Source organism: Chelon labrosus (genome assembly GCF_963514085.1).
Source record: "Chelon labrosus genome assembly, chromosome: 21".
Classification (NCBI taxonomy): Eukaryota; Metazoa; Chordata; class Actinopteri; order Mugiliformes; family Mugilidae; genus Chelon; species Chelon labrosus.
Genome location: NC_140354.1, coordinates 11,479,378 through 11,586,066, shown reverse-complemented (window position 1 = coordinate 11,586,066; position 106,689 = coordinate 11,479,378). Strand labels below are relative to the sequence as shown.

The following is a 106,689-nucleotide window of genomic DNA, read 5'->3' as shown; positions in this document are numbered from 1 at the left end:
TCCTATCCTCTCTAAGTAATCAGTAATGGAAACGATATCTAGTAGCAGCTAAGCTAATTAGCAAATGTTACCATGCCAACAGGCCAAACTATGGTTAACATGGTTGAAATTATGTCCACCAAACATTAGCATGTTAGCATTAGCCTTTAGTGATCTTAACTGTGAAATGTGAACACATTTGTCTCCGACTAACATTAGTCAATTAGTCAGTTGACTGAAATGAATCATTCAGAATTTAAATCATTCAAGTTGTTTGTCAAGAAGAAAATGCTAAACATTGTTCTCAGCTGGTTTAAGGCTCTCAAATGTTCAGATTTTGTTTCCTATGTTACCTGTACATTTTGTCATTACAACTGAAATAATTTACTGAAATTAATTAGCAGATTAATTGCTAGTAAGTATTAATTTCATCCCTAGTTTGGATACCGATCAATTGGGTTGCTAATGACAACATGTTAGCATAAAACAGGTTCGAAAAGTTTCAGTAAACATGTGATTTCAGAGTCGGCTCCACCTCGCCGATATAAATCTGATGTAGAATCTGATTAGATCGAGACTTAAAACTTCAAACTGAGCGAGGATCACAGTTCTGCCTCTTGGGAGAGGCTGCTTTTAGAAGGCGGTAAATCGACACGTTCGTGGCTGAACATAAGTAACGCAACGCTGGATGCTGACGATGGAAAAAGAGACCAGGACTCACCCATCAGCTGAATCCTACCCTCCGTAGCATCTGAGCCAACACCAGGTGAGCCTGCTGACCTCAGATCTGCTGGGTGGAGTCCAGAGGTCCAGGGGGTAAACCCATCAGACTCAGATCCACCGACTCTTCTGTCCTTTTACAGGCCTGAGGAGCAGAGACAGAAACAGACTTGACACACTGCCAGCTGACTCTTAACTAGGCCAATACGCTGATGAGGTTAACACTTACCTTTTTAATTACTCGGCTGCTCTCAGGCATTTTTAAGACTTGCAAAGGCACAAGATCGATCAGTCCACCAGAAATCTGTCCTGGATTCAGCTCTAAATGTTTCGTGATCTCTTATCAAGTGATGTTAACCTTGTGACTCCTGCAAAATCTTTAGTTTAGTCTCATAAAAGTGCCAGATTCTGTACCCCATCCCTTACATCTGAAGATATCAAAGTCCAAGATTTACTTCAAGGCAAACTACTGTTTTTTTTACAACCTGGACCTTATTTCTCGCATAAAATACGATCGTACTCACCCATATAACTTTTTGTGACTTGGGCACCGAAACGCAGCCTCTAAATAAAGCAATAACTGCCCCAGTCTCTCCCACTATATGGATATACGCAGATCTAAATATCGTCCAAATGACTCTAGATGACACCAAAGTTATATTGGTGATTACAATCGTATTTTATGCAAGAAATAAGGTTCGGGTTGTAAAAAAACGTTAATTCCCCTTTAAGTTTAAGAAGGATGACTTGCTCTGATATTTAAGAATACAAACAACAGAAAAACAAATCTCTATCTAAATAAATTTTTGGAAATTAAACATATCAATAAGGACACGTTCAGTCGTAACAATGTACCACAGAAATAATACACTGCATTATAATCTATTGCATAAAAATGTAAATGAGTCTTTTTATTTTCCATCTAAATTATTTCTTCACAATCATGCTGCCAACAAATTGCACATGTATTAAAAAAGGCTTCACGAAAGTACACAACATTTCCTCTGTCACACATTTACAGATTATATATATATATATATATATATATATATATATATATATTAGACATTTGTTTTGATGGGTAAATGCCATGTGGACACGGTGGACATCTACAGCACTGACAGAAAGGTCTTCAGTGTGGGACACAAACATTAAAAAATGTATCCATTTTTTTTTTTTGGTTAAGAACTTAAAAGTCTTAATTGAAATGAAATGAATAAAATACAGAGTAAAAATTATTTTCCTCATCTGAAATGAACCAGAGAAGAACCGTGGCTGATGTGTCAGTTCCTGAAAATTATTCTGGAGCACGTTTACCATCATAGTCATCTTCATTATATACTACATACATAAAAGTCTGAGTCAGGCCGGGTTTTAATTATATTCTGTCCAGTTAGATCTGAAAATGTCCAGTGGATGGATCGTTTAATTGTAAAGGCATGCAGGCCAGGACTGATCATGAAACTAGATCCAAATGTCCAAGACTTCATATCTCAAGACCTCCTTTTAAGTCTCAAACTCCAGAAGTGCCTACAAATACCTCCTTCCCACTGCGGACAGACAGAAATATTAACGTCACAAACTCACAAGGAACACAGATCAATTATTTCGCAGCTTTCGCCTTCACACTTCAGTCTTTTTCTCAGTATACAAAATCTGTCACAAATACAAAGACAACTTCTTCACCGGGGGTCACGGACAGTTTGTCAAAATGGTTCCATAAAAACTTTATCAAACTCGATGTTCATAACATCTACAGATAGCACCAGAGTACGAAGACGGTTCACATACAAAAAGACGACCAACATGAACGGACGACGTACCGACAGCAGTAACGAGAGCAAAAGTTTAGAAAACAGCTACGAGTTTAGAGTGCGAGGCGTTCACAGACGTCGACGCTCGCACAATTCAAAGCACATCCTCGAGTACATCGTATTGAACACTGTACCACTCGATTTGTGTCGTTTTCATCACGTCTTCACCTCCAGAGAACACGAGACCAGATTAATGTAGGAGCCCTTTTATCTCAGGAAGAAAAAAAAAATGTGTGAAAACGCGAAGAAATCTTAAACGTGAAACTTAAAACTCTGAAATTGCAAGACTAGTCAAAAACTTGATCTGCGTATAAGATAGAAAGTCAAACGTTATTAGAACAATAATGCTAAATGTTTTGGTTAAACATCATGAAAAAATAATGAGTCAAACGTTTGCGCTATTGAGTTAAAATGACGGTAACTATATAACTATAAAAAATCTAAAAATAAGTTCATACATATTTTTGCATTTTTGAAATGTCAAACAATAAGTCTGAATTTTGAGTTTTAACGTTTAATTCACGATATAATAGCTGAAAGTTGGTTCGTAAAACTTTATGACACAATAATTAGTTATACCGTAAAAAATTTTATCTTACCAAGACGAAGCTATGTCAGTTATTATTTTCTGTCACGATTATGATAAACATTTGAATATTTTTATTTCATCTACATCTTCATTTTATTTTTATTTTGTCTGCAGATGCTGGCTCCCATACGTAAGATTGTTATATGATAATTATTGGCCTCTTGATTTAGTTATTTTATGTAAAAAATAGCACTTTTGATTATTGTTAGCTTTTTTAATTTTTCCTAACAGCAGCGTGTTTTACAGTTGAGGAGGTTGGACGTGACGTCACAGACACAGTAATCACTTCATGTGTCCACTCGTCCATCCGTCATACAGTTTTGTTTGATTCACTTTAATACATGAAAACCTGTTTGTATAATAATACTGTTGTTTTTGCTACATATACTTTAGTTACACATCTGTTTAGTTAAATTATACTTTATTTTTATAATGTTATCAGCTTCATTAGACCTTTTACATCATTTCTGAAATAATCTGTTGTATCAAATTCACCTAAAGATTCTTTTAATTTTTATTTTATAGTTTTTCGTTGAGGTATCAACGGTGTGAGAGGAGATTTTTACTATATCAGCTTCTGAACTGTTAAAGAGCATCATAGAAATGTTCAGTTCAAAGAGTAAATTCAGATTAAAGGATTATTCTGGACTATTTCAGCCTGCTGCGTTTCCATTAATGTGTCTCTATCGGTCATGATGCTGGTTTGTTTCCACGTCTGACTTTCTACAAACACAGCACTTAAAGCTGGATTATCCTGTGACCACAGGTCATTTTGCAGGTCAAGATAAGACTCAGAGACAGAAAGAAGACAATAAGTGTGGAAACTGGTAGAGATCCAGCATCACTGCCCTGTAATGGAGGAGGAAAACTGAAAAAAACTGATGGTAGGATGAAAGAAATCCCAGCTGTGGAGCTACAACTGATGAATCTGCACCTTGAACAGACACTTGAATTCCTCTAATCCACCTCAATCAGAAAAGACTGATCCACGTGGGGTAAACATCTGGAGACGTGAAGAGTTTCCAAAAGGGACAAAAGATGGAGGTAGCAAAAGATGAAGAGGTCAACTCATTTTCTTCTACTGAATGACTTCACGAAAGATCAGAAAAGTTCTTCTTCTTCTTCTTCTTCTTCTTCATCTTCACTGCTGCGACACCAACACCCAGCATGGGATTCAAGGAGCAGCTTTTTGTTCTGATATACTCTAAATCTGTTCGACAGAGGTGGAAGACCCATCGAGACACAACGGACACATCAGTGGAAACACAACAGGTAAAATAAACTAGAATGATTCTCTACAGATTGAGACTAAGCCCCTACTTCTGTACTATTGTTTTTGTCTTATTGCAGTTCCAGTCAGAGTCTCTGTCTCTTTGTCTGCTTTTGAACTTTCAACCAAACTTATCGATGAACTGTCGATTGTCTGAACTTAACTTCAGCTTCACTCAAGTCTTTTTTTTTTTTTTTTTTTATCTGAACCCTTCAGCGAGGTTCAGGAAGCAGAAACACCAAGCTGCTGCCGTTTGCTGGTTTTTCACTCCGTGGCGACGCTTGATCAGTCCAGCATATACACACACACATATTAACACACAGTGTTTTTAAATGAATCTCAACGAGACATTACACAGCATCAAGTTTGACCCTTAAACATTTACACGCACTACAAACAACCACTGAGAGCTTGGCTTCGAGGAAAATCGTAATTTTTTCGTCTGATTCCTCTTTAGCAGAGTTTGTGAATGGTTTTGTTCTTTGAAAAGAGAGAGAGAGAGGCGGGAGGAGCGGGAGGACGGAGGAGGGAAGCTGCTGAATGATCTGAATTCATCAGTATTACTCAAGAGGGAGAGGTGAAGACAGAGAGGTGGGAGGACGAGGGCCTACTTCTGGTTTGAATCTCCAGATGACCCGTTGGTTTCAGTTTCAGTCCTTTGACATGATACCTCCGTCCTTCCAGTGATTTCCATTTTGATCTGTGGACCTGCCAAACAAAGAGGGAGACAGAGTTATAACTCAACAAAAGATCACATTCCTTTCTTTAGACAATGACAAAACAAACAATACAAGTACATGAATAAACTGACTTTTCTATCACATTTGAATAGATCAATCTTCTCAGAAACACCACAGACATACAACCACAAGAAGTGAGGGGAAGCTGCTGATGTTGTATGTCGAATATGCTCAAAATATCTGTTTAAGTTCTTTAAACAGTGATCCACTAAGATGGAAAAAAGCTGCCTACCACGACAGCACTATCGCTATGAACGAGCATCCCAACAGACCTCAAACCAACGAGACAGCAGCGTCTACCTTTGAACTATTCCAGTGAGATTTGTCTAATTGTTGGTTGGTGGACAGTGCCTGCGAGTCGTCGTTGTGTCCTCATCTGTTGTGTTTCAGGCAAGACTCTCTAGCGCAGATGCTAATGGCTTGTGACAATTCAATGTTCTGCTGGGAAACTTTTGGACCTGGCATTCATGTGGATGTTACTTAGACATGTAGCACCCACCTAGACCAGACCAGGCACCCCACCCCATAGCAATGATGGCAGCAGCCATCCCCGGCAGGATACCGCCTGACTTTGGGAACAATTCAAAAAACAAGAAAAACATCACAAGGTGTTGACCTGGCCTCCAAATTCACTAGATCCTAAACTCATCAAGCATCTGTGGGATACACTAGAACAAGCCTGATCCACAGAGGTCCCTCCCCTCCACCCCTAGGACCCAAATGCCCCCACAGGACACCCTCAGAAGGCCAATGTCCATGATGAGTCACAGCTGTTTTGGAGGCACAAGGGAGACCTACACAATATTAGGTTTTAATGTTATGCCTGATCAGTGTCAATAAAGCTGATTTCCATTTTACAATTATCTAAACAACGCGGTTTTCCAGTACCATTACACTTTGATGTAATCAAGTTTTAGCTGATCAATAATACAGCTGCATCTCACATGACAAATCAGAATCACTAATGTTCACTAATCAGAGTAAACAACACCTTGTCTGTTTGACTTCCTGAAAGAATTCACTGTGTCTGTTTCCGTTCAGTAACGGCTGTATTTACCTGCCGTGCCCTCGGCGCGAGGACTGATCTCTGACTCAGCAGAGGACGGCTGGGCTGCTGAGGCCGGAGGAGGGGGTGATGGGTAATCGGGCGGAGTCTCGTTCTCGTCTCCTGACAGGCTCCTGGGAACGCCGGTCACCACGGCGCCGGAAAGACTGACGGGCCGCTTAGCGATGGGCAACTTCCTCTCTAGGAGTCGAAACAAAGACGACATAAACTTCCAACACACAGAGCTGAAGCTGAAGGAGGATATGCTCACATGTGACCCATAAACGAAATCTGGTTTTAATACTTCATGCAGATTAGTGATCGTATTCATTCATCAGCTTTAAAGAGACGGAGACTAACTTTTCTTCTGTCCCTTATACTGTTGGGATTTCTTCCTCTGTTTGGACGCTGCTGACTGTAGCTCTCTGGAACCTGAAACAAACAGACGTCTCAGTAAACACGCGAAAAACACAAGAGGAAACACAGCTCAGGTGTGTCTTGTGTGTTACCTGCATTAAGAGCCGGAGGCTGCAGCTGGTAACCGGTCAGCTGACACCAGCCCACCGGATACAGGTCAGGTGACTCACAGTCCACCCACTGGTCGTACTCGTCCTCCCAGCCGTCAAAGTGTATCCGCAGCAACCGGTGGACGATGCGGGTCACCGTGGCGACGCAGACGAGGCGGGGCTCCATGAGGTCGACGGCCTCCAGCTTCATGCCGGGACGGAAGCCGTGGTTCGGGACGTCCTGTCGGAGGAGGGATTTACCAACGTTGTTTCACTACATTTAAATATTTAGATTTAGTTTTCAACTATTTATTAGTCAAAAAGATGCAACATTCATTTGGAATTTGCGCATCTGTTACTATGTACACCGATCAGGCATAACATTATGACCCCCTTCCTAATATTGTGTAGGTCTCCCTTGTGCCTCCAAAACAGTTCTGACTTATCAGAGAATGGACATGGGCCTTCTGAGGGTGTCTGGCTGCAGGATGTTGTTAGTGGAGGCCTTTGGGTCCTATGGGTTGAGGAGAGGGGCCTCTGTGGATCAGGCTTGTTCCAGTGTATCCCACAGATACTTGATGAGTTTAGGATCTAGTGAATTTGGAGGCCAGGTCAACACCTTGTGCTGTTTTGTTTGTGTGCTTGTGTCAGGCTGCATCCTACTGGGGATGGCTGCTGCCATCAAGGAGTGTCATTGCTATAACAGTGAATGTCACAAGAGGGTCAATGTGGTTTTAATGTTGTGGCTGATCGGTGTATGTCGGATGTTTGCAGGATACTGATTAAGGCTGCTCATTTTTAATCTGACCAATCACAGTTCACGGTGTCATCTTCAACAGAAACTATTCAGTTTACAGAGACTATGCAGACGGGTGCTGGTTGACTTCCTGTCAGTCGATTAATTGACTGATGTTTGGTCTGACCTTGTTGAAGAGATTGACCGGAGCGGCCACAGACTTTCTCTCTTTCAGATACTCGAACCATCGAAAAGGAAGACAGGTGTAACCTGACAAACAGAGGAGATCGTTTTAAATAACCAAACATGCAGTAAGGGTCTGTTCATCGGACGCAGACAGGTAGTTAGCATCATCCTAGTCATCGTTTATCTAACATGTGTGCAGAGCGGCTGAAGACAGGAGGTTTGTCTGCGTCTATCTGCAGCTGTACCTCTGGGGGGCGTCAGCTCAATGTTATTGATATCACAGAAGCCTGCAGGGAAGATGGAGGGAGACGTGGAGTGATAGCAGAACCAGTCCGAGCCGTCGGCCGCCTCCGAGCCGTCGATGCCGATCATCAGATATCCGTCTGCCAGGACCTGGAGGAGGAGGGCGACAGGTTACATCGGCCGGTGGTGCGGAGCCGTCGATGCCGGCTGCAGCTCGGCCTCACCTTCCTCACTGTGGCCACACAGATGGCAGACAGGTTCAGAGGGTCGATGGCTTCCAGCTTCATCCCGTCCTCGAACCAGTGGCCGCTCTGATCCACCTCCTTCACCTGCAGAGGAAACGTCCGACAACACTTTAACTCTGCATCTACCCGAGCCCTGATTCATCCAGCCAGAAACTACACTTGAGGGCAAACTGCAGAGAAAAGAGGAGTCAGTAGAGCTGGTGTTGTACTGCCCTCGTGTGGGGAGAACATGGGCCGACCCAGTCTGATCTAACATTTTCACTCTCTTTGAAAAATTTGATTTCTATTCCTAATGTTTCAAAATAGTTTGTTTGATTCTCAGTTTATCAGACAAGGTTTTACATTTTATTTCAACCAGATAGAAACTGAAAATAAAGGTTGTTTTTCTCAAATAATCTCAGCTCTACATTTTAGACGTTACAAATGCAGAAAAGTATAAAAGTCACACATGAGAACTGAGCTGAAAGTAAAGTTGAGTGACGCTCACCTTGGCAAACAGCTGTCCAGGTGCGTCCATTAGACCGTCCAGCTTCTTGGACACATCTGGAAACAGACACAAGGTCATCGTCATTACATCCACCGTCTGCTTGTTTACAAACGGCTGCCTTAAATTCTGCATTTTCTAAATGGAGTCTGGTGACATTCAGCACACCAGCCGAACCCACCGGATCGTTTGAACCGGTGCCCGATGGATCGAGACCAGCCGATGCTGTGGATCAGAGGACTGTACATGTGACACCAGAAGTCGTCCGTCCCGTCGTCACACTCCTCGTACACGAGCCGCAGGCGACCGCCGATCACCTGCAGAGACGAAAACGTCAGGAGGAGGAGATTTACACCTGAACCGTCGACGGACACGGCCGGCACACACCTGTTCGACCAGAGCCACCCGGGTCCGACACAGGTGATACTTATCTACCACCTCCACTCTCATCTGCTTCTTAAAGGGAAACTGCATGCTCTCCTGCACCTGGAGGAGGAAGAGGACAAGGAAGAGGTGAGGAGGGATACATTTTTTGGGGGGGCATTAAAAAGTAAGTTTGGGTCAAACTTTAAAAGTTAATGAATCTGAAAAAGGATCATATCAATTAGATTCTTCACAGGTATAATTACAAACATGTGAGTCACCTTGGAGGAGAAGTCTTGGGGCAAAGTTTTGGAACCAGTCAGTCTGTTGATCAGGAAAGTTTTCCAGTTGGTGAACCTGTGCAGGATGGCTGAACACAAACACACACACACAGTTTTTAGTTGTAAGTAAGAGGTAACCTCACATGAAACGGTATGAACACGTCAAAGAACCACTGGAGTCTGAGCTGTGTCCGAACCAAAAAGTAGCAGTTAAATACATCACAAAAACTACAGTCAACAACCAGCTAGCACATACCTCTTTACACCAACAGGTGGCAGTGGTCTGAATTTGTCATTCAAAAGGGAAAACAGGAAGAGCTAGCTTGAAGGCTAGGAAGAGCTACCAACCGTCGCACAAAGCTAGCATCTCCTGAAACATGATGATCACTTTGTCTACCATTTATTTATTCGAGATAAAGGAGAAAATATTTGAATGTTCGGGTTAAATGACGATGACTTTTGTTGTTTTGTTTACTTTCACCACCTGTTTCCCTTCGTGTGCACTGGTTCTCTGAGCTGAACAGCCAATCAGAGTGACCTCTCTCACTGACTTGTTCCACCACAGATTTAACATGCTGAAAAAAAAGCTAAAAAAAGCTGCTGACATAGGTCCAACCAAGCGCAGGACACACAGCGAAGACCAGGGTGATAGATGTTCACCAGCATTGACTGTCAGCTCGGTATGTCACTGTCTTTAGATGTAAAAAGACAGACAACAGCTCCGACATTGTGCTAGCATTGTTGACTGTAAGCAATGCTAGTATAACGTCAGCTTGCTTGCAAAGAGTGCCAGCAGGTTCCTGCATCAGTCTGATGTAACACTGTCTGACATCATCCCAGGTGTGCAGACAGGGAGCGTCCCTTACTCTGAGGGGGGACCAGAGGTTTCCCACCAGCAGCGCACCAGCCGACCGGGTGGATGTCCGGCACACACAGGTTCAACCAGAAATCTCTGGTGGAGTCGCTGTCGAAACCCTCGTACCGCAGCAAGGCCTTAAAACCTGCACACACACACACACACAAGTCAGTTTAAGGGCTTTTTAACTCTGGTGTTACTCTGAACAGTGTGGAGGTATGGAAGTCAGCTTCTACCAGCCAGTTTGATGATGCCAGCGATCCAGTAGACCTTCATGGGCAGACCGCTGTCCGTGTTCGGGACCTCGACTCGAACACCTTCGCTGATGTTGCTCCACGACTTCCCCATCAGGACCTCAAAAACAAAACAGAAAAAACCATCAACTGCAAACACATCTTGAATCAACTGTATTTATTTATTCTACGATAACATAAACTCCTCCTTGAGTTAACTTTTTTGGAAGAACAATCCTGACATTGATCAGGCCTAGACAAATCGCTGCTTTTTACTTTTCTCTGTACTGGACTTTGTTTTGAGTTCAGATTCAGTCATGACACCAACGTCAGTCAGTCTCCTGTTGGATCTTTGACAGCTTGACTAAAATCTGCGAACACTGACGCCTTCATCGTCACAATTTTAAGATCCATTTGGTTTATTCGTGTAACAAATGAAAATGATTCAATGTCAGCAAACCGGCAGAAACAGGAGCCAAAACACCACCTCTGTGGGTGTTCTGTGTGTGTGTGTGTGTGTGTGTGTTGCACTCACGTGTTTGAAGCAGCTGACTGGTGCTCCCATCACTTCTCCATCTCCAAGGTAACGACCCCAGTCAAACACCTCCACAGTTACTGCAGCACACAAACGAGAGTTGACGCTCTGAGTCTTAAGAGTTTCTAAGATCATCTGAAAAGAGACACTTCTGGAAAGAGGTGTTAAGTTTTAACAATGTCATTTCATAATGAAGCCATCAGGAACTCAGGTGAAGTACACAAAACGTGTATGAAAACATGATAAACCAGCGTATTGTCTGTAAAAGCAACACTGGAAGAGTTTCCCCACATGTTTTACTTCTACTTCTTTTGGTTGTTTTTTTGAATGGAGTCTGGTGCGTGCCACCAGAACGCAGACGTTAGACTCACCGCTCTTTTTGACGCCGCTCTGCTGGCTGGCTTGATGCTGAGCGTAAGCGGCCAGTTTGGTCATCAGAGGCTGCTTCTGAAGAACCTTGGCTTTCTTAGTGGGAGGCTTCCCCTTTAAAATACAGACACGAAAACAGTTCCGCCAGGTTAATGATCCCGAGAGATTTCTCAACTCCTTCGTTTGTGTTTGGAGGACGAAGGAGGCATCAGAGGTATGAGTCAGATTTTATGGATTAAATCTGTTCACCATTCAAAGCAGAATGAAGAGGTTGCAGTTGTGTAGTTGTGGTCAGGCAGCGAGTCCTGTGTGCGTTTACCTGCAGCCTGGCAAGGATGCTGGCCTTCTTGGAGTTGGAGGAGTAACTTCTGGAGCAGGAGACGCTGCAGAAACGTTTGGTTTTACTGTAGAAAGCGTCTCTGACCCCGACCATCCCACACATCTCACAGGTGGCTGAGGAAGGAAGAGAGAGTCTCCTCAGGGTCAGAATGAAATGAGACAACACACGTCTACATGCAGAAAGACGTTCAGGGAGGAGGGGACATTACAGGATATGTCTCACTGACCCATGCCTGCCTTGCCGTCGGGGTAAGTGTACACCTGCCCGTTGGTCTTGATGAGCGTCAAGGAGGAGGAGGAAGGGGTGAGTTGGGTCACCCCTCCTAACTCGTCGTCCTCGCTGTCCTCAGGGCTGGAGGCCCCACTCCCGCCGCTGGACTCAGTGCTGCAGCTGCTCCGGTCCTCCTCCAGACCGTCCAGCATCCCAAAGGAGTCCCGCCGCTTCCTTGACGGACGCTCCACCTGAGGGACGAGACACCCGAAAGTGTTAGGACATTTAAACTTCAACAAACATTAATAAAATTACATTTTTTTTTTATTAAATAAAAAACTTGATTTGTATTTTCACAGCTGCCTCAATATTTTCAAATAACATCAGGTTGTAGACGACAGAAGAATTAACTCTCTGAAGGATTGTGCATTCCCACATTGTCTGCTCTCACAATCAGCTGATCATCAGTTGATCCAAACACACTCTCCCCCTCCAACCTCCATCCTGACAGCTGTTTATTCAGTGTTTTCCATCAGTGACCAGCAGCACTGCAGTGCGGTGCAGACAGAGAGAGTCTGACTGACAACACGGAGAGAGAGAGAGAGAGAGAGAGGGAGACTCTGAGCTTGCGTCTGTGTCACTGGGCACCAAATGACCTCCAGGATTCCGGTCATTTCAGGTTACCTTGACTAATGACACTCAGGTATAGTCCGCGTAAAACAACCCGCTGCTGAGTCTAACTTAGATATAGCCAACAATAAATTCGGCATATATTAAAATCAACATGCACCACAGTTTATTGTTGAAATCGATTTGTCTTCGCATTGATTAACCGTAACACTCTGCACTGTGAGTGTAGCGGGAAAACACCAATACGACAACCAAACCTTATTTTCACTGACTTAAAGCCTGTCTGTTGGAGTGCATGAAAGCCGAACAAAAGGTCACCTCATCCGATTTAGTAAAATATTCAAAATGTTGTCCAGCAAGGCGCGTGTCTTTGGAGCGAGGAAGGAAACCTAATATCGCAAGATTTTGAGTGGAGTTTCGGAAAAAGACAGAACAACAGGCGAAGCGAATATAAAGATTAAACTTCACACAATATAAGCAGCACATGATGCACTGTGTATATGCCGAATGAAAATGTATATTAAACTCTTACATAAACTGTTTAAATGTCTTTTCAATTTGTGCACGTGTTTGTCGAAGAACAAAAAAAACGTTAAAATGACTGATTTCTTTACGGAGTTTTGACTTAACTCCCTGTGTTCGCTTTGAAGCAGCCGCTACAACAACCACAACAAAGCAGGGGAACGCTGGTCCCAGCAGGACAGTCAAGCCCCAGAACTCACCAGGTCTCTGGGGTTTTCCATCAGGCCTGGTGGCGGAGCAGGACAGACTGTCTGACACCTAAACCCGCAGAAATAATCATTAAAACCCAACGGCAGACATGTCAACACAGTTAGTATAGTTCCAATGCGCAGGCGCCGGAGCTGCAGACGCTGAGCGCTCATTGGCTGCTGGTTCTGCTTCGTGTGTTGCGTTCAGATACGATAGTAAGTCCTACAATGACCCCTGCTGGTCAAAGACCGAACTACAAGCACAAATCACACTGTCGATTAAAAGTGTTTACACTCCTTGTGCATTTTTGCATAAAAATTACTGAAAACTTCAGCATATTTTACATTTTACAAGTCCTGACAGCAGAAATAGGGAACCCAATTAAACAAATAAAATAGAAATATTAAGTTTTTTATTTGTTTATTCAATTCAATTCAATTTTATTTATATAGCGTCAATAACAATACAAATCGTCTCAAGACGCTTTACAAAAACCCGGCCTGAAACCCCCAGAGCAAGCCTGAAGGCAACGGTGGCAAGGAAAAACTCCCTTTTAACAGGAAGAAACCTCGAGCAGAACCCAGCTCATATGGAGGGACCCATCTGCCTAAGGCCAGCCGGGTACAGACAGAAGAAAGAGAGAAGAGAACAGCAAGATAAACATACATCTGTCATAGATACACATATCTGACTAAAGCGTACATGTGGAATCTTATGATACAAACTGATGATGTTACATGACAGTTCGAAAATGTAAGAGATTCAAGAAATTCAAGAAAATTAATCATTTGTACAAACTTCTGTGGTGCCACAGCAAGTGAAACTTTGTTCTCAGTATCTGGTGTGATCCACTTCTGCAGAAATAACAGGAAGGGACTGAGCAGGCTCTACCTTCTGAGGCGACTGAGGTCTTTTGGAGTGAAAGGGGCACTCTTGAAGACCTTCTATAACTCTGTAGTGGCATCAGCCATCCTGTCGGGAGTGGTCTGCTGGAACAGTGGCATCAGAGAGAGGGAGAGGATAAGATCATCAGGAAGTCCAGCTCTGTCCTGGGCTGCCCCTTGGACTCAGTGGGGGAGGTGGGTGACAGGAGAGTTCTGGCTAAACTGTCCTCCATGCTGAACAATGAGTCCCACCCCCTGCATGGTGACCTGACAGGACTGAGGAGCAGCTTCAGTGACAGATTCCTTTACCCTCGATGTGTGAAGGAAAGATACAGAAGGTCTTTCCTTCCTGCTGCTGTTAGGCTTCCAAACGAGCACTCCTAATATGTGCAATATCATTACACCATAAGGTGTAATAACTTTATAACCCAGCTACACCAGTCTGTGCAAAATCTGACTATTCAATCTGTGCAATCTCTGCCATTTCTTTATGCTGTTGCAAACTGCAGTTTCCCCATTGTGGGACAAATAAAGGTTTTTCTTATTCTTATTCTTAACTAAACGTAACAGCTGATCAGTGGTATACAGTTGCTGGGAGGCATTTTAGCCCATTAGGCGTTTTTTTCACTTTAACTGTCCAAGTCTAAAATCTGTCCCAAATAGAGCCTAAACCAGTCCAAATGTCAAGAATGAGAAGGAGTAAGAACTCCAGCAAAAAATGTTTCAGCGTTCACACGAGCGCCTGCCAGACACAATAACTTCATTCACATTTTGAGTTACCTTAAACACTGAATGAATCTGAGTATAAAACAGTGATGAAACTGTCAGTTACTGTCCCGCATAATCTGCTCTTGGCTTTCCTTTGATTGTCAGTATTTTCATGAAGACATCAGTGTAAAAGATGTCTGTGGATTTAAAAAGTTTCTGAATCTGATTACAGGCGGGACGTCCCTCACGCTCCTCCTGAAGTACAATTACTGCTGACCTTTAAGGGTTTGTCCTTACAAGCTTGTTATTTCCAGATTCCAACTGATGGTTTGGCCCTCAGGATACAGGACTCTGTGATCCAGAACATGCAGAGCAAGTGAAAACCTGCAGTCTTATGGATTTAATGTGATGTGAGCTTGACACTAAAACATTCTGCAAGGCAGGGCAGCCATCCTGCTGAAACCTGTTGTAAATATTGCCATTTAAATGTCAAATCAGATTACATTTGAGCTCCATCAAGTCCTGACACACCTGTGAAAGAAAACACCCAAAGGGCACACGTACGACGGGGAGTTTAGACAGCAGCTGGAGGATGTCACTACTAAGATCTACTGTTGAAGAAGAACAATACAGGAAAAGCTGAAACGTTAAAAGAGGTGTAATTTTCAGTGCTGGTGCAGATCATGTGAAGAAGCAAATATAAGTGAGAGATGGCTCCATGGCAGGTTCTTCGTGCGAGCCGAGCATCTCAGGTCGCTCTGGGTTACCGTGTCCATCATGGAGCTGGAGTCACGGTGCACTACAGCACTGCTCCTGCATCCCCTGCGGGTCCGGACAGCGGCAGGAGCTTCTGTTTGTCTGGAGAGAAACGTTCACTGCAGCAGCTAAACAGGAGGCTGGCTGCATACTTGCAACAGGTACGACACGCTTGAGGCAAAAACACAATAACTGTGTCCAGAAGGATGCTGCAACTATCCATGAAGAAAAAGAAAACATTTTATTTTAATAGCTAGAACAACGTAGAAATACAACTATCCTCAATTAGGGTTTACAGTTAAGTACAGTAGCAAGAGAGCATATAAAATGTTAGTTTTTTTTCATGATCTTTTGCACTGACAGTGGTTGATTCATGATTTATACATAACAGTGACAAAAATAGGAACTGGAATTTTTGCATGAACTGAAATCTTGATTTTATACTATTTGACTCATGAGGTGGAAATGAAAAAAAAAAAACCCTCTGAGTTTTATGTTGACTGACTAAAGCATTTATGTTATGTTATTTTAAAAACCTGAACTGAGTTTGAATTATAAAAATAACAAAAACAGAAAGTAATACCTTGACTGAGTTCAGTGTCGCTTATGATTCGGAAGAACCTTTGAAGAGCGACAGAATTTTAAAGTAACAGATTACTTATGAGAGTTCTGCATGATATGAAAGTGAGATTTAAAAGTTAAGACTAAGAGAACACAAGAGTAGCTTATTTACTGTGCAAAATACTGTGCAAGTTTTTTTTCTTGCCTTTGTGTGTTTTAATTTTTATTCTTTGATGCATGAGATCACAAATTCTTCAACCTGAAGCAGAGGAATAATAAAAAAAAAACATTACAGGCTGAGAGCCATGCATGTTTAATGATTCCAAAATAAAACAGACATTTGTAAGTGAAGAATAATTTTTAGTTAAAGGAAAAAAGCATATAAACATTTCTTAGTGGAGTTGTCCACAGACTTCCCCCAGCAGCAGAGGAAAACGGAGAACTCTATGAAGTTTTGCACTGACTGAGGACAACATTTACTTTTTTATTCCAAACTAATCTGGTGGATACAGGTCCAGATTTTGGAGGCAGACAATCAGAGGCTGGAGCAGCAGATCCAAGCGGAGCTGGACAGGAAGTGTCCCAGACAGCTGAGACAGCTGGACAGACACCTGAGGACGGTGTCCCTGCTGCAGGACCAGGTGAGAAGCAGCATATATGAAACCTCTAAAGCAGCCTATCAGTGCAGGAAGTTGGAGATTAGTGTTCAAGTTCCTACATTTTGGGTTTGTAATTAATTACCTGCACATTTTTTATAGCTTGAACATATTTTATAATCAGTTTCTCTCTCTTTTTTATTTATTTATTTATTTTTTTTACAGATCAGTGAATGTCTCTCAGCCCAGGCTCAGGTGAAGCTGCAGCTGCTCGAAGAAGAACTCAGAGTCTACGAACTCAACATCAGGTAGATTCCCACACCTACAGCCGGACTCACACATGCATATGCAAGTACATTTATCCCTTGAGGCTCTGCTGTGTGTGAGCAGGTGTGAAAAGGAGCGTGAGCGGAGCTGTGATCTGGAGGCGGAGCTCAGCACCCTGAGGTTGATCGAGGAGGAGCTAAATGTCCACGCGCTGCCGGAGATCCAGAGTCTGTTGAATGAGCTAACACAACAGCAGGTGGAGCTGCAGATACGACACCAACAGGTAAAACAATGAAACTCATCTAGATTCTTTCAATGAACACACATAAGTGATGTTTCTCATCTACTTGTCCAGGAAATGCAGGTACTCCGGGTTCAGGTGTCAGGGGGGGTCACTGTGGAAATGCAAACTGCTGAGTCATCAGATCTGGTTAAACAGTTGGATCACCTGCGACAGACGAGTGTGACGCTGATTGACAAGAACCACAACGAGTCCTGCTTCAACACTCGGGTACAAATATTTGCTGCATGCCCTTATTTTGTAATAAAGAAAACACGAGTGGGAAGAGTGGATTCTTGTCATATGAAACAACATTTAATCAGGTGTGCTGTGTTCAGGTGACGGCCTTTGGCCCTCCAGTGGGATCAGAGGTCGACCAGGCCGAGCTGGAGGAGCTGAGGAGAACAGCCATCACTCTGACAGAGGAGCTGAAACAGCTGCAGACTCAGGTGGGAATACACTACTGTTCCTGCTACTGCACTGAATCAAAGCAAATACAGTATTTAACTTTTCTTTTATGTACTAATGTTTGAAAACATGACAAGGACATACAACGGTACATTTGTCTTCCGGTTGGCACAGATAGTGGAATTGGACCTCTCTGGCCAGGAGAAGACTGAGACGTTTGTCCTGCAGCTCGTGTTTCTGCAGCAAACAGCGGACAGTCTGTGCAGAGACCTGGACTCGGTGTTGCAGGCTGCAGCCCAGCAGACTGCAGATCATCAGGCCCTGCTGGACATCAAGAGCCATCTGGAGGCAGAGATACAGGGCTACAGGAGGCTGCTGGATGGACTGAGCCACCAGGGGTATGAGACAATGAAATCCCATAGGGTTACTGCATTTTTAACCTTTTACTACAGCTCAGTTAAACTTTACATCTCACCAGTTCTTCTGCTGAGTGTAAATACATAGTGTTTCATAGGCATCTAGTAATTTCAAACAAAAATATTAAATAAAATATAAACAGCAACAAAGTACTACACAATGATTTTTAACACTCACCATGATATAATAACAGATTACGGGACACATAAATTAATATATTAGCCAGATTTTTAAATGTTTTTTTTATGTGCTGACAATCACATATTCTTCTTGTCTTTGTATGTCCTAACAGAGTTTCAGATCTTGCATCTACATCTGCCTGTGTTGCAACCTGTCCTTATGTATTCAGAACAAACATAACATCAGACAAAGCATTCAGAGTTCAGAGTGGAAATGTCAGGACACTGGAGGTTCAGAAAATCTCTAGAGGTCACGTCAACATGGCTGGACCAACACAGCTCTCACAAACAGTGATGGCAGTCCAGCCAATCAGCGTACACAGCAAACATCCAAAAAGCTCACCAATACCATCTATTAACACTTTAGGTTGCGTCCATGTGAGTGAACTGCAGAACGCTTTGATTGTTAGGGATGAAATCAGCCAAGGGTTAGAAGAAGGACCTGCTGTCAAGACTTCTACAACAAAAATCATCAGCACTCAGTTTCCCGACAGCAAACCAGAGACTTCCAAACAAGTTGATTTATGGGATGCTGAAATAGGGACAAACATTCAAGTCGACATTACCGAAATCATTCCCTATGCAGAACCAGAAGTCGATAAAGCGGAGACAGGAACTGTGAATTTAGGTCAAATGGATCATATTGAAGACTGTGAGTTGGAGACCCCATTAGAGGTGTCCGAATCTGATGTTCATAGGTCAGAAATTGTTCAGGGAGAGGTCTCTGATGGGATGAATCTGATGGATGACTGGAATATAGAAAGACAAGAACACAAGGAAGGAGTGGGAGCAGAACTTGTCCCAAAATTGAATGAGAGTTCGGGATTGTGTGATGGATCCAACAGCAGAGACAATCTCCTAGGAGACACAGATGCAGGGTCCAACCTTACATCTGCTAGATCTGGTTGCCCAAACAATTTAGAAAACCATGATGGTAGAACTACAGGTACAGAGATTTTAAAGGCAGAAGAGGACAGAGTGGAGGTAGTCCATGAGACCAGTAAGGTGCAGTCCACTGTGCTGGATGATCTAGCACGTCAGGAGACATTGGATGGATCAACAGATTCTGGTGTGGCTTTGAGTTCCTACACCCTTGAAGACTTTGCAAGTCAAAAAGAAGCTCATGAATCGATAAGTCCAACAAAACCGGACACACAGTTGAAGCCAGAAATGTCTCAGATTCCAGTTCAGAGTCCTAATGACACAGAAATGCATCCAGGCTCAAATGGCTCAGAACCACATTTGAATCCAGTTGAGGCTGCAACACTGATGGATGACAAGGACATGGAAAGTCAAGGAAAAAAGAGAGAAGAAGAAGCAGAGGGCCCTTTAGTTATCCCAAGATTAGATGCAAGTTCACCGTTGTCTAATGTGTCCAACACTGAACCAAACACATCAAGGGAAGATACAAGGTCTAACATTGCAAATGCTTCATCTGGTAGCACAGACAGCACTGATGTTCTCAAGACAGAAGAGACCAAACTGAGGGCAGTTGGTGGTACCAACATGGTAAAGGTCGACCCTACTGACTTGGAGAATGGGTTGGCTGGTCTAGCAATTCAAGAGCCATCAAAAATGTCTTCAGGTCTAGATTCTGAGTTGGCCTTGAGTCCCGCTGGCCCTGAAGAATTTACAAAAGAAGCTCAGAGCCCATCTGAGAGTCCAGATGACCCAGAAATGTATCTTCACTCAGACACATATGTGCATCCAACTGAAGCTGAGGCCACGGTGACTGACAAGGGCACAGAAAGACAAGAACACAAGGAAGGAGTGGGAGCAGAAGTTGTCACAGATACAGGGTCCAGCCTTACATCTGATATATTTGGTTGCCCAAACAGTTTAGGAAACCATGATGGCAGAACTACAGGTACAGAGATTTTAAAGGCAGAAGCGGATGGAGGGGAGGTAGTCCATGAGACCAGAAAGGCAAAAGTGCACTCGACTGAGCTGGGTGATCTAGCAGGTCAAGAGGCATTGGATCGATCAACACATTCTGGTGTAGCTTTGAGTTCCTACAGCCATGAAGACTTTGTAAATCAAAAAGAAGCTGATGTATTGGCAAGTCCAACAAGGCCGGACACACAGGTCAATCCAGAAATGTGTGATAATGGGTTGGATGGAATAGCAATTCAAGAGCCATCAAAAATATCTTCAAGTCTAACAGATTCTGGGTTGGCTTTGAGTTCCTCTGGCCCTGAAGAATATCTGAGTACAAAAGAAGCTCAGAGCCCACCTGATGACCCAGAAATGTATCTTCACTCAGACACATATTTGCATTCAACTGAAGCTGAGGCCACACTGGCTGACAAGGACACAGAAAGACAAGAACACGAGGAAGAAGAAGAAATATCAGAAGGTACTTTGACTGTCCCAGTATTAGATCCACGTTCACTATTGTCCGACGTGTCACACCTTGAACTAAACAAACCAATGGAAGACACAGATGCAGGGTCTGGCACTGCAACTCCTTTATCTGGTTGTACAAACAGCACTGATAACATTGATGGTCCAGATGACCCAGAAATGTGTCTCAGCCCAAATGATTCAGACACTCGTTTGAGTCCTGTTGAGCTTAAGATGTGCCCAAGTTCAAATTGTGAAGAAGATGAAGAAGCGTCCTTGAGTCTAACTGAGGCAAACACACATGTGAGACCAGTTGAGAAATATGTTCTGTCAGCAAGAGAGACAGGCCAGTGGTCATCATTTAGCGGAGATCAAGCATCGCCAGATGAGGGCAGGAATACAAAAGTAATACTTTCAGAAAGTCAAGGACGTGGTTTGGGTTTTAGACCATTTGAAGGTAGTGAAATAAGAAGTGTTACTCTGAATGATACAAACATTAGTTCTAGACCAACCAGTGAAAGTACCAGCATTCAAGTAAGCAACAGACATGGAAGCTTGGGGTTTGGAGGTCCAGGTGATCCGAGTATCATAGCAGACAAAGAGGAACAGCTCGGCTTTGGAGGCTTGTACTGGAAAAGACAGAGGGACAAAGATAGAAGTAGCACTGCAGATGAAAACAAGCAACAAAGGCTTGATATTGAAAACAATGTGAGGAAACAGACCAACAGTTATAGGCAAGTTGTCAATAAGCCAGGTAGCAGTGAAAGAGAGTTCAACAAATCAGCGAGCTTTGCATCCTCTGACACAGGAACTACCTTTAGAAGCGAGGCTAGTAAGTCAGGAGGTGATATTCATAGCAACAATGGTATAATTAGTGGTAATGCACACAATGCTACATCAGATGTACAGGGTAGATTCAGGCGTGGCAGTGCAGAGTGGATGATTTATGGGGGAAGTCTGGGACGTACAAGTGCCAACTTAACCAACCCAAGAAGTGAAGAATACCTGCCAGCAGACACACTCCCTGCATCAAGCCTCCCAGCTACAGGAAGGTTTGGCAGTAGAGGAAGTGGGGAGTGGACAGTTTACGGTGGTAGTCTTAGACGTAAGAGCAGCCTGGATGGTGGCACCAGTTTATCCAGCAAGGGGAATGAAGAAAGCCAACCCGAAGGAGGGAGATTCAGCAGGAGAGGGAGTGGAGAGTGGATGGTTTATGGAGGCAGTCTTGGAAGTAAGAGTAACCTGACTAGCAGTGACAGTTTACCCAATGCAGTGAGCAAAGAGTACCAGCCAACAGCTGTGAACATACCAACAATCCCACCTGGAGCAGGAAGATTTGGCAGTGGAGGGAGTGGGGAGTGGAAAGTTTATGGCTGGAGTACTGGACGTTTAAGTAGTGCTGGTAGTGGTGGCCAGCTTAGCTCTGGTAGTGTTGTTAGGCGCAGTAGCAGCGTTGGGAGTGGCGGTAGGTTAAGCGGTTCAGGTAGCGGGGGGAGGCTCAGCAGTTCACCCGGGAGCCACAGGATTAGCAGTTCTAGGAGACTCTCGAGCACTGGCAGTGGTGAATGGAAGCCAGTTTACAGCTCAGCTAGTGGAAGCAAGATCAGTGTGGGGAGTACAGTGCGACCAGGTGGAGGGAGGACAACTAGCAGCCAACGAACTCCGAGCCCTGGGGGAAGGATAGGTGTCAGTGGGGGTAGCGGTGGGTGGCTGAGCTGTTCAGCAGGGAGCGGTTCTAGACATAGCAGCACAAGCAGCAATGAGCGAATCAGCGGCAGAAGTGGAGGAAGGATCAGCAGCTCCTCAGGGTCAGGTCGGACCAATAGCACGGGTGGGAGGGTCATCAGCAGCAGCGACCGGCCAATTGGTAGCACCGGCAGCGGAGCAGGGAGCAACAAGGAGAGAATCAGCGTTTGCAAGATGGCAGCGCTGACAATCTCAGCAGCAGGGAGGGAGAGAAGTAAGGAGCGCCGAAAACAACCTCAGAGATCCCAACACCAACAAGCTGCTGGTAAGAACATAGTTTACATTCACAACAATAAAATCACATCGCAGATTAATGCACAGGGACCTACACAAAGGGCCAAACATCCATATTGTGAAATTAATCGGCTTTGTGTTTCAAGTGATACAGAGAAAAAAAAACACCTCTGCATGGAACAGGATAATCCTTTAACCAATCAGAGCCATTTTGTCATAAACAAATTTAAATCCATGGCACTTAAATGACTGTCCCTTGTGATTTCGTTTGGCGGATCTTTAAGGGAGCATAATCAGTTCTCTATGAAGCGACGCAAGACAAATAAATGTTTTCATCTATTTTGCATGATTTCCAGAGCATATATAATTACATATATATAAAATAATAATTTCTCTCTTATCTTGCAGTTTCCTCGCCTCTCGTCCAGCGCTGGTTGACCACAAGTGTTGGGGTCATGAGTGCCGACCCTCAAGGCACTGATGACATCATGCGTCTCTGATTGGCTAATTGAGCTTCATCGTGCTTTAAAGGCTGCATTGCTCTTTAAATAGTACTATGTTACAGCAAAAAAAATAAATAAAATGATCTGAAAACTTAAAAGCATTGCATTCTATGTATGTGTATGGGTCATGTGTATTTTATGACCCCACGTCAACAATTTAAATTTTAAATTTCAAAGCTGGTTTAAAGAGTTGTTGTTCTTCAACATTCCAGCCTGAATGTTTCTGTCTCACCTTTTTTTTCCTCTTAAATATCAGATTAATTTGTTAATTTCAACCTGAAATTAAAGCCGGCAAATTACCCGAGTCCAGTTTTCTTCTTGTGATAAACTCTTATCTTTACACATGCTTGTTCTGCACGTTCTTACATGTGTTTTTTCTGAGTCAAATCAGGAATGAACCAAACACATTGAATGATTTGCTGTAAAACAATGAAGTTGGTCTTTTTTTTTTTTTTTTTTGTCCAGAAATCCCCAAAATATTAACTCATTAAAGTATCAATAATGGGTAAACTAGTGGAAAAAAAAAAAAGATGGTTATGTCTTGTCATCATTTCTTTTAACAAGATGTGGCTTGTTCATCTTAAACAAATGATGTGTAACTTCTTCTGATCATCAGCAGGGAGCAGTAAATCCTGAAAGGCTTTATATGAACCAGATGCTGTCTCACCTGTGCAGGTACAGTCAGTCCAGGTGGGTGTCAGTTCCAGTCTGACCACCAGAGGGTAGCAGACTCATAGGTCCCATAGCAACCCCTCTAGCAATGACACTCCTTGATGGCAGCAGCCATCCCCAGCAGGATGCAGCCTGACACAGGAACACACACAAAAATGGTTTAGGAACAACTCAAACAAAAAACATGAAAAACAGCACAAGGTGTTGACCTGGCCTCCAAATTCACTAGTTACCAAACTGATCAAGTCTCTGTGGGATGAATCAGAGAGGTCCCTCCCCTCAAACCATAGGACCCAAAGGCCCCCAACTAATAACATTCTGTTACCAGACACCACAGGACACCCTCAGAGGTCCCATGTCCATTCTCTGATGAGTCACAACTGTTTTGGAGGCACAAGGGAGACCTACACAATATGAGGAAGATGGTCATAATGTTATGCCTGATCCGTGCTGCTCTTTTCTCTCTGTTAAATACCACTCAATGTGTCAAACAATCACTGGTCAGTGATCCATAGCCTCTCCTCTCTTGGATATGTGGGTGTGAGCGTCTTGTGCTACATGCCCAAAAGTTTGTGGACAGCCTCACGCTGTATGAACAGATTCAAGCTGCAGTCTGTGGAGCAGATGTTGAAGCAGCTGCAGGGATCAACTCTCTGAATCACAGTCAGTGTTCTATTTCATATCCAGCAGGATTTTGAGCGGAGCAGTCACAAAAAAAAACAAAAAAAAACTGGGGCTTCATTTCTTCATGGAGCTGACATGACTGCTAAAACATTTCTTAGTCTTTTCAAATGTGGACAGCTCAGAGTTTCCAGAAGAAAAGCAGGTCATAAGTATCTTTACCCTCAGGCATCAGTTTAATTTACTACCTTCTTGAGTCATTAAGGACAAAAATGTCCACATCCAAAAACTGGTATAAAAACTTAACTTATTAATATTTTTTTCTTCTTTTTTCTGCATAAATCTCTTAAACCACTTCAGCACTATCTACCAAAAAATCCATCATTTTGAGGATTTAATTGCCTGCTAAGCTCAATAACAAAAACACAAAACCTAATGAACATTTTATGCATAGGCCCTATTATGGGGAAATGGTTGATTAAAATGACAAATTTGACCATTTTTCCCATAAATTAAGCCCTAATATTGAGGAACGAATGATTATACTGTGTCATGGGTGAGAGATTAAAAAATGTGGTTATAATGGGAGTCAATGGGACATTTTTGTCTCCTAAATTTTAAATCTGATGCTACACAAAAACTAATTGTGCAATTAAGTCAATATTTTTGATTATTTTGTTCATATCTAAGACTGATTTGAAAGAAATGCCCCAGCTTCCCAACATCAGTCTTATAGAAAATAGCTATTTTTTTACATGTGACTTTAAACTGGCATTTAAAGGGTTAAAATATTTAAAATGATGGAATATCTGGTAGTTTTGTGCTGAAGTGGTTTGAGAAATTTATGGAGAAAAAAGCAGAAAAAAATATGAATAAGTTAAGTTTATATATCAGTTTGGACGTGGACATTTTTGTCCATAATGACTCAAGAGGGTAGTAATTATTTTTCACAGCGTTATGTCGACCTATTAGAATTCTTTTATTTATTTATTTATTTATTTGAATTTCAAACTTTGTGTAGATAGTGGCTTTGTTACAAAAAAATTGTGCCACATGCACTAACACAGCACAAATGGACAAAAATGTCCCTGTTGATGCCTGAGAGTTAAAATATGATTAATGGAACATTTACGCAGAGCTAACAATAACAAATAGATTCTTTCATGGATGAAGTGTTGTCAGTGAAGGGTTGCATATCTATAATTAACTTAGAGAGAAAGAATCTTGCAGCCATAAACCTCACAGAGCTGCATGTTTGTCTGACAGATCTTAGGCTTGTATTTCTCCTCCCCCTAGTGAGAGCTCCACTAAATGACAGTTTTTTGGTGACAGGTAGGTGTGGTGTCACTGACAGATGTTTGGCAGATTTTCATCAGCAACAATTCTGTAAGAAAACACTGAAACTGGTCGGTCCTGTCAGCTTTCTGCTTTCACTGGTTTTCACTCAGTTTAAATGCAAACACAGAAACAACACACATACACTGTAAAACATTTCAAGTCAGTAAAACTTAGAAAACAAAGTTCACCTGCTGCCTTAAAAATGTGAGTTTTGTTTTATTTAGGCCATTTAGAGAGAAGGAAATTAAAATTTGATCCACCATAAGCAGCAACTTTGGAATTCATTCCCGGTAGAGAAACAGCTTCTAAAATCCACCCATTACGCTTGTGGTGGCAATATTTTTGGTGACATTGTGACATCATGGTTTAATAATGTTTGTACAGTCTTGTTTCAAAGGTATTGCAATTTTATAGTAATAGTTCTGTCTAATTAAAAACTTAGAAAACGGCTGCAGTCTCTATATTTCCCAGTATTCAAATCACATCACCCTTCCTCCTCCCACATCACTTTTTTCAAAACTTAAAGGGGAATTACCGTTTTTTACAACCTGGACCTTATTTCTGGCATAAAATACGATCTTTTACTCACCCATATAACTGTGCTGTCATATGGAGTTGTTCGTATGATATTTATCATATTTATCATAATATCATACATAATATCAACATAACTCAATGGGGCTGTAATGTTTTACAGTGAAGTGAGGAGGAATGGGTTCACGTACGACACCTTGATTTAATACATGTGTCTCAAAAACTGAATCTAGTTTCGTGGAAAGATGCCAAAAATGGAGAATATTTTGCATTTTCATGAGAGCTACTGGAAAAGACTCATATTTATGCAACACGGGTGAAAACTGAATATTTGTACAGTTAAATAAATGGCAGGCAGCTGTGGTGGAATTTGGTGTTTAAACAAGAGAATAACAAACACAAAAAAATTACTCCAAAGTATTTGAAGAGGGCTGTCCACACATTTTTGACCACATAGCATGGCCTGATATTAAACCTTCATATGGTTTACAACCAGTCGGGTCTGAATTATGTTTTACTTTAGCAGACAGGGACAAAAACAAGGAGATTACATTAAATTTATACTAAATTTAATGGAGTTTGGTGGAAAGCATTTGGTGTGTTTTTGCATTTTCTCATGGACTACTCCTCCGACTTGGATGAAAATAACCTTATCAGTGTATCACATGATTGTCCATCACTGCATGTCCTACACGTCATGTTCTACTATTAAATAATTAACACAATCATAGCATGAACAGTGAAGGAATAAAAGTGCCCTTAAATGCGTTATGAAACACCAAAAAGAAATCGAATGTAATACACAGAGTACAATCCAGGTCACAGAGCCATTATGCAACTAAATAGTTAAAGGTCGGAGGAGGGTGTGTGCTCAAACTTGTATCAACTTGACGGTGCATTATGGCAGGTATTTCCCTGAAGCCTGTTAGAACAGAGTCTTCTGTGTGTGAGGTACAGAGGACGTTATTTTCATACTTGGGTTTAATATCTAAACTGATCTCCTCTGATTCCTGTCAAGGCCTGTCCTTCTGTTTGATCTCTATGTTTTTCTCACAGGTGATTATTTCCCCATTAAGCTTACGGTGCCAACGACTCACCTGACCACTAGGATATCTGGCTCAAACACGGTGTTAATCACTTTATCCAAAATTCATCCGAGCTTGAAAGTGTTTTCGGGATCAGTAAAGAAAACCAAGATTTGTGAAAAACAAATCCAAGTGAATCACTGCAAACATAAGTCTTGAGGTTTGTCATCGCAATGTATTAAAGCAGGATAAATGGGATTCAGCAGTGATTAAGAGAAAAGAAAAACATCCACTTAAAAGTGAAAACAAATCTCCACAAAGTCATTAACAGAAGTGAACTGAGATCTGCACAGCCAGGACATTGTGGGGTTTCCTCTCAATAGGAGTCCCGGTGTGTCCACATACTTAAGGTCACACAGCGAGCCTCTATATTACACCTTCAGCTGTTTTAAATTGTAATGTTTTTTAGCAAATTTAACAAATACGATCAAAAATATGCAGATTTCACTAAAATATGGTTAAAATTGAATGGAGTTTGGTGGAACGATGCCAGTTTCAGACCACACATTGCACTTTTTTCTGTTTTACACAAAAAGGACAGGACTCACGTTTGTGTTTTAATAAATACGACCAAAAACAGACAGAGAAAGCCAAAGAGGGAGCCGCTGCAGGCAAAAAGCACCGTGACATTTCCTTATTTGGTAAAAACCCTGAGCTGCAGGAGGTGAAACAGTCGAGGACAGCAACAAAAGTCGAGAAAGATATTCTGCAGCAGAGAACGAGGTGCTGCAAAGTTCACTTTAGTTTCGTCTCCTGTTAAGTCTACACGATACTCAGACATGGAATGAGGTTTGTGCTCTTAGAACTCTTGACATCTTTGAGTTCAGGCTGTAAAAGCATTTAAACATATTCCTATCCTGCTGTAAACTGACACGTCATATAGTTTTCGTGCAACAACTACCTGGAAAAGTCCAAAAATGTGACTTCTTATACGTTTGTTTTTAACTTGTAGTTAAATCCATTTGTTTTTGGTGACTTCCCGTCTTCAATGCTTAACTAATGACCAAAAAAATCCAAATTTTGATGTCACAGAAGAAACAGCAGCAAAGTCCCCTATTTAAAAAGCTGGAAGCATCAAATGTTTTATATTCATTTCATTATAAACTCCTTCTCATCAGTTGCAGAGGCAAAAGTGCAGATCCTATCCACGTGTTCCAGTCTGGTTTTCTTTCCACGCTGGAAATAAATGCTGAATTATCTGCATTGAATTAAAAAGTTGTAATTAGACCCTGATGCATAGTTTCGACATAATTAACAACAGACTGGTGTGAACAGTTCATAAGTTCACTGAGAATCGTCAGGATTTTAAGATTTAAGTAATTAAATGACAGTTCTCAGTATATATAATGTTACACAGCAAATTAAAAGTGATGACAGACAATTCAGCTCATGTTGTATCCATGTCAGCATTATACTTTCTTGTTTCTTGCTGATATTAATTGTGTTAAATCAGACGAGGAGAGAGCTTTCGACGTGTGTGAGATTTCTTTAAAGTTGTTCAGAGAAGGAGCGGCTGATGAAACATTTGACGGAGAGACCAATAAAAAGACAGAGAGATGACAGCTGAGAGGGGAGTGAAAGACGAACGACAGAGGGGGAAGATTTACGAGGACGGGTGAAAGCCAAGAGGCAATAAAAAGAAACTTCCAAAGAATGCAGGCGTCGTCGCACCCTGAGGAAGAAGAGGACGAGTAGGACGGTGGGGAGGAGGGTGGGGTCTTCATGTTATCTAACTGGTGTTGAATCAGTTGGTTCTTATCAAAAAAATGAAGTAATTCAACAGTTATAATTAATTAAATTGTCTGGCAATAATTGAGAAAACTGAATTAAAGTTTAAGTGAAAAACTTCTCTGTACATCAATCAGACACGACATCGAAGCCACTGACAGCTGAAGAGAATATCACCAATGATCGTCACAGTGATAATCTTTGTGAATGAACCAGAATCAGAACAAACCTCTAGAAATGAGTTTAATGAAACAACATCCTGATAAAACAATTTGGAAATAGCAGAATCATAAAGCTCAGCCAGAGACACACACACAAACACCTGTGTGTAAGCTCCGCCCCCAGTATCAGGTGAGGGCGGGTCCTCTCCGGTTGCGTGTGTAAAACTTATGTAAAGCTGGTGCTGCAGGCGGAGGTTCCAGGTGTCATGTGAAGGGGGCGAGCTGCGAGAGCTTGGCGCTGATTGGAGGCGGCGGTTTAGCTTCAGGCTCACCGAGTGTTTCGTTCAGAATATAAAGCTGCTGCTGATCCAGAGTTAAAAGGAGACTGACTCAGATCTGTCACTGCCTTTTAAAACTCATCCTGAGCTGACGTTTTACACTTTATCCATGATAATCATTGTGTATTAGCCTTTAATTAACTTTAATTACTTCCCATGTTGAAGGCACTTTGAAAAGCTCTATGTATATAAACTGTTTTCATTATTTTAACCTGTTAAGCCCAAGGCCTCTTTCATAGACTCTTGAAAATGAAATGCCGACAATAGACAAGAGTATATCTGAGCAAGTTTAATGTATAATTTTTGTCTCATAGTTAGTTTATTACAGAGGGGTCAGAGTAAATCAAGATGTAGCGTACCAGCATTACCTGTACTATGAATGATGCTAATAGAGAGAAGCAGACCGGTTTTAGTAGAGGCCTTTTAAAGTAAGCTCTTGATATTGGCGCTTTTGGGGACCCAGTATTATTTACTGGACATGAGTATATGGTTTAAACGGATAAATCAGAGTTGTATACCTTATAACATTCAGTATCATTTCTTTGGGTCCACCTGATGAATGCAGTCCCCTCTCTTTCTGCTCTGTTCTTGGTCTCCACCACCACCTGAGTTGAAAGTCTGCTTCTTTAGTGGCTGAGTGCAAACTACCAGAGGCTCCATGGCTGTATTTGCAGAAGCTTTATGGTTTTAGGAATGCAAACGGAAGATTTGCTAAGCCAGTGCTAAGAGGACCACTTTAATATGACTGTAACCTTTCTGTTGGACTTCCACCTGTCTGAGTTTGACTATTGTAAGATGCCACAGGGTTGTATTTATAGGACTAATAGGCAGTTTAGGCTTCTGCGTCAATTTGACACCGTGGCTACGGTGACAGCCCAGACCCTACGCAGACTCCAACGTCATAGTCTTTTTGATCAGTAAAGATGGAATACACCAGGAAAGGTTAATCGGGGAGGATCGGAAATTTCGGTAAAAGTTTTAGTCGCCATTGTTGAACGTGAAAAATGAACTGGGCTAGCAAAAAAGACACAGCGCCGACTAGTGTTTGGATGGCGCTGTTGCAGAACGAGCCAGACTGACGAACGCACAAGTATAAATGGCTCAGCTACGTGCGTAGGTTACGGCGTCTGGTCCCGCAGAGGTATAAACTCCTCTTAACTGCAGCTCTTTGTACATGCTGTGCAGTAGCTTTAAGATAAGATAAGATAAGATAAGATAAGATAAGATAAGATAAGACATGTTTATTAATCCCACGTATGGGAAATTCCCTTGTCCCAGTAGCATGGAATTTGGCAAATATATATTTATGAGACATTATTAAAAAATATTAATGCAAACTAGGCGTCACAGTGGCGTGGTCTTTCTGTGTGGAGTTTGCATGTTCTCCCTGTGTCTGCGTGGGTTCTCTCCGGGTACTCCGGCTTCCTCACACTGTCCAAATACATGCTGGTTAGGTTCATTGGTGATTCTAAATTAGCTGTAGGTGTGCATGTGAGTGTGAATGATTGTCTGTCTCTCTGTGTTGGCCCTGCAATACACTGGCGACGTGTCCAGGGTGTACCCTGCCTTTCGCCCAATGACAGCGGGAATAGGCTCCAGCCCCCATCAACCCTTCACAGGACAAGCAGTTACAGAAGGTGAATGAATGAATGAATTGTCAGAGGCTAGATTTGGCCCTGTTACTCTGCTTTCCTCCCACGGGTCTAAGCAATCAGGGGTGAGTCCCACCTGCAGCTCCTAAAACACAATTCCTGCTAAAACAAAATCCCCCAAAACTACCAGCTGCTCTTTTTCTCAAAGAGTCAAATTTCTGATTCTGAGCTTCATAATCTTTACATGTAACAATAGCACTTGGACCAAATGTACCTGAATCCTGCGCTTGTCATGGCAGGCTTTTACACAGTGTTTCATTCAATTCAGAATTAATTAGCATCCACTCTTCCTGAGGCACTGATTGCTTTGACAGTGTTTGATAAGGTGGAGCGGGCCAACTTTTCTTTGCTCTAGAGAAATTTGCCTTCAGAGAATACTTTTCTCTCTTTCCTGTGGCGCTATCAGTCTTAGAATCGTTCAGTGCAGGCAATCTTTATGAGAGCAACTTTCTTAAGATACTGGCACAAGTTAATCAAATTATCCTGCCAATCCTTAATTTGGGTGACATCTGGAATAACAAGCCTCCAAGGTTACGTCTACAGTCAAATCTTCACCAGCTTGGTTAACTCGCCCTTTCTCTTCCTCCAATTTCAGTATCCTGAAATGTAATTGTTGCTACTTATTTTAAAATACGGGCTCAATACAGATGTCATTTCTATTAAAGCTGTGGTAACGCCATATCTTTCCTCCCTCCTTAATAGATAGTGCCTTCTCCACTTGGGCTAGACTAGGTCTAAAGATAGATCTTTATGTCAAGAAGATACATTTTCACTTTCAAAGCCCCACTTCTTTAGGTATAGGTAGGATTGCAGCTTTATTTGTTGCTCCTTCCTGTAGTTTCCCACTCTCCCTGACAACCATGATTCTTATAGATTCTTGGAACCCGTCTCTGCCATGAATGGTGCATATTTCCCATATTTACTCTAATACTCACAGCCTTCTGCCAGACTCCGTTGACATTACTAAATCTAAGTGGATGACAGATCTAGGTTTAAGGTAAAATTTTTCACAGCGTACATAAATCCTCTATTTGTGTCAAACACTGCTTCACCCACTACACTAATGATCAGCTTGCTGAGATATTTGAAGGGACATCCCAATCATGTAACCGGTGGCAACAAAGTCCAGGAGACTATATGTATACGTTCTGGCTTTGTCCTTTGTTAAAGAAGTACTAGTCTGGGGTTTGAAACTCTACCTAAGGTGTCCAATGTTAATGTTGCCCCTGAGGCTATCACAGCCTTGTGTGGAATTTTGCCCTTCTTGCCTAGTCTATCTTCCTCTAAAGGGATATGACTGCTTGTCCCAACAAGCACCCACTCACATGCCATGGATCCGGCATGTGCTAAATTTCATTGAACTAGTAAAAATAAGGTTTTCTGTATCTGGTTCCCAAAATAAATTTGTTAAAATATGGAACCCTTTTCTACTGTATGTCAAGAGCATTACTTTGACTGTATTAGATTGAGGTTTGTTGTTGTGGTAATACTTATTGGAGAGCCATGTACTGCAGGGTGGGACTCACCATTACAAAAAAAAAAAAAAAAAAGCAGTACAATATTGTTATAATTTATCTTATGTTGTGTCATTCTGTAATATGCTCACTCATATCATTATATTGTATACATTGTCATTTTGTAAAAAAAGATTATCTGAGACAGGCAGTTTATAAAAAGCATCTATTGGTTAGCAGCTCTAGACTAAAGTTTAGAAAAGCATATTTTGATCCATAGGGTCACTGGTATCAATCCCCTCAACATCCACAGCTTAAATGCCCTTGATCAAGGCAAACAACCCCCAAACTGCTCCCTGTCTTTGGCTTCAGTGTATTGTATCAGTCATCCTTGGTTTAGTTCTCATTAAGATGTCAAACACTGAGAGAAACCTGGTCAGACAGGCGGTCAAGAGGTCGACTGTGGCTATGGGAGTTTTTTCTGATGAAAGACACATCCAAGACACCAACTTTACCAAACAAAAACATGTCCAGTCTCCCAGAACCATGGGGAAAAATGTGTTGTTAATGAACTTTTTGCACAAAATGGTGCAACAAACAGCACACCACATCAGCGAATCAATACTGTAGGCACAGTGAAGCATGGTGGTCACAGCATCATGCGTTGGGGCTGCTTTTCTTCTTGGATCATTAGTGAAAGTGGATGAAACAATGAATTTGACAGATCTGGGACAGATTTGCAAAGAAGAGTGGGAAAATATTCCCAAATCAAGACATTTTATATCCTCTGTAGCTGAGTGACACATTGTGAAAAAATTGTGACACAGTTATTCATTGTGTCTGGACTGGTTTATCTCAGACCAGCAAAAGATTCTTCAGTTTCAGATTTCTGAATCCACACTTGTCCAGGTCAGATTCAAAAGCAGTTAATACAATATACTTTTTTATTTTTGTCTATTGAGTATATTTTAACCTCTTTGTGCACTTAATTTGTAAGATGTAAAAGTGTGTGTTTGGCTGCTAGGTAAAACATCAGAGTCAAAACAAGTTCTGCAACTTATGCCTTTAGTAAAGGTTTTACTGGCCTTAAACACACATTGATGTCAAGTGAACATACTTGTTAGTTTCCCCTGCAGCCTGCGATTAGCAGTTGGAGATGACAGGAACACGCCTGCAGCGGCAAAGTACAGGGATACACCCAAAAGTTCTTTTCAGTCAAATCATTAAAGCTGCATTTCTTCGTGGTACATGTTGTGACACATAAATGATCTTGATGTATTTATATCCAATCAGTGAGAGATAAAACGGATCCATTATGCCCTAGAAGAATATGAAGAACGGTGTCACATATATTAAGAATTTAAGCTCCAGCTTCAATTTTGGGCAATTTTACGTGACATAATCAATGTGGAGAATTTCTCTCAAGATATGCAGATTTATAAGGAATCTTGAGGAACTTTGGTCGCTCTAGGGTTTACCCTACCTCTGCATGGTGTCACTGACCTGAAGTCAATGTAATCAGACGCTCCTGAGCCTCTTATTGTCAGCTTTGTTTGCTCAAGATTAAACAGCTCATCGTGGTCAAGACAGTGGTTTACTCTTTAAACCGGCATGGGCTCTGCTTGACACAATCTGCAGTCAAAAGGTACCCAGCAGAGATGGGGGGAGGGGTGGGGGGCTCTGGGGGCGGGGGGGTGTTCATGCCTGCAGCGAAAAGGTGGTTATATCTAAATGTTCGTGTCTGGCCCTGCAGAGATTCCATCACTCTTTGTGCACAGATCTATGATGTGAAGCAAAAGTTGGCAAGAAAGTCCAGTATTTCACTGCACAGCTTATTAGTGGATTCCACATTTCTCAGACACACCCAAAACCATTATGTTTTCTGCTGTTTATGAGTTAAATAAGGACAGGTGTCTCCTCCCAGATTTGGCATAAGCGCGCCATCTTTCCCTCCTCCTCCTCACTATCTCCTCTAACTGTATAAAAGTGAGCGACTCTCTGTGCTCTACACTTTCTCCTTTGTGGCTGAAGCAGAAAGACAGCTTCCTCATCATCACCACAAAAAAAAAACAACAAAACGATGTCCTTTACCAGAGCAGGCAGGTCCAGCGGTGGAGCCTACGGCAGCAGTAGGTCCATGTCTGGAGCCATCGGAGGCTCTGTCAGGATGTCTTCCGCTGGCTCCTCCATGTCCATGTATGGTGGCAGCAGTGGTGGAGGTGGTGGAGCTGGCTATAGCTTCAGCTACAGCGGTGGAGGTGGAGCAGGTGGAGCAGGCGGTGCTGCGTATGGATTTGGCTCTGGATTTGGCGGTGGCAGTGGCGGCGACAGCGTGGGCGTCTCAGCCAACGAGAAGGCCACCATGCAGAACCTGAACGACCGCCTGGCCACCTACCTGGAAAAGGTGCGCAAGTTGGAGACAGCCAACGCCGACCTGGAGCTGAAGATCAGGCAGTTCCTGGAGAGCAAGACATCCCCATCTGCCAGAGACTACAGTGCCTACTTTCTCACCATCGCAGAGCTCCAGGGAAAGGTAGGCTCAACTTTGTTTAGTCACGTGACCATCAACAGGTAGATGTGTACACTCTCAGCGTCACCTCATTTATTGTTTTCTTGTTTCTGTCTGCAAGATCAGCTCTTAGTTTTAAGTTTGTTCACATGGATGTCCATTTTTATTTTCCAGATCCAGGATGCAACCAAAGCCAACGGAGGCATCTACCTCTCCATTGACAACGCCAAGCTGGCCTCTGAAGACTTCAGGCTCAAGTGAGTGAATTACTTCTTTACTGATAAAAAGTTCAGGCATCTCTTACAACACATTAAATAAGAGCTAAAAGCTATCCAAGTCATTTTATATTTTCTCTACCTATTAAAACATTCTTCGTTAGCTCCATAAATTTATAGAAATCAGTGTTTTTGGTAGCTGAACACAACTATCCGCAGCAAATGTAGAAATGAATGCTTTATGTTCTGCTCCAGGTATGAGAGCGAGCTGTCCATGCGTCAGTCAGTGGAGGCCGACATCGCCGGGCTCAGGAGACTCCTGGACGAGCTCACTCTAGCCAGGGCCGACCTGGAGATGCAGATCGAGGGTCTGAAGGAGGAGCTGATCTTCCTCAAGAAGAACCACGAGGAGGTCAGTGATCTCTCGTTGAAGGGGTCTGGTTTGGGGTTAAATAAGATGTGGGCTTTTTAAATCACACTGGCGTTTTGTCTCTTTGTCGTATCTGAAGGAGCTGCTGGCCATGCGGTCTCAAATGAGCGGCCAGGTGAATGTGGAGTTGGACGCCGCTCCACAAGAAGATCTCTCCAAGGTCATGGAGGAGATCAGAGAGCAATATGAATCCGTCGCCGCCAAGAACAACAGGGAACTGGAGAACTGGTTCCAGGCCAAGGTGAGAACAGGATTTTTTTTTTATTTTCACGTTGGTTTGGCCCAGACTGACTGTTACATTTGGTTGTTTTTGTGCTCACATATAATGTGAACAAGGAAAAGAAGTCAATATAATTACATAAATAAATAAAAATACTGCTGTTGTATATTCTATGTAGTGTGGATGAATAAATGAATAGTTCTACATGTTGTGACCATGCTGTTGTTGCTCCTCCACAGTCAGAATCACTAAACAAAGAAGTCGCCGCCAGCACAGAAGTCCTCCAAACAACCAAATCAGAGATCACAGAGCTCAAACGAACACTGCAGGCCCTCGAGATAGAGCTGCAGTCTCAGCTTAGCATGGTAAACATCACAGCGCAAAAACTGTTGTTTTATTCAATGCTTTTCTGATGCGACAAACACAACAAGCCATTTCTTCATCTCCTGCAGAAAGCGGGGTTGGAAGGCACACTGTCTGAGACGCAGAGCCGGTACGCCATGCAGCTAGGAGGTTATCAGAACCAGGTGATGTCGTTGGAGGATCAGTTGACACGGCTGAGGGCCGACCTCGAGCGTCAAGGGCAAGAATACCAGATGCTGCTGGACATCAAGACCAGACTAGAGATGGAGATCGCAGAGTACAGGAGGCTGCTGGACGGAGAGGCCTCCGGCAGGTGAGAGATCTGTACCTCTAAAAACGTGTTTCTATAAAAAAAAAAGTCCCAAATGTTTAGACTGGATGTTTCAATGTGGCCATTGTATCAACAATAACAAACCAATACTGACAAGAACAGAAGTGTGTCATCTGCATAAAGGTGGTGGCAAGACTTTTACTGCACTACTGCAACACAAGCTCTCTCTCCAAAGACAAAACATTTTAGATGATATTACTTGTATTCAGCCATCAAATCTGTATTAAATCTAACTGTTCCATTTGTCTCCTCCTGCAGCATTTCTGTCTCCTCTGCATCCTCCACATCCAGCAGTTCCACCGTCACCAAAAAACAAATAGTCATCATAGAGGAGGTGGTGGATGGAAAGGTGGTGAGCTCCTCCAGAGAGAGTAAGGAACTGTGAGCTCCAGGAGAGGGCATCCTCACAGAAACAAGAAACGCAATAAAAGTCTGCTGAGGTCTTTAAAAATAAAACGTCTGTTGTGTCTTCTGTTCAGTCTGAATTCAAATGTCTGACGCTGCAGTTTCTCTAATGACCATCAGGTGGTACACAAAGAAGAAAGGATGTGTGATGAGGGCTAGGAATAAGGCTTCCAGAAATAAAAATTGAAATGACTACTTAGATTGCATCTTTATAAACATTAAAAGAATTATTCTATCATTCAATGAAAGCTCAATCACCCCTTACTTTACTGATAATAGGCTAGTGAATATTTTCTAGTTGGATGCAGTGTTTGTGTGTGATTGTCAGTGCAAAGAAGGAGTGAGATGAATGGAAGGATGAAAACAAAGAGATTGTACAAGAGCAGGATGAACCAGTTGAGCAAATGGGCTCTTGGTGAAGCAAAGTGGAAAAACAACAGTTGCGAAGCAAAATAATTAATCACAATGTGATGTAAAGTGGCCACTTAAGAGGCAGCATGCAAGTCCAAATAAAATACAGCAATAGATTATTGGGATCTCTCCAGAAATAAAAACTGAAAAAGTCAGATTCACACCAGCACATGTAAAGTCTGACAATGTTTCTGTGGGACCTCTTCACCGTTTTCTTCTGTCATTTATCAACTAGTAGACATTTCAGAGAGGCATCTGTAATGAATGCCAACATTCAGCCGTGCAAAGACAACAAATAAAGACAAAAATGTTCTTATTGTACAAAAACATCCTAGATTCACAAAATCATGTTTTGAGGAAAATGTCTTTATGTCAAGAAAACTGTGTCCTGTGATTTCGTCAGAAATGTGTTCGGTGTCCACAAAAATGGGGACATTATTAGAAAGACACACATGCAAAAGCATTTCTGAAAATATTTTAGACCCTGCAGCATCTTTGCATTCCTTCGAGGTCAGCGGTGTCCCCCCAGGGTGGAAGGCTTTTGTCTTTGCCCATGTCTAATGCAAGACACATCCAGCAAGTTCATGCCGCTCAAATACGTTTCAGACGAGTGCAGCACTCATATCGATAAGAGTTTTCTGTCCAGAGTTAACCCTTGTGTACCGTTCAAAAACACTATGGCTGAAAGCAGCTAACTGTTACACTTAAACTGCAGTAAAACATATATGAGATGGGGACAGGTGAGTTGCATAGGGTTCAGACATGGGACCTATGGGGACATTTTTAAATGGAAGTGAATATTTTTCTCAACTTCTTTTTTTGCATAAATCTGTTAATCAACCTCAGTACTGATCAAAACTGCAAAATATTAAAACAAACTAATCAAGATTTTAACCCTGTAAGTGCCAATTGTGAAGATGAAGTCACTGATTTTGGGAGGGGAAAAACACAAAATGAGATGTTTTCCATATACAAAAAGAATGAAGACAGGATATTTTTTTACTCGTTATCACAGTCTTGGATATGTCAAAGATTAGTGACGTCACTGACTTTGACGCATATTTTGTTTTTGTGCAGCAACCGGTTTTTCAATAAAACTCCCGTACAATTGCCCTATTGAAAATGTTGAGATCGTATTTTAAAAATGTATGTAAAATTAAGGATCCTCAGCAAAAATCATTCCATTTGCTGCAATACGATGAAAGTTGTGTTCAAACTAAGAGCAAAAAGTGACTCCAAGTGGCTGTTTTCATCCCGAGCAGTACACAAGGGTTAATCTTCCACGCATAAAAAAGTAACCATGTCGACACCCAGCAAAGATTTGCATGTGGCGTTTGTGCTGATCCCTCAGCTCGTAAAAAGAGGTCAGGTTTATTGCGAGCAAAAACACCCAATTGGGGCAGGAAGCAGCAGAAATACAGTCCTACTCAGTTTTAATCCTGCAGTCACAAGATACTGCTCATGAACAAACAGATTATTAACCTTTACTCACCTTTACGCCCTCAGTATTCACAACGCACACATCTAGTCCTAATCAGGCATGTTTAGTGAGACAACATGCTGCACTGGAATCAATTTGCCATGACTGTTTTTTATAAACCAAGACGAGTCAAAGTAGATAAAGAGTGTGTTTTTACTGAGATAACATTTCAAGCTGAGACTTACTTTTGCTAAATTAAGTGTGTAAAAACTGCTTTAATCTGTCACAGTGTTGATGGACGGGATCGGCCAGTCGCTCACCTTGAAAAGAACCTGCTTTTAAACATGCAGATGCCAGATAACCTGAGTGAAAGGAAACCTGAAGTGTCATGCAGGAATTCAGGCTATTTTACTGCCACACTGAACAGGTTTTATTCTGACACACACACACACACACACACACACGCACACAATGTCCAAAAACTTTTCTCACTTTTCATCAGTTTCATTTTTTACCACGTATATATTCTCTTGGTTTCATTTTAAAAAACGTGCCTGCCTTAGTTTCATTACAGTTTCAGTAGAGGCGCAGAGTGAAGGGTGCAGAGCATGTCATTGTTTGGTTGCACAATACGAGAGCAGAGAGGACCCATACAACACACAACAGACATGCTGGGACATGGCAACAAGAATCCCTGAGTCCCCAAACAAAGGAGGGTCCCAATGTGAAATCAGATTGAGATTAGACAAAAAGTAGATTTCACTGAAGAGGAAGATATATTGATGGAGTCAACAGAGAAACATTCAAGATCAGATGTGATGCTGGATATGATATCATGGTATAGCATGTGTGTACTTCAAATTCCTGCTCTGTTTGTCATTCTCCTGCCCCCAGGCGAGCAGGCAGACAACACCTGAACCCCTCCCCTGTTTCCAAGAGGCATAAAAGCAGCTCAGTACAGCCTACCCTGCATTCTCTCCTCGTCTCCATCCAGAGCAGGCAAAGATCTCCACCATGTCCTCCTACTCTCGCACCATGAGCTACTCCAGCGGGTCACGTCTGGGTTCCGGCAGGTCACCCAGCGTGTACGGTGGTGCCGGAGGAGCCGGGGTCAGAATCTCCAGCATGAGCAGCCCAAGCACCTTCTCCTCCAGTGCCCGTGTAGGTGCATCTGCCTCTGCCTCAGGCTCAGGAGGCTTCAACCTGTCCGATGCCATCGACATCTCTGACAACAAGAAGATGGCCATGCAGAACCTGAACGACCGCCTGTCCACCTACCTGGAGAAGGTGCGCAAGCTGGAGGCAGCCAACACCGACCTGGAGCTGAAGATCAGGCAGTTCCTGGAGAACAAGACCAAACCAGCGGGCCACGACTGCACTGCACACAAGGCCATGATCGTCACCCTGCAAGACCAGGTGAGGCCAGGCTTTGGTTCTAAGGATATATTTGCTTGTGGCATTGCTACAGATAAGAGCAGAAGCACAAAAGAAATGTGAGGTAATGTCAAAGTACTAAGAAAGATGCCTCCATTGTCTTGAAACAATGTTTGCTGGCAACTTGAAACTGAATCCTTGTTTTCCCGACATGAAAAGCCCCTGTGGCATGAGCCGCTGTTTCCTGTAGGAGGGATACAGGTGCAGCCACACCCAAAACACAGCAAGGCTACAGCTCTCTGGTTTTACATGAAGAGTGAAACAACAATGGGGAATTTGACTTTAATTTGCATGTTTTCATCTTTTATTCAACCAGATCTACAACTCAAAATCAAAGAACAACTGGGGCAGCTGGTTCCAAACTAAAGTTTTTTCAAATGTTTGATCTAAAATAGGATAAAACTGCAGCCACGCCTAGTGTCTGAAGCTAGTTTTGTTTTCAGGATTAGAAAAGATCTACAAATATTTGTCTTTGAATCCTCATCCAGCAACCTTTAGATTTAAAACTTACCGATCTGTACTCCTTCTACTTTCAGCTCTTCATCGCCACCCGCTCAAATGGATCTCTGTACTTGGCAATTGATAACGCCAAGCTGGCTTCAGATGACTTCAGGGTCAAGTAAGTACATTTTTTTGAACGCTTCTTTTGTAATTCTTTTGTCAAAATAAGCTCTTTGCTCAGCAATAAGAGTTTCTGACACAGCTACAAACCTTTTGATGGAGTAACTGTACACTGTAAGCTGATCCAACCTTTTCATCTTAATTTTATATTTTCCTGTTGGTTTAAAACATTTTATTTACTCTTATTGACTTTATTTTATGCATGTATAATTTTATTTAATTGCTGTGTTGCTGAACATTCAGTCAGTCCCTAAATGCTTAGCATTTTAAATCATCTGTTCACATATGCTACCTTAAGCAGAGCTAAGCAGCAGCTTGACTTGAAAATCCAATGAGCTTAAAAAGTATTAGATGGATTCTGAATTCATTCCTAAATTTAACAGCTCAGGGAAAATATTCTGAAAGACAGCTGCAACTGTTGGAAGAGACCATCCACACCAACCCTTTTAGTAAGAGTCACAGTTATAATCCCCATGACCACTACAGGTCCTGAAAGAATAGATATGAACTAAAGACGGTCTCTCTGCAACTTAACTGTTTTGGCTGATGCAATCGTTGTTGCTGACTGGTGTGCAGGTATGAGAACGAGCTGGCCATGCGCCAAAGCGTGGAGGCCGACATCACCGGGCTGAAGAGGGTCCTGGATGAGCTGACGCTGGGAAGATCTGACCTGGAGATGCAGATCGAAGCTCTGAAGGAGGAGCTGATCTATCTCAGGAGGAACCACGAGGAGGTGAGCGTGAAACTATGGTTAAAAGAAGGATGGCATTAATCAAAGCTGATGTACCATAACAGAAACCAGGGGACGTTCTGATGTCACACTTTGACAAAACATAAAACGTCAATCTGGATGTGTCCTCCAACAGGACCTTCTGGCTCTGAGGTCCCAGATGAGCGGTCAGGTGAATGTGGAGGTGGACGCCGCTCCTCAGCAGGATCTGTCCGTCGTCATGGCCGGAATCAGAGAACACTACGAGACCGTCGCCACCAAGAACCGCAGAGACCTGGAGGCATGGTTCCAGGCCAAGGTGAGTCCTTGATAAAAAATTCAACTATTACAACTTAAGAGAGTGTAGTACCTACCTTTAATGACTACAACCCAACTTCAAAAATATCTAGGGAAGTTAATTAACTCAATGAGTTAAATGTTCAAATGAAAACAAGTTTCATCAAGTGTCAGATGTTCTGACTTCTTCCTGTTTTTTTAGTCTGAGGATATCAACAAGGAGGTTGCTGTGAGCACAGAGACTCTTCAGTCGTCACGCTCTGAGATCACAGAGGTCAAACGCTCAATGCAGAGTCTGGAGATTGAGCTCCAATCACAGCTCAGCATGGTGAGTTTCTACAACTTCCTGGACAGTTTTCTTCAGTGACAGATTCTCTGAATATACTAATCCAGTTTCTTCCCCACCTCAGAAAGCGTCTTTGGAAGGAACCCTTGCTGACACCCAGGGCAGGTTCGCCAGCATGCTGTCAGGTTACCAAAGGCAGGTGACTGCTCTGGAGGAGCAGCTGGCTCAGCTGAGGGCCGACCTCGAGCGTCAAGGACAAGACTACCGGGTGCTGCTGGACACCAAGACCAGGCTGGAGATAGAGATTGCCGAGTACAGGAGGCTGCTGGATGGAGAGCTGACAAGGTGAGCTGACTAGTCCAAACCAGGATAATACTGTGATCAATCAAAAATTAGGAATCAGCTACTAAGCATGGTATATTCAAATGTATCCACTTCTTATTACTGAAATTACACAGATGATGAATAACTGTGGATTTTCTTTTAACAGCACCAGCACATCTACCACCACTACAACCCGTAAAGTGGTGATTGTCACCCAGGAGATCAGCGCAGATGGAACGGTCATCTCAGAAAATAAGTAGATGACGTCAGACGACAAACACCCGTCAACACGTCGCCAACCGTTCTCAGAATTAAACAAATAAAACATTTCTGAAGAACTGCCCATCACGTGTGTTTGATGTTTCATTATCATTTTATAAACTGGTATTTTAATCATGAACCAGAATAAGAACCACTGCAGTCCCAGGTGGTTAAACCTAACTATATGAAGTTACTAAATATATTCCTTTAATAAAAGTCATTAATGTAAGATATTTCTGATTGTCCTGAAACACAACGGTACACACTGTTAAATGAGTAAAACTTGCTTTCAGCGGGACGTTTCCTCGAAGTGAATTTATAGAGACAAACAAATTTATCAGAGATGGAAAGGGCCAGAAACTATCCCAGCGGGCACTGGGCTGGAATGCAAGAAACATCCTGGACAAGTCAAATAACCCTTCAACCTAACAATAACCTAACAAGCATGTCTTTGGACTGCAGAAGGAAGTTGAAACTCAATTTAAGTGGACAAAAGAGAAAAAGTTGTAGGAATTCAATGTTTTATTCTGAAATGTAAACCATTTAAACATCAGTACCTAAACCCACAGAGTCTGACTGGATGTCTGCTGCTGCTGCTTCTGAGTGGACTGGCAGGATGGGTGTATTGTGACGACCCGGGGGCCCCACGTAAAACATACTTTAATTTAACAAACTGTCTCTATCCACATGATACATTTAGGAAATAATCAGCATGCAAAACCATGGACAATTTTAAATGTCACCCAAGTATGAGATTTTATTCGCTGATTTGGTTTATTTCCACTCTCTCGGTTGTCAACAGGCCCCAACTCAGATCTGAGGGGTCTCAAGAAAATTAAAGAAAAATCTTTTTTGCAGCGTGAATCTACATATTTTTATGTTTTACTTATCTAAGATCTTAAACTAACTACGATAATGAGCAGTTTTGCTTGGTTGGTTCTCTCATTACAATACTGTGAATATAAGAATAAGAATTATAAGAATAAGAAAATCTTTAATTAGTCCCGCAATAGGGAAATTACAATAGTGGGGGGAGGAAAAGGGGAAGAAAAACAAGATGAGAGGGGAGGAGAAAAAAAGCAGCTCCCAGACTACACTCCTCTGGGGGGGGTACAGTGTGGGACCGGGAAAAAAAACCTCAGCAACATAAGCACATATGAGCACACTTTACAACATAAGAACTCAAAACAACTTGCACCGGGGGACTGGGGAAAGGGGGGTGGAGATGTTCCAGCGCAGACAGGCATCCTCGGCAGCAGCCATTCGGCGCCGCCTTCGGACCCCGCCTGTCGCACTGGGGGGTGAAAGCGGCGAAGGCGTGGGATTGGGGGTTAGGGTGGTGTATTGCATATGTGCAGGGGCGTAGCACCAAATTCTGGGCCCTGTACACTCTTAATGTCAGTGGGCCCCTATCCATGCCAGTGCACGAAGCACGCATCAAAAACATTTTTCATGGGCCCTCTCCCTACTCGGGCCCTGGGTAGTCAGGTCCCCTTTTCCACCCACTACCACACCCATGCATATGTGCATGTGTGTAAGTGTCCGTGGGTGCGTGTGTGTACATAAGCCTGGAGAGTCGCTTCGTCTAGCCTCCCAATCAGTGCCTCAGTTCGCAGGATGTCATCGCAATAACACAGCAGGTTGCCATGGAGGAGTCAACCATCAACAGGTGTCCGTGAAGGAAGGGAGGGAGGAATAGGACAGAGCGTCTCACTGCAGCGATCTCCTAGGGGGGTTGGAATGCAGATTAGATTATGATTGTTTGGGTTAGGGCGAGTAGTCGCGTTTCAATGGACACGACTTACTCTATTTGTCCATTCTGGTCTTCAAATCCATTCATTCGCCTTTGCAAAGCCGAAAACTTCTCCAAGATGTTTTCCATGTTGCGGTTAATGACCACAGTCTGAGCACAAACAGCTCTGTCCAAGATGTTAACCATGTTGCGATTTATAACCACAGTCAGTGCGCTGATAGCTCTTTCCAAGGTGTTTTCCATGTTGCGGTTTATACCCACAGTCTGAGCGCTAACAGCTCTGCTCACTCCATCAATCACGTCGGGCAGCTTCATGGGGCTTTGGACTGCTGACACCGTCTTCCGAATTTTCCGATACACCAGGACAATGCCTAATCCCAGGGCCGGTTTTTGCTATGGGCAATGTGGGCAGCCGCCCAGGGCGCAATCTATGTGAGGGCGCACGAGCGTCCTCAAAAAAAAAAAAAAAAAAAAACTCTAAACAAAACACACCAGTTTTCTAGACCAGGGGTTCCCAAACTCTTCCATGCCAAGGCCCCCAAACAACATTAGCTTCTGGCCGGGGAAGCTAATCTCCAATTGTCTGAGGCCCCCTTAGCGGCCCCCACTTTGAAAACCACTGTTCGAGACTACCGCTCATTTCCATGTCAAGTTAGTGGAGTGGGCGCCGGGGCGCCCTCATTGTCCGTCAACTTGCTGCTGAGAGTCATACAGGTTGTGTGTGTGTCAGAAGAGGCAAGGGGGAGGGGGGCGAGGGATAGACTGATCCCAGGCCACACAACACAAACTGCTTCCAAATAAATTGCATTTCATTCCTAAAATTAACATAGATCCATATACCTACATGTAATTAATGGGGTTATGTGAAAAATGAAAAATAAAAAAAAAAATCTGTGCAGTCGTCTACGGGGGAGGGATGGTTCGCCCAGGGCGTAAATCTAGCCAGAACCGCCTCTGCCTAATCCAATCAGCCTGTTATCATGGTTCCAAATATGTAAAGATCCTTGATGTCCCCAACGGAAAGAAACGCCAGGCACACGACCCTCCACTTCTCCCAGGAGTCCATCATGTATCCAGTGGCAAAAGAACCTGAGCTTCTTGTCGAGAAGATTCTGTCAATTGCGTTGAGAGACCAGTTGACCAATTCCATGATTTTAAATTTGGAGAGCAATGCGGAGAGAGGCTCCCAAAGTTTGAGACAAGACAGGACGAGACATGAGAAGCAAAGCAGGGAAGATAAGGGAGAGGGGAGAGAGAGTGAGATGCATCCGCCTTCGTTGAGTGCTGGAGAAATATAATATGTTAAATAAAGAATATGTTTGCATGAATAAAAGAAGAAGGAGCTGTGAAACTGGATTTGGGGCAATGTTCATTCAGCTGAAGCAGCTGAGACTTCAGAATTCCACACAAAAGTTAACTCATCTCATTGTGACTTACCTGGAGCTGCGGCTCCACGTGGACTGACGGGACCCGATCTTCAGTCGATCCTCGCAGCCTTCAGGACCTCCTGAGACACAGTCTGGAGACACAGGGGCCATCTGTGATGTGCAGAGAATAAACCTACCCGACCTGCAGGATCTCACCTGTTTGCTCTCTGGCCCCAGGAGACCTGCCTCCTTTGGAAATGTTGTGATCGTATTTTAAAAATTTATGTCAAATTAAGGTTCCTCAGCAAAAATCATTCCATTTGCTGCAATACGATGAAAGTTGTGGTCAAACTAAGAGCAAAAAGTGAGTCCAAGTGGCTGTTTTCATCCCGAACAGTACACAAGGGTTAATCTTCCACGCATAAAAAAGTAACCATGTCGACACCCAGCAAAGATTTGCATGTGGCGTTTGTGCTGATCCCCCAGCTCGTAAAAAGAGGTCAGGTTTATTGCGAGCAAAAACACCCAACTGGGGCAGGAAGCAGCAGAAATACAGTCCTACTCAGTTTTAATCCTGCAGTCACAAGATACTGCTCATGAACAAACAGATTATTAACCTTTACTCACCTTTACGCCCTCAGTATTCACAACACACACATCTAGTCCTAATCAGGCATGTTTAGTGAGACAACATGCTGCACTGGAATCAATTTGCCATGACTGAGAACTAAGACGAGTCAAAGTAGATAAAGAGTGTGTTTTTACTGAGATAACATTTCAAGCTGAGACTTACTTTTGCTAAATTAAGTGTGTAAAAACTGCTTTAATCTGTCACAGTGTTGATGGACGGGATTGGGCAGTCGCTCACCTTGCAGAGAACCTGCTTTTAAACATGCAGATGTCAGATAACCTGAGTGAAAGGAAACCTGAAGTGTCATGCAGGAATTCAGGCTATTTTACTGCCACACTGAACAGGTTTTTTTCTGACACACACACACACACACACACACGCACACATTGTCCAAAAACTTTTCTCACTTTTCATCAGTTTCATTTTTTACCATGTATATATTCTCTTGGTTTCATTTTAAAAAACATGCCTGCCTTAGTTTCATTACAGTTTCAGTAGAGGCGCAGAGTGAAGGGTGCAGAGCATGTCATTGTTTGGTTGCACAATACGAGAGCAGAGAGGACCCATACAACACACAACAGACATGCTGGGACATGGCAACAAGAATCCCTGTGTCTCCAAACAAAGGAGGGTCCCAATGTGAAATCAGATTGAGATTAGACAAAAAGTAGATTTCACTGAAGAGGAAGATATATTGATGGAGTCAGGACAGAGAAACAATCAAGATAAGATGTGATGCTGGATATGATATCATGGTATAGCATGTGTGTACTTAAAATTTCTGCTCTGTTTGTCATTCTCCTGCCCCCAGGTGAGCAGGCGGACAACACCTGAACCCCTCCCCTGTTTCCAAGAGGCATAAAAGCAGCTCAATACAGCCTACCCTGCATTCTCTCCTCGTCTCCATCCAGAGCAGGCAAAGATCTCCACCATGTCCTCCTACTCTCGCACCATGAGCTACTCCAGCGGGGCCCGTCTGGGTTCCGGCAGGTCCCCCAGTGTGTACGGTGGTGCCGGAGGAGCCGGGGTCAGAATCTCCAGCATGAGCAGCCCAAGCACCTTCTCCTCCAGTGCCCGTGTAGGTGCATCTGCCTCTGCCTCAGGCTCAGGAGGCTTCAACCTGACCGATGCAATCGACATCTCTGACAACAAGAAGATGGCCATGCAGAACCTGAACGACCGCCTGTCCACCTACCTGGAGAAGGTGCGCAAGCTGGAGGCAGCCAACAACGACCTGGAGCTGAAGATCAGGCAGTTCCTGGAGAACAAGACCAAACCAGCGGGCCACGACTGCACTGCACACAAGGCCATGATCGTCACCCTGCAAGACCAGGTGAGACCAGGCTTTGGTTCTAAGGATATATTTGCTTGTGGCATTGCTACAGATAAGAGCAGAAGCACTAAAGAAATGTGAGGTAATGTCAAAGTACTAAGAAAGATGCCTCCATTGTCTTGACACAATGTTTGCTGGCAACCTGAAACTGAATCCTTCTTTTCCCGACATGAAAAGCCCCTGTGGCATGAGCCGTTGTTTCCTGTAGGAGGGATACAGGTGCAGCCACACCCAAAACACAGCAAGGCTACAGCTCTCTGGTTTTACATGAAGAGTGAAACAACAGCGGGGAATTTGACTTTAATTTGCATGTTTTCATCTTTTATTCAACCAGTCCTACAACTCAAAATCAAAGTACAACTGGGGCAGCTGGTTCCAAAATGAAGTTTCCTTCAAATGTTTGATCTAAAATAGGATAAAACTGCAGCCACGCCTAGTGTCTGAAGCTAGTTTTGTTTTCAGGATTAGAAAAGATCTACAAATGTTTGTCTTTGAATCCTCATCCAGCAACCTTTAGATTTAAAACTTACCGATCTGTACTTCTTCTACTTTCAGCTCTTCATCGCCACCCGCTCAAATGGATCTCTGTACCTGGCAATTGATAACGCCAAGCTGGCTTCAGATGACTTCAGGGTCAAGTAAGTACACTTTTTTGAATGCTTCTTTTATAATTTTGTTTATCAAAATGAGCTCTTCGCCCAGCAATAAGAGTTTCTGACACAGCTACAAACCTTTTGATGGAGTAACTGTACACTGTAAGCTGATCCAACCTTTTCATCTTAATTTTATATTTTCCTGTTGGTTTAAAACATTTTATTTACTCTTATTGACTTTATTTTATGCATGTATAATTTTATTTAACTGCTGTGTTGCTGAACATTCAGTCAGTCCCTAAATACCTAGCATGTTAAATCATCTGTTCACATATGCTACCTTAAGCAGAGCTAAGCAGCAGCTTGACTTGAAAATCCAATGAGCTTAAAAAGTATTACATGGATTCTGAATTCATTCCTAAATTTAACAGCTCAGGGAAAATATTCTGAAAGACAGCTGCAACTGTTGGAAGAGACCATCCACACCAACCCTTTTGTTAAGAGTCACAGTTATAATCCCCATGACCACTAGAGGTCCTGAAAGAATAGATATGAACTGAAGACGGTCTCTCTGCAACTTAACTGTTTTGGCTGATGCAATCGTTGTTGCTGGCTGGTGTGCAGGTATGAGAATGAGCTGGCCATGCGCCAAAGCGTGGAGGCCGACATCACCGGGCTGAAGAGGGTCCTGGATGAGCTGACGCTGGGAAGATCTGACCTGGAGATGCAGATCGAAGCTCTGAAGGAGGAGCTGATCTATCTCAAGAGGAACCACGAGGAGGTGAGCGTGAAACTATGGTTAAAAGAAGGATGGCATTAATCAAAGCTGATGTACCATAACAGAAACCAGGGGACGTTCTGATGTCACACTTTGACAAAACATAAAACGTCAATCTTGATGTGTCCTCCAACAGGACCTTCTGGCTCTGAGGTCCCAGATGAGCGGTCAGGTGAACGTGGAGGTGGACGCCGCTCCTCAGCAGGATCTGTCCGTCGTCATGGCCGGAATCAGAGAACACTACGAGACCGTCGCCACCAAGAACCGCAGAGACCTGGAGGCATGGTTCCAGGCCAAGGTGAGTCCTTGATAAAAAATTCAACTATCACAACTTAAGAGAGTGTAGCACCTACCTTTAAAGGTGACAGAGAATGAAAAAACGTTTTTACCTTGTCTTAGTTGAATAACGGTAGTCTGCCCGCATTCACGAACATACGAAAAGTGCTAGACATTCTGAACATCTCCGTTTCATAGAAATTCCTCTTTTAGAAATGTCAGCCAGAAAATGGCCCAATCTGAACAACGGATACATATTACGTAAATGCATCTCACTGCCCCCCCACTCTCATTCAATTCCCTCCCCTTCAAAATAATTTGCATACATCCGCCCTCTCGCCTCCAACGGGAAGTACATTGCAGCAGTGCTTGCGGAGTTCAAGGCGAAATGGCGAGTCGCGTTCCGAGGTGTGCTCTTCCAGGCTGTGCAAGCGGTGTGCAAACTTTCCATTACATTCCCACCGAAAGAAATGCACGAGATGCGTGGCTGCTGTTCATTTATAATTGGATTCCAACTACATTCAACCACAGACTGCTACTTCGTTTGTGAACGGCAGTCTATGGCGAAAGATAAATGATTTTCTGGTCCCGATCGACTTGTGCCTTGGATTATACATATGTTGTTTTTCAGAATAAAAAATGATTTTATATGTCAAGAATGTCACAGTTTGTCGCAAGATAGTTAAGTAAAACGCTATGGAAAATACGTAATTAAACGAACTACAAGTCCCGCATGCTGGCGCGTACAGAACCGACCAAAACTCCCTTCGGTAAGTAGAGGGGCGGGACTTCGGCTCTCTATAGCGAAGTTTACATTCTTTTGAGTGGCAGCAAATGCAGCCAATCAGCGTCAAGTGCTTGCATTTCATAATGAGGTTGCCAGTTAAGCCCGAAGGGGCGCCAAATAGGTGCAAAACCACGCGTTTAAAATCCCCCACCCTAATATAGCTTTCTGAGAGAGGTTTTTAGGAAGCTTCTAAGGCATTACAGACCCAACCAAAATTTTGTTGTCTGCATATCACATCACAGATCAAGGATAAATACCCCGTTCAATCATTCTATGTCACCTTTAATGACTACAACCCAACTTCAAAAATATCTAGGGAAGTTCATTAACTCAGTGAGTTAAATGTACAAATAAGTAAAACTTGATGAAACAAGTTTCATCAAGTGTCAGATGTTCTGACTTCTTCCTGTTTTTCTAGTCTGATGATCTCAACAAGGAGGTTGCTGTGAGCACAGAGACTCTTCAGTCGTCACGCTCTGAGATCACAGAGGTCAAACGCTCAATGCAGAGTCTGGAGATTGAGCTCCAAGCACAGCTCAGCATGGTGAGTTTCTACAACTTCCTGGACAGTTTTCTTCAGTGACAGATTCTCTGAATATACTAATCCAGTTTCTTCCCCACCTCAGAAAGCGTCTTTGGAAGGAACCCTTGCTGACACCCAGGGCAGCTTCGCCAGCATGCTGTCAGGTTACCAAAGGCAGGTGACTGCTCTGGAGGAGCAGCTGGCTCAGCTGAGGGCCGACCTCGAGCGTCAAGGACAAGACTACCGGGTGCTGCTGGACACCAAGACCAGGCTGGAGATAGAGATTGCCGAGTACAGGAGGCTGCTGGATGGAGAGCTGACAAGGTGAGCTGACTAGTCCAAACTAGGATAATACTGTGATCAATCAAAAATTAGGAATCAGCTACTAAGCATGGTATATTCAAATGTATCCACTTCTTATTACTGAAATTACACAGATGATGAATAACTGTGGATTTTCTTTTAACAGCACCAGCACATCTACCACCACTACAACCCGTAAAGTGGTGATTGTCACCCAGGAGATCAGCACAGACGGAACGGTCATCTCGGAAAACTAAGTAGATGACGTCAGACGACAAACACCCGTCAACATGTCGCCAACCGTTCTCAGAATTAAACAAATAAAACATTTCTGAAGAACTGCCCATCACGTGTGTTTGATGTTTCATTATCATTTTATAAACTGGTATTTTAATCATGAACCAGAATAAGAACCACTGCAGTCCCAGGTGGTTAAACCTAACTATATGAAGTTACTAAATATATTCCTTTAATAAAAGTCATTAATGTAAGATATTTCTGATTGTCCTGAAACACAACGGTACACACTGTTAAATGAGTAAAACTTGCTTTCAGCGGGACGTTTCCTCGAAGTGAATTTATAGAGACAAACAAATTTATCAGAGATGGAAAGGGCCAGAAACTATCCCAGCGGGCACTGGGCTGGAATGCAAGAAACATCCTGGACAAGTCAAATAACCCTTCAACCTAACAATAACCTAACAAGCATGTCTTTGGACTGCAGAAGGAAGTTGAAACTCAATTTAAGTGGACAAAAGAGAAAAAGTAGTAGGAATTCAATGTTTTATTCTGAAATGTAAACCATTTAAACATCAGTACCTAAACCCACAGAGTCTGACTGGATGTCTGCTGCTGCTGCTTCTGAGTGGACTGGCAGGATGGGTGTATTGTGACGACCCGGGGGCCCCACGTAAAACATATTTTAATTTAACAAACTGTCTCTATCCACATGATACATTTAGGAAATAATCAGCATGCAAAACCATGGACAATTTTAAATGTCACCCAAGTATGAGATTTTATTCGCTGATTTGGTTTATTTCCACTCTCTCGGTTGTCAACAGGCCCCAACTCAGATCTGAGGGGTCTCAAGAAAATTAAAGAAAAATCTTTTTTGCAGCGTGAATCTACATATTTTTATGTTTTACTTATCTAAGATCTTAAACTAACTACGATAATGAGCAGTTTTGCTTGGTTGGTTCTCTCATTACAATACTGTGAATATAAGAATAAGAATTATAAGAATAAGAAAATCTTTAATTAGTCCCGCAATAGGGAAATTACAATAGTGGGGGGAGGAAAAGGGGAAGAAAAACAAGAGGAGAGGGGAGGAGAAAAAAAGCAGCTCCCAGACTACACTCCTCTGGGGGGGGGTACAGTGTGGGACCGGGAAAAAAAACCTCAGCAACATAAGCACATATGAGCACACTTTACAACATAAGAACTCAAAACAACTTGCACCGGGGGACTGGGGAAAGGGGGGTGGAGATGTTCCAGCGCAGACAGGCATCCTCGGCAGCAGCCATTCGGCGCCGCCTTCGGACCCCGCCTGTCGCACTGGGGGGTGAAAGCGGCGAAGGCGTGGGATTGGGGGTTAGGGTGGTGTATTGCATATGTGCAGGGGCGTAGCACCAAATTCTGGGCCCTGTACACTCTTAATGTCAGTGGGCCCCTATCCATGCCAGTGCACGAAGCACGCAGCAAAAACATTTTTCATGGGCCCTCTCCCTACTCGGGCCCTGGGTAGTCAGGTCCCCTTTTCCACCCACTACCACACCCATGCATATGTGCATGTGTGTAAGTGTCCGTGGGTGCGTGTGTGTACATAAGCCTGGAGAGTCGCTTCGTCTAGCCTCCCAATCAGTGCCTCAGTTCGCAGGATGTCATCGCAATAACACAGCAGGTTGCCATGGAGGAGTCAACCATCAACAGGTGTCCGTGAAGGAAGGGAGGGAGGAATAGGACAGAGCGTCTCACTGCAGCGATCTCCTAGGGGGGTTGGAATGCAGATTAGATTATGATTGTTTGGGTTAGGGCGAGTAGTCGCGTTTCAATGGACACGACTTACTCTATTTGTCCATTCTGGTCTTCAAATCCATTCATTCGCCTTTGCAAAGCCGAAAACTTCTCCAAGATGTTTTCCATGTTGCGGTTAATGACCACAGTCTGAGCACAAACAGCTCTGTCCAAGATGTTAACCATGTTGCGATTTATAACCACAGTCAGTGCGCTAATAGCTCTTTCCAAGGTGTTTTCCATGTTGCGGTTTATACCCACAGTCTGAGCGCTAACAGCTCTGCTCACTCCATCAATCACGTCGGGCAGCTTCATGGGGCTTTGGACTGCTGACACCGTCTTCCGAATTTTCCGATACACCAGGACAATGCCTAATCCCAGGGCCGGTTTTTGCTATGGGCAATGTGGGCAGCCGCCCAGGGCGCAATCTATGTGAGGGCGCACGAGCGTCCTCAAAAAAAAAAAAAAAAAAAAAAAACTCAAAACAAAACACACCAGTTTTCTAGACCAGGGGTTCCCAAACTCTTCCATGCCAAGGCCCCCAAACAACATTAGCTTCTGGCCGGGGACCCCATTTGCAAACCTACAGACAATACTACAAAATATGTAAAGATACGTCATCTTTTATAGTGTTTTTTTCTTACTTTTATTCACTATTCAATAACTATTACATTTGTTTAGCATAAGTGCTGCCTCATATTTTCTGATTTTAGTTGACCAGGAGTTCTTAGGTTTCTTTTTGCAGCAGTGTCCTCCACGACAGGGCTGTTGGTCTGTTCCGTCGGTCTCTTTCTTGTCAAAAACCTGTCCATTTTGCGCTAGCTACACGCTAGCTTGAGGAGCAAAGCAGCCTGATAAATGGTGCCACCGCCAGGTCTACACAGATTATGAGGTCATGGACAATGTTTTGACTGGCAGGGAATCAGAAAGATGAGCATGGCAAATAACACTTCGATATCAGAATCAGAATCAGAATCAGAATACTTTATTAATCCTTCAAGGATATGATTATGTTTTATGATAATGATTTAAAAAATAATTAGATTATATTTTCTATTTTTCAAATTTTTTTTCTTATCTTCCCTCCAATTGTCTGAGGCCCCCTTAGCGGCCCCCACTTTGAAAACCACTGTTCGAGACTACCGCTCATTTCCATGTCAAGTTAGTGGAGTGGGCGCCGGGGCGCCCTCATTGTCCGTCAACTTGCTGCTGAGAGTCATACAGGTTGTGTGTGTGTCAGAAGAGGCAAGGGGGAGGGGGGCGAGGGATAGACTGATCCCAGGCCACACAACACAAACTGCTTCCAAATAAATTGCATTTCATTCCTAAAATTAACATAGATCCATATACCTACATGTAATTAATGGGGTTATGTGAAAAATGAAAAAAAATAAATAAAATCTGTGCAGTCGTCTACGGGGGAAGGATGGTTCACCCACGGTGTAAATCTAGCCAGAACCGCCTCTGCCTAATCCAATCAGCCTGTTATCATGGTTCCAAATATGCAAAGATCCTCGATGTCCCCTACGGAAAGAATCGCCAGGCACACGACCCTCCACTTCTCCCAGGAGTCAATCATGTATCCAGCGGCAAACGAACCTGAGCTTCTCGTCGAGAAGATTCTGTCAATTGCGTTGAGAGACCAGTTGACCAATTCCATGATTTTAAATTTGGAGAGCAATGCGGAGAGAGGCTCCCAAAGTTTGAGACAAGACAGGACGAGACATGAGAAGCAAAGCAGGGAAGATAAGGGAGAGGGGAGAGAGAGAGATGCATCCGCCTTAGTTGAGTGCTGGAGAAATATAATATGTTAAATAAAGAATATGTTTGCATGAATAAAAGAAGAAGGAGCTGTGAAACTGGATTTGGGGCAATGTTCATTCAGCTGAAGCAGCTGAGACTTCAGAATTCAACACAAAACAGTTAACTCATCTCATTGTGACTTACCTGGAGCTGCGGCTCCACGTGGACTGACGGGACCCGATCTTCAGTCGATCCTCGCAGCCTTCAGGACCTCCTGAGACACAGTCAAGAGACACAGGGGCCATCTGTGATGTGCAGAGAATAAACCTACCCGACCTGCAGGATCTTGCCTGTTTGTTCTCTGGCCCCAGGAGACCTGCCTCCTTTGGAAATGTTGTGATCGTATTTTAAAAATTTATGTCAAATTAAGGTTCCTCAGCAAAACTCATTCCATTTGCTGCAATACGATGAAAGTTGTGGTCAAACTAAGAGCAAAAAGTGAGTCCAAGTGGCTGTTTTCATCCCGAACAGTACACAAGGGTTAATCTTCCACGCATAAAAAAGTAACCATGTCGACACCCAGCAAAGATTTGCATGTGGCGTTTGTGCTGATCCCTCAGCTCGTAAAGAGAGGTCAGGTTTATTGCGAGCAAAAACACCCAACTGGGACAGGAAGCAGCAGAAATACAGTCCTACTCAGTTTTAATCCTGCAGTCACAAGATACTGCTCATGAACAAACAGATTATTAACCTTTACTCACCTTTACGCCCTCAGTATTCACAACGCACACATCTAGTCCTAATCAGGCATGTTTAGTGAGACAACATGCTGCACTGGAATCAATTTGCCATGACTGTCTTTTATAAACCAAGACGAGTCAAAGTAGATAAAGAGTGTGTTTTTACTGAGATAACATTTCAAGCTGAGACTTACTTTTGCTAAATTAAGTGTGTAAAAACTGCTTTAATCTGTCACAGTGTTGATGGACGGGATCGGCCAGTCGCTCACCTTGCAGAGAACCTGCTTTTAAACATGCAGATGTCAGATAACCTGAGTGAAAGGAAACCTGAAGTGTCATGCAGGAATTCAGGCTATTTTACTGCCACACTGAACAGGTTTTATTCTGACACACACACACACGCACACATTGTCCAAAAACTTTTCTCACTTTTCATCAGTTTCATTTTTTTACCATGTATATATTCTCTTGGTTTCATTTTAAAAAACGTGCCTGCCTTAGTTTCATTACAGTTTCAGTAGAGGCGCAGAGTGAAGGGTGCAGAGCATGTCATTGTTTGGTTGCACAATACAAGAGCAGAGAGGACCCATACAACACACAACAGACATGCTGGGACATGGCAACAAGAATCCCTGTGTCTCCAAACAAAGGAGGGTCCCAATGTGAAATCAGATTGAGATTAGACAAAAAGTAGATTTCACTGAAGAGGAATATATATTGATGGAGTCAGGACAGAGAAACATTCAAGATAAGATGTGATGCTGGATATGATATCATGGTATAGCATGTGTGTACTTAAAATTCCTGCTCTGTTTGTCATTCTCCTGCCCCCAGACGAGCAGGCGGACAACACCTGAACCCCTCCCCTGTTTCCAAGAGGCATAAAAGCAGCTCAATACAGCCTACCCTGCATTCTCTCCTCGTCTCCATCCAGAGCAGGCAAAGATCTCCACCATGTCCTCCTACTCTCGCACCATGAGCTACTCCAGCGGGTCCCGTCTGGGTTCCGGCAGGTCCCCCAGTGTGTACGGTGGTGCCGGAGGAGCCGGGGTCAGAATCTCCAGCATGAGCAGCCCAAGCACCTTCTCCTCCAGTGCCCGTGTAGGTGCATCTGCCTCTGCCTCAGGCTCAGGAGGCTTCAACCTGACCGATGCAATCGACATCTCTGACAACAAGAAGATGGCCATGCAGAACCTGAACGACCGCCTGTCCACCTACCTGGAGAAGGTGCGCAAGCTGGAGGCAGCCAACAACGACCTGGAGCTGAAGATCAGGCAGTTCCTGGAGAACAAGACCAAACCAGCGGGCCACGACTGCACTGCACACAAGGCCATGATCGTCACCCTGCAAGACCAGGTGAGACCAGGCTTTGGTTCTAAGGATATATTTGCTTGTGGCATTGCTACAGATAAGAGCAGAAGCACTAAAGAAATGTGAGGTAATGTCAAAGTACTAAGAAAGATGCCTCCATTGTCTTGACACAATGTTTGCTGGCAACCTGAAACTGAATCCTTCTTTTCCCGACATGAAAAGCCCCTGTGGCATGAGCCGTTGTTTCCTGTAGGAGGGATACAGGTGCAGCCACACCCAAAACACAGCAAGGCTACAGCTCTCTGGTTTTACATGAAGAGTGAAACAACAGCGGGGAATTTGACTTTAATTTGCATGTTTTCATCTTTTATTCAACCAGTCCTACAACTCAAAATCAAAGTACAACTGGGGCAGCTGGTTCCAAAATGAAGTTTCCTTCAAATGTTTGATCTAAAATAGGATAAAACTGCAGCCACGCCTAGTGTCTGAAGCTAGTTTTGTTTTCAGGATTAGAAAAGATCTACAAATGTTTGTCTTTGAATCCTCATCCAGCAACCTTTAGATTTAAAACTTACCGATCTGTACTTCTTCTACTTTCAGCTCTTCATCGCCACCCGCTCAAATGGATCTCTGTACCTGGCAATTGATAACGCCAAGCTGGCTTCAGATGACTTCAGGGTCAAGTAAGTACACTTTTTTGAATGCTTCTTTTATAATTTTGTTTATCAAAATGAGCTCTTCGCCCAGCAATAAGAGTTTCTGACACAGCTACAAACCTTTTGATGGAGTAACTGTACACTGTAAGCTGATCCAACCTTTTCATCTTAATTTTATATTTTCCTGTTGGTTTAAAACATTTTATTTACTCTTATTGACTTTATTTTATGCATGTATAATTTTATTTAACTGCTGTGTTGCTGAACATTCAGTCAGTCCCTAAATACCTAGCATGTTAAATCATCTGTTCACATATGCTACCTTAAGCAGAGCTAAGCAGCAGCTTGACTTGAAAATCCAATGAGCTTAAAAAGTATTACATGGATTCTGAATTCATTCCTAAATTTAACAGCTCAGGGAAAATATTCTGAAAGACAGCTGCAACTGTTGGAAGAGACCATCCACACCAACCCTTTTAGTAAGAGTCACAGTTATAATCCCCATGACCACTAGAGGTCCTGAAAGAATAGATATGAACTGAAGACGGTCTCTCTGCAACTTAACTGTTTTGGCTGATGCAATCGTTGTTGCTGGCTGGTGTGCAGGTATGAGAACGAGCTGGCCATGCGCCAAAGCGTGGAGGCCGACATCACCGGGCTGAAGAGGGTCCTGGATGAGCTGACGCTGGGAAGATCTGACCTGGAGATGCAGATCGAAGCTCTGAAGGAGGAGCTGATCTATCTCAAGAGGAACCACGAGGAGGTGAGCGTGAAACTATGGTTAAAAGAAGGATGGCATTAATCAAAGCTGATGTACCATAACAGAAACCAGGGGACGTTCTGATGTCACACTTTGACAAAACATAAAACGTCAATCTTGATGTGTCCTCCAACAGGACCTTCTGGCTCTGAGGTCCCAGATGAGCGGTCAGGTGAACGTGGAGGTGGACGCCGCTCCTCAGCAGGATCTGTCCGTCGTCATGGCCGGAATCAGAGAACACTACGAGACCGTCGCCACCAAGAACCGCAGAGACCTGGAGGCATGGTTCCAGGCCAAGGTGAGTCCTTGATAAAAAATTCAACTATCACAACTTAAGAGAGTGTAGCACCTACCTTTAAAGGTGACAGAGAATGAAAAAACGTTTTTACCTTGTCTTAGTTGAATAACGGTAGTCTGCCCGCATTCACGAACATACGAAAAGTGCTAGACATTCTGAACATCTCCGTTTCATAGAAATTCCTCTTTTAGAAATGTCAGCCAGAAAATGGCCCAATCTGAACAACGGATACATATTACTTAAATGCATCTCACTGCCCCCCCACTCTCATTCAATTCCCTCCCCTTCAAAATAATTTGCATACATCCGCCCTCTCGCCTCCAACGGGAAGTACATTGCAGCAGTGCTTGCGGAGTTCAAGGCGAAATGGCGAGTCGCGTTCCGAGGTGTGCTCTTCCAGGCTGTGCAAGCGGTGTGCAAACTTTCCATTACATTCCCACCGAAAGAAATGCACGAGATGCGTGGCTGCTGTTCATTTATAATCGGATTCCAACTACATTCAACCACAGACTGCTACTTCGTTTGTGAACGGCAGTCTATGGCGAAAGATAAATTATTTTCTGGTCCCGATCGACTTGTGCCTTGGATTATACATATGTTGTTTTTCAGAATAAAAAATGATTTTATATGTCAAGAATGTCACAGTTTGTCGCAAGATAGTTAAGTAAAACGCTATGGAAAATACGTAATTAAACGAACTACAAGTCCCGCATGCTGGCGCGTACAGAACCGACCAAAACTCCCTTCGGTAAGTAGAGGGGCGGGACTTCGGCTCTCTATAGCGAAGTTTACATTCTTTTGAGTGGCAGCAAATGCAGCCAATCAGCGTCAAGTGCTTGCATTTCATAATGAGGTTGCCAGTTAAGCCCGAAGGGGCGCCAAATAGGTGCAAAACCACGCGTTTAAAATCCCCCACCCTAATATAGCTTTCTGAGAGAGGTTTTTAGGAAGCTTCTAAGGCATTACAGACCCAACCAAAATTTTGTTGTCTGCATATCACATCACAGATCAAGGATAAATACCCCGTTCAATCATTCTATGTCACCTTTAATGACTACAACCCAACTTCAAAAATATCTAGGGAAGTTCATTAACTCAGTGAGTTAAATGTACAAATAAGTAAAACTTGATGAAACAAGTTTCATCAAGTGTCAGATGTTCTGACTTCTTCCTGTTTTTCTAGTCTGATGATCTCAACAAGGAGGTTGCTGTGAGCACAGAGACTCTTCAGTCGTCACGCTCTGAGATCACAGAGGTCAAACGCTCAATGCAGAGTCTGGAGATTGAGCTCCAAGCACAGCTCAGCATGGTGAGTTTCTACAACTTCCTGGACAGTTTTCTTCAGTGACAGATTCTCTGAATATACTAATCCAGTTTCTTCCCCACCTCAGAAAGCGTCTTTGGAAGGAACCCTTGCTGACACCCAGGGCAGCTTCGCCAGCATGCTGTCAGGTTACCAAAGGCAGGTGACTGCTCTGGAGGAGCAGCTGGCTCAGCTGAGGGCCGACCTCGAGCGTCAAGGACAAGACTACCGGGTGCTGCTGGACACCAAGACCAGGCTGGAGATAGAGATTGCCGAGTACAGGAGGCTGCTGGATGGAGAGCTGACAAGGTGAGCTGACTAGTCCAAACTAGGATAATACTGTGATCAATCAAAAATTAGGAATCAGCTACTAAGCATGGTATATTCAAATGTATCCACTTCTTATTACTGAAATTACACAGATGATGAATAACTGTGGATTTTCTTTTAACAGCACCAGCACATCTACCACCACTACAACCCGTAAAGTGGTGATTGTCACCCAGGAGATCAGCACAGACGGAACGGTCATCTCGGAAAACTAAGTAGATGACGTCAGACGACAAACACCCGTCAACATGTCGCCAACCGTTCTCAGAATTAAACAAATAAAACATTTCTGAAGAACTGCCCATCACGTGTGTTTGATGTTTCATTATCATTTTATAAACTGGTATTTTAATCATGAACCAGAATAAGAACCACTGCAGTCCCAGGTGGTTAAACCTAACTATATGAAGTTACTAAATATATTCCTTTAATAAAAGTCATTAATGTAAGATATTTCTGATTGTCCTGAAACACAACGGTACACACTGTTAAATGAGTAAAACTTGCTTTCAGCGGGACGTTTCCTCGAAGTGAATTTATAGAGACAAACAAATTTATCAGAGATGGAAAGGGCCAGAAACTATCCCAGCGGGCACTGGGCTGGAATGCAAGAAACATCCTGGACAAGTCAAATAACCCTTCAACCTAACAATAACCTAACAAGCATGTCTTTGGACTGCAGAAGGAAGTTGAAACTCAATTTAAGTGGACAAAAGAGAAAAAGTAGTAGGAATTCAATGTTTTATTCTGAAATGTAAACCATTTAAACATCAGTACCTAAACCCACAGAGTCTGACTGGATGTCTGCTGCTGCTGCTTCTGAGTGGACTGGCAGGATGGGTGTATTGTGACGACCCGGGGGCCCCACGTAAAACATACTTTAATTTAACAAACTGTCTCTATCCACATGATACATTTAGGAAATAATCAGCATGCAAAACCATGGACAATTTTAAATGTCACCCAAGTATGAGATTTTATTCGCTGATTTGGTTTATTTCCACTCTCTCGGTTGTCAACAGGTCCCAACTCAGATCTGAGGGGTCTCAAGAAAATTAAAGAAAAATCTTTTTTGCAGCGTGAATCTACATATTTTTATGTTTTACTTATCTAAGATCTTAAACTAACTACGATAATGAGCAGTTTTGCTTGGTTGGTTCTCTCATTACAATACTGTGAATATAAGAATAAGAATTATAAGAATAAGAAAATCTTTAATTAGTCCCGCAATAGGGAAATTACAATAGTGGGGGGAGGAAAAGGGGAAGAAAAACAAGAGGAGAGGGGAGGAGAAAAAAAGCAGCTCCCAGACTACACTCCTCTGGGGGGGGTACAGTGTGGGACCGGGAAAAAAAACCTCAGCAACATAAGCACATATGAGCACACTTTACAACATAAGAACTCAAAACAACTTGCACCGGGGGACTGGGGAAAGGGGGGTGGAGATGTTCCAGCGCAGACAGGCATCCTCGGCAGCAGCCATTCGGCGCCGCCTTCGGACCCCGCCTGTCGCACTTGGGGGTGAAAGCGGCGAAGGCGTGGGATTGGGGGTTAGGGAGGTGTATTGCATATGTAAGACATTATTTAATGACAGTTCAGTTGTGTAATTTACAGATAATTGGTTAATATATTTTGTTTTATTTCGTTCTCATGCATTATGTACAAGTATGTGGCTAAAGTTCAGAGAAGAAGAGCGACTTCCGTTTTTTTTGGGGGGGGGGGACTGGAAGGAGAACAGGTTTTTGTTTTTGGCTTGGTTGTTTGGTTTGAAAACGGTCGGCACTAAAAAGTTATGAGAAAGAGCTCCTGTGTCTGTTTTTCCTAAAGAGTACACACTGTACCCACGACGCTTACACATTCGTGCAGGGGCGTAGCACCAAATTCTGGGCCCTGTACACTCTTAATGTCAGTGGGCCCCTATCCATGCCAGTGCACGAAGCACGCAGCAAAAACATTTTTCATGGGCCCTCTCCCTACTCGGACCCTGGGTAGTCAGGTCCCCTTTTCCACCCACTACCACGCCCATGCATATGTGCATGTGTGTAAGTGTCCGTGGGTGCGTGTGTAGCAGGAGACATATGCCAGCTGTCATTTAGTGCTGCTATGTGCATTTAGTGCCACTGGGGGGCCAGTATAAAAGCCACCACCCTTCACTGGCTATTCCTCTTGCGCCTCTGTCGTCACTGGTGCGTCACTTCCGGCTCGTAGGTAGGCTCGACAGGTATGGTTGCCCGCTGCTTCACCACACTGGTTGCTCTGTCCTTTCTCTGTGCTCACGGCGTTTGTGTTCATTTGTAGGGCAGCTGCTCATGTGCTGCTCCTTGTGTCCCCTATGTGCGGCGTGGTTTGTGCGTGGTAAGTGTCCTCCCTTTCTCGTCAGTGTTGATGCTGTCTGAGTCCTAACGCTAGTGTGGTCACAGGTAAATGCCAGTAGTGCCGGTCTTCTTCTCCCTCCCTCCTCCTGTGCGAATGGGTGTATCAGCAAACGGGTATGTGTGCAAGTATAGCAACCAACCGCAATAATTACCGTTAAACGTAGGGACGCTAATGGTATGTTTTCTGTTATTAGGTGTAACGTGCGATCAGCTGATTGGGGACGCTGCTGCTTTGTCCTGTGCTAAACTTTTGAGACTCTGCTGCTTTGCTCTGTTCTGCCTGGACTTTTAATTGTTTTATTGTGCTTGGTCTCGACGCTGCTTGTGCGGGACGGTCTCCACGCTGCTTGATTGCGTGGCTGCTCCGCTCTGCTCGGCCTCACCTGGCGGTCACCGCGGCCTGACGTCTGCGGCCCACGCCCCAGAACAACTTCGTCCAACTCAAGCCTGGGTGTTTTAACTAGGGCCTGGCCCCCATGTGTGCGTGTGTGTTTAAGTGTTGGGTTATTTAAGTTATTTGGTTATTTTGAATTGATTACTTATTTAAAGTGGTTTTGTTTTCTTTAGTTTATTTTCCATTTCTTAAAGTAGGCTCTGTTGATATTGGTTAAGATTATTTGCCCTTTTTGTTTTGTGATTGGTTTATTAATCTGTTTATTTCTCTTTTTAGTTGCTGGAGACTGGTGGTGGCGGTGCTGGTGCCCGGGTGGTGGTATCCCTGTCTGCTGTGTCTGGGGAAGCGGGCTTCACTTCACTGAGTGTGTGTCACGAATTTCGGGTGTTTTTGAGTTGCGTTTTTCCTTTTGTTGATTCCCCCCCTGCACCAAGCCCCTGTCCATACACTCAGCTCCAGCCCCTTTTTGTTTGATTTCCTTATTTTGATTTCCTTTGGTATGAATGAAACTGAAATATTTTAAACAAGTCCTTTAACAATAAAGTTGTACAGTTTTCTATAAATACCTGAACGACGTCTCATGCCTTACTGAGTAAACTTACCTGTGTGCTTTCCAGACTAATTCTCTGGGCGAAATTTCCAGGGTGGCGTTGTCGGTTTCTTTCTCTAATTTGGTTATCGGTTTAATTTCTCTTTTGTACATAAGCCTGGAGAGTCGCTTCGTCTAGCCTCCCAATCAGTGCCTCAGTTCGCAGGATGTCATCGCGATAACACAGCAGGTTGCCATGGAGGCGTCCCTGATCGGGTCCCAGACGGAGTCAACCATCAACAGGTGTCCGTGAAGAAAGGGAGGGAGGAATAGGACAGAGCGTCTCACTGCAGCGATCTCCTGGGGGGGTTGTTCCAGCAGCGGCTTATGATTATGATTGTTTGGGTTAGGGCTCCAGGGTTAGGTGTGTATCCAGCGGCAAACGAACCTGAGCTTCTCGTCGAGAAGATTCTGTCAATTGCGTTGAGAGACCTGTTGACCAATTCCATGATTTTAAATTTTTAGAGAGCAACTTGAATGAGGCTCCCAAAGTTTGAGACAAGACAGGACGAGACATGAGAAGCAAAGCAGGGAAGATAAGGGAGAGGGGAGAGAGAGTGAGATGCATCCGCCTTCGTTGAGTGCTGGAGAAATATAACCTGTTAAATAAAGAATATGTTTGCATGAATAAAAGAAGAAGGAGCTGTGAAACTGGATTTGGGGCAATGTTCATTCAGCTGAAGCAGTGGAGACTTCAGAATTCAACACAAAACAGTTAACTCATCTCATTGTGACTTACCTGGAGCTGCGGCTCCACGTGGACTGACGGGACCCGATCTTCAGTCGATCCTCGCAGCCTTCAGGACCTCCTGAGACACAGTCTGGAGACACAGGGGCCATCTGTGATGTGCAGAGAATAAACCTACCCGACCTGCAGGATCTCACCTGTTTGCTCTCTGGCCCCAGGAGACCTGCCTCCTTTGGAAATGTTGTGATCGTATTTTAAAAATTTATGTCAAATTAAGGTTCCTCAGCAAAAATCATTCCATTTGCTGCAATACGATGAAAGTTGTGGTCAAACTAAGAGCAAAAAGTGAGTCCAAGTGGCTGTTTTCATCCCGAACAGTACACAAGGGTTAATCTTCCACGCATAAAAAAGTAACCATGTCGACACCCAGCAAAGATTTGCATGTGGCGTTTGTGCTGATCCCCCAGCTCGTAAAAAGAGGTCAGGTTTATTGCGAGCAAAAACACCCAACTGGGGCAGGAAGCAGCAGAAATACCAGTCCTACTCAGTTTTAATCCTGCAGTCACAAGATACTGCTCATGAACAAACAGATTATTAACCTTTACTCACCTTTACGCCCTCAGTATTCACAACGCACACATCTAGTCCTAATCAGGCATGTTTAGTGAGACAACATGCTGCACTGGAATCAATTTGCCATGACTGTTTTTTATAAACTAAGACGAGTCAAAGTAGATAAAGAGTGTGTTTTTACTGAGATAACATTTCAAGCTGAGACTTACTTTTGCTAAATTAAGTGTGTAAAAACTGCTTTAATCTGTCACAGTGTTGATGGACGGGATCGGCCAGTCGCTCACCTTGAAAAGAACCTGCTTTTATACGTGCATGGAGTCAGGACAGAGAAATATTCAAGATAAGATGTGATGCTGGATATGATATCATGGTATTGCATGTGTGTACTTAAAATTCCTGCTCTGTTTGTCATTCTCCTGCCCCGAGGCGAGCAGGCGGACAACACCTGAACTCCTCCCCTGTTTCCAGGACGCATAAAAGCAGCTTAATACAGCCTACCCTGCATTCTCTCCTCGTCTCCATCCAGAGCAGGCAAAGATCTCCACCATGTCCTCCTACTCTCGCACCATGAGCTACTCCAGCGGGGCCCGTCTGGGTTCCGGCAGGTCCCCCAGCGTGTACGGTGGTGCCGGAGGAGCCGGGGTCAGAATCTCCAGCATGAGCAGCCCAAGCACCTTCTCCTCCAGTGCCCGTGTAGGTGCATCTGCCTCTGCCTCAGGCTCAGGAGGCTTCAACCTGTCCGATGCCATCGACATCTCTGACAACAAGAAGATGGCCATGCAGAACCTGAACCACCGCTTGTCCACCTACCTGGAGAAAGTGCGCAAGCTGGAGGCAGCCAACACCGACCTGGAGCTGAAGATCAGGCAGTTCCTGGAGAACAAGACCAAACCAGAGGGCCACGACTGCACTGCACACAAGGCCATGATCGTCACCCTGCAAGACCAGGTGAGGCCAGGCTTTGGTTCTAAGGATATATTAGCTTGTGGCATTGCAATAGATAAGAGCAGAAGCACAAAAGAAATGTGAGGTAATGTCAAAGTACTAAGAAAGATGCCTCCATTGTCTTGAAACAATGTTTGCTTGCAACCTGAAACTGAATCCGTGTTTTCCCAACATGAAAAGCCCCTGTGGCATGAGCCGTTGTTTCCTGTAGGAGGGATACAGGTGCAGCCACACTCAAAACACAGCAAGGCTACAGCTCTCTGGTTTTACATGAAGAGTGAAACAACAACGGGCATTTGACTTTAATTTGCATGTTTTCATCATTTATTCAACCAGTCCTACAACTCAAAATCAAAGAACAACTGGGGCAGCTGGTTCCGAAATAAAGTTTCCTTCAAATGTTTGATCTAAAATAGGATAAAACTGCAGCCACGCCTAGTGTCTGAAGCTAGTTTTGTTTTCAGGATTAGAAAAGATCTACAAATATTTGTCTTTGAATCCTCATCCAGCAACCAACCAACTTACTGATCTGTACTTCTTCTACTTTCAGCTCTTCATCGCTACCCGCTCAAATGGATCTCTGTACCTGGCAATTGATAACTCCAAGCTGGCTTCAGATGACTTCAGGGTCAAGTAAATACACTTTTTTGAATGCTTCTTTTATAATTTTGTTTATCAAAATGAGCTCTTCGCCCAGCAATAAGAGTTTCTGACACAGCTACAAACCTTTTGATGGAGTAACTGTACACTGTAAGCTGATCCAACCTTTTCATCTTAATTTTACATTTTCCTGTTGGTTTAAAACATTTTATTTACTCTTATTGACTTTATTTTATGCATGTATAATTTTATTTAACTGCTGTGTTGCTGAACATTCAGTCAGTCCCTAAATACCTACCATTTTAAATCATCTGTTCACATATGCTACCTTAAGCAGAGCTAAGCAGCAGCTTGACTTGAAAATCCAATGAGCTTAAAAAGTATTACATGGATTCTGAATTCATTCCTAAATTTAACAGCTCAGGGAAAATATTCTGAAAGACAGCTGCAACTGTTGGAAGAGACCATCCACACCAACCCTTTTGTTAAGAGTCACAGTTATAATCCCCATGACCACTAGAGGTCCTGAAAGAATAGATATGAACTAAAGACGGTCTCTCTGCAACTTAACTGTTTTGGCTGATGCAATCGTTGTTGCTGACTGGTGTGCAGGTATGAGAATGAGCTGGCCATGCGCCAAAGCGTGGAGGCCGACATCACCGGGCTGAAGAGGGTCCTGGATGAGCTGACGCTGGGAAGATCTGACCTGGAGATGCAGATCGAATCTCTGAAGGAGGAGCTGATCTATCTCAAGAGGAACCACGAGGAGGTGAGCGTGAAACTATGGTTAAAAGAAGGTGATGTACGATAACAGAAACCAGGGGACGTTCTGATGTCACACTTTGACAAAACAAAAAATGTCAATCTTGATGTGTCCTCCAACAGGACCTTCTGGCTCTGAGGTCCCAGATGAGCGGTCAGGTGAATGTGGAGGTGGACGCCGCTCCTCAACAGGACCTGTCCGCCATCATGGCCGGAATGAGAGAACACTACGAGACCATCACCACCAAGAACGGCGGAGACCTGGAGGCATGGTTCCAGGCCAAGGTGAGTCCTTGATACAAAATACAACTACTACAACTTAAGAGAGTGTAGTACCTATCTTTAATGACTACAACCTAACTTCAAAAATATCTAGAGAAGTTCATTAACTCAGTGAGTTAAATGTACAAATAAGTAAAGTTTGATGAAACATAAGTCAGGAACAGTATAGTGTCATCTTCATAGGTGTTTATTTATGAGCAGACAGATGTTCTGACTTCTTCCTGTTTTTCTAGTCTGATGATCTCAACAAGGACGTTGCTGTGAGCACAGAGACTCTTCAGTCGTCACGCTCTGAGGTCACAGAGGTCAAACGTTCAATGCAGAGTCTGGAGATTGAGCTCCAAGCACAGCTCAGCATGGTGAGTTTCTACAACTTCCTGGACAGTTTTCTTCAGTGACAGATTCTCTGAATATACTAATGCAGTTTCTTCCCCACCTCAGAAAGCGTCTTTGGAAGGAACCCTTGCTGACACCCAGGGCAGGTTCGCCAGCATGCTGTCAGGTTACCAAAGGCAGGTGACTGCTCTGGAGGAGCAGCTGGCTCAGCTGAAGGCCGACCTCGAGCGTCAAGGACAAGACTACCGGGTGCTGCTGGACACCAAGACCAGGCTGGAGATAGAGATTGCCGAGTACAGGAGGCTGCTGGATGGAGAGCTGACAAGGTGAGCTGACTAGTCCAAACAAGGATAATACTGTGATCAATCAAAAATTAGGAATCAGCTACTAAGCATGGTATATTCAAATGTATCCACTTCTTATTACTGAAATTACACAGATGATGAATAACTGTGGATTTTCTTTTCCCAGCACCAGCACATCTGCCACCACTACAGCCCGTAAAGTGGTGATTGTCACCCAGGAGATCAGCGCAGACGGAACGGTCATCTCAGAAAATAAGTAGATGACGTCAGACGACAAACACCCGTCAACACGTCGCCAACCGTACTCAGAATTAAACAAATAAAACATTTCTGAAGAACTGTCCACACATGTGTTTGATGTTTCATTGTCATTTTATAAACTGGTATTTTAATCATGAACCACAATAAGAACCACTGCAGTCCCAGGTGGTTAAACCTAAATATATGAAGTTACTAAATATATTCCTTTAATAAAAGTCATTAATGTAAGATATTTCTGATTGTCCTGAAACACAACGATACACACTGTTAAATGAGTAAATCTATAAAGCTGCTTTCAGAGGGACGTTTCCTCGACGTGAAGAGACAAACTAATTTATCAGAGATCAGATCGATCACTGTGTTGGGTAAGAAAGGGCTGGAAACTGTCCCAGCAGGACCTGGGCTGGAAGCAAGAAACATCCTGGACAAGTCAAACAATACTTCAACCTAACAGTAACATAACAAGCATGTCTTTGAACTGCGGAAGGAAGTTGAAACTCAATTTAAGTGGACAAAAGAGAAAAAGCAGTAGGAATTCAATGTTTTATTCTGAAATGTAAACCATTTAAACATCAGTACCTAAACCCACAGAGTCTGACTGGATGTCTGCTGCTGCTGCTTCTGAGTGGACTGGCAGGACGACCCGGGGGCCCCACGTAAAACATACTTTAATTTAAAAAAAACTGTCTCTATCCACATGAGACATTTAGGAAATGAATGCAGTATGAGCCAAGTATGAGATTTTATTCGCTGATTTGGTTTATTTCCACTCTCTCAATTGTCAACAAGTCACAACTCAGATCTGAGGGGTTTCAAGAAAATTAAGGAAAAATCTTTTTTGCAGCATGAATCTACATATTTTTACATATTTTCTTACTTATCTAAGATCTTAAACTAACTACAATAATGAGCAGTTTAGCTCTGTTGGTTCTCTCATTACAATACTGTGAATATGTTTGCATTAATAAAAGAAGAAGGAGCTGTGAAACTGGATTTGGGGCAATGTTCATTCAGCTGAAGCAGTTAAGGCTTCAGAATTCAACAGAAAACAGTTAACTCATCTCATTGTGACTAACCTGGAGCTGCGGCTCCATGTGGCCTGACGGGACCCGATCTTCAGTTGATCCTCATAGCCTTCAGGACCTCCTGAGACACAGTCTAGAGACACAGGGGCCATCTGTGATGGAGAGAATAAACCTACCCAACCTGCAGGATCTCACCTGTTTGCTCTCCGGCCCCAGGAGACCTGCCTCCTTTGGAGAGATAACAGGAGCCAACGTCAAAGCAGCTCTTCACTCGCTGCTCTCAGCTGACGACCACCAGCCATGACCTCCTTCTCCACCCACAGCAGCTACATGGTCTCCCCCATGAGGAGCTCCATCATGACGGCCCCCTCCGTCCCCTCTGCTCGCCGGGTGGGTGCTGCTGGCAGCGTGTACGGAGGAGCTGGAGGATCTGGAGTCCGTGTCTCCAAGGCCTCCAGCTCAAACTGGATGGAAAACACAGACATGAGTGGGAAGGCCACCATGCAGAATCTGAACAACCGTCTAGGCTCCTACCTGGAGAAGGTGCGCAGACTGGAGGTGGCCAACGCCGAGCTGGAGCGGAAGATCAGGCAGTACCTGGAGAAAAGAGCCCATTCAAAGGAACAGGACTTCACCGGCTTCAAAGTCCGCATCAAGGAGCTGCAGGAGCAGGTGAGGTTACTCCAGGTAGCACACTTTCACAGACAGGTGTCCACCAGTCCAGTCCCCTAAGTTACAGATCAGACAGGTTGTGTCTTTTCTTACTGGAGAGAGTTTGTCTGCACATAAAATACGAAACAACAGAAAAAAGGTTTGGGATCAAAAGAACACCTCAGCATCAGAGATGATGAATACGTCAATCACTGATACATAAGATTAGATTTGATCAAAGAAGAAGCTAAATTAGACATAAAAATACAACACAACATACATTTGGTGGATAATTAAAGCTATAGACTTTAGGACTATTTCCATCTCACCAAGTTAAACTCGGGGGTTTGTTGTATTTTTGTGCTTTTATAAAACAAAGATGACTTTATTCAAGGGTTTTAATGTTTTTTTAAAATTAAACCTTAAGTTTCTCCTTAAAGACACAAAGACACCGTGCTCATGTTGTGTTGTATTTAATTGTCGCTTCCTTGCAGGGAAGTGAGTCAGTGATCGCAGAGCCAATATTTGCAGTGGACTATGTTTGAGATGCAAACGATCAGTCATCATCGGAGGATGGAAACAGTGTAGAGCAGAAAAACTGGTATCAGTGTCAACAGTTGGTGTCAACTGTGAGTCATGAGACCAATGATACACAGCGCTTCAAGATTTTGTTTTTTTAAGTGTAATAACGCTGGAGTTCGAAGTACTGAATTTAATGTTTAATTTAATTTAATATATAAGTAGTATATTTAAACACTTCCACCATATGGATTCCACCTGCCAGTGAAAACCCCGTTTTTATTTTTCAATTAAAATTTGCAGGTTTTGGAGCCACCTGGTGGCCACAAGGCACCAAACTCATTTTTGTGTTGTTTTTATATATTAAATTTTACCTAATTTTAATCTAATAAACCCAAACAGCTGTTCAAACAGTAATGTTTGTCTTTCCTCCTCTGCTCAGATTAGCGCTGCTACTTGTGAAAACGCTGCCCTCATCCTCACCATTGACAACACCAAACTGGCCACCGATGACTTCAGAGCCAAGTGAGTGAATTTATTGGTAGTGGTCCACACAGGAAGAGGAGTGACCCCTTTAAATCCACTGTTTTGTGAGCTTGTCCTTTTAAAGTAACGTTTAGGTGAGGTCGTGAAATTCAATTTCAGGTTCGAGAGTGAGCTGGCCATGCGTCAGTCGGAGGAGGCCGACATCAGCGGAATAAGGAAAGTCTTGGACCAGGAGCCTCAAAGGCAGACCCACCTGGAGCTGCAACTGGAGGGTCTGAAGGAGGAGCTGATGCTGCTGAGGCACAACCACAAGGAGGTGAGACCCAGAACCAGACAGACCCAGAACAAGGAAGTGAAAAAGGCAGCACTGTAACCATGTCCTCCTGCAGGACCTGCTGGCTCTCAGGACTCAGATGGGAGGTGAGGTGAACGTGGAGGTGGACGCCGCGCCTCAGCAGGACCTGTCCACCATCATGGCCAGAATCAGACAACACTACGAGAATGTCACCACCAAGAACCGCAAAGACCTGGAGGCATGGTTGCAGGCCAAAGTGAGAACACACAGACCAGAACATGCTCACTGCTGCCCCCTACAGACAAACACCACAACCACAGCCAACCCACTACTTTTGTCACTGTTTCTACATTTTACTGCTGTGTTTTAAGTTTTCTAAACATTTTTATTGTTAAGCTGAAAATTATTATTTTTTGGTCAGTTATATTTTGTAAATTTATTTTTTTAGTTTTAGTTTGTACATTTTAGGACTTGTTGTTTTGATTAGCTGGAAATTGTAACTTTTCTTTGGTTAGTTTTTCATTTTTAAGTAAAAGAATGTGCTTTTTTTCTTTTTTTTAACATTTAAAGCAGAGTTAGATTTATACTCTACCTTTGTTGTAGAGCTGCTTATATTATTTTTTTTATATTGTAATATTTTAGCCTCTTCACTCCTCATCCATCTGATCAATCCCTGTCTCATTATCTGAGACTGAAGTCCTGATATGGGACCAACAACAACATTAATACCTCCCATCCACAGGTGACGGATCTGGACAAAGTCCAGGAAGCAAGCACAGAGACTCTGCAGGCGTCCAAGTCTGAGGTTGGGCAGATCAGACGAACTCTTCAAAGTCTGGAGATCAAACTGCAGGCCCAGATCAGCAAGGTGAGAGAAAATGTGATTAGTGATCAATTAATTCTTCTGCATTCAATAAAATATAAAAATAAACATTTAAAACAGAACAGACTCTTCCAACAAGACATTTTAAAACACCTACTTTTCATATAAATTTTTCAATAGGTATTTTCGTGTTTTAGAATATTTTGTGTTCATTTCTTTTATTAGAATTAATATTTTTAGCTAAGATAGAAATATCTTGTTAATGATCAGTCTGCTGCTTTGCTGTTAAAATACTGTGAAAGCTGTGAAGAGAGAACTAATTACTTTAGCTTTAGAGTGTCGGCTGGTTTTAATCTGTCGTGTATCATGGGCTCTAACCACACCGACCCCAGGCCCCTGGGATAGGATATTCACCTACATGCTGATTCTGTCCTCCATCTTCCAAAAAGAAAGGAGCTCTGGGGGCTACTCTGGATGAAACTACCAGACGCTACGCAGCCATGCTGGCTGGGTACCAGGAGCAGGTGATGTGTCTAGAAGAGCACCTGTCTCAGCTGAGGGCCGACCTGGGCCGGCAGGGCCATGACTACAAGGGGCTGCTGGACATCAAGACCAGGCTGGAGATGGAGATCGCCGAGTACAGGAGGCTGCTGGAAAGAGAGGCCACCAACAGGCAAGACCGACACAGATTCAATCAATGAACCTGAAGATAGCAGGTCACGTAGCGACTTAGCTGTTCTGTCTTCTGATTGGCTTACAGCGTCTGCACTTTGTCCTCCAACACCACTACAACCAGGCAGGTGGTGACAGTGCTGGAAGAGATGAGTGATGGGAAAGTGATTTCCTCCTCGTCCTTTTTGTCGTCCTCGTCGTCCTCCTCCTCCTCCTCCAGCTGAACAGCTGCAGACGACCACAGGTGTGTGTGTCCATCATTAAAACACAAAATTAACTTACTTGTTCATTCGGCACCTTCAAATTAAGAACAAATATGTACAATAAAACCAGTAAATGCACAGACAAAATTAGTTCATTATTGTGTTTGTTAATTTTTTATTTATAATATTCTGAGGGGTCGTCAAGTGTGTTGAAAAAGAAGAGAAACAAAGTAAAATGTAGTTTAATTCAGTATAACTCTGAGGTTCCTTAATAATTACTAAACTAACATGAAAAAGTTAAAAGTTTAAGTTAAATAACATGTTAAATTATCAATTATCATTACTAGTTTTTATTTTTGATACTTTAGGTGCATTTTGTTATAAATAAATTTCTATTTTTATTTTATTTTGAATGCAGGAAGTATTTGTAGAGATTTTACTAAATTTGAAGATTAAAGTGACTAAATCTGTGTACGAAAGAAAAGAAACCAGATAATATAATGAACTGATCATTTTCTTTCTTGTTTGTTTCAGCAACAGCATCAAAGCCACCAAGACAACACCAGTTAAAAGCAGTTTGACCAAACCAGGACCAGAACCAGATCCAGTAAATCGAATCTGACAGAGTGGTTTTAATAAAAAATGAAGATATATACTCTGTGATTCCTGAGGTTGTAGTTTACTCCTGAAATGTATAATTACTCATTCATTAAATGATGAGGAAACTGTTTATATTTGATTATGTCTGACAGAATATTCAATAAAACACTGTTGGCTTCATAGTAGAGCTCAAACTAAGAACATGACCAGCAGAGGGCAGCATCTGGGTTAAAAACAAGAAAAACAAAACATTGAAGAGCACATAGGAAGAAAAAAATGACTCATAAATACATTAAGTTACATTGTCTTATGAGTCATCTTCAACTGCCACCAGCTAAGTGTTAACTTCAAATCTTGTGATTGGTACGACTAATAGAACTCTGCAGATCTCTGTTTAACGTATAGACCATAAGTAGACGACTGCTCGTGTTCTGTTCTTCACCCTCTTTCAGTTGGACATAAAGTAATGAAACTACATTAAAACTTTAATCCGAACGGGTTTACATCAGTATAGAAAGAACTATGTGGAGATACACAGCACAAAGCTTAGGAGTTCAGAAGTAACTGGACACCTGGATGCTAAATGTTTCCTGGGCAGCCTAGTTCATTGTTTCCATTTAGACTGAGATGGAGTCTGCTATGAAGGATAAAGAGGATCGTAAGTGTGAAGGAGAACATCAGCAGGAAGTTTAAGAGTCTGTGTCACTTTCAGGGGCGCCGCTAGGGATTTTGGGCCCCATGAAAAGAATCTTTACAGGGCCCCCCAACACAGCGGCGAAATTTTTTGATGCTATTTTACATACAATTATGCATTTTAATGGTATTTTTGACTATCATTACCATATTTGTGAAAGAAGAACATCATGACAGTTGACATGTACGTTGATGTTTCCAAAACAAATAAAGTTATTGTTACCAGGACATCAAAAATAAAACATTTGTGATTATATGTTAGTTAAAAACTTAGTGTCATTATTTTTTCTGTATTATAATTTCATCATCATTAGGGGCCTCTCTGGGCCCCCCTCAATCATGGGCCCCTAGAATCCGTCTCCTTTGCCCCCCCTTTTCGGCGCCCCAGGTCACTTTACAATAACTACATGCATTGAATACGGTACCACGTGCGTATGCCCAATTAATTTTTAACATGGATCTCTGGGCTCTTAAACGTCTGTCTCTCCCACCCAGGTGTTTCTGCATCCACCTGACACTCCACTATTTTATTATTTGTAATTGTGATGGCCCTCAAACATTTTGTGTTTTGCTGGCCTCTCTGTGCTCCTCCCTTCCCAGGTTCTCTCTGCCTGTTTCCTCCCACCTTGTCAGGGAGATCCAACCCACCTATGGCTTCATCTATAAAAGTATGGCCTTTCTACGATGGCCCTCTCTCTCTCCTTCCTGGATAGCCCGTGCCTCCAGGCACCCCAGCGTAGTTTTGTTTGTTCTATTGGCTCTTTTGTTTCCTCATAATTACATACACACCTTGCACATCCAACACCTTTCACCACACCACTGATTACCGACCTACACTTAAATCCTGTTCTTTAAATAAATTTACGGTTAATTTAACTGGTCGCTGCGTGGTTCTCCCTCCTTGGTTGTGCTCTTGAATGAGTTGGGCATAACAAGTGGGGGCTCGTCCAATTTTGAAATTGGGAGTGTCAATGTTTGCCATTTGTGTGGCAGTAAAATTGGGAGGCTCACAGTGGCTTGGTTTTATGAGTGTAGTGTTAACCGGGGGGGTAAATGATGTGGTGCTCTCTTTGTTGACCTGCGTTTGGCTGTGAGGAGGTTGTGGCTGGAGCAGTTGTGTCCCTCATGTAGGCTGTAGTGGCAGTTCTCTCACAAGGAGGGGTTGCTCTGTTTTTTTGTTGCAGGGCTGTTTGTTGTTTTTGTGTGTTGTCGTCGTGCAGTTAGGAGCAGTTGTTTTTGTGTGTTGTCGTCGTGCAGTTAGGAGCAGTTGTCATGGGAGCACCCTGGAGTATTGGCTGAGACAAGTTGTCTTCCCCAAGACAGATGGTTTTAAGGTGCATAAATACCCGCCGCCAGTATACACGGTGCAGGTAGTTAGTTTGTGTTAAGCAGCTAGGAGGGGGCGCTCCTTTGTCACTCAATCTCTCTGTGGCTGTGTACTGACTTGTTGCTCTCTCTTTTGGATGAGGTCCATGAAGTTTACACTGGTTGTGGTTTACGTTGACAGTTGACATGAATAATGAGCACAGTAATACACTGGTTTCTGAGTTTCTCCAGCGACCATCTCACTTTAGCTCAGTTTGCCAAATCAGACCTGGTGGAATGGACACAGCCCCCCTTGGCAGAGGGGCTGGCTGTATCTGCCGATCTTTTGGAGGTGGCTCAGGATCCAGCAGCTCTTCTTGGTCCAGCTCTTGGTCATTTGAGCAGTGCCTGCAGTTGGAAAGGGAAAAGGTGAAGCAGGAGAGGGAGAGATTTCAGTTTGAGTTGGAGCAGGAGAAGCTGAGGGCTGCAGCAGCAGCGGTAGAGAAGGAAAGGGGTAAAGTAGAACGGCTGAGGTTGAAGCTAATGAATGAAGGTAGAAGTGGGGCTACAGGGCTGCATCGTGGCTTCGATGTTGCTGAAGGGTTGCATTTGTTGCCAAGATTCGATGAAAAAGTGAGGCAGCGTGCTTACAGGCTGCCAGTGGAAAAACGTCAGCATATGGAGAAGGAGGTGGAGTATTTGCTGCAACATGGGTTGGCAGAACCATCACGCTCAGGCTGGGCTTCTCCATGTCTGTTGGCAGATAAAGCGGATAGGTCGGACAGATTTTCAACAGATTTCAGGTAGCTTAATGCAGTCACCAGGCCTGTTATCCACTCCCTTGCATTGAGGACTGCATTGATCAAGTGGGTGTGACCAAACTGGATCTTTTGAAAGGGTACTGGCAGGTGCCACTAACAGCCAGGCCCAAGGAAATTTCATCATGTATTACATCATGGGGTTTGTTTTCTTCTGTTACGCCGTTGGTCTCCGAAATGCTCCAGCGACCTTTCAGCGTCTCATGAACAAGGTGTTAGCTGGGTTACCAGGGTGTTCATCTTATTTGGATGACGTTGTGTTTAGTGAAACGTGGGAAACTCATGTGGACTCTTTTGGGGGAGGGGGGGTTGACCATCCTGTATGTTTTTTCTCACGTAAGTTCAACCGTCACCAGCTGAATTATTCAGTATTCAGTAACTGAATTATGACTAACAGGCTGACCTGCATTAAGAGTAAAACAAATGAGAGCTCATTGGCGACAAAGAAAATGCAGATGTTGCAGAACACTGCAAATAGCTCTATAAAAAGCCTCCAATTGATTGAAAATGTCACAGCAAGAGCACTGACAGGCATTAGAAAGAAAGATCATATTACTCCAGTTTTAACTTCTCTAAGGTTAGCTTTGTTCATATAGCATGCCCTTTGATGTTTCTTTAAAGCTGTAAACGGAGACAAAAGATTTGCCTCGTAGCATACTATGACCTCACCGTATGAAGCGGCAGAGTTAAGAAAGTAGCTAACTATGCCACTGTATGTTATTTTAGGCCACTTCTCCATGTCATCCTCCCACCCCTCTATATATTTAGGCGGCGGGATTGTAATGTCGTCTTGTTTGAGCTGTGACAGCTGGTGTTCACACATGATTTATATACATACTATACATACAATATTTTTGGTGTCTTTTTCAAGTTGAGTTGTTTGAGTTGTTCCCGGCCAATGCATACATAATTTTCACACCAAGATGGAGCCACTCATCCCCCACCCTTGTCCTTCACAGCAGACCAGGTGAGAAAAGAGCTCAGGAAGATAAAAGCGAGGAAAGCAGCTGGACCGGACTGTATCAGCTCCAGGCTCCTTAAGTCCTGTGCAAACGAACTGTCTGGAGTTATGGAGCATGTCTTCAACCTGAGCCTTGAGCTGAGAGTGGTACCACAGATTTTGGAAGACCTTGTGCGTGGTACCGGTGCCCAAAACATCGTAGCCTAAAGACCTCCGCGGCTACAGACCGGTGGCTCTAACATCCCACCTGATGAAGACACTGGAGAGACTGATACTGGGACATCTCCGCTCTGAGGTGGGCCCCTCCATGGACCCACTACAGTTTGCCTACCATCCTAACGTTGGAGTGGAGGACGCCGTTATCTTCCTGCTACACCGAGCTCTCTCTCACCTGGAAAAGCCCGGCAGCACTGTGAGAATCACCTTTTTTGATTTCTCCAGTGCGTTCAACGCCATCCAGCCGGTGATTCTGAGGGACAAACTGGAGAGGATGGGTGTGGACCACCAGCTGTCTACATGGATCCTGGACTACCTCACAGACCGACCACAGTTTGTGAGAAACAGGAACTGTGTGTCTGACCTGCTCACCAGTAGCACGGGTGCCCCTCAGGGGACTGTCCTGGCCCCCTTTCTTTTCACCCTCTACACAGCAGACTTCAGACACAACACCGACAGCTGTGTGCTGCAGAAGTTCTCCGACGACTCTGCGATTGTTGGCCTCATCAGAGGTGACGACGACGCAGAGTACAGAGGACTGACGGGGAACTTTGTGGAATGGTGTCAACGAAACCACCTCCTGATCAACGCGGGGAAGACCAAGGAGATGGTGGTGGATTTCCGTAGACGTCGTTCTGCCCTCCCCTCACCAGTGAACATCCAGGGAATGGACATTGAGCAAGTGGACTCTTATAAGTACCTGGGTGTTCACCTGAAGGAAAGATACAGAAGGTCTTTCCTTCCTGCTGCTGTTAGGCTCCACAACGAACACTCTTAATATGTGCAATATTACTATATCATATGTGCAATAGTATTACACCATAAGTGTAAAAACTTTTTTACAATTCAACCCGTGCAATATTACAATTCAATCTGTGCAATATTTCTATCTGATTCTGTTTCACTATTTATCTTTTATAGCTACTCTTTTTGCTCTTGCTATTTTTTTTATTCTGCATTTTCTGTAAGCTGTTGTGAACTGCAATTTCCACATTGCGGCACTAATAAAGGTTTTTCTTATTCTTATTCTTATTCTTATTCAGCCACATTCTTCTGAGTTCCTCATCCCTCGGTAGGCGGTGGAAACTGTACCGACTCTCACAACTAGCGGTGGAAAAAAGATTCGGGATCCGGCTCATTGAACCGGCCACCAAAGAAGACTCAAGAATCACGAATCTAGACATCTATTGAACCGGCTCAATTGAGTCCTACCACATTTGATGGATATATAATCAATAAACGGCACCATTCAAACATCTTACATACGTATATTTTGCTTCTCTGTCGAGTGAGATCACAAAATGTACTACTCGACTTGACCACTAACAAGCAGCGCCACCTGCACCCAGCCAGCAGGGATTCATGTGTAGCGAATCTGTATCGGATTTGCCACTCATGAATCCGCTGCGGATCCACTACTCATGAGTGCCTGCTTATCAGAATCACCGAGAGCAGGGAGTCAACAGCCATTCACTCGGTCGGCAGAGAAACGAAACTGTGAGTGAATTAATAGCCTCTGCATCCACTCCACGTGCATTTTAGAAAATATAAGAAAATAAAATATTCTTTCGTAGTAGTGACCCTGTCCTCATTCATTATTATTATTTTTTATTTTTTTTGCACAGCTTAAGCTTTAGGTTTAGGCTTATGTAAGATACTTGATATGATTTTCAGTGGCTGTGTATCACAACTGATAAATGGCAATAACAGGTAACTGTAATAATCCTTTATTAAGTGTTTACTATGCTTTATTGAATGTGAATGAAGGATTGAATGTACTGGAAACACTTTCTTTCGCAATCGGGCCATTTTAGGTCAAGTGCCTCAAGTGTCTCAAGTGACTCACAAAGACCCGGCTCATACAAGTGAGTGACTCAGACTGATCCGAATCCCTCAAAGGATCCCGGTTTTACACTGCTACTCACAACAACATTCCCTCTTCGTCCGGGGTGCATGTTCAAAACACTGCTCTTGTAGCCACAGATTCAACTTAGCCTGGTTATTAGTACAACCACAAACAGCTCAACATGTTCCCGAGCTGCGCAAGCACATGTTTAAATGCTGCTGGAGCTGATAATCATTTAGTAAAGAACAGTAAAGACCAGTAAACTTCCAAATAAACCGCTACGGGAAACGAAAACCACTAGCAACCGCTAGCAACCAATGGCTCACTGCTACTTCCGGCATGTCACCGGAAGTTGGACCCATAATCGTTTCTACATCAGCGCCCCCAGGAATAAGGTGGATAAAAACACCGCTTCCGGTTCATACCGGAAGTCTCAACCATAATTCACGCAAGGGCTCATGGGAGCTAGGAATAAGGTGGATACTGTATAGTGGGAACAATTGGTTTTTCGCCTTTCCCCACAGAGACTGACACGTCAATCTGTGTCTCTTTTGTCAGATGGATAAAGAGACAGCTAATATTAGCTTCTATGAGTTAAACAAATATTTGTTTCTTCCGCTCCCACAGTGAAAGCTACAGGACTTCATTCATATCATTCTTTATCCAGCTGTACAACAACTCACCTTTCTGTAACAGATGGGTGTTTTTAATGTGCAACCAAGCTACTGTGACGAGTTAGTTACCCTTGTGGATTAATTAAGTCTGTCTAAGTCTAAGTTTGAGTCTAAGTAGCCTCGATGTCTCATAAAGTCACAGAAGAAGCTCATATTAGTGTGATGTAGTAGCAGTTAGCTTAACTCACCAGACCATGTTTATCAGCTTATAGCATCTTGTTTATGAGCCACCCAGCTAACTTTGTCTTCTTTTGTGTAACCTGATAGCTTCAGCTTCAGATAATAGCAGCCTCTTCAAATTAGTTTATATAATCTGAGTGATCCTGTCAATGGTTGAAATCAATGACAGTTTCTTCTTTCCTCTGTGAATCTACAGGACTGTTAGGTGTAGCAATTAGCTTAACTCAACAGAATAAATTTACCAGTTTATAGTATATTGTATTTTGTATTATTATTATTTTGTAGCACACAGCTAACATTAGCTACTTCTGTCAAACTGGGGAAACAGCTAGTTCCAGCAGTTAACATAGCCTTTGTATTTGCGGATTAACTTGAATACACAAAAGTTTTTCCTGTGATTTGGAGCCTCTGAAGCTAATATCAAACTAATGTAAGCTTCTTCTGTGAGTCTATGGCTGTAGACCAATTCAACAGGCTTGGTTTACCAGTCACATAGCCAACATCAGCATTTTCTTGTCAAACTTTGGTAACTCCAGGAGTTAATATTAACTTCTATCACTAAGATTAGCTCAAGTGGCAAACATAGCTTCTGCTGTCACCCTTAGCTGATTTCGGATGTAGAAACTTGTCAACAAGGGCATAAAATCCAGTTTAATGGTCTCTGTGCAACAGGTTGTCATTTAGTTTAAATCATGTTACTTCTAATAAACTGTCAGTTGGTTATTGACAGTTTCACAGCCTGTACACCACTTGCCCAGGATAATTACGGGTGAACAGAGCTGGAAACGAGCTGTGACCCAGGTTAAGTTTCCAGAAAGATTGGCTCGATGCTCAGGGCGGCTCAGAGATGACATGTAAGCAGGTGATTGATGGCCCTGCCACTGCTGTCATTGTTTGCCACACAGTCGATGTGTCTCAATGAAACTCACGTTGCCAGGAAGCCAAGAGGGGTGGGAGGTCGGCGTTGGGCGAGGAAACAGGTCCGTTAACATTCAACTATGGCAGCAGAGCAGGCGGGCGGTTTCAGCCTGATTTTATTGACCCTGCTTTGTGAAAGGGAACGTTTGTTGAGTTAATCAGGGCGTGATCATCTGTTAAGCCTCGCTGATGAGTGATGGAACGCTGCAAGCTGGGTGTGTGGTTTCAGTCAAGCAGGAATGAGGAGAAGAGGTCATGAATACTCTGAGTACAAAGTTTTCAAGTGGGTGATTTATGGAGGAAAACTAGAAAGGCTGCAGGATGCTCTTATTAACCCCCCGCAGCTGTAATGTAAATGCACTCTTTACACTGGCCAATAACGATGAGTGTGTGCATTTAATGTCATTAATGGAGCAGGAAATATGTCGATTAGAGTTGGAGGATGCACGCACTTTCATCTAAGCCGTGAAAGGAATCCAGAATGTTTCGCTGCAAATGTTGACATCAGTTCAACAGCTAGTGTGAAGAATGAATGAACATCAAAACGAGCTGCACGGGCTCAGTTAGTTCAAAGCTGATAAGCTGATAAGAATTCAGTCACTTTTGATGTTCAGTTCGGTGCAAATATGTGCTTATCTTTCTGCTTATTTTGTTTACACAACGCTCACAATCTTTACCTGTGTGTACATTCTGGACGGACGCCAACTCTATACTCTAAACTCCGCCCCACTGCAAAAAACACAAATCTGTGAACACACAGCTGCAAAAAGTGTGTTTAAAGATATTTTCTGTTTTAAACAAGAAAAAGCCAGAGTGGAAAAGGTGTAGTGAGAGGGGAGTAGACTTTGATGTTTTAAGTGTCAGAGGGTTTTAGGGCAACCGTTGCCTTTTAATACAAGCCTGTTCTAAATCCTCAATGAGTTGCACTGAGTCTAGAGCAGAGGATAAGGGGGTGCATGGATTTTACCTTGTGCTACGACTCAGTCATTCATTTGCACGGCTTCATTAAAACAAATTTACAGTTTGTATTTGAGAAGTATATGAGTGAAGGTCTGAGTTAAACTGAAGCAGCAGTAAATTTAATGTTCTAATAGCACAGGGTGTGTGATTTAAAGTGCAATCCTTAGCCCTCTGCTGCACTTTGTGACATTTAAAACGCACTCTCCCATTTCAAGGGAGTTAGCTGACATTTACAGGAGCTTTCACTTAAGCCCCGAAGCTTTAAGGCATTAAACCTGCATGAGGGGCCTCAAGGTCTTGATTAAACTTTACCCGACTGTTTTGACAGCTCTGCTTAGCTGTCTTTTTGCAAGTTATCCGCTAAAGGTCACAAGATGCCTGGAGGTGGCACAGAACTTTTTCGTTGCCATTGATCCCGTTATTGTTACCAAGATGTGTAAAGGTTACGTTTTTCCTTGACCATCCCTGACACGCCCCATGTAGCCTGCCCTGCTGTGCACATACTTGGCCCACAGCCTTGCCTGCCATGACGACATGTGCTGAGTGACTGATACCTTCTTGAGGCTTAAATAGGAGGACGGACTAGCTGCTCCTCACTCTCCTCTCTGTGTCGTCTTCAGCCACAGCAGAACAGCAGCATCCATCATGGCAACCCTCATGTCTCGCTCTTCCTCCCACACTGTTAAGACCTCCATGGGGGGCTCCAGCAACTCCATGGTCGGCTTCGGCGGCGGTTCTCGTATGTCAATGAGGGCTGGCAGTGTGTACGGTGGGGCTGGCGGCTGCGGCGTACGCATCTCCTCCTCATCCTCCATGGGTGGAGGCCTCGGCGCCTGCTACGGTGGTGGCTTCTCCTCCGGTGGTGGCTTCTCCTCCGGTGGTGGCTACTCCTCCGGCAACTTCGGCGTGTGCGGCGTGGAAGACAGCCTCATTGGCAACGGGAAGTTCACCATGCAGAACCTGAACGACCGCCTGGCCACATACCTGGCCAAGGTGCACTCTCTGGAGCAGGCCAATGCCGAGCTGGAGCTGAAGATCAAGCAGTTTTTGGAGAGCAAGGTCGGACCCACCTCCAGGGACTACAGCGCCTTCTTCACCACCATTGCAGAAATCACTGCAAAGGTAAAACCCTTATCCTCATCCTGCAGGTGTAGACAAAAGTATATAAACCACAGCTGCAGTTTCAAGCAACAGAATAAACAAAGATTTAGCACATAAAACCCAAAGAGAACACAGAAATCTCAGCCTTTCTGTAGCAGATCCCTCTGTTAATCTGTTTTTAAGTTAATTCTGATATAATGTTTGAGTTTATTTTATTCTTTATAAACTGTATTATTGCATCAATGAAGGAAGTTTGCAGCACCGAACAGTGACAGTGATATTAACTTCCTGTTTGCAGATTCAAGAAGCCATCAAAGTGAACGGAGCTGTCCACCTGAGCATCGACAACGCTCACCTGGCTGCTGAAGACTTCAAGACAAAGTGAGAATCAGGAAGCAGCATCAGTAACTGTAGAGGCAGAAATACTCCAAGCAGAATCTTCTTTTATAAACCGCTGATAAGATAATTACACCGTTGTCGGTGAAACCACGAGAACACAGATTCAGGCGATAAGAAACCTGATCAGCACGCTTTGGACTTGGGTGGTATAGGTGCACTTCTGAGGTTGAACACAGAGATTAATGGTCATGTCTGATCTTGCAGCTCGTTCCTCAGGGCTTCACTTTTTTTAGAAATCTGAGACAACGCTTCGGCTTGAGGTTGCAGAGTCACTTATATAAAGATCATTACACCTGAAGGCGTTATTGATTTTAGGAGCAGACAGCAATGTTTGTTAGGTTAATTTCTGATGATTCTCTCGTGCTTCTTTTATCTTCTTTGTCTTTATTTACATGATGGTTGATGTGCGTTGATGTTTGTGGTCTCAACTGTCATCTTCTGCCTTCAGATACGAGACCGAGCTGTCCATGCGTCAGTCGGTGGAGGCCGACATCGCCGGGCTCAGGAGAGTCCTGGACGAGCTCACTCTGTGCAGGACCGACCTGGAGATGCAGATCGAGGGCCTGAAGGAGGAGCTGATCTTCCTCAAGAAGAACCACGAGGAGGTCAGCTAAGCAAACCAGCAAATAACTGAAGGACTTTCTTTAAAAGCAACCCAAACAAACTCTCTAAAAAACGAACCGATATTTTTGATTGTTTCAGGACTTGGTGGCCATGCGCGCACAGATGAGCGGCCAGGTTCACGTGGAGGTGGACGCTGCCCCAGCAGAAGACCTCACCAAGATCATGGCTGAAATCAGGGAGCACTACGAAGCCGTCACCGCCAAGAACCAGAGAGAACTGGAGTCTTGGTTCCAGACAAAGGTGCCACAACGATGTCACTTCCTGCCGACTTCACCTTCACGTTGTGGTATTGTGTGGACTGAAGTGTGTGTTTCCTGTTGCAGACAGAGGAGCTGAACAAGGAGGTTATCACTCAGACCACCACGCTACAGACGTCCAGGTCGGAGGTCACAGAAGTCAAACGCACGCTGCAGGCTCTGGAGATCGAGCTGCAGTCCATGATGAGCATGGTGAGCAACACATGATGAGTAAAGTTTGAAATGACCAACAACTATAAGGTAACATAAGTGTTTAAAAAACTGTTTTGATTTATTTTTGTTAATTTGTTTCCTGTGCAGAAAGCATCTCTTGAGGCGACCCTGGCAGAAACACAAAACCGCTATGCCATGAGGCTGAGTGGATACCAGTCGCAGGTAAGACGCTGCATGAGTGAATATGTCACAAATGCCGAGCAGTGAGACTGTGGTGCTTAGTTTCACCCGTGAACGTGCCTCCGGTCGACCTGCAGGTAACGTGTCTGGAGGAGCAGCTGGTGCAGCTGAGAGCCGACCTGGAGCGCCAGGGACAAGAGTACAAGATGCTGCTGGACATCAAGACCAGACTGGAGATGGAGATCGCAGAGTACAGGAGACTTCTGGACGGAGAGGCCGCCAGCAGGTAAGACTGACACAGATTCAATCGATGATGCTGAAGCTAGCAGGCGATGTGGAGACTCAGCTGTTCTCTCTTCTGACTGGTCCACAGTATCAGCACCTCCTCCAGTACCACCTCTTCGACCAGGAAGGTGGTGACAGTGGTGGAAGAGGTTAATGGGAGGAGGGTCACAACCTCCACCTAGTCATCCTCCTACGTACTGGCCCGCTGAGAGCTGCGAGCTGCAGCTGCAGACGACAAATCAGAATCACCGTCTCTTCTTCTCTGTCAGAGAATCTGACGTGACAATAAAACGAGAGTCCACATTAACACTGAGTGTGTCTGTCTTCATTTACCGAGGTCCAACTGATCAGCGATTCCCAGTCAGTCATTAGATTTCCACAGGAAACTAAACAGAAGAGAGAGAGAAAAGAGAAATGATTCCAGTATTCAGTAAAGCTTTATAAATGATCAGATAAATGTGGATGAAACTCATGAATATAAAGAGATGTGATAATAATGGAAACTGTAAAGATCATTTACACTTAACAAGCTGATAAAAGTGATGGTGTGACAGAGTTATGGGCAAAGAGACAAAGTAATGGATCAGTGATCAGCTGGTTTCAGTGACAGTGCTGCCCTCTGCTGCTCATCCGTGACTTCGACACCTCAAGAACTTTAATTTTCTTCCAGACTGCATCTGGACTTCGTTCTGCTTCATCGGGGTTGTAGTTTGTTGGCTCAGTCAAACAATTCAAACATTTTTTAGGTTAACTGGTGATTCTAAATTGGCCGTAGGTGTGTGTGTGAATGGTTGTCTGTCTCTCTGTGTTAGCCCTGCGATCGATCAATCGATAGATCAATAGATCGATAGATAGATACTTTATTGATCCCGAAGGAAATTCAAACATCCAGTAGCAGTAACATACATTGAACATACTAACATACATTGAACATACTTATAAACTATAAGGGTGTCCAGGGTGTACCCCACCTCTCGCCCAATGACAGCTGGGATAGGCTCCAGCATCGCCCGTGAGCCTCCAAAGGATAAGCGGTTACATAAAATGAATGAATGAATGAATGAATGTAGTTTGTGGTGCTACTGCACTGTATTGAATTACTTTAAAGTGTTTTCTGTTATTTAGCCTAACCCACTGAGATGGGGTTGTCAAAATAACAGAAACATGGCGGTTTGACACAATCTTTTTTTAAGAACTGGTACAGACACAGTTCAAGTTTAGAAACACTTTCTGTTGTGAACAAGTACACACTCCTCAACAGAGCGTCTCACAAAATGTGCCCAAAAACGTGTTCTCGCTCCTAAATGTTCCCAGTTCCCATAAAGATTTAAACCATCGACTACCGCCTTAAAGATATGAATCACATTAGAAGAAATTCAGGCTCTGTCTTACTTTACTGCTGTTTTGACTGCGAAGGACGCGACACTCAAACCGACACTAAAAACAAGTTTTCCTAGACATTTTATGAGCAAACATTCTAATCGATATAGTCAACACATAATAAAGGCTGCTGTTCTAGAAGGCGTTATGATGGAGAGTTTAAGCGACTGATAAGGCTTCCAATTATTAATTGACTGGTTTGTGCAGTAACTGGCGTCGGCCTGAAGCACTGAACTCACATTCACTCCTTTATCAGTCACACACAGATACACGCGAGCCTCGGGCGGCTGTCAAACCTCCCGCGGTTATATAAGACTGCTGTCAAGCTGACTGTAAATTTTATGATCTGATACGACGCCGATGGCTGACTCTCATCTGACAGTGTAAAGAGGAAAGAATGCAGCAATTACCGCGCTCGACTTAGAATCTTCATGTCTCTTTAACACCTGCACATTTAACAGTGTGTGGTTTAAAAGACACTGACATAGACTCTAGAAAGAAAAGACTGATCTGGTCAGAAGAACTTTTCAATAAGCTTGAGAGGTGTGGTGTAAACAGTTGATAATCTGTTCAACAGGAACATATCAGCTCCTAAAGACCATGTAAACACTCTCGTTGGAATAAATCCACTCTTTCTGCACGTTTGCCTGACGGGGACTAAAGATCAGGTGACGAGTTTTCAGGAGGGTCAGAAACATGATGGTAGTAATGCAGAAAAGATGAGGAAAACCTGAATCTAAGCGGAAAGCGTCGTTGGAAATGTGGCTCCATCTTGGTCATCTCTTTCTACTGAATGAATTTGGTGTTTAGTGTTTATAAAGTTGGAGAGCAAGCTTCTTCTGCTACTGTTATATTTCCAACAGATTCAAACTAACTTGTCATAAAGCCACGGTTAATGTTTTGGGACATGTAAACGCATGTATGTTAACGGATTATTTTATTTAGCATTTGTTTTAGAGCATACTGATTGATCAGGTTGAAGAAGTATTGTCCAAGTAAATGTAATCAGTTCCTTCATGTGTGCAGAAGCAGCAGCGCCTCTTCATATTCCTCCGTGTTTCTTTAACCGCCCAGAACAGACAAACAGACACCGACTCAAACCCACCTTCACGTTTAAATACTGAAGTTACAGCTTCAGAATCATTTGTACACTTTAAATTGGTGTTAATGGAGAAGCGTTCAGTCTGTAATTTGCAGCCTCACCACTAGATGTCTCTGAAACCTTCCAACAAGGCCTTTAATGTAGAGCATTAGTTCAGATAGTTCAGTCATTGTGACTTCAAAGAGTTCACTCTCATTGTTGGAGTTGATTGACAGAATTTAAGCTTCACTCAGGTGTGTTGACAGTTTGATACAAAGTGAAGTCACCAGGATAAAAGCACTGTAATCATACCAGCGGAAGGGCAAGGCATTGAAGGCACTCAGCCAGAAAGCTGAGTTGAACTGAATGCGTTGCGAGCCAAATATGATCTGATTAAGATTTGCATATTTCAAAGTTGGCTGCCAACTGATCACACACATAAACACATTAATGACACATCCACGCACCTGTTTTTATTTAATCACCAGAATGTCCACGTTTTAATGTGCCCGAGACATAAAGAATGACATCAGTCTCAGCAGGTAGATGTCATCGTTAACCTGAAAAGCAATGCAGCACATGTAAAACAGACACACTGCAAAAACTGTAGCAACTAAATCCAAATTTAAACCAACAAGTTACAGCTTCAGAATCGTGTCTCTTTGCATAATCTGAATGAATGAATGAATGAATGATCAAAATTTCAGCACCGCATTGAATTCTGACCTTCTTCCTGCTGATGTGTCAGCAAAACGACGTGACAAGATTCTTTTTAATTAAACGTAAATTTAAGCCGAGAACAGAGCTGGAGGGTCAACCTGCAGCTACAAGAGTTCTTTTTCCAGCTGTTACTACTCACATACCTGCTCAGAGCATGCAGAGGCACATAAGCCTACAAATCATCTTTCAGGGCTGGCTGCAGGGTTTGGGCTGGTACATGTGACAGCAGATGCCATCAATCATCCTTAACTTTTCACTGAGGCATCTCGAGCTAAAGTGAGCTGAGCAGACTAACTCTTAATGCAGCATGCATCTGCACTGCGCAATACATTTTAGAAGTAGATCAAAAACAAACAGAATTCATCAAATAAAGAGTCAAGCTGAAACCTAGCTAACTGTAACTTCCTGTTTTTTACTTTGAACTTGGGACTTCTGGTGGAGCTTTATGTGCTCATCCTTTAACTTCACATGAGACTTCATGGGATTTGTTAGTCTTAACTTTGTCCTGTAATTGGCTCTTGTCTATGTTGACTGGGGAGTTGTCTTCTGACTTACCTTTAACTAATTTTGGGCCTTGATTTGGAGCCTCACACTGCGATCTCTACTTGAGATCTTTACTTGTGAAGGCTTGGTTTTTAACTTGACAGTATTCTTAGGACTTGTTACTCTTGTCTCTGTTCTGTAATTGTTTTCCTGTTTATCTTGACTAGAGACTTGTCCTGGGAGCTTCATGGTCTCTTAGTGGCATTTGACTTTGTCTTCATAATCATAATCAGAATACTTCATTAATCTTTCAAGGAAATTGTTTCTTGGCTCTGTTCTGTAATTTATCTTCATCTATTTTGACTTGAGACTTGTTGTTGAGCTTCATGGTCTTAGCTCGCAACTTCTGTCACATATTGGGACTTTACTGGGGACTAGTTGGTCTTGACTCTGTTCTTTAACTGCTTCTCATCTATCTTCGGTTGGGGACTTCACTTTGGGCTCAATGTTCATGAGTTGGGAATTTAATTCCGCTGTATATTGCTCAGCTGTATATTGTTGCATTTTCTATTTTCTATATTTATATTACTTATTTGCCTATTTTTCTTTTATACTTAGTTAGCTAATTTTATTTTATTTTTATACTTTTACGTATACCGTTTCTGCTTTGGCTTGCACCGGGAACTAATTTCATTCCACCTCATGTACCAACATGTGTTGAAATGACAATAATACTCTTTGAATCCTTGAATCCTTGTTGTGGAGCTTTATGATGGGAGTTGTGATTTGTCGGCTTTGACTTGGCACTTGTGTTGTGACTGCATAATCTTGACTCTACTCTGTCATTGGCCCTTACTTGTCTTAATCTAGGACTAGATTGTGAGCTTTGTGGTCTTATTTTTGTTCTCTTCCAACAATGTGTTGGTCTTGACTTGTGACATGCTAAGCTTCATGGTCTCAGCTTGGTTTGTTACTTGGCACTTGTTCTGGGATTTGTTTTTGACTTGGCACTAGTCTTGGCACTCCAATGACCTTGGAGTGCCAATAATTCCAATAACGACACTGTGTTACATGATGCAGAGACCAATAAAAGCCTATAAATGGAGGGTTTTGGTTGAAAAGTCAAACCAGAGCTCATAATCAAGGTCGCTATAGTGATACAACAAACCAACGCTGTCACTGAGCCAGGGGCATTTTCCCACATTGAGTACAAAAAGTACGACGCTGTCAAGTGACAGGTGAGCACTTAATGCCAGGGGCAGCTGAGACGCCACCATCATCTTACTGAGATCTCTTTGTGCTTAGAGGGATACTGCAACACCAACAGAACACATGATTCATTGCAGCCTGTTATATCACAGAGGGGTGTGTGTAATGTACACATCAAGGATCTGGAGATAAAAACTTATTATGTACAAAAATACAGGACAAAAGTAAAGTTTTAAATTTCTTCCTTAAATATTCACATGATTCACTTGGTTGTGATAATGGCAAATATGTTTTTAATTATAAAAAACACTTTAAAATGTCCTCACAGGTGCTGTTTAGAGAGATGAACTGATAAAAAAAAAGTTTAAACAGCAGAAAATCTGATGAGAAGTATCTTTAAAAGTATCCTGCAGCACTCTTGTAAGTTACTGATTTACATTTCTCTTCTGTGGGTGTGGAGCGGTGACCCCACCCACGTACCACCTGCAGCTCAGCCCACCTGAGCGTCTTTAAAAGCAGCAAACCGATTTGTCTCTTCTCACTTCTCTCCTTTTCCCTCCTCTGGAGAAGACAGACTGACAAACACCTCCTTGACTTCAACTCCATCATCATGACAACTATGATGTACTCCTCCTCTCGGAGCTCCATGATGGGCGGTGGTGGCCTTGGGGGAGCATCTCTCGGCAGAGGCATGAGCTCCTACAGCATGACAGGAGGTGCAGGAGGAGGTGGTGTTAGGGTCTCACAGGCCAGCAGGAGCTTCTCTGCCGGCGGTAGTCGTGCCAGCTTTGGAGGTGGTGCAGGCTTTGGAGCTGGTGCAGGATTTGGAGGTGGTGCAGGCTTTGGAGGTGGTGCAGGCTTTGGAGGTGGTGCAGGTGCAGGATTCGGGGCTGGCTTCGGTGGAGGAGCAGCGATGGAGGACAGCGTCATCGGCAACGAGAAGTTCACCATGCAGAACCTGAACGACCGTCTGGCTACGTACCTGGCCAAGGTGGCAACGCTGGAGAAAGCCAATGCTGAGCTGGAGCTGAATATCAGGCAGTTTGTGGAGAACAAGGCCGGCCCAGCCACCAGAGACCACAGCGCCTTCTATCTCACCATCGCAGAGCTGCAGGGAAAGGTGAGGAAGCGGGGCATCATGGGAAATGGTGTTCAGAAGTGGTCGAGGGTGGGGCCGGTATTTGAAAGGAGACCAAAAAATAAAGGTATAGAGAATGAAAGATGCCAGTTTTGCATTTAAGCTAAAGTTGTTTTCTCAAAATAATTAACCATTACTATATAACTTTTCAATAATTATCTCAAGTCAAAAAATGTCACAGACAACTAATTTGTGATCTTTAAAAAACTTGATTTAGAACATCCTAGGCTTTTCAATCGCGGCATTAAATTAAAATGATAATCTAAAAAAGTTTGATTATTTTCAGTTGCATTGTTCATTTTTTATTTACAATTTGTAACAATTGCAAGAATGACTCGAACCCGAAAATCAATATACAGAAGACAACAACTGAAAAGCAAAAATCAACCCAATAATACGAGAGAGAATAAAATACGGCAGCTCTTGACTTCCATACGAAATTACATTAAAGAAAACTGGGACGTCTGATAAAAAGTTTATACAAATATGAAAAGAGAATCAGGGCTCTCAGGGTTTGGATGGAGGTCTCGGTGAACCACACCTGTGAGTAAGCGATCGAGGAGAAGCTGCCACACCCACAAGACGATCGCTGTTAAAGGGCTCGTTTTACATTTAACTACAGCAAGAAATATGAGCTGCGGTTTTCCCCAAAACATTTTTTCTGTGTCATGAAAGAAGCTGCAGTGATTGGTCCAACAGGTGGGTGTGAAATAATGGTACAGATCTGTTTGGCAAGTTTTATTTTCCATCTTAATTTCTGCACACATGCTGCATATTTCTTTCATTGCCCTATTAATTTTGTCCTTTTTATGTGCCTTCTTTTTGAGGGAACAATTACGCTTATCATTATTATACTGTTTTTTTTTTGTTTTTTTTTCAATTTGCACATATAATCTGCATCGTTGTTTGTACTTTACACTCGTCTGTGTTATTGATTTAGTGACTAGAAGTCATATTACTTTACTTCTTATTCTTGTGTTATCAGATCCAGGAAGCCATCATTGCCAAAGGTACCGTCATGCTGAGCATCGACAACGCCCGTCTGGCTCAGGACGACTTCAGAATGAAGTCAGTAAACCTCACTATCACTTTTTGCCGTCTGTCCTTCCTTTGCTTTCATTGTTTTTCTTTCCTACTTTCTCTCCTTTTGTATATATTTTTTCCCTCCACCCTTTAATGAGAGTCACGAGTAAATATCTGCAGATGGATCAATGGTGATCAACCTATAACTGAATGGTTTCTAACGTGAGCAACCTCTCACATGCAGCATGTTATCAGGGGAAGCAGCTCCACCTTCTGGCAGCAGGCTGAACTGCAATAGCTTTACAAACAGTATATATTATCAGAGTGAACGGAGGAATCACGTCTAATTCAAAAATTAAATACTGATGTTTAACATTTTTATTTCTCAGCCTATGCTTGAATGTGCCTTTTTCATCTTCGGAAAAAAAAAGTAATAAAATGACGATTAAAGAAACATTTTGCTGTAAAGTCAAAGTCAACTATCATGTTTTAAGTCACCTCTCTTTTTTTTATGAAAACCCTTTTCAGTTTTTGCTTAATTTTCAATGTGTTCTCGTGGATTGTTTGTAGGTTTATTGTTCTTGTGGCAAATGTAGCATCTTATCAGCGCAGTAGAGTCTCACCGTGATAAACTCCGCAGGTATGAGAACGAGCTGTCCATGCGTCAGTCAGTGGAGGCCGACATTGCCGGGCTGAAGATGCTGGTGGGAGAGGTGGGCGTGGCCAAGACTGACCTGAGCATGCAGATCGAAAGCCTGACCGAGGAGCTGACATCCATGAAGAAGAACCACACTGAGGTAACCAGAAACCCGACGCTGGTTTCGCCGCCTTACTGAAAATCCACCACGACCTGCAGCAGAATACCTCTCAATATAAATTCAGTTGTTACAAAAAGAAAATGTGAAGGCATCGTTGAAACACATGAAGCTAGTTGGCACAAATGCAGTATTTCAGTAGATGCATACGTTTTCGTAATCTAGGTTAACATAAATATCTTAATACATGTCAGTTGATGACTGGCTAAACTGTGGAGCTCTGCAGTGCTTTGATATTAATGCTAACTCAATACACTAAGATACTAAATGTATGCTTCATGATGAATCATAGACTGTATAAATATGGACGGGGTGTCCCCACTTCCTTGCATTGGCCAAACTGACCTGTTTTCCCGCCATCTTGCGACTTTGGAGTCTGAGTCTGCACAGTATAGTTCGAGAGTGGAGCCACGATATTGAAAGAAATTGTAAAAATTGTTTTTACAACTCTCACAGTTTCACGGGACTGCTTTACAGAGCAGTTGCCTTGGCAACTAGTGGCCGCCTTTATGTCACATCCTGTTTCTAAAGTGTCAAACTGAAATAACACTTAACCACAAGCATGCATCAACATTATATTAACCTTACCTACCATTACCTAAAATGACTGAAACCATCCTTGAAAAAAAAAAATTGACATGTATTTTAGTGTTTTAGTTTGACCCAAGTCTCATCCACTAACATGGAGGGGGTGGAGCTTATGACCTATTCTGCAGCCAGACACCAGGGGGAGCTCTACTTGCTTTGGTTTCACATTTAAGGAGCAGTTCTGCAGTCCATATTTATACAGTCTATGTAATGAATGTAAATGTGACTATGGTTAGCTAGCATAATTAGCAAGTGAATTTTAACAGATACCCAAGCTAACATTAACATGTTGACATTACAGAGTTATACTTTGAGATTACATGCTAATGTCACTTTGACATGCTAAACATTACACAAAGTCACACAAAGTAATGACTGAGGTTAAAGGTCATGCCGTCTTGTCCTTCCTCCCCATGCAGGACCTGATGTCCATGCGCACTGAGATGAGTGGCCAGGTGAACGTGGAGGTGGACGCCGCTCCTCAGGTGGACCTCACCAAGATCATGGAGGAAATCCGCGAGCACTACGAGTCCGTCGCCTCCAAGAGCCGCAGAGATCTGGAGAGCTGGTTCCAGACCAAAGTACAGAACCAACAATATGTTTAAGAGCTGAACTAATAAAACCTGTTACCTTTTTAACGCCATCGTTTTCTCCCTCTCTTAGTCTGAGGCTATCGTTCAGGAGGTGGCAACCACAGAGATGACGATGAAGACAACATCCACCGAGGTGAAGGAGGTGAAGAGCCAACTTCAGTCTCTGGAGATTGAGCTCCAGTCTCAACTCAGCATGGTGAGTTTTTGCTACACTTTACTTTGCCAACAAACATTAGTAGTACAGGGACAATAAGTACTTGAAGAGACAATGACAGACTCTGTGACAGAGACATCTCTAGTCTGCCATCTTGCTTTTCGTCCTCGCCGTCCTCCGTCTTCTAACTCTCTTATCTCGTTGCAGAAAACATCTCTTGAAGCTACACTGTCTGAAATCCAGAGCCGCTACGGCATGCAGATGAGCGGATACCAGATGCAGGTGAGATGGACTCTGACCGTGTCTTGACGTCTGGTGGCCACTTTGATCCTCAGCACTCACACTTGACCTCCACCTGTGCAGGTGACGTCTATGGAGGAGCAGCTGGTGCTTCTGAAGGCTGACCTGGAGCGCCAGTCGGGTGAATACCAGATGCTGCTGGACATCAAGACCAGGCTGGAGATGGAGATCGCAGAGTACAGAAGGCTGATGGACGGAGAGGGGAGCAGGTAAGAACCGCGTGCAGAGCCAACATTGGGGGTTCATGGGGGTAGATGACTAAACTGTTAATCAGCACAAGATTGATTTTTTTTTGGGGGGGTTTAACCAGAAAAATTATGACTCACAGACACCTCAGGTCACTCAAAGCATAAAATGACCTAGAGTTGGTTAAAACATTAATTTTCACCTCTCTCTGTAACCAACATATTTTTCTCTTGCAGCTCGTCATCGATGTCGTCCACAACCACAAGAACTGTCATCACAAAGGTCATTGAGGAGACCAACTGAAACCAATCACACGTCTGTCTGACCGGGGGCGGAGTCAAGTCTGTCCTCTTCCTGCATGCTGGATCAGGGAACACCTTCACCTGATGAAGAGCCTTTCTCATCTTCGTCACGGTTTAAGCTTTGAACTTTACTGTCTCACTTTCTGTTGGAAGAAAATTCCCAGCTTTGCCAACAAGAAATAAAACCCAATTAAAGTCAACAAGTGTCTGAATTTGCTGTCTGTCCACATTAATGACTAAGACTTTGTCTTAGAATAAGAATTAATTTTGGGGTAAGAACAAAACAACAAAGTGTTTCGACTCATTTAACAGGAGGTTAAAGTTTCTTTAGGTTTAGCAGTGGTTTGGCTGTTTTTTTAGGCAGTTATTCAGTTCAGATCTGACAGAAATAAGATAAAAAGGACTCAAATTTATAAAATGTCCAAATACATTAAAATACCTTAATTTTTTTAAGATTTACTGACAATGCTGGAAACAAAACTGATCAAATAACTTTAAAATATTATTACAATATTTCAAAAATGATAAAACACTATTGATAATGTCTGAAAATATTACTTATAATAAATATGGTCGTAGATATTCACATACTAATAATGTGTGTCTGAAAATACGGAAAAAATACTAATGAAAATTCAGAAATCAATGAAAAATATTGATGATACAGGAATTGTTTCAAAAATATTAAAATCATTAAATATTAATAAAACCTACCGAACATATTAACAACACTTAAGATGTTGATGCTCATCATTAAACGCTACCAAAAAAAATTATTAAAAAAACAAAAATGTTGGAAAAAATATAAAATAATAGTATTATAATAGTAATATAATACAAAAAATAAATTGTAAAAATTTATATTTAAAATCTACTGGGAAAAAAAAAAACAGAACTTGATTAAAAAGTATTTTTAAAATATCTAAAAGAAATCTCACAAAAAAATAAACTTCTGTGGACATGTGAAAAGGTTTACAAAATATTACTGATAATAAAAAAAAAAAACATCAAATAATAATGTTAAAAAGTGTACCAAAAATGTCTGAATTTTAATAAACCAGGTAAAAAAAAACTCAACATTAACAAATATTTTAATGTTTACACTAAAATGTACCACAAATATTAATACTAAATATTTTTCGTAAATTTTCATTCCTTCTTATTGACTTAATTGTCTACGTCAGATTTTTCTAAAAGTTTCCAAAGGTTTGGATTGTGACTGGAGTTTATTTTTAAGACTATTGTTTAACTGTGAGAATTATCAGGGGTTTCATCCGGACAGAAAATGAATCTGTTAATTAGCTTTACATCAACACGTGTCAACCAGCTCTGCTTTAAAGTACAAAATGTAAATGTTCATTTCCACCTCCGAATCTTACGATGTACAATTAACATCCATGACGGTTCTCCAGCTGCTCTGAACTCGCCTTTAGAAAACATACCTGAGTCCAGGTTCTGGTCTGAAGTGTTTCTGTTGATCAAGTCACAGGAACAGGCGCCTCCAGGAGCAGGAGAGTCATGTTACCCTCAGGATGAATCAAAACAAGTCTAGAGGACTGATGACGCCATGTTTACGTTCAGTCAGTGAGGACAGTTAGAGACATCTGCAAAGAGCTGCATTATCAGTGGTCTGCTCTTAATTTATCAGCAGACAACTGACTGACATTTAAAATATAAACAGAAGCCAAACAGATCAACAGTTCAACACACGTCAGAAGAAAACAGCTGGATGTGCCATTAGTTTCTTTAATAATTCTTCTTCCAGTACAAGATGCTGCATCACCTCCTCCTTCCCACTGTTGTTTTTTTTTTTTTTTTAGTTTTATTACATTTTTTTATTTTTTAGGAATTACATAATCAATAGATTTACACAGTGAGCGATCTGGACGGGGGGTAAGGGGTAGGGGGTAGGGGGTGGGGAGGGGGTTGGGTTCCTTTGTGCTGATGAGTTTGGTCCTTTGGATCCCAACGAAGCTGGAAACTGAGAATCATTTAAAACGCTGCTACAAAACAACAAAACAAAACAAAAAAAAGAACGTCCTCTGATTATCGTCAGCAATGAAACGACGCCTGTGGTGTCCTTATCGATCAATACTGGTCAATAAAGATATCTAAATGGAAATAGATTTTAACAGTACAGTACCCACACCTCCATGTAAAATACTAGTAAACTGGCAGAGAGTACTCGCATGTACTGAAGTACTCCCACTGCCATGAACACAAAGAGAGGAACCTGATGTTGGACCCCGTTCACCAAGAGCCATCCAAACTAATCAGATTGTTGATCACCGCGTCTTAGACAGCCTGACATTAACACTTACTGATTTTAAATCTAACAGACTGAAAGGTGATGAAATGATACTTTCATCTCATCTGTTAGTTCTGATGTATGTATGTATGTATTCTGAATACATAACGTGTGCGTACATCCTGTTGATTGATCAGTGATTGGGGTCCTGCTCTTTCAGGAGCTGCTGGTCAGTTCAGTAAAAAACTGCAAATACAAAAAGAAGTACTCAAACTTGGTCACTGACGTTTTTTTGTGCTTGTGTTTCATAAGTACTCCAAAAATAAGTACTGGTACTTTAAAGAGTATCTACAGCCCCCCCCCAACAGACACACAGTATATAACGTGTACACACACACAGACACTTGCATAAAAGCAAATCAGTCAGTCCACTCTGCCCACAGATAAAATGTAAAAGAGCACAAAAAGGTATGAAAATGTAAGAAAAACTCATAAGGAAAAGATTCATATATAGTATTTATAAAAAAAGAGGAATAATACTTTGTTTTTCCGGGAGGTTAAAGGGTTCTCTGTTCGTCTTAGCTGCTGTCACTGCCCACTGTGCTGCTGCCGCTGCCGCCGCCGCCGTCGCTGCTGTTACTCGCAGTGTCCGCTCGCTCTCTTTTGTGGATCTGCTCGTGTGCTTTGAGGTGGCCAGACTGGCTGAAAGTCTTCCCGCAGTGGGGGCAGGCGTACGGCCGCTCCCCCGTGTGGATCTGCTGGTGTGCCTTTAGGTGGCCGAGGCGCCCGAAGCTCTTGCCGCACTGCGTGCAGCCGAACGGCCGCTCGCCTGAGTGGATCTTCTCGTGGGTTTTTAAGACGCCTGAGTTGCTGAAAGTCTTTCCGCACTGCGAGCAGGTGAAGGGCTTCTCGCCGGTGTGGATCTGGATGTGGTTGCGGTAGCTCGTCTCCTTGGTGAAGCTCTTGCCGCAGTGCTGGCAGCAGTACGGCCGCTCGCCCGTGTGGCTCAGCTGGTGAGCCTTGAGCTCCTTGGACTGGCTGAAGCTCTTCCCGCAAGCGGTGCAGATGAAGGGGCGCTCGCCGGTGTGCAGCCGCTGGTGCGAGCGCAGGTCATCGGCCTTGGTGAAGCCTTTGGGACAGTGAGCGCACACGTACGGCTTCTGGCCCGTGTGGATCAGCTGGTGCCGCTTGAGGTTCCCCGCCTGGCCGAAACTCTTGCCGCACTGCGAGCAGGTGTAGGGCCGCTCGCCGGTGTGGATGCGCTGATGGGTTTTCAGGTTTCCCAGAGTGCTGAAGTTTTTCCCACACTGCGTGCAAGAGAACGGCTTCTCCCCTTGCATGTTGCGAGGTTTCCTCACTGTCGGGCTCTGGGTTTTAGTTGTAATCACCAGGCTCCCCCCTCCCCCCTGACCCGTCGTCGCATCCGCAGAGGTCTTCCCCTCCTCGGCGTTCTGCAACTCGTACAGCGCCCCGCTTCCAAACTCGGGGTCGACCTTGCCCATGCCGTCCATCAGCAGGGCGTCAGGCCGCAGCTTGTTGAGCTCGGTGCGGAGCTCGGCCATGTGGATGGACTCGAGGCCGTTGTGCGGCAGGTGGGTGGACATGGCGTTGGACTCGAGGTACTCGGTCTTAAGCGAGCTCAGCTCCGTGGCGTAGTAACACTGCAGATCCACGTGGTGGTCGGACTTTATGTACTCCAGAGTGTCTGTGACCTGCAATCAGAAAACACAGCTGCAGTCCACATCTGTCCCCGAAACGGACAAACGGCATCCGACATAAATATTTAATGCAGTAATCTGTCCTCCAGCTCTTAATGGAGGACTTGTGGTTCAGGTCTGTAGTTTTTCATCCATTTTATACTTCATTAAAGGAGCTTTTTGATCTCTAATATTAGTTTTCAGTCTGCTCTGGTCTCGGAATACGTCGTCAAGTTCTTCACTTCATATTAAAGACAAATAAAAATCAATAAATAAGAGGAATGTTCTCAAAGGAAATGACTGCAGCACCTCACTGAACAAGCCTTTGACGGAGCTATCTGTGCAGACGGCGTGTTTGTGCTGCAAGGCCGTTTAAATGAAGCTCGGCTCTCAGGTGTCGGTTTAAACGGATTCAGTTGTCAGTTAATGGTCTTAAGACCTGAACCAGATACAGACTTGGTCTCTGCTGTCAAACACAGAAACAATCAGCACCATCTTAAAAGGGAAAGGTCCCCTAAAAACACACCAACCCTCTTTATATCCGTTTTAATTTTATTATAGCTGATAAGATAACCTCCAACCGTTAACCAACTTCTGCTGCTACTCATCACATGACGGCAGAAATTTACTACCTTTAGTAGGGGTGTGCATCTCTCCAATATAAGACGATTCGATACGTATCTAGATACATGGGGTACGAAACGATTCAGGAAGGACACATTTTAAAAACAACCGATTTGATCCGATCCGATTCGGTACGATTCAGTGCAATATGATGTAATCCGATGAGTCTGTGCAAATTCTCATTTGTCCAGGTCAAAGGCATCTCTAGGCAATTGAATCAGGTCAACTGGACTTGGTTTTTGTCTGTGAAGACGTTTCGCTCCTTATCCAAGTGGCTTCATCAGTTCGAGAGAGTAGCAGGCAAGTCTGACTAGCCCGCAGACACAGACAAAAACCAAGTCCAGTTGACCTGATTCAACCTGATTCAATTGCCTAGAGAGTAATCCGATATAGTTCCTTGTTTAAAGTAGACATTTTACATTATGAATGTTCCAGCTGTATTGCTGATATACCGTAATTTCCGGACTATAAGCCTCTACTTTTGTCACTTGCTTAGGACCCTGCGGTTTATACAACGAATTATGGATTCTTACAGCTAACGGTCACCAGGGGCGCACTATCATGGAAGCGCAGGAGCGAGACAGACAGTTCGCGCCAGGTAACGAGAGCGAAACAAACCAAGTGAGTCCAAATGCAGTACGAGAGCTGCTTTTAAGTTAAAGGCGATTGATCTGGCTGACTTTTCTGGTATAGTAGGCTGGTTATTTTGATACAGTAAACGGCCGTGTTACTGCACCTTTACTGCTGTGTTGGCTGTTTAAGAAAAAGATGCTGGTTATTTTGTTGAGCAGGGTTACTGCACTTTTGCTGCCGTACAAACGAATTAAATTTAGCCTTTGTTATTGCCTCGTCAAGCGTTGTAAGCTTTGTTTTTTGTTATACTGCACTACTACGGTACTATGACTGCAGGAAGTACGCTAGGAGCGCACCGTTGTATTATTTGTGCGCTGCACGAATGCTGTTTGTAATGTCAAAGATGTGAAAGTTTGATCGATCGATTGATTGAAAGATTTATTGTGTTTCTCAAATGTAAATAAATGGGACGCTTTGCGTTTCCAAACAGTCATTTATGTCCCGACAATCCCCTCCGTGGTAGAAGAAACCCTTACGGTAATTAAACATTAAAACACCAGCGGCTTGGGTGCGGCTTATAGTCTGGAAATTACGGTAATAACCCGATTCATAACTTTGTAATCGGGCCATCGACCGGTTCGTGGTACATTTAGATCGGTCCAGGGGCTTGTGTATCGATGCACTCACATCTTTTAAATCAAAACCGATTTCCGATTCATATCGGTAATTTGTTACATCCCTACCCTTTAGTGTTTCATAAATGGACGCAATTTCATTAAATTAGCAGAATTTTAAATGGGCTTTGGTTTCGGATCCATCATTACCTGGGAGATGTAGTCGAACACAGAGCTGGGCTCGTAGTGCGACTTATAGTCCAGCTCTGTGACTGCGTCGCTCTGATGAAACGGGCCGAGGTGGTGGTTGCAGTGGTGACTGTGGTGCTCGGACTTGATGTAGTCGAGGCCGCTGATCTCCATCTTGATCTGGTCCTGGCCCAGCTCGGCGGTGGACAGAGGCTGGATCTCCGACAGGTCGACGGTCCTGATGGGCTCCAGGTCCCCGTCCTCCGGCTCGCTCTTCACGCACGGCAGCATCACCAGCGGCTCGGCGATCTCTGCCGCGAGCGAGCTGAGCGTGGGCGTCGGGCAGTCGGAGGAGAGGAGGGCCAGGGTCGGGGCCGAACCAGCGGGCCCCGGGCCACAGTCCACCTGCAGTGAGGGGTCCAGAGGCGGCGGAGGAGAGCAGCACTCGGGGGGCAAGCCAAGGCTCAGACACTCAGTCTCCAAGTCTGTCATGGCAAGGGGGCGGAGCCAATCCTTCTCACCACACCTGAAGTACAGCTTCTTCCTCTCCTCCTCCTCCTCCTCCTCGCTCACCCCTTCCTCCACTCCCCTCCTGCTGCTTAGAGGAGTTGTCCTGACAGAGAAGGGGTTGCGGGGATTGGGAATCCCCGAGATAATCCAATGATGATGTGGAGGTTCACTTGGACGTCAGCACCCACACCTGACTGGGACCAGCCTGGAACACGAGACGCATGTCAGAACATGTAAACAACAGTTTAACAACCAGCAGCTGTGAACATGTTAAGATAAGTGAGCACAAACAAACCAAACACAATCCAGGGCGCTTAAACCTTTATTTAATATTCGGGACACTTTCAACATCTCTCCACCTTCTCTCACCTACAGGATCTTTCTTTTTAAATGTTTTTCTTTGTGCAGAAAACCATTATGAGTGACTTTAAGACACCAAACCTCTTCTTTGGCAGCAGATTAATGGCACTGATGGCAAGATTAGATCCACCTGCCGTTAATCTGACAAACAGTAGCGGTTGAAAACAATTAATCCATGCTTTCTTTGCAGATTTACGCTCGTAACATTCGTATGGAAGCCAGTTTGTTCTTCGAATAATCAGTTAATGTTGCTTCTCGTCACGAATAAAAAACTTTTAAGCCTCCACAGAGGATGTTTTTGTTTGATCTACAAAGGTTTGCTCTTTTCAGGGTTTGTGAAGAGCTGATTCTTTTAACGTCGATTATCAATCAGGCCTGGAGTTACATATATATTAAGTAACATTTAGGTCACATATTTGAACAAAATTCAATAAAAGCAGGACCTGGATTTACGTACCGCGAGTTACCGAGCAGGTCAAGACTCAAGGGGTCGCAGAATCTCTGGAGCAGAGCCTGAAGTTACATTTATACGTCCGTGTCAGATCAACACGTCGTAGGGAGCATGTATACGTGCGAGTTTCTTTGCGTACTTCAAACCGAGCAGCTCACATTGGAGCCGGAGCTGATAAATGTTGAACTACGGTTACTTTAAATGAAATGAACGCAAAGGAAAAGAGAGAAGACGTGTAAAAATAGATGGGTGTGTGTGTGTGTGTAGGAGGCAGAAGAAGTTTCTGAGAGACCTGGATGACTGACGACTGAATTACGGACCGGTCACAGTTGTCGCGTCCGTTTCTCGGCACGTGGACGTCACATTACTGTGTAGCTACAACCTCTTAATACGTATTGTTTGAAAGTTATAGAGCTGACAGAACTTTTTGAGTTAACCCTAAAAACTACAACAAATATGCGAAAGTGCCGTCACTGTGTAGCCTCTTCAAGTCCCAGGAACAATTCAGGAGGGCGCCTCACATATCAGAAAACTAAAAAGGATGCTTTTCTCAATTAAAAACATCAGTTTTAACACGTTAAAGATCGGAGTTGACGAGCCTGACCCCTGACAGGTAAAAAGGTCACCTTTACTGCAGGCGTGGAAATGCACTCAAGGCGTTTGTCATGAAATTGAAGCCTCTAAAAGACATTTCAATCCTTTGCTTGTTTACTCTGAACTGTTATTGTTGATTTTCAGAAACTGCACAGACAGCCCGGTTACCTGACACCTCGTGTTTACTGTTGTGAAAAGTAGAAGCAGACGAGACACGTTGATGTGACACAAACAACTTGGAGCGTGTGCGTGCATCGGCCTCCCTCACACACACACACACACACACACACAGAAAAGTTTTCAGAGGAGCCTCACTGTGACAAAACGAGCAGAGTCGACGTAAAGCTGCAGCTCGGTTGCTCCGGCTCGTTACCTGCGTCCCTGTTACCTGTCCGCTCAGCCCTCAGGTGGCCTTTCAAGTCGCCACGCAGCCTCCGCGCACTGACTGACTGACTGACTGACTGACGGACTGCTGCTGCTACAATCTGGCGGTGATTTTTTTTTTTTCCCTTTTCCTCCTCTGAGGATGTTTCTGGCCGCTCACAGTAACACACCATCCTCCGCGTCCAGCACACAACTTTTATTTTGTCAGACTGTTGCGGCCGGTGTGAAAACTGCTGCTGACAGGCCAGGAGACGCTTCACAGCCGCTTTCCTGTCTCTTTCCTGCCGTACAAAGACGGGGCAAGCTGCCATGTCTCGCTAGCTAGCAGCTAGCCAGTGGCCATCTTGTTTATCACACTAGCGTCGACTACAGGCTGCTAAGCTAACTAGCGGGGCTAGCTGACGTTAGCATGGGGGAGAAAGTGAGAGTGAGGCGGGGAGGAGAGACAGCAGCGGGGGGAGCAGCGGTAGGTTAGCTTCCTCCGCGGTCCTGGAGAGTTTCTGCGTTTAGCACGCTGAGTGAGCGCAGCGGGGAGCGGCTGACACTTCCAACACAAAAGAAGCCAACTGTGGCAAATTATGAAATTTGTGAGCGGCGGCGGCCGAGAGCAAGCACCCACGGTCATTATCTGTCCGGCAGCCCGTTAAAATCCGGAAACCGAGCGAAGCGACGCGGCGGCGGCGGCGGCGGCTGCAGTGAGGGGAAAAAGCGGCACTGCACAGCCGAGTAGTGTCCGTTAACGGTGACGGCGGTACGTTACCTGCGGGTGGTCCGGTTCATGGCCGGCTGGCTGTCCGCCTCGGTTCGGCTCCGCTGCCCGTGACTTGTAGCTAACTCCGCCGGACCCGCCACGTCCACCTCGGCAGAACACCCGCCGCCTCTCCTCCTCTCCTCCCCTCTATATCACTGACTAATTCTGCTCCCTCCCTCCTTCTTACCTTCCTTTCCTCCCTCCTTCCTCTCTCGCTTCTTTCCCCCTTTCCTTCCTTCCTTCCCTCCCTGCTCGCTCGTGCACATACCCGTTCAGGCGGGTATGTAGGTAACTATGACAACGATAGTAGGTGGGTACAGCTTTGAGTGTGCGCGGAGAAGCGGGCACGCGCTCGCGACATTGTTACAAAATCAGCGCCGTCGTCACCTCGCGCCCCTTCTGATCTCTCCGCTCGCGCCTCTGCCTCCACGCGCCAGTGTATTAATATCAATGAATGAATGAGTGAATGAGGAGCAGCGGCAGCAGCACGCGCCCCGCTGAGCCGGGTCAGCGCGGTCGAGTGGTAGTTCTTTGACGTCACCAAGTCCGGAACAAATTGAAGTTCTACAGGTAAAAGGTGACACGAAGAAGAAGTGCAGGTTTTTTTTTTTTTTTTTTTTTTTTAAATATATTAAATGTAAACTATTAGGATAAAAAAAAAAGAATCAAGTCAAAAACAGGTGAATATAAACAACATGTGATTCAAAAGCTTAAACTAAAATTTCAAAATGAGAATCTGCCAAAGACTATCTTAAAAAAAAAAAGTGGACTTAGCCACAGTTACATCACTCTGTGGTTTGTGAATAACATTGTGAAGCCCCAGTTTGACATTTTAGAGCTGAGAATTTAGAATTACAGAAGTTACCTAACCAACCCAATACGCTAACCTCAATGATCACATGGAGAGTTGCATTAATGTGAGCCACATGTATCAGAAACACAAATTGATGTTTTCCTGTGGGCGGGGCTTAACTGTGGGCAAAACAATCCACAGGAATACGTTAGTGAACTATGACTAGGGGTTTGTGTAAGCTTGTTTTTGACAATGGTGGTAGAAAACAAGAGTGTTCTTAATCTCAATATGTACAGTCACTCACTACACAACAGTGTCACTTGGAAAACGGTAACATTAACCAACAGGACTGGCTGACAAGTATGCAGTAACACAAAGGATGTATGATCCGACAGGATGATCTGCTTTTCAACAGCTGGTACATTTACACATACTTGAATGAGAAACCAACTCACAAGAGAAAATGAGGTATATAAATCTTTACATTCCTGAGTGGTCATGAACAAGACTTAATTTAGAATTAACAGATGAGTTTTGTTTTGTATGAGGCAAACTTCTGCCTAATTAGCTCCAAGGCCAGAAAACAAACATGCATCAGGCTTGGATTATGGTAAACAGAACCAACAGCTATGTCTTTGACAGTGAACTGTAGTGGGCTGCTTACATTTTGTATTTGTCAACCATAAAGTTAACTATGTATGTGTATAGGCTAATGAATATGCTAATGGAGACTATTATTCAGGCTAATGGCTAAGAGGCTAATGACATAGCAAAATGTTGATAGCTGTGTCTTGTTTAGCAACATGTTTCACTTTGATTTCCCTGGACACACAAGCATTTTTGCTGATCTCCTTGGTCCAATCCTTTTGTCTTATCGCGTGTAACCACAGGTTTCTTCGATCGTTTTGACTCACAGTGGCAACAAGTATACAGTGACATTTCAGTTTTAAGCTATTAACCTTACTCCTCCGATCCTGGCACCCAACAACACAGCAAAATTACATTTTGTTAACTTTAAGTGAATGGTAGCCTCCTATTCTGCTCTGTGGCAATTGGTTGTTGCCTCCAGTTCTCAGTTGTTTTGCCTCCAGCTCACTGTCATGATGTAGGCTGTAAAAGGGCCTCTACAGTCAACCTTCCTTTTTGCTAACGGAGGAGTTGCATCTCAGGGAGAGAATAAAAAGTTCAAGGGTTTAAGTCACTTGGAGAAATCAGTCGTATATTAGCTTATCATTCCAAAGCTTTTTTGTTGTGTGTTCCCATTTTAAGATTCTTAGTTTTGTATCACAGGATTTTTAAAACCTGATTCTTATGTGGATCTTTTAGTAATTACAAGTATTTATCACAAGAAAATAAGTTTTTATGTTAACATCACAACTAAACATGAAGCAAACAAGATGACTTCCAAAATTTCATTCATAAAAATTCTTCAGGCCCAGCTTGGTAGTTGTGAACATTTATTGGTTTTGCTTGAAATTTAACACTAAAAAGTACCCAGTCCCATAGACTTAACGGGTATTAAAAAAAAACAAAAAACACCATCACCGTAGCCTTCATCATCATATCATTATGGCAAACAGTTGTAACTTGGCGTAAATGACATTCAAACGGTGCAGCTGTGATCAACACAGGGCACAAGGTCAAACTGATCTGTGAATATTCACCATTTCACTGGTTTATGTAAAGTT

The 106,689-nt window shown here is 43.4% G+C and overlaps 10 protein-coding genes across 11 annotated transcripts in view; 7 read left to right on the top strand and 3 right to left on the bottom strand.

Annotated features, from left to right (window-relative positions):
* Positions 1–1,528: 1,528 nt before the first annotated feature.
* On the bottom strand, positions 1,529–13,373 carry LOC311506817 (MBT domain-containing protein 1-like). The gene is made up of 18 exons (XM_084570911.1): positions 13,097–13,373; positions 11,761–11,995; positions 11,514–11,647; positions 11,197–11,308; positions 10,826–10,905; positions 10,294–10,411; positions 10,068–10,202; positions 9,202–9,290; positions 8,945–9,043; positions 8,739–8,874; positions 8,561–8,616; positions 8,053–8,157; positions 7,831–7,978; positions 7,587–7,669; positions 6,667–6,904; positions 6,518–6,589; positions 6,170–6,358; positions 1,529–5,080 (listed from the first exon to the last, which is right to left on the bottom strand). The coding sequence occupies exons 1-18, from the start codon at positions 13,256–13,258 to the stop codon at positions 4,980–4,982; spliced, it is 2,292 nt and encodes a 763-aa protein (XP_084427037.1). The 5' UTR covers positions 13,259–13,373; the 3' UTR covers positions 1,529–4,979.
* A 1,496-nt stretch (positions 13,374–14,869) lies between these two features.
* Positions 14,870–23,406, top strand: LOC311506268 (uncharacterized protein). Its single transcript, XM_084570157.1, has 9 exons — positions 14,870–15,594; positions 16,507–16,635; positions 16,816–16,898; positions 16,981–17,140; positions 17,213–17,368; positions 17,476–17,586; positions 17,720–17,943; positions 18,255–22,495; positions 22,873–23,406. Exons 1-9 carry the CDS (start codon positions 15,388–15,390, stop codon positions 22,962–22,964), a joined length of 5,403 nt encoding a protein of 1,800 aa, XP_084426283.1. The 5' UTR covers positions 14,870–15,387; the 3' UTR covers positions 22,965–23,406.
* Positions 23,407–34,556: 11,150 nt separating this feature from the next.
* Positions 34,557–37,074, top strand: LOC311506486 (keratin, type I cytoskeletal 13-like). The gene is made up of 7 exons (XM_084570462.1): positions 34,557–35,083; positions 35,234–35,316; positions 35,530–35,686; positions 35,784–35,945; positions 36,164–36,289; positions 36,377–36,600; positions 36,877–37,074. Exons 1-7 carry the CDS (start codon positions 34,631–34,633, stop codon positions 37,001–37,003), a joined length of 1,332 nt encoding a protein of 443 aa, XP_084426588.1. The 5' UTR covers positions 34,557–34,630; the 3' UTR covers positions 37,004–37,074.
* Positions 37,075–39,639: 2,565 nt separating this feature from the next.
* On the top strand, positions 39,640–42,965 carry LOC311506487 (keratin, type I cytoskeletal 13-like). Its single transcript, XM_084570463.1, has 7 exons — positions 39,640–40,270; positions 40,825–40,907; positions 41,486–41,642; positions 41,776–41,937; positions 42,118–42,243; positions 42,326–42,546; positions 42,692–42,965. The coding sequence occupies exons 1-7, from the start codon at positions 39,869–39,871 to the stop codon at positions 42,783–42,785; spliced, it is 1,245 nt and encodes a 414-aa protein (XP_084426589.1). The 5' UTR covers positions 39,640–39,868; the 3' UTR covers positions 42,786–42,965.
* Positions 42,966–46,905: 3,940 nt separating this feature from the next.
* LOC311506488 (keratin, type I cytoskeletal 13-like) lies at positions 46,906–51,539 on the top strand. Its single transcript, XM_084570464.1, has 7 exons — positions 46,906–47,870; positions 48,426–48,508; positions 49,088–49,244; positions 49,378–49,539; positions 50,723–50,848; positions 50,931–51,151; positions 51,297–51,539. The coding sequence occupies exons 1-7, from the start codon at positions 47,469–47,471 to the stop codon at positions 51,385–51,387; spliced, it is 1,242 nt and encodes a 413-aa protein (XP_084426590.1). The 5' UTR covers positions 46,906–47,468; the 3' UTR covers positions 51,388–51,539.
* Positions 51,540–56,583: 5,044 nt separating this feature from the next.
* On the top strand, positions 56,584–68,438 carry LOC311506158 (uncharacterized protein; the record flags this gene model as incomplete). The annotated part of the gene is made up of 14 exons (XM_084570038.1): positions 56,584–56,985; positions 57,541–57,623; positions 58,203–58,359; positions 58,493–58,654; positions 59,838–59,963; positions 60,046–60,266; positions 60,412–60,499; positions 65,390–65,854; positions 66,402–66,484; positions 67,064–67,220; positions 67,337–67,498; positions 67,729–67,854; positions 67,937–68,157; positions 68,303–68,438. The coding sequence occupies 14 exons, from the start codon at positions 56,584–56,586 to the stop codon at positions 68,394–68,396; spliced, it is 2,547 nt and encodes an 848-aa protein (XP_084426164.1). The 3' UTR covers positions 68,397–68,438.
* A 1,010-nt stretch (positions 68,439–69,448) lies between these two features.
* LOC311506490 (keratin, type I cytoskeletal 13-like) lies at positions 69,449–73,014 on the top strand. The gene is made up of 6 exons (XM_084570467.1): positions 69,449–70,094; positions 71,035–71,117; positions 71,238–71,394; positions 71,468–71,629; positions 72,116–72,241; positions 72,646–73,014. The coding sequence occupies exons 1-6, from the start codon at positions 69,723–69,725 to the stop codon at positions 72,895–72,897; spliced, it is 1,152 nt and encodes a 383-aa protein (XP_084426593.1). The 5' UTR covers positions 69,449–69,722; the 3' UTR covers positions 72,898–73,014.
* A 9,726-nt stretch (positions 73,015–82,740) lies between these two features.
* On the top strand, positions 82,741–95,284 carry LOC311506157 (uncharacterized protein). Its single transcript, XM_084570037.1, has 16 exons — positions 82,741–83,364; positions 83,642–83,724; positions 84,191–84,347; positions 84,445–84,606; positions 84,690–84,815; positions 84,924–84,998; positions 85,094–85,242; positions 85,330–85,390; positions 90,590–91,234; positions 92,238–92,320; positions 92,916–93,072; positions 94,098–94,259; positions 94,342–94,467; positions 94,633–94,707; positions 94,789–94,934; positions 95,148–95,284. The coding sequence occupies exons 1-16, from the start codon at positions 82,888–82,890 to the stop codon at positions 95,212–95,214; spliced, it is 2,751 nt and encodes a 916-aa protein (XP_084426163.1). The 5' UTR covers positions 82,741–82,887; the 3' UTR covers positions 95,215–95,284.
* A 1,784-nt stretch (positions 95,285–97,068) lies between these two features.
* Positions 97,069–104,357, bottom strand: LOC311506484 (uncharacterized protein). Of its 2 annotated transcripts, XM_084570459.1 has the most exons (4): positions 104,218–104,357; positions 101,180–101,873; positions 98,002–99,173; positions 97,069–97,707 (listed from the first exon to the last, which is right to left on the bottom strand). In XM_084570459.1, the coding sequence occupies exons 2-3, from the start codon at positions 101,648–101,650 to the stop codon at positions 98,040–98,042; spliced, it is 1,605 nt and encodes a 534-aa protein (XP_084426585.1). In that variant the 5' UTR covers positions 101,651–101,873; positions 104,218–104,357; the 3' UTR covers positions 97,069–97,707; positions 98,002–98,039. The 2 variants fall into 2 exon arrangements, with proteins under 2 accessions (XP_084426585.1, XP_084426584.1); XM_084570458.1 differs by having other exon boundaries at positions 97,069–99,173.
* A 2,084-nt stretch (positions 104,358–106,441) lies between these two features.
* Positions 106,442–106,689, bottom strand: part of LOC311506498 (uncharacterized protein) — a 14,566-nt gene continuing 14,318 nt past the window's right edge. Inside the window, exon 5 of the mRNA XM_084570475.1 lies at positions 106,442–106,689. This exon is cut by the window's right edge and continues 5,048 nt beyond it. The gene's annotated coding sequence lies outside the window, so the exon portion shown is untranslated.

Coding starts and splice junctions, on each gene's coding strand:
- LOC311506817 (XM_084570911.1), bottom strand. CDS start 13,258: ATGAGCGCTCAGCGTCTGCAGCTCCGGCGCCTGCGCATTGGAACTATA. Junction 10,203..10,293: donor TGGCATCATCAAACTGGCTG/GTAGAAGCTGAC, acceptor GTGTGTGTGCAG/GTTTTAAGGCCTTGCTGCGG. Junction 9,044..9,201: donor CCCAAGACTTCTCCTCCAAG/GTGACTCACATG, acceptor TTCCTCCTCCAG/GTGCAGGAGAGCATGCAGTT.
- LOC311506268 (XM_084570157.1), top strand. CDS start 15,388: ATGGCTCCATGGCAGGTTCTTCGTGCGAGCCGAGCATCTCAGGTCGCT. Junction 16,899..16,980: donor GTCTACGAACTCAACATCAG/GTAGATTCCCAC, acceptor GTGTGTGAGCAG/GTGTGAAAAGGAGCGTGAGC. Junction 17,944..18,254: donor GATGGACTGAGCCACCAGGG/GTATGAGACAAT, acceptor ATGTCCTAACAG/AGTTTCAGATCTTGCATCTA.
- LOC311506486 (XM_084570462.1), top strand. CDS start 34,631: ATGTCCTTTACCAGAGCAGGCAGGTCCAGCGGTGGAGCCTACGGCAGC. Junction 36,290..36,376: donor TGCAGTCTCAGCTTAGCATG/GTAAACATCACA, acceptor CATCTCCTGCAG/AAAGCGGGGTTGGAAGGCAC. Junction 36,601..36,876: donor GACGGAGAGGCCTCCGGCAG/GTGAGAGATCTG, acceptor CTCCTCCTGCAG/CATTTCTGTCTCCTCTGCAT.
- LOC311506487 (XM_084570463.1), top strand. CDS start 39,869: ATGTCCTCCTACTCTCGCACCATGAGCTACTCCAGCGGGTCACGTCTG. Junction 41,643..41,775: donor TCAGGAGGAACCACGAGGAG/GTGAGCGTGAAA, acceptor GTCCTCCAACAG/GACCTTCTGGCTCTGAGGTC. Junction 42,547..42,691: donor CTGGATGGAGAGCTGACAAG/GTGAGCTGACTA, acceptor TTCTTTTAACAG/CACCAGCACATCTACCACCA.
- LOC311506488 (XM_084570464.1), top strand. CDS start 47,469: ATGTCCTCCTACTCTCGCACCATGAGCTACTCCAGCGGGGCCCGTCTG. Junction 47,871..48,425: donor TCGTCACCCTGCAAGACCAG/GTGAGACCAGGC, acceptor TTCTACTTTCAG/CTCTTCATCGCCACCCGCTC. Junction 48,509..49,087: donor TCAGATGACTTCAGGGTCAA/GTAAGTACACTT, acceptor GCTGGTGTGCAG/GTATGAGAATGAGCTGGCCA.
- LOC311506490 (XM_084570467.1), top strand. CDS start 69,723: ATGACCTCCTTCTCCACCCACAGCAGCTACATGGTCTCCCCCATGAGG. Junction 71,395..71,467: donor TGAGGCACAACCACAAGGAG/GTGAGACCCAGA, acceptor GTCCTCCTGCAG/GACCTGCTGGCTCTCAGGAC. Junction 71,630..72,115: donor AGGCATGGTTGCAGGCCAAA/GTGAGAACACAC, acceptor TCCCATCCACAG/GTGACGGATCTGGACAAAGT.
- LOC311506157 (XM_084570037.1), top strand. CDS start 82,888: ATGGCAACCCTCATGTCTCGCTCTTCCTCCCACACTGTTAAGACCTCC. Junction 84,348..84,444: donor TCAAGAAGAACCACGAGGAG/GTCAGCTAAGCA, acceptor TGATTGTTTCAG/GACTTGGTGGCCATGCGCGC. Junction 93,073..94,097: donor TGAAGAAGAACCACACTGAG/GTAACCAGAAAC, acceptor CTCCCCATGCAG/GACCTGATGTCCATGCGCAC.
- LOC311506484 (XM_084570458.1), bottom strand. CDS start 101,650: ATGACAGACTTGGAGACTGAGTGTCTGAGCCTTGGCTTGCCCCCCGAG. Junction 99,174..101,179: donor TGTTCGACTACATCTCCCAG/GTAATGATGGAT, acceptor TTCTGATTGCAG/GTCACAGACACTCTGGAGTA.